At 42.9% G+C, this 106,989-nt stretch overlaps 5 protein-coding genes across 9 annotated transcripts; 1 reads left to right on the top strand and 4 right to left on the bottom strand.

The window, feature by feature from the left end:
• Positions 1–8,762: 8,762 nt before the first annotated feature.
• LOC139532201 (ribosome biogenesis protein SLX9 homolog) lies at positions 8,763–32,741 on the bottom strand. Its single transcript, XM_071329512.1, has 6 exons — positions 32,362–32,741; positions 31,979–32,099; positions 20,032–20,100; positions 12,848–13,016; positions 9,694–9,762; positions 8,763–9,462 (listed from the first exon to the last, which is right to left on the bottom strand). The coding sequence occupies exons 1-6, from the start codon at positions 32,557–32,559 to the stop codon at positions 9,333–9,335; spliced, it is 756 nt and encodes a 251-aa protein (XP_071185613.1). The 5' UTR covers positions 32,560–32,741; the 3' UTR covers positions 8,763–9,332.
• A 160-nt stretch (positions 32,742–32,901) lies between these two features.
• On the bottom strand, positions 32,902–62,353 carry LOC139532198 (1-phosphatidylinositol 4,5-bisphosphate phosphodiesterase delta-4-like). Its single transcript, XM_071329505.1, is given in 16 exon segments — positions 32,902–34,283; positions 36,167–36,316; positions 36,455–36,587; positions 36,732–36,910; positions 37,067–37,183; positions 37,493–37,649; positions 39,555–39,728; positions 42,018–42,170; positions 42,899–43,043; positions 43,240–43,441; positions 45,262–45,484; positions 45,587–45,716; positions 45,958–46,186; positions 47,023–47,181; positions 50,765–50,818; positions 61,121–62,353. Coding segments are annotated over 15 exon segments (2,268 nt in total). The 5' UTR covers positions 50,790–50,818; positions 61,121–62,353; the 3' UTR covers positions 32,902–34,191.
• Positions 62,354–62,509: 156 nt separating this feature from the next.
• Positions 62,510–66,965, bottom strand: LOC139532200 (CCR4-NOT transcription complex subunit 9). 4 transcript variants are annotated; one of them, XM_071329507.1, is made up of 8 exons: positions 66,866–66,965; positions 65,208–65,387; positions 64,975–65,090; positions 64,727–64,836; positions 64,435–64,544; positions 63,600–63,698; positions 63,417–63,507; positions 62,510–63,178 (listed from the first exon to the last, which is right to left on the bottom strand). In XM_071329507.1, the coding sequence occupies exons 1-8, from the start codon at positions 66,887–66,889 to the stop codon at positions 62,997–62,999; spliced, it is 912 nt and encodes a 303-aa protein (XP_071185608.1). In that variant the 5' UTR covers positions 66,890–66,965; the 3' UTR covers positions 62,510–62,996. The 4 variants fall into 4 exon arrangements, with proteins under 4 accessions (XP_071185608.1, XP_071185611.1, XP_071185612.1 ...); XM_071329510.1 differs by having other exon boundaries at positions 62,510–63,165; positions 63,416–63,507; positions 66,866–66,959; XM_071329511.1 differs by lacking the exon at positions 66,866–66,965 and adding an exon at positions 65,960–66,122 and having other exon boundaries at positions 62,510–63,165; positions 63,416–63,507.
• A 1,299-nt stretch (positions 66,966–68,264) lies between these two features.
• LOC139532199 (formimidoyltransferase-cyclodeaminase-like) lies at positions 68,265–73,919 on the top strand. The gene is made up of 13 exons (XM_071329506.1): positions 68,265–68,472; positions 68,847–69,030; positions 69,396–69,524; positions 69,825–69,913; positions 70,248–70,427; positions 70,642–70,779; positions 70,941–71,134; positions 71,224–71,353; positions 71,483–71,644; positions 72,346–72,389; positions 72,933–73,071; positions 73,405–73,500; positions 73,698–73,919. Exons 1-13 carry the CDS (start codon positions 68,419–68,421, stop codon positions 73,779–73,781), a joined length of 1,623 nt encoding a protein of 540 aa, XP_071185607.1. The 5' UTR covers positions 68,265–68,418; the 3' UTR covers positions 73,782–73,919.
• Positions 73,920–78,953: 5,034 nt separating this feature from the next.
• Positions 78,954–102,731, bottom strand: LOC139532197 (signal transducer and activator of transcription 1-alpha/beta-like). 2 transcript variants are annotated; one of them, XM_071329503.1, is made up of 24 exons: positions 102,516–102,731; positions 96,112–96,239; positions 95,770–95,914; positions 95,507–95,602; positions 95,257–95,343; positions 95,059–95,137; positions 94,865–94,956; positions 93,273–93,424; positions 92,994–93,152; positions 91,512–91,604; positions 91,347–91,406; positions 91,120–91,231; positions 90,957–90,998; positions 90,519–90,602; positions 84,988–85,086; positions 84,663–84,798; positions 84,487–84,542; positions 84,292–84,383; positions 81,105–81,244; positions 80,824–81,012; positions 80,304–80,379; positions 80,036–80,156; positions 79,848–79,886; positions 78,954–79,489 (listed from the first exon to the last, which is right to left on the bottom strand). In XM_071329503.1, exons 2-24 carry the CDS (start codon positions 96,237–96,239, stop codon positions 79,454–79,456), a joined length of 2,313 nt encoding a protein of 770 aa, XP_071185604.1. In that variant the 5' UTR covers positions 102,516–102,731; the 3' UTR covers positions 78,954–79,453. The 2 variants fall into 2 exon arrangements, with proteins under 2 accessions (XP_071185604.1, XP_071185605.1); XM_071329504.1 differs by lacking the exon at positions 79,848–79,886.
• Positions 102,732–106,989: the final 4,258 nt, after the last annotated feature.

Below are 106,989 nucleotides of genomic sequence, written 5' to 3'. Positions count from 1 at the left end.
ATGATTGTATACTGAACAAAAATATGAAGGTAACAATTTGAAAGATTTCACAGAGCTACAGTTCATATAAGGAAATCAGTCAATTGAAGAAAAAAAATAATCTAATCTATGGATTTCACTTGACTGGGAATACAGATATGCATCTGTTGGTCACAGATACACTACCATTGGAAAGTTTGGGATCACTTAGAAATGTCCTTGTTTTTGAAAGAAAACACATTTTTCGTCCATTAAAATAACATCAAATTGATCAGAAATACAGTGTAGACATTGTTATTGCTTTAAATGACTATTGTAGCTGGAAACAGCAGATTTTTTAATGGAATATCTACATAGGCGTACAGAGGCCTATTATCAGCAACCATCACTCCTGTGTTCCAATGGCACGTTGTGTTAGCTAATCCAAGTTTATCATTTTTAAAAGGCTAACTGATCATTAGAAAACCCTTTGCAATTATGTTAGCACAGCTGAAAACTGTTGTCCTGATTAAAGAAGCAATAAAACTGGCCTTCTTTAGACTAGTTGAGTATCTGGAGCATCAGCATTTGTGGGTTCGATTACAGGCTTAAAATGGCCAGAAACAAATAAATTTCTTCTGAAACCCATCAGTCTATTCTTGTTCTGAGAAATGAAGGCTATTCAATGTGAGAAATTGCCAAGAAACTGAAGATCTCGTACAACGTTGTGTACTACTCCCTTCACAGAACAGCGCAAACTGGCTCTAACCAGAGTAGAAAGAGGAGTGGGAGTCCCTGGTGCACAACTGAGCAAGAGGACAAGTAGAGTGTCTAGTCTGAGAAACAGACGCCTCACAAGTCCTCAACTGGCAGCTTCATTAAATAGTACCAGCAAAACACCAGTCTCAACGTCAACAGTGAAGAGGCGACTCCGGGATGCTGGCCTTCTAGGCAGAGTTGTAAAGAAAAAGCCATATCTCAGACTGGCCAATAAAAGGAAAAGATTATGATGGGCAAAAGAATACAGACACTGGACAGAGGAAGATTGGAAAAAAGTGTTTTTAGACGAATCTAAGTTTGAGGTGTCCGAATCACAAAGAAGAATATTCATGAGATGCAGAAAAAATGAAAAGATGCTGGAGGAGTGCTTGATGCCATCTGTCAAGCATGGTGGAGGCAATGTGATGTTCTGGGGGTGCTTTGGTGGTGGTAAAGTAGGAGATTTGTACAGGGTAAAAGGGATCTTGAAGAAGGAAGGATATCACCTCATTTTGCAACACCATGCCATACCCTGTGGACGGTGCTTAATTGGAGCTAATTTCCTCCTACAACAGGACAATGACCCAAAGCACAGCTCCAACTATGCAGAACTATTTAAGGAAGAAGCAGTCAGCTTCTGTCTATAAGGGAATGGTCAGTACAGTCACCAGATCTCAACCCTATTGAGCTGTTGTGGGAGCAGCTTGACCGTATGGTACGTGAGTGCACATCAAGCCAATCCAACTTGTGGGTGGTGCTTCAGGAAGCATGGGGTGAAATCTCTTCAGATTACCTCAACAAATTGACAACTAGAATGCCAAAGGTCTGCAAGGCTGCAAATGGAGGATTCTTTGATGAAAGCAAAGTTTGAAGGACACTATTATTTCAATTAAAAATCTTTATATATAACCTTGTCAACTTCTTTACTATATTTCCTATTCATTTTGCAACTCATTTCATGTATGTTTTCATGGAAAACAAGGACATTTCTCAGTGTCCCCAAACTTTTTAACGGTAGGGGCATGGATCAGAAAACCAGTCAGTATCTGGTGTGGCCACCATTTACGTCTGCAAAACATCTCCTTCGCATAGAGTTGATCAGGCTGTTGATTGCCCCAACTTCCGGCGCCGAAAAGAGATGGCCGCCTCGCTTCGCGTTCCTTGGAAAATATGCAGTATTTTGTTTTTTTATGTGTTATTTCTTACATCGGTACCCCAGGTAATCTTAGGTTTCATTACATACAGTCGGGAGGAACTACTGAATATACGATTAACGTCAACTCATCATCGTTCCTACCAGGAATATGACTTTCCCGAAACGGATCCAGTGTTTTGCCTTCCACCCAATACAATGGATCTGATCCCAGCCGGCGACCCTGTGCGACGCCGTAAAAGGGGCAAACGAGGCGGTCTCGTGGTCAGGCTTCGGAGACGGGCACATCGCGCTCCACTCCCTAGCATACTACTCGCCAATGTCCAGTCTCTTGACAATAAGGTTGATGAAATCCGAGCACGGGTAGCATTCCAGAGAGACATCAGGGATTGCAACGTGCTCTGCTTCACGGAAACATGGCTAACTCAAGAGACGCTAACGGTGTCGGTGCAGCCAGCTGGTTTCTTCATGCATCGCGCTGACAGAAACAAACATCTTTCTGGTAAGAAGAGGGGCGGGGGGGTATGCCTTATGATTAACGAGACGTGGTGTGATCATCATAACAACACACAGGAACTCAAGTCATTCTGTTCACCTGATCTAGAACTCCTCACAATCAAATGTCGACCGCATTATCTACCAAGGGAATTCTCTTCAATCATAATCACAGCCGTATATATTCCCCCCCAAGCAGACACATCGATGGCCCTGAACGAACTTTATCTGACTCTTTGTAAACTGGAAACCACACACCCTGAGGCTGCATTCATCGTAGCTGGGGATTTTAACAAGGCTAATCTAAAAACAAAACTCCCTAAATTCTATCAGCATATCGATTGTGCTACCAGGGCTGGAAAAACCCTAGATCATTGTTATACTAATTTCCGCGACGCATATAAGGCCCTCCCCCGCCCCCCTTTCGGAAAAGCTGACCACGACTCCATTTTGTTGATTCCAGCCTACAAACAGAAACTAAAACAACAAGCTCCCGCGCTCAGGTCTGTTCAACGCTGGTCCGACCAATCTGAATCCACGCTTCAAGACTGCTTCGATCACGCGGATTGGAATATGTTCCGCACTGCGTCCAACAACAATATTGACGAATATGCTGATTCGGTGAGCGAGTTCATTAGGAAGTGCATTGACGATGTCGTACCCACAGCAACGATTAAAACATTCCCAAACCAGAAACCGTGGATTGACGGCAGCATTCGCGTGAAACTGAAAGCGCGAACCACTGCTTTTAACCAGGGCAAGGTGACCGGAAGCATGACCGAATACAAACAGTGTAGCTATTCTCTCTGCAAGGCAATCAAACAGGCTAAGTCCCAGTACCGAGACAAAATCGAGTCGCAATTCAACAGCTCAGACACAAGAGGTATGTGGCAGGGTCTACAGTCAATCACGGATTACAAAAAGAAAACCAGCCCCGTCGCGGACCAGGATGTCTTGCTCCCAGACAGGCTAAACAACTTTTTTGCCCGCTTTGAGGACAATACAGTGCCACTGACACGGCCCCCTACCAAAACCTGCGGGCTCTCCTTCACTGCAGCCGAGGTGAGTAAAACATTTAAACGTGTTAACCCTCGCAAGGCTGCAGGCCCAGACGGCATTCCCAGCCGCGTCCTCAGAGCATGCGCAGACCAGCTGGCTGGTGTGTTTACGGACATATTCAATCAATCCTTATCCCAGTCTGCTGTTCCCACATGCTTCAAGAGGGCCACCATTGTTCCTGTTCCCAAGAAAGCTAAGGTAACTGAGCTAAACGACTACCGCCCCGTAGCACTCACTTCCGTCATCATGAAGTGCTTTGAGAGACTAGTCAAGGACCATATCACCTCCACCCTACCGGACACCCTAGACCCACTCCAATTTGCTTACCGACCCAATAGGTCCACAGACGACGCAATCGCAACCACACTGCACACTGCCCTAACCCATCTGGACAAGAGGAATACCCATGTGAGAATACTGTTCATCGATTACAGCTCAGCATTTAACACCATAGTACCCTCCAAACTCGTCATCAAGCTCGAGACCCTGGGTCTCGACCCCGCCCTGTGCAACTGGGTCCTGGACTTCCTGACGGGCCGCCCCCAGGTGGTGAGGGTAGGTAACAACATCTCCACCCCGCTGATCCTCAACACTGGGGCCCCACAAGGGTGCGTTCTGAGCCCTCTCCTGTACTCCCTGTTCACCCACGACTGCGTGGCCATGCACGCCTCCAACTCAATCATCAAGTTTGCGGATGACACTACAGTGGTAGGCTTGATTACCAACAACGACGAGACGGCCTACAGGGAGGAGGTGAGGGCCCTCGGAGTGTGGTGTCAGGAAAATAACCTCACACTCAACGTCAACAAAACAAAGGAGATGATTGTGGACTTCAGGAAACAGCAGAGGGAGCACCCCCCTATCCACATCGACGGGTCAGTAGTGGAGAAGGTGGAAAGTTTTAAGTTCCTCGGTGTACACATCACGTACAAACTGAATTGGTCCACCCACACAGACAGCGTTGTGAAGAAGGCGCAGCAGCGCCTCTTCAACCTCAGGAGGCTGAAGAAATTCGGCTTGTCACCAAAAGCACTCACAAACTTCTACAGATGCACAATCGAGAGCATCCTGTCGGGCTGTATCACCGCCTGGTACGGCAACTGCTCCGCCCACAACCGTAAGGCTCTCCAGAGGGTAGTGAGGTCTGCAGAACGCACCACCGGGGGCAAACTACCTGCCCTCCAGGACACCTACACCACCCGATGTCACAGGAAGGCCATAAAGATCATCAAGGACAACAACCACCCAAGCCACTGCCTGTTCACCCCGCTATCATCCAGAAGGCGAGGTCAGTACAGGTGCATCAAAGCAGGGACCGAGAGACTGAAAAACAGCTTCTATCTCAAGGCCATCAGACTGTTAAACAGCCACCACTAACATTTAGCGGCCGCTGCCAACATACTGACTCAACTCCAGCCACTTTAAAAATGGGAATTGATGGAAATTATGTAAAAATGTACCACTAGCCACTTTAAACAATGCCACTTAATATAATGTTTACATACCCTACATTACCCATCTCATATGTATATACTGTACTCTATATCATCTACTGCATCTTGCCATCTTTATGTAATACATGTACCACTAGCCACTTTAAACTATGCCACTTTATGTTTACATACCCTACAGTACTCATCTCATATGTATATACCGTACTCTATACCATCTACTGCATCTTGCCATGCCGTTCTGTACCACCACTCATTCATATATCTTTATGTACATATTCTTTATCCCTTTACACTTGTGTGTGTGTGTATAAGGTAGTAGTTGTGGAATTGTTAGGTTAGATTACTTGTTGGTTATTACTGCATTGTCGGAACTAGAAGCACAAGCATTTCGCTACACTCGCATTAACATCTGCTAACCATGTGTATGTGACTAATAAAATTTGATGATTTGATTTGATTTGATTGTGGCCTGTGGAATGTTGTTCCACTCTTCTTCAATGGCTGTGCGAAGTTGGCGGGAACTGGAAAACGCTGTTGTACACGTCGATCCAGAGCATCCCAAACGTGCTCAATGGGTGACATGGAAGAACTGAGACATTTTCAGCTTGTATACAGATTGTATTTCAGGAATTGTATACAGATCCTTGCGATATGAGGCTGTGCATTACCATGCTGAAACATGAGGTAATGGCGGCGAATGAATGGCACAACAATGGCCCTCAGGAGCTTGTCACGGTATCTCTGTGCATTCAAATTACCATCAATAAAACGCAATTGTGTTTGTTGTCCATAGGTTATGCCTGCCCATACCATAACCCCACCACCACCATAGGGCACTCTGTTCACAATGTTGACATCAGCAAACCGCTCGCCCACACGCCATACACGTGGTCTGCTGTTTGTGAAGCCGGTTGGACCTACAGTACTGACACATTCTCTGGAGGCGGCTTATGGTAGAGACATGAACAATCAATTATCTGGCAACAGCTCTGGTGGACATTCCTGCAGTCAGCATGCCAATTACACAGTCCCTCAAAACTTGAGCCACTGTGGCATTGTGTTGTGTGACAAAACTCCACATTAGAGTGGCCTTTAATTGTCCCCAGCACAAGGTGCACCTGTGTAATGATCATGCTGTTTAATTACCTCTGATATGCCACACCTGTCAAGAGGATGGATTATCTTGGCAAAGGACAAATGCTCACTAACAGGGATGTAAACACATTTTTTCAAAGAATTTGAGATAAATACGCTTTTTGCACGTATGGAACATTTCTGGGATCTTTTATTTCAGGTTATGAAACATGGGACCAACACTTTACATTTTGCGTATATATTCTGGTTCAGTGTATAATTTAGGCATATTTTAATATTCAATTTGGAGCTGAATAGGATGATACTTAGTCAAACAATAACTACAGTATGCTCATTAATCCTCGCATTGCACATCAATCAATAATTTTGAATATCTGTAAATATGCTGTCATGGCCACATTTGCAAACAACTGGCACGCATAATATACCTTATATGTGCTACTTTTCTAGCTCTGCTGTGTCATTCATTATTGACAGGTCTTCACTGCACTGAACAGTGAATGTACCGGGGTGAATCCTGTTACGAAAAGCAGTAGGCCGATTTGCATGTTTCAATATTTACATTAAATCACAAAATAAAGGGCAGATAAATAAAGACTACAGAATAAGTGTGTGTGTGTGTGTCTAAGATTCACTGACTCACCTCACCTGCCTGGAGGGAGAGCGACTTAGAGACTAGTCACGTCTGCAAACAGCCCTGAAGACGTTCCACAGGAACCAGCCAGCCAAAACACTGATGAGCAAGGAAAATGTGTTCCAACCACACACACACACACACCACTGGCTTCCTGTATGAATCACATAATAGCTACACTCTGGTGTATGGTGAGTCACTCCCCAATGTCCTGAAGACTGCAGCCGACAACAGAGCATTTGTGGCTAACAGTCACCTCTAGTTAGTTAACCATCAGATCCACTAAAGACATGGGGATATGGGAATATTGTAGTTTCTTTAACGCTAATGGAGTAATTCTGCATACTGTATTCAATAAAGCACAATTTCCTCATTAATGAGTAGGTTACTAGCCGATGACTGTGTAGTACATGAGCCTAATAAAACAGTTATGGATTATGTTTTTAATTGTTTTTATATAGCCAAGCCTGCCCAGGATGGTACTGCAGATGCACAATACAACTACAGTATGAGTCATGTATGAGAAATAGGGCAGCTGGGCTTGAGGAACGGATACAGACAAAACAGAGAGAATATACAACAGACAGACATTAAAACGTCCCGGTTCTAGACATCTACAAACCACCCAAGGATATGTGTTCACGAAAATGAATAGACAAGACAACACATCGCTCATGTAGAGTGGAGAGCAACAGATCATTATTTGCAGTACAGTTGAAAAACATATCACACACTATGCTCTCCCACTGACATTGGCCATCACAGTAACAACAGCCTGCTACCCAGAGTACCAGTCGAAGCACCGCTCATTTAAAGCCCCTATACTGGACAGGAGACTAGAGCAATCACTCACAAGGCTGTCAGAGTAACCCTGACCTCACACCCAGAACCTCTGTTACAAGAGACTAGTGTAACCCTACTGACATATACAGAGCAAAAATGCCATGTACCATTTTGAAATAGGCAGTGGGAACTGAACAGCTTTGCTTCTTGTTACAAAGTCATGCCCAGTATTTGAAATTAAAACAGGATGGATAGGTGGTGCTGAATGGTAGTGCATTTGCCTGCACTGTAATGATTAAAACATTAGCCTGTAACCGGGGGGTAATAGCGGACAGATATTTGCACTATAAACTGCCATAAGCCCATGTAATGCATTAATGCTTCATTGAACGCCATAGAGGCTGACAGGATTCATAATGGAGTAACCTAGACCTACTCCCTCCATCAACAAAGTATAATAATAGATGCTATTTATCAGACGCTTTTATCCAGAGATAGAGTCATGCATGCATACGGGTGGTCTCGGGAATCAAACCCACTTTCCTGGCTTTGCAAGTGCCATGCTCTACCAACCGAGCTACAGAATCCATCTACTGTAGATCCACTGGCTATCAGCCTTCATCCTGGGTTGATATGAAGGACAGAATGTCCCTGTTACATGCAGAGTACTAAGCATGTATCGGCTACACAACTCTGGTTAGGACTCACCCAGCACTATTGTCTATAGATATTCATCCAATCATATCATGCATTACTAATGAATGCTAATGGCCTGTTCCAGCAATAAACATACCTTCTATGAATTGGCTATTTCTTCTTCTCTCAAATGTAATCAGATTGGTGCCTGAATGGGCAATGAACCTCTAGGCCCACCCCCCCATCTCTGATCTCTTTCTCCGTTCCCTCTTAATCTTCTCCGTACCCTCTGTCTGCATCCCAAATGGCATCCTATTCCCTATAATGCACAATTCTTCTTGACCTGGGCCCAAAGTAGCGCAATGGTGAATAGAGTGCCATTTGGGACGTAATCTCTGTGGCTCTAACCGTCTGAAGTGTCCATCTACATCCATGCTTATCATCAGTTCTAGGCTGAAGATGTTTCCTTTCTATTTCTGGACCTGCGTAGCACACCGCCGTTGCTACTTATGCTCACTGATATGACGGGTTGGTTTCCATGGATATGCTGCTGTTCTGAGCCTCAGGCCTTGGGATTACAGATCGCAGTTGAACTATAATGAATTCAGAACATGACTTCCAAAATGGAATCTTTCCCGTTCCATATCCATCCCAATCTGATCTAAATTCATATTCATCAACATCACAACGACGTGACACATACATAGTGTCATACAAAATGGAAGGCAAGTTTGAATGTACTGTATTGCATTTTTAATATCGCCTAAAAGAAACGTGGAAGAGACACTGTACAAAAATCGAAAGGAGTCATTTTGATGACAGATCTATTCTCAACATTTACAACATCAGTTTGTTTTTCCTCATCCACAAAAGTAACTTCATTTTCAACTTCTCCAGAACTGGGGGCATGATCTAATTAGGGGTTGTAAACATTGCCGTTACTTGTAAGTCCTCTGATGTTTTACTGGTATAGTGCACAATGACCAAAACCACTTCAATCAAAAGATCTCATTGATTTTGGCAGGTTTGGTAGATTGGGCACAGGGAACATGGATGAAGGCATCAGGGTTTCCCTTAAATAAAAAGGCAGGGGCTTTCTTGTGTCATGGCCGTGTTCGAAAGCATCAATTTATGACTGATCTACAAATTATAATAAGTAGTTATTTAGGATGCAAGGTTATTTCTAGATCAGTCAGCTAGTCTGCAGTTACCGACTGCAACGTAGTCGATCTCAAACACGACCCGTCTCTGGGTGGGGGGGGGGATGCTCAACTGCAGATCCAAATGGCGTCTCCAGTCGAACAGGTTAGCTAGGCCCCTGCTCCTCTTCCTGCTTCAGTCTCTTCCTCAGATGCTCACCAATAGCTGCCAGAGGGTTAGTCTTGCTGTGTGCCAGGTTCTTCACAGCTTCACTAAACCGGCTGGTCTCAATCTCCCTGAGATCAAAACAAAACAGGTAGGTTGTAAGGTAATAATCAAATAAAAAAGAGTAATAATAACGGTAAATAGCAGATGGGCAGTTTATTATCTTGTTTGCTCTGATAATCAGCAGGATAACATTTTCATTTTAGGTCCATGTCATTTTCTCATGGAGAATAATAAGTTGGACATGTGATCATAAGTGGTGGTTTGGCCATGGTCGGGCACAGGTTAATGTGAGGTCTTACAGGAGTTTGCGTTTTTGGGCTGGCTTCATCAGGCTGAAGTCTGTTGGTTCTGGCTTCTTCTTCACTGGCCTGAGAGGGAGAGACAAAATGATAAAGATGGTCAAAAAGTGATTGATTTCATATGGAATGATTATGGTTAAAAACAAGATACAGGTAAAAAAAAAAGAGAAAAAAAAGAATGACAGTTAGGACCACAATGTGGACGTGGAAGAAAACATTCCCATAACATCAAAGATCCACCTCCATATTATACAGTTGGTATGGGGCTCTTTTCTGCTCATGCCTTCTCATTTCAAACCTCGGCTAACCGCCGTTGAGCAAACTCTAGGCATCTACATTTGCTGGATGACATGAAAACATAGTTCTTGGGCCACGCACACCCGTGGTAGGTTTGACTTCGAAATGAGAATGCATGAGCAGAAAAGAAACCCCATACCTACTGTTAAATATGGTGGTGGATCTTTGATATTATGGGGCTATTTCGGTTCCACTGGTCCTGGGGCCCTTGTTAAGGTCAACGGCGTCATGCCCTTTACCCAGTACCAGGACATTTTAGCCAAAAACCTGGTTGCCTCTGCCAGGAGGTTGAACATTGGCTGCAAGTGGTTCTTCCAGCAAGACAATAACCCCAAGCACACATCAAAATCCACAAAGAAATGATTAATTGACCACAAAATCAACATTTTGCAAAGGCCATCTCAGTCTCCAGACTTGACACCCATTGAAATCTTGTGGTTTGAATTGAAGAGGGCAGTCCATAAGCGCAAACAAAAGATATCAAAGATCTGGAAGGATTCTGTATGGAGGAATGGTCTAAGATCCTTCCCAATGTGTTCTCCAACTCATAAAACATTTTATAAAGAGGTTCAGTGCCGTTATCCTCGCAATGTGGGGTATTGAAAGGTATTGAAAAAAGGAGTGTCAATCATTTTGACCCCTACCTTCTCGAGAAAAAAATGATGACTTGTCATTTCTTTTCATTTTACCTCCTTTTTCTCCTAATTTCAATTACGATCTTGTCTCATCGCTGCAACTCCCCTACGGACTCGGGGGAGGCGAAGGTCGAGTCGTGCGTCCTCCGAAACATTTACATGCCAAACCGCACTTCTTAACACAAGCCCTCTTAACCCGGAAAACTAGCTGCACCAACGTGTTGGAGGAAACACTGTTCAACTGACGACCGCCTGCAGGCGCCCAGCACGCCAAAAAGATTCGCTAGAGCACGATGAGTAAAGTAATGTTCAGGTACTTACTTGTTAAACAAAATCTCTTTAATTATTTATTTTATACAGTCAGACTTATTCCATAAAAACATAACAAAGATGTTTTAGGATTTTGATAAAAAGGTGGAATTGAAGGAATATTAATCTGACATTAAGTCAAACAAATCATCGGAATGAATCTGCCTGATACCGTTTTTATCCACTCTGGAGAATTCCAAAATTCTAACTTCAGTCAGGGAGGATTTCCAGTGTCACACAGCCGGTGGTCATACGTCTGTCTTGTTCACACTTCACACACACTTATAGTCATTGCTGACATCTCTGGCCTTGGCTTATGTTAGGATCCCCGTTTCACACTTCAAATACATCCATATGTCAGCCTGAGAGATCAGCATTAGGCCTTACATGATATCCTTGTATGAATATACAGCAGGCATATCAAAAAAACTGGTACAAAAGCAATACTCTACATCCAGCTCATGGTCTTCATCAAAAGACTGCCTTTCATCAACAAATAACTTTTCTCCAAAACTTGTTCTTGACCTTCTCTATAGTGCCTGCTACTCCGGGCTCCTGGAAGAATGAACTTGTGAGAAGTGAGCTAACGTCACCACTGCCTAGCAACCATGTCTCCATGGACTCTGATGGAAGGCTTTGTCAGAACCAAAAGGTTAATTACATGTATTGGAACAGTTTAAAGGGCCCTTTTATACGCCCTATATGGTGCATTGCTTTTTTGAGTCTGATAGGCCTACCTCCTAACTGTAACTATGTGTGCTCAGCTGAGCTCGCCATCTTGGTTTACTTTAAGCTGAAGAGAGAGCGAGGGACACAGATAGAAACAGACAGGAGAGAAAGAGAGAGAGAGAGAGCTGCAGTAGCACATTAATAAACAAGCTCCACTGAGACTTTCCTGAGCTGAATTTGACTGCAATAAATAACCCTGGAAGCATCCAGACACCAAAGAGGAACGTTATAACGCACAATTGAAATGTCCTCAGAACAATACCAGACTTCATTTACTTGCAGGATTGCCGTTGGAGGCGATTTCTTCCCCTCTTATTTAGTGCATTTTATGGCATAATCTCACCCATTGGTGTATTCATTAGTCGAATTCCATTGCAAAATGTTTGGTGTGTTTACCGATAACACTAGGAACCAAATGAAACGGGGAGGGACCTACTTGCATTTGTCTAATAGAAAGGTTTTTGTTGCAAAACGTTTTCCGTTTCGAGTAAACGGTTTCTGTTGCAAAATGTTTTGACCAAATGTTTTGCAATGGAATCCAACTAATGAATACACCCCAATTCTCTTCCTTCCTGTTTTGAACAGAAGTCAATTGCTTCCTTAATATCTGCAACCCTGCCACAGAAGCCAAATCTGTCCTCTACACCTCAAATTGACTTACAAACGTCTGACTAATTCTGCGCTGAAGGCCATACTGTAGAGGTAGGGTAGTATTGTGGCACTCTGATTCTGTCATAATGTACTGTGTGGAAAATATATGGGAATTTACATCCAGGTCTGTCCTGTAACATGGCTCATTAACCCCAGTGACAGGGTCCTGAGGCACTGCTGCTGGGCTGGCCCCTTCTACCAGGGGCCCCTGAGACCAACCACTGGGACATTATGAGCTCATGTATTCCTGTGACAAAAATGCTAAGAAAGACCTAAAACAGAGGATTGAAATTCACTTGGATAAACTCAACTTGACAAAGGCAGCGAAAGGGTTGGACAGTGTGAGGAGACGACAGAGTGCCAAAAACGTAAACGATGACATGGTGGTAAAGAAAACGATGACCCATTTCACAGATGAAACAAGGCCTGCTAGACAAACCAACAGCTGTAAGAAGAGTCAGTGGGTGTGAGGAGAAAGAGGATGGTGTGAAATCATAGCATTGCTGGGGTGTTCCACAGGGATGTGTACTTACACCCTATTCTTTCTGGAGGCCTTTCTGGAGGTCTTGGTGGTGGAGGGGATGAGCTGGCAGAGTTCTGGTAGGGCGTCTGCCAGCGGCCTCATGTCACCCACAACGGGCATGGCCGCCCTCTTAGCCTGGGCCACTTGTTGCTCCTTGGCCAGCTTGATGGAGCTGATCTCTAAATATCATACAAAAAAAGCATATCAATCAGGTTAGTTGAGGTCATTTGTACATGTGAGTGGTGAGTCTCTGATCCACCTCTACGCAGACAACTACATTCTGTATTCTTCTGGCCCTTCTTTGGACACTGTGTTAACAACCCTCCAGGCGAGCTTCAATGCCATACAACTCTCCTTCCGTGGCCTCCAATTGCTCTTAAATACAAGTAAAACTAAATGCATGCTCTTCAACCGATCGCTGCCTGCACCTGCCCGCCCGTCCAACATCACTACTCTGGACGGCTCTGACTTAGAATATGTGCACAACTACAAATACCTAAGTGTCTGGTTAGACTGTAAACTCTCCTTCCAGACTCACATCAAACATCTCCAATCCAAAGTTAAATCTAGAATTGGCTTCCTATTCCGCAACAAAGCATCCTTCACTCATGCTGCCAAACATACCCTTGTAAAACTGACCATCCTACCAATCCTCGACTTCGGTGATGTCATTTACAAAATAGCCTCCAATACCCTACTCAATAAATTGGATGCAGTCTATCACAGTGCCATCCGTTTTGTCCGCTCTCGATGGCTGGCCCTCGCTTCATACTCGTCGCCAAACCCACTGGCTCCAGGTCATCTACAAGACCCTGCTAGGTAAAGTCCCCCCTTATCTCAGCTCACTGGTCACCATAGCAGCACCCACCTGTAGCACGCGCTCCAGCAGGTATATCTCTCTGGTCACCCCCAAAACCAATTCTTCCTTTGGCCACCTCTCCTTCCAGTTCTCTGCTGCCAATGACTGGAACGAACTACAAAAATCTCTGAAACTGGAAACACTTATCTCCCTCACTAGCTTTAAGCACCAGCTGTCAGAGCAGCTCACAGATTACTGCACCTGTACATAGCCCATCTATAATTTAGCCCAAACAACTACCTCTCCCCCTACTGTATTTATTTATTTTGCTCCTTTGCACCCCATTATTTCTATCTCTACTTTGCACATTCTTCCACTGCAAATCAACCATTCCAGTGTTTTACTTGCTATATTGTATTTACTTCGCCACCATGGCCTTTTTTTTGCCTTCACCTCCCTTATCTCACCTCACTTGCTCACATTGTATATAGACTTATTTTTTTACTGTATTATTGACTGTATGTTTGTTTTACTCCATGTGTAACTCTGTGTTGTTGTATGTGTCGAACTGCTTTGCTTTATCTTGGCCAGGTCGCAATTGAAAATGAGAACTTGTTCTCAACTTGCCTACCTGGTTAAATAAAGGTGAAATAAATTAAATGTAGGTAGGGGTGAAGTGACTATGCATAGATAATAAACAGCGAGTAGCAGCAGTGTACAAAACAAATGGAGGGGGGTCAATGTAATAGTCCGGTGGCCATTTGATTAATTGTTCAACAGTTTTATGGCTTGGGGGTAGACGCTGTTACGGAGCCTTTTGGTCCTAGACTTGGCACTCCGGTACCGCTTGCCGTGCGGTAGCAGAGAAAACAGTCTATAACTTGGGTGACTGGAGACTCTGACAATTTTATGGGCTTTCCTCTGACACTGCCAATTATATACAGTTGAACTAGTAAGTTTACATACACCTTAGCCAAATACATTTAAACTCAGTTTTTCACAATTCCTTACATTTAATCCTAGAAATGTTAGAATAATAGAGAGAATGATTCATTTCAGCTTTTATTTCTTTCATCACATTCCCAGTGGGTCAGAAGTTTACATACACTCAATTAGTATTTGGTAGCATTGCCTTTAAAGTGTTTAACTTGGGTCAAACGTTTCAGGTAGCCTTCCACAAGCTTCCCACAATAATTTTGGTGAATTTTGGCCCATTCCTCCTGACAGAGCTGGTGTAACTGAATCAGGTTTGTAGGCCTCCTTGCTCGCACACACTTTTTCAGTTCTGCCCACAAATGTTCTATGGGATTGAGGTCAGGGCTTTGTGGTGGCCACTCCAATACATTGACTTTGTTGTCCTTAAGCCATTTTACCACAACTTTGGAAGTATGCTCGGGGTCCTTGTCCATTTGGAAGACCCATTTGTAATCAAGCTTTAACTTCCTGACTGATGTCTTGAGATGTTGCTTCAATATATCCACATAATTTTTCTCCTCATGATGCCATCTATTTTGTGACATGCACCAGTCCCTCCTGCAGCAAAGCACCACCACAACATGATGGTGCCATCCCCATGCTTCATGGTTGGGATAGTGTTCTTCAGCTTGCAAGCCTCCCCCTTTTCCTCCAAACATAAAGATGGTCATTATGGCCGAACAGTTCTAGTTTTGTTTCATCAGACCAGAGGACATTTCTCCAAAAAGTACAATCTTTGTCTCCATGTGCAGTTGCAAACTGTAGTCTGGCTTTTTTACGGCGGTTTGGAGCAGTGGCTTCTTCCTTGCCGAGCGGCCTTTCGGGTTATGTAGATACAGGACTCGTTTCACTGTGGATATAGATACTTTTGTACCCGTTTCCTCCAACATCTTCACATGGTCCTTTGCTGTTGTTCTGGGATTGATTTGCACTTTTCGCAGCAAAGTACATTCATCTCTAGGAGACAGAATGCCTCTCCTTCCTGAGCGGTATGACGGCTGCGTGGTCCTATGGTGTTTATACTTGCGTACTATTGTTTGTACAGATGAACCTGGTACCTTCAGGCATTTGGAAAATGCTCCCAAGGATGAACCAGACTTGTGGTCTAAAAAAAAATTATGAGGTCTTGACTGATTTCTATAGATTTTCCCATGGTGTCAAGCAAAGAGGCACTGAGTTTGAAAGTAGGCCTTGAAATACATCCACATGTATACCTCCAATTGCCTCAAATGATGTCAATTAGCCTATCAGAAGCCAGGACATCATTTTCTGGAATTTTCGAAGCTGCTTAAAGGCACAGTCACCTTAGTGTATGTAAACTTCTGACCCACGGGAATTGTGAAACAGTGAATTGTAAGTGAAATAATTTGTCTGTTAACAATTGTTGGAAAAATTACTTGTGTCATGCACAAAGTAGATGTCCTAACCGACTTGCCAAAACTATAGTTTGTTAACAAGAAATTTGTGGAGTGGTTGAAAAACTAGTTTTAATGACTCCAACCTTAGTGTATGTAAACTTCCGACTTCAACTGTAGGTCCTGGATGGCAGGAAGCTTGTGATGTACTGGGCCGTACACACAACCCTCTGTAGCGCCTTGTGGTCAGATGCCGAGCACTTGCCATACCAGGAGGTGATGCAACAGTTCAGGAAGCTCTCGATGGTGCAGCTGTAGAACTTTTTGAGGATCTGGGGACCCATGCCAAATCTTTTCAGTCTCCTGAGGAGGAAAAGGTTTTGTTGTGCCCTCTTCACGACTGTCTTGGTGTGTTTGGACCATGACAGTTCGTTGGTGATGTGGACACCAAGGAACTTGAAACTCTCGACCCGCTCCACTACAACCCCGTTGATATTAATGGGGGCCTGTTCGACCCACCTTTTCCTGTAGTCCACGATCAGCTCCTTTGTCTTGCTCACATTGACAGAGAGGTTGTTGTCCTGGCACCACAGTTCTCTGACCTCCCTATAGGCTGTCTCATCGTTGTCGTTGATCAGGCCTACCACTGTTGTGTCGTCTGCAAACTTAATAATGGTGTTGGAGTCGTGTTTGGCCACGCAGTTGTGGGTGAACAGGGAGTACAGGAGTGGACTAAGTGCACACCCCTGAGGGGCCCCAATGTTGAGGATCAGCGTGGTCGACGTGTTGTTGCCTACCCTTACCACCTAGGGGCGGCCTGTCAGAAGTCCAGCCTTACCAAGATTACCTAAAACCCTTTGTAGAGTGGCATTGATACACTACATCAGCAAAAGAATGTGGACACCTACACGAACATCTCATTCCAAAATCATGGGCATTAATATGGAGTTGATCCCCCTTTTTGCTGCTATAAACAGCCTCTACTCTTCTGTGAAGGCTTTCCACTAGGTGTTGGAACATTGCTGCGGGGAATTGCTTCCATTTATCACAAGGGCATTAGTGAGGTCGGGCACTGAGGTTGGACAATTAGGTCTGGCTCGTAGTCGGAGGTAGCGTTCTCCTGGCATCCGCCAAACCTAGATTTGTCCGTCAGACTGGCAGATGGAGAAGCGTGATTCATCACTACAGAGAACGCGTTTCTACTGCTCCAGAGTCCAATGGCGGCGAGCGTTACACCACTCCAGCCGACACTTGGCATGGTGATCTTAGGCTTGTGTGCGGCTGCTCAGATGGAAACCCACTTCATGAAGCTCCCGACGAAAAGTTATTGAGCGGTCGTTGATCCAGAGGCAGTTCGGAACTTGCTACAGCACTCGGCGGTCCCGTTCTGTGAGCTTGTGTGGCCCACCATGTCACGGCTGAGCCATTCTTGCTCCCAGACTTTGCCACTTCACAATAACAGCATTTACAGTTGACCGGGGCAGTTCTAGCAGGGCAGAAATTTGACGAACTGACTTGTTGTAAAGGTGGCATCCTATGACGGTGCCACGTTGAAAGTCTCTGAGCTCTTCAGTAAAGCCATTCTACTGCCAATGTTTATCTATGGAGATTGCATGGCTGTGTGCTCGATTTTATACACCTGTCAGCAACAGGTGTGGCTGAAATAGTCGAATCGACTAATTTGAAGGGGTCTCCACATACTTTTGTATACAGTATATAGTGTATGAGGAGAATCTCTCTTTGAGATTTAAAAAATATGGTTAAAAGCATGGTGGTTTGGGCCTCTTGGCTTTCATCATAGAATGGTGTTGATCCCATCCATTTCAGCCATGAGTTATGATGACTATGAGCCATATGGTTTCTTATGTGCAGACTTGCCCATGTAATTGACTGTGAGTATCAACTGGAGTATCAGCAGCAAAACACTAAACCCTACATCACCACAGACTTTAATAAATACTGTGATCAGAGCCAGGGAGGAATATTCAAACAAGATGTCAACGGTACAGGCGTACAGTTGAAAATTGAGGTGCATTAAACTTTATGGCTTTAAGTATAAATTCCGACTTTAGTGGATACGATCAGATCATAGACAGGATGTGTTGAAGGTATTAAAATGGCTGCTGAAACATTATTCACTGTTCATGTCATTTAGGCTAATCCTTAGGCTATTTCCAGTTTGTGCAGAACTGTAGGATAGATACTCGTGCAACGCGGCTTCGATTGAATTGCGACCTCTGTCTCTTATTTAGGCTAAACGAAGGAACACATTGGGCATTAAATCACCTCTGGAATATACAGTCTGAATAATAACCCTTATTCGTCAACACATATTTTGCACAACTTCATCAGTACAGATCCAGTGGACGCCACGCTGCAGATACAGACAGCCCTGCCTCTTCCTGGAATACAGTTGGTCTACGACAGAAAAGCAATTATCCGATTTTTTTCTTTCTTTCTCCTTGTTAATTTCCGAAAACTGCAGAGGTCTGAGGCTCACAGCCCGTCTCTAATTTCAGATGGAGTCAAAAGGACCATTAGCGCCTAATGATATGCATAGAGGAGACATCTTGTGTTACACAGAGAATTGATTGGATCAGCAGATTGGGTTACTAAGTGATCACAATTCTAGAAGAGTAGGTGGTGGTGTTAAAAGCGCAATAAGGGATCTGGGAATCTGTTCAATGGTCATTTCAGAGGCCTGCTGTTTGGCTGGATAACAAATGCCAGACTGTAGCTTTAAAAAGGGGTTGTAATTACATAGACACAGCTAGCTCTGTCCCGGGCTGGACTGGCACAGCGCAGAAACCTCAGCTTCTCAGTAGAGATCAGTGGGGATGGGGCTCCTCATTTGCACCAACCTAATGCTGTTATGTCCCGAAGGCATCTATATCTTGCCTTTCAAACATTTTTGAACACAAAAGGCATAATCCTACATTTTATAAATTCAAACGCTTTTGGGAGAGCGCACCGATGTCAGGAGTAGGGAGTGTCGAAAGGTAAAAACGTGACGGTTGAAATTGTCAAAGACTCCAGCTAGCCAATTTATAGACTGTGCTCTCTGCTACCGCATGGCAAGCGGAACCGATGCACCAAGTCAGGAACCAACAGGACCCTGAACAGCTTCTACCCGCCAAGCTATAAGACTGCTAAATAGTTAGTTAAATAATTAACCAATAGCTACCCGGAATACCTACATTGACCCTTTTTGCACTAACTCTTTTGACTCATCACATGCACTGCTGTTACTGTTTATCATCTATCCTGTTACCTAGTCACTTTATCCCTACCTATATGTACATATCTACATTGTACACCTGCACATTGACTCGGTACTGGTACCCTGTGTATATAGCCAAGTTATTGTTACTCATTGTCTATTTATTACTTGAGTTATTATTTTGTGTTATTTTATTTCAATTTCTTATGCTATTTCTATTTTATTTGCATTGTTGGGAAGGGCCCATAAGTAGGAATTTCACTGTTAGTCTACACTGGTTGTTTACGAAGCAAAAATTGATTTGTTACGGAGTCCCCTGCCTGTGAGTCCTATCACTTAATGAAGCTCACTCCACCAATCCCCAAACAGTGCCAGAGATCAGGGGGTCATGAACTTGCTCCCCAATCTCCTATTGACCTCGGTGACCAGGCCACTGACCGGTTGCTAGGGTCTGGTGGTTGCTATGGAACCGGACACAGTCCTCTTGCCTGCTCAGAGCCTCCTCTCCAAGTGGACATGTGTGATGGTGTGTGGGCAGAAGTGAGTACCACTATCACTATACAGCCCATATTAGTATTACTCTTGTATCTGCTTAGTCATTCATTACCATGATATGTTTATTACGTACAGTATATCCATTCATCATCTCTCTTTGCACAGAACCAAATTAGTCACATATGTTCCCGCAAATAAAGTTCCCGATTATGTGTAACTCTCTGCGAGGGTGCCTTATTCCTGCTGACAAAGGAAAGGTGTCACTGGGTCACACACACCAGTCAAATAGGAGGGTCTCCCTCATAGAAACAGTACGCGTCAGATCTATGTTAAGTTGTGATAATACTCACTGTTTAGCCACCTGTCTCGTCTCTCTTTCATCTTCTCTTTCTTCGTCTGCTGCTTCTTCTCCTCGGGGACTGGGAACGAACAAACAAACAAACAAACAAAACAGACAGACAGACAGACAGACAGAGAGACAGAGAGACAGAGAGACAGAGAGACAGAGAGACAGAGAGACAGAGAGACAGACAGACAGACAGACAGACAGACAGACAGACAGACAGACAGACAGACAGAGAGACAGACAGACAGAGAGACAGACAGAGAGACAGACAGAGAGACAGACAGACAGAGAGACAGACAGACAGACAGACAGACAGACAGACAGACAGACAGACAGACAGACAGACAGACAGACAGACAGACAGACAAGAGTGCATCCACAATGTTACACTGGTGCTTCACACATTCAGTAGAGAAAACATACATCGCAGCTTCTCCACGTGGGTATGTGAAGCGCTCATCATCAACAATAGAAAATAACATTCAAAGCAATTCAACTCATTAACGATAAAGGAAGAGTGACGACTTTTTATAATGCTTTGGAAATTAAAATGTGCCAGATCTTTTTCCACAAGATAATTGGAACCAGTAAAATGTGCCCATTGCCAAAGAAATAATTCACAGTTGAATAGAATTAAAATAATAGATTTGAGTTCGGGGTGTACATTGCTTTTTACATTTCCCAACGAGAGCTTGATTTGACGGGAAAAAGAAAAGCCTGTGACATGTCATCTTTAAAACAAACCACGGCTAAAAACTTTAAGCTCAAAAGGGAGAAAGTAATCGCAGTAGTGTTGCGAGCGCCTCAGAAGAAGATACGGCTCGATCAGGACACGTGGCTTGTCTTTCCTGGTTCAAAGGCCTGGAGAAAGGGAAGAGATAGAGACAGAGGGCGGGGGTTGAGAACAGAAAACACTACCTACTATCTATTTTTCCCCTCTTTACAAAAACATCCTGTCCTGGGATGGAATGTTTTCAGCAATTGGGAAATCCACGTTGAGGCCCCCTGTGCATAGGGTAGCCCCAGCGGTGTTTGTGATGTGTGTGTGTGTGTGTGTGAGCATTTGTTCCCATCTCTGCCCTTCCTGACAAAGAAAGAGTTATCACTGACACTGGGCGATAAGAGCAGAGGTTATCACACAGAAGGTTGCATCCTGTAGCACAATGACAATAACAGACGCCGGACAGTATGCTTATTGTCACTGTCTACCATATCACTGGAGTGTCTAGTGGAAAATGTATACATTTTAGAGAGAGAAAATGAGATGGAGCTGGTAAAGAAAAGCAAAGCACTAATTTAAAACTACAGCACAACGGTTGAATTGCTTTGAACACAAAACACGACCTTGATATCTGTGGAGCATTTCTATTATTTTATTATTATTATTTTATTTTTTTAATCCCCCCACCGTGATTTTACTCTCTGTCGATGAAATCGAGAGAAACAGGATCGATGCGCTGCTCCGTGACTTTGGGGAAATGAAGTGTCAGTGTTGAAGCCTGGCCCTATATATAGCTAGCAGAGCCTACTGACGGAATAGGCTTGGTAATTAGCAATGCAGCAGTCCTTGACTGGCATGTCTGAGGAGGAGGATAAAGTGGAACTCAATGGGACCCAAACGCTACACGCCACAGCATCTCTAGTAGGGACTTTCCTTACTCTCATGTTCCTTATGTCAACACACAGTGCCACAACTGACTTTCTCTGAACAGGCTACATTGTAACCTGGGGCAACATTTTCTGAGGATCCTACAGCACTTTGAGGTTGCCTATTCAGAGATAATATATTGTTCCTGTCATACTAAACACGGGGATCTGTTTAGTTTGATAGATGTTGTTTCAGTCTGCAAATGACAACTATGATGGTGGAGCAATAACTAGGCCTATTCATCCAGGCTTTTTAAAATAAAACACGTTACATCATCACCATCATCACCATGACATTGTAGATGTAGTATCTACAGTTGAAGTCGGAAGTTTACATACACCTTAGCCAAATACATTTAAACTCGGTTTTTCACAATTCCTGACATTTAATTCTAGTAAAAATTCCCTGTCTTGGGTCAGTTAGGATCACCACTTTCTTTTAAGAATGTGAAATGTCAGAATAATAGTAGAGAATGATTTATTTCAGCTTTTATTTCTTTCATCACATTCCCAGTGGGTCAGAAGTTTACATACACTCAATTAGTAGTTGGTAGCATTGCCTGTAAATTGTTTAACTTGGGTCAAACGTTTCAGGTAGCCTTCCACAAGCTTCCCACAATAATTTGGGTGAGTTTTGGCCCATTCCTCCTGACAGAGCTGGTGTAACTGAGTCAGGTTTGTAGGCCTCCTTGATCGCACACACTTTTTCAGTTCTGCCCACACATTTTCTATGGGATTGAGGTCAGAGCTTTGTGATAGCCACTCCAATACCTTGACTTTGTTGTCCTTAAACCATTTTGCCACAACTTTGGAAGTATGCTTGGGGTCATTGTCCATTTGGAAGACCCATTTGCGACCAAGCTTTAACTTCCTGACTGATGTCTTGAGATGTTGCTTCAATATATCCACATAATTTTTCTCCTCGTGATGCCACCTATTTTGTGACATGCACCAGTCCCTCCTGCAGCAAAGCACCCCCACAACATGATGCTGCTACTCCCGTGCTTCAAGGTTGGGATGGTGTTCTTCGGCTTGCAAGCCTCCCCCTTTTTCCTCCAAACATAACGATAGTCATTATGGCCAAACAGTTCTATATTTGTTTCATCAGACCAGAGGACATATCTTCAAAAAGTACAATTTTTGTCCCCGTGTGCAGTTGCAAACTGTAGTCTGGCTTTTTTATGGCGGTTTTGGAGCAGTGGCTTCTTCCTTGCTGAGCGGCCTTTCAGGTTATGTTGATATAGAACTTGTTTTACTGTGGATATAGATACTTTTGCACCGGTTTCCTCCAGCATTTTCACAAGGTCCTTTGCTGTTGTTCTGGGACTCATTTGCACTTTTCACACTAAAGTACGTTCATCTCTAGGGAGACAGAACCCGTCTCCTTCCTGAGCGGTATGACGGCTGCGTGGTCCCATGGTGTTTATACTTGCGTACTATTGTTTGTACAGATGAACGTGGTACCTTCAGGCGTTTGGAAATTGCTCCCAAGGATGAACCAGACTTGTGGAGGTCTACAATTTTTGTTCTGAGGTCTTGGCTGATTTCTTTTGATTTTCCCATGATGTCAAGCAAAGAGGCACTGAGTTTGAAGGTAGGCCTTGAAATACATCCACATGTACACCGCCAATTGACTCAAATGATGTCAATTAGCCTATCAGAAGCTTCTAAAGCCATGACATCATTTTCTGGAATTTTCCAAGCTGTTTAAAGGCACAGTCAACTTAGTGTATGTAAACTTCTGACCCACTGGAATTGTGATACAGTGAATTATAAGTGAAATAATCTTGTCTGTAAACAAAAATTACATGTGTCATGCACAAAGCAGATGTCCTAACCGACTTGCCAAAACTGTAGTTTGTTAACAAGACATTTGTGGAGTGGTTGAAAAACAAGTTAATGACTCCAACCTAAGTGTATGTAAACTTCCGACTTCAACTGTATCATTAGTGTTCAATTAGAAAATTCCAATCATTGAATGGCAACTTGAGGTTACAGCATTGTGCAGTGCAGAGACAGAGAGCCTAGAGATGTTGTTTAAATGGGGCACCACTCCCTTCACCTCCCCGATCAATAGCATCTCATTTAAAGACGCAGATGAGTTTGCGTTAGATGAGCAGGCAGCAGGATAGAACACGGATGTTGGATATAACCTACATGGAGGCCTGCAGACAGGTGGTACGAGGCAGTGACGTGGGGTAGATCAGCAAAGTATTCTGTTAAAGCTGGAATCGTTCAATCAAAAAATAACAAAGCCTCACCCCGCCTCTGTTTTGGTAAAACACTGAGGGATGGGCCTGGAGAAATGTAACCACTCTCAAACTCATAGACAGAGCTAGGGACGCAAGGGCTGACCATTCATTATCATTTTTCTTGGTTTGTCTTAACCATGTTTTGAGGCAATCCAGTGTTTGTTCATATTTACATTCTTTACAAACATTGGAGTAAACAAGCTTATTTTTTGGGTTCTGATGGGGTATGATAGTTGAACTAAGCTCATGAGGCATGCATAAGTTATATTCTTCAACAGGTATATTATTCATTATATTAAGTCCAAAAATGGATGTAGCAACTAAGGATTCTAGCTTTAAGGTACTTCCAGTTGAAATGTAAGCTTTGAAAACACAGTCCTCGCGTTGCATTTCTGAAAACAGACATTTGGTACAACAGACAGACATTAAAAACACATAGGAATGTGCGTGTGTGCTGGAATTGGCCTTGGGGGTCCTAATCACTGTACTGGGTTGAGTGTAGCTACTACGTTACTGGCCATTACCCCACTCTCAGAGGGTGTCTCAGCGGGAGTTCGGATATACATTATTTAATTTATTTTTTAAATGTCCAATTCACACATATATAAGAACCCACCTAATTATTACTAATCATCTGTACTGTGCCTGTCCATCTCTGAATCTAGCTTTCTTGTAGAATGCATTTGAATAGGTACTGTAATGTGTTAGAAATGGATATGGCTTATCAAGAAAAGTGAGGAGGAAAGGCAGGAAAGAACTAGTTATAATACAATAACAGTGTCCACACTGTAAAGGATTTTTTTTGGGGGGGGGAATGACTCCCCGCTAATAATAGCAGGAAGGAAAAAAATAAAAGGAGAGGAGTGGGCAGCGTGGTTGGCAGGGGGAGCTGGCAGTGATGTCCGGGTTGTGTGGTGGTAGCTAATATCATTCTGCGGCATTGAAACTGTCAGTGTGGGACAGTAGGAGTCAGTCACACTTGAGAGAATTCATAGTGTTTGTTTATCATTCCCCTGCCACCTCCTCGCCTATTCACTGCTATTAAAAACACCCTACAGCTTCTCTCTTTATGCAAACAAACATATTATGGTATGGACTAGGATCGGGGTCAATTTCATTTCAATTCCAATCAATTTAGAAAGTAAAGCAAATTCAGATTACACATTTTTTTAATTGAAACGCACTGGATTTTTTTATTCTTTTTATTGGGGTGTCAGAGTACTTCCTGAATTGAAATGGACCCCAACACTGGTATGGACTGTCCAATAATACCTTTCACAATAGTATTTAAAATGTAAATTACGCCCAGGGGAATGATTCACTTTGACGAATAATCTACATTGAGGTAATGTCCTCCATATCTGACTCATGCTCTAGCTAACATGGTTAATAGTGCTCATGGTGGGTGAGTGCGCTGCTGCACTGGCCTGCTTTCTACTTTGTCCCTTATTGATCTCCTGCTGTCCTCCTGCTGTCCCAGCCACAAGGTTGAAAGGTTCAACAACAGTCAGCCAACAAAATGTTATTCCAGTCATTTCAATGACCACAGCACGGTTGATGAGCAATGTGGATAAAACCATTGGGCCTGGCAAGCAGCAGTTATGTAAGGTATTGATCGGTAAAGTGACAATTGTACTCTGCTCTCATTGCTTCTTTACCCGGGAAGCAAATACTGACGGATCCCGACCAAAGCTCATCCTTAGGATAACAGCAGCAACTGGTTCACAAAGAGATCAGAGTTCTGTACTACGAATCTAGATAGAGAAGACAGTGAACTAACTTTGGCCCACTCTTGAGTTCAACTCGTGATAGCCTAACTGGAGACGTGAAAGTGGGTCACCTTTTAGCCAGGTAAATTTCTATGGCAACGAATCCAAATCAAATCTTATTTGTCACATACACATGGTTAGCAGATGTTAATGCGAGTGTAGCGAAATGCTTGTGCTTCTAGTTCCGACAATGCAGTAATAACCAACGAGTAATCTAACCTAACAATTTCAGAACAACTACCTTATACACACAAGTGTAAAGGGATGAAGAATATGTACATAAAATATATGAATGAGTGATGGTACAGAACGGCATAGGCAAGATGCAGTAGATGGTATCGAGTACAGTATATACATATGAGATGAGTAATGTAGGGTATGTAAACATATAAAAGTGGCATTGTTTAAAGTGGCTAGCGATACATGTATTACATAAAGATGGCAAGATGCAGGAGATGGTATAGAGTACAGTATATACATATGAGATGAGTAATGTAGGGTATGTAAACATTATATTAAGTGGCATTGTTTAAAGTGGCTAGTGATACATTTTTTACATCAATTTTTCCATTATTAAAGTGGATGGAGTTGAGTCAGTATGTTGGCAGCAGCCACTCAATGTTAGTGATGGTTGTTTAACAGTCTGATGGCCTTGAGATAGAAGCTGTTTTTCAGTCTCTCGGTCCCTGCTTTGATGCACCTGACCTGACCTCGCCTTCTGGATGATAGCGGGGTGAACAGGCAGTGGCTCGGGGTGGTTGTTGTCCTGGAGGGCAGGTAGTTTGCCTCCGGTGATGCGTTGTGCAGACCTCACTACCCTCTGGAGAGCCTTACGGTTGTGGGCGGAGCAGTTGCCGTACCAGGCGGTGATACAGCCCGACAGATGCTCTCGATTGTGCATCTGTAAAAGTTTGTGAGTGTTTTTGGTGACAAGTCGAATTTCTTCAGCCTCCTTCAGAATGAACCTGCTGTGGGGCAGGCTAACTCCACTTACAATGAATGAAGTGTTTGAGTCGTGAGTTGAGGACCAATGAAATTAGATTCCCTCTTGCAAAGAATGCATCATCATCATCCCTTCAAGCCGTGGATGTCGATTAACGCAGCCCCCTGCACCTCTCTGATTCAGAGGGGTGGGTTAAATGCGGAAGACACACTTCAGTTGTACACCTGACTAGGTATCCCCTTTTCCCTTTCATTCAGAAGACTGGGGCGGCAGGTAGCCTAGTGGTTAGAGCGATGGACTGGTAACCGAAAGGTTGCAAGATCGAATCCCTGAGCTGACAAGACAAAAATCTGTCATTCTGCCGCTGAACAAGGCAGTCATTGAAAATAAGAATTTGTTCTTAACTGACTTGCCTAGTTAAATAAAATAAAAAAATATATAAAAAAAGACTAGATATAAATATTTTATTAATCTAATGTTCTTGTGTGTTTAATTTTTTTTCAAATACATGACGCATTTAGTAAATTGAGGATGAATTCGAAACTTCACGCATAGTAAAACTTTCGTATGACTTTATAAAAATTGCGAGGTTAAAATCAATAGGAGTGGGGGGAAAGAGGTCTCGTGCATTCCTAAGCACACCAAAGCCCTTCTAAAAGGCCATTTCACACAAAAGCTCTTATTGCTCCTGTAAATCGCTCTGGATTAGGGTTAAGTGCCTTGCTCAAGGGCACACCGGCATATTTTTCCCCTAGTCGGCTCGGGAATTTGAACCAGCAACATTTTGGTTACTGGGCCAACGCTCTTAACCGCTAGGCTACCTGCCGCCCTATATTCCACACTGTAGTATCCCTTGATCATGTGTAGTACTTACTATATCATTTTGTAGTATACTATACACTGTAGTATACGTCGAATCTGTAACGCTTACTATAGAATTGTGTAGGACACTATAGAATACTATAGTAACTATTACAGTATTATCCACACAAAAAAACACTGTAGTAAATACTACAGTAAAACATTACACTTTAACTACAGTAATATTAAAACAGCATTTAATTTGCATATACCCCACCTATTCCCATCCCCCAATTTGTGGCACCCATGATTGAGAAACCTACATGCCAAGTATGTTGTGTTCCCTACAGGTTACGCTCTACCAACTGAGCCACACCGAACCACAACCTAGATCTACTGATGTTACTGACTCGCTTCTCACTGACAGGATGACCTCACCAATTTCCCAGCCACCCACACTGCTGTTGCTGCTGCCATGGCGATAAGACGGGTCAGGACAAGACCTCGCCACCACATCACAAATCAGGGTCATTCGTAACCCCTGGGGTGTATCACAGCAACTAATAAATCCTTGCAGAAAATGTGTCATCTCTAACCCTATATCGGAAACGGCTTCAATTATCACAGAGTTTATCTCAAGCCAAAACATGGTGGCATAAAATGAACTATCAAACCAAGCGAAAGTATTTTCATCGCTCTCTTTTCATTTCCACGTGCATCTTCAGCCCATGCTCAGATACAGCTCTTCCAGAAGCAACACACACACCACCTTTCATCACAGGGCAGTTAGTTCCTTCCTGCCGGGTCCAATCTTTAATCTGCCACCGCAGTGTCAACAACATGGGTTGTCCTGCTGTAGCAGCAGAGGTACAGGGGCCAGATAGGCATCTCTACTCCTGCTGCATCCCCGTCCCTGACAGCCCTGGTCCTGGACTGCTGATGGGTGAAACTCAACCCGACCTGGGGCTGTTTGTGGTGGCGAGAGAGCCTTACTTACCACCTCCCTGGTCCTCCCTGTACCCCCAGAGAGGATCGGGTTCTCAGCACACAGTGAAATAGATAGCACCGATTAGATAGCAAGAAAGGCATTTCACTGTACTAGTGCACGTGACAAAAACTTGAAACTTGATTGGGCTTTATTATGAGTGGTTGGGAAAATTCCATATTTCCTTTCCTGCTTGGGTTTGCCCCCGCTTAGCCTCTCCGCTTTCCCCTTTTCTCTGGCATAATTGACAGGTAGCTCTCTGTTAGGTGGAGGAGAGGGGGTGTAGTGCCTTTCGGGAGCTGACAAAAAGATGGAAGAGGTGGTTTCACAGGGTCCCAGCTCAGATACGGATATCCCCTATTAAAAAAATGCAGAGAGGGCTCTTTGTCAAAACAGAGGTGGTCACTGAATGATCGATTGCCGCAGACGTCACTTTGAGCATCACGCCGTGGGAATGGCAGCAAGGAGTTCTGCTCTTCGAAACAGAGTTTTCTGGTCAAGACTAATGTAGCACGGAACACGTGGAAGTGAACAGGGCTCGACAGCGCGACCGTTTCACTCGCATATGAGCTTAAATATTTTGCCGTGCGACCTGGAATTTTTATTTAAGAGCATCAGTGTGACTAGAAGAAAAAACATCTCAGAAAATTGTTGCAATGATTACTTCACTGTAATGATTACTTCACTGCAATGATTACTTCACTGTAATGATTACTTCACTGCAATGATTACTTCACTGCAATGATTACTTCACTGTAATGATTACTTCACTGCAATGATTACTTCACTGTAATGATTACTTCACTGCAATGATTACTTCACTGCAATGATTACTTCACTGCAATGATTACTTCACTGCAATGATTACTTCACTGTAATGATTACTTCACTGCAATGATTACTTCACTGCAATGATTACTTCACTGTAATGATTACTTCACTGCAATGATTACTTCACTGCAATGATTACTTCACTGCAATGATTACTTCACTGTACCGCAGCCTTGGACAATACACCGAGTGCAGATCCATGCTTGCACCATTACTACAAAGAAAACAGCATGTTGCCTTCAATATTTTTAATTGCGCTCCTAAATTGTTTAACGTAGGTGCACACGGGCTCCTTGTAAAAAAAGTCAGCGTAGAGCCCTGGTGAAGACTATGAACTAAGGCACTTGAATAGGCCTAATAGAAATTCAACTGCAGAGACTGATATTCAGTCAGGAGGATGGGGAATTTTTATTTTTTTATTTAACGAGGCAAAAGGCATGCACAAACATGCACACACAAAGTGTGCATTTGCTGCCAATGAATATGCCAAGCACCAACAGTAAGTGTGCATAATAACACTAATTAAATCAATCGAATTAAAAGTGGAAGATAAGAGTTGATATCTGCTCGGATACAAGCACCCAGGGGGGCCTACAAGAGGCAACGGATGAAAAGACATGACACACTCACAGCATTCGCTTGCTTCTTTCTGCTCTGGCAGAGAGAACAGAGTATTTTATAATTAACAGCATAGTAGAGTGGCTAGCTGTATAGATGCCTGAACAGAAACCAGAAGGCTTTAATCCCCGTGGGCAGAGACAGACACCGCCAAGGACGGGGTGCTCGCGAAGACGAACCAAAAAGAAATGTAATATTAATGTAGTAGAGTCAGTGAAAGTGAATTTGGAATAATTCAGGTGAAATACCCCTATTAACACGACAACGTGACAGCGTTCAGCTGAAATGATAAGCTGTAGGCTAAAATAATTGATCTCTATAATGCCGGCTCCCTTCCGTTCCCTCATTGTTAATGTGTAGAAGGAGGCAGTGCTTTAATCACAGCAGCTTTCACAGCTAGAAGAGCCCACAGTTTGCAATGTCTGTCTGCTTAGACGAGACGGTAAAAATCCAATTCATACCATTTCCGTGGACGGGATTTAAAAACAGAATTGTTATTAAACCCTTACTTATATCGCGTCAATTTTATTTTCCCACGAACGTACTGTCAAATTAGATTTTGCTTTCCAGAACCTACTTACCATTTCACAAAGAGGTCAATATAATTGTCTACAGACACTGTTTTGGGAAAACAAGAGCACACTGACAAGCATTTCACCATGGCAACAGATGGAATACTGCATCTCATTGCCCTGTCCTTTTTTTCATTTCATAAATTTGTCAGCAGCCAGGAAAGCACTTGCTTTAATTAGTTAGCCTAATCAAAAGACACAGCTAAATATACCCGGCGTTAATAGATCACATCACATCCAACGTATTAAACACCCTTTAAGCTTCAATGCAAGAAAAGGGCTGAAGAGTGAGTACTCGTTAGCAGTGTGTGTGCGTCTGCAAGCGAGGACGAGAGAAAGAAGAGGAAAGAAACGGCAGAATGCAGAAACTGAAGCTATTTAAATACTTGCTCACTAGCTACAGGGAACAGCCAGTCACCTTCTGCAGAGGTTGAGTGAGCCAGCCAGGGACCTGGCACCCCTGAACACCTCTCCCACCATGCACTACAGACAAAAGCCGAAACAAGCAAGAGACAACAAGACATTGGAAGAACCTTGATGAGAAATCCAAACCGTAAAAGTGACACTCAATACATCTCCCGAACAGCCTTTCTGACAAAGAGTCAGGGCAGACTACTTACTACACACTGTGTATCGACATCCGTCACTGTTACACCATAATGCACAAGGGACAGGACCACCTGATGCTTTCCCATGGGGCCGCAGCGAGGTACCCTACCAAGAGAACTACACCCTGCAGCACCAGCCTCCTCGGTGCGTCAGCGGTGCCACGACTCATCTAGTCAGGGAGAAACACTGATGCAGGGGAGCTAGGAGGCTGAACTGAACCTTGATTTCATGCATGAACTATTTATGCTGCAGAGAGGCTATAAATAGAACCAGTCCTCTGTTGTCGAATAAGGAAGATGGGCTTCTTGCTGCAGCTCTGCCGCTGCAGCTCTGCCACTGCAGCAGCCACTCTGACTGACTGACGTACATTGGGCTTAAACTTACTTGAAAGAGCCTAGGTTTCAAGAGGGAAGAGGTTGGCAGGTGCATGGAAACATCAATGGAAAAATATATACTGTTAAAAACATGTCAGATTGAATAAGTAAATGAAATAGGGTTCCAATAAGCCTCCATATAACCAATAATTTGGATGGTTAGTTTCTTATCTATATGTTACCATCATTCTTACTTTTCTTCATTACACCTTTTATATCAATGGTAAGTAATATACTGCATAGACTGAGCTGTTGCCATCGTCACATCACAAGTCACTTTCTGTCGAGTGATTCCTTTGTATTTTCTGCCCTCTTGTGGTAGGAGAGAATGACATAACGTGTACAGAAAAATACTATGTGCCTGGTTGATTTTGCTGGAAATAAAGAATGTCTCCAGGACGTTTTGGGGAGCTAAAACGTCACGACAATTAAATGCATGTACTTGAAGGTAGAATATGATTCGTTATTGAGACACACAGACAAGTACTCTCGTGCAGATTTCCTTGGATTAACTAGCTAAATATTTGGTTGACAATCAAAGTGTATTTACCTTTCTGTGCAGGTGTACCAGTGTCATTGGATGGTTCTTCAAACTTCAGAGTTTGCACGAGTGCTTCAGGGCTGATTTGTGTTCCAGCAAAGATTCCACTTGGAAAGGAACTCAGTGGGGTCTGTTGGAAGAGCACATCCACATTGACACTCAACATAAATATAATGGAGAAAAAAAATACACGCTTCATACTAATTTCTCTATAGCCAGCTAAATGTATACATTATGATCCTAACTAGCTGACAACTAGCTAGCTAGTGAAATATCTAACTGTTAGCTAGCTAACGTTAACTGTTCTAATAGCTTTAGCTATAACGTTAGCTAAACCATCTAAAAGAGACGGAGTTGGCAAGCGAACGTTAAATTATGTGTTGATAAAATACCTTCGCGTTTTCATCCTTCTTATTGTGCAGCTGTGCATTGTTTGTCTTGTTTACATCGAAGATGAACGAACCACTTGTAATCACAGGAATCGGTGCCTTTTCTAAATCTGTGGATCTTGCGCCACCGGACGGTGGACTGTCAAGTTTAACCGCAGCCTGATGAAGCTTTTCGCGGACCCGCTTTATCTTTCCAACCATACTGCCTCTTAGTTACTGAGTTAAATAAATATACAATCTGTCTCCGAAGCCACACTCATGCTCGAACTAGCTAACAACGTGGAAAATCTTTTGACAACAACAAAATGTGCGCCCCTGTGATATGTGACCGGGGGAAACAATTTTGTGCAAACTATAGTTCTGCCTCTTCCTCACAAAGTCCCGCAGTGACTGATGGAGTGGGTAAAAAAATAGGCCTACAAGAAAACAAGATGGGTGAAGTAAATCAAGACCGTATATCTAAATTATTAAGATGATAAAATGTCATATGTACTTTATCTTTGTATATATAGATCCATGATCTAATCTCACCAGTCTCTGAACTCCTTTGATAAATGAAAATGATCTTTATTTGCAAATGGATATGGCAAATAACTAACTACAGTAGTACATGCATAGATAGCTAAATACATATACAAATAATACAGGTATATGAAGTCTGAACTGGACAATATTACAGAAAGAGTTAATAGATATGCTATAACACAATACAATAGGCTATACATCAGGGCTCTCCAACCCTGTTCCTGGAGAGCTAACGTCCTGTAGGTTTTCACTCCAACCCTAATCTAGCACACCCGATTCTAATAATTAGCTGGTTGATAAAGCTGGCTGTTAGTTACAACTGGGATTGGAGCGAAAATCTACAGTTAGAGTAGCTCTCCAGGAACAGGGTTGAGAAGACCCCTGCTATACATCACGAACACACACAGTGTGTGTACAAAAATATACAACTATTAACCCAGCAGCAAATATTTAAATCTACTAAATTATGCAAAACAGATGCCACGAGTTGAGGCATTTTGAGTTCCGCTATAATTGCTGTTTATACTAAACGGATTGTTCAGAGTATTGTTCATGGAAATGATAATATGCATTAGAGAGAGAGTGAGAGATGAGGAATGGAGTATAGTTTTCATTGGCATCATAACCCATTTTAAACCAAAACTTGCCAATAGGCAAAAGAGGGAGGAAATGTGTCCTACAGTAAGCCTAGGCAAATCTAACCAAACAGCCTCATCACTGGTACGTTCTTGAGGAGCTTGGTTCATAGAAAATACTGTGGTGTGGATAAGAAGACTGACTGAAATTAGGTTGAAATGTGTCATTACTCTTGACCAGTGGGTGGCACATTTCTCCGCTACATATCATTGTAGCAAAACAAAAAATAATCTCAACTACAGTTGTGTAGTTGACTAGCATTTGATGACATAGAGCTGGAAAAACAGAATCATCCCAGAGCCAGTTCTTCAGTAATACATCTGATTGGGAATACACATTATAAATATAGAATTGTAGATCACAAGTGAAAACCACACCAATCATACTTAAAAAAAACATTAATAGTTACAATGAAACATTTTGGCTTAGTATACGCACAACATTACATACTATTTTGAGGAAGTAGCTACAGAAAGTATTCATGACATAGTTTGTGAAACTAGCTCTTGAATGTCAAAACTTTCTGGTAAAACTATGAACGAAAGTTTGTTCTCTTTTAGTCACGTCTTCAGCATCTTTCACCATCAGTGTCTCCCACCTTCAGTGTGTTCCATCTACAAGTCTTGTAAATGCCAGAGAGGTAAACAGCGACTGGAATCTCTAACGTTCAGCTCATACAAGGTTAGTGATTCTAACATGTACAAATAAGGAGGCGGAAGGAATACTGGTTCCGTCCATAGACAGGAGGTGGATGTCACGGTATCCTGGAAAAGGGAGTAAAACAGCTGTAGTAGGTCATTGATCCCATCGTATTACTATTACGTACACTACCGTTCAAAAGTTTGGGGTCACTAAGAAATGTCCTTGTTTTTGAAAGAAAAGCAATACATTTTGTTAATGTTGTAAATGACTATTGTAGCTGGAAACGGCAGTGTCACATTCCTGACCTTATTTCCTTTGTTTAGTCTTTATTTAGTTGGTCAGGACGTGAGCTGGGTGGGTATATTCTATGTTCTGTGTTTCTATGTTTAGGTTTGTCATTTGGCCTGATATGGTTCTCAATCAGAGGCAGGTGTTTTTCATTGTCTCTGATTGGGAACCATATTTAGGTAGCCTGTTTTCACTATTGGTTTGTGGGTGATTGTTTCCTGTGTCAGTGTTCGTGCCACACGGGACTGTTTTCGGTTAGGTTACTTTGTTATTTTGTATTAGTGTCTTGTTCAGTTTGTTCTATTAAAACATGGACACTTACCACGTTGCGTCTTGGTCCGATCCTTGCTACACTTCCTCTTCAGACGAAGAGGAGGAAATCTGCCGTTACAGGCAGATTTTTAATGGAATATCTAAATAGGCGTACAGTGGCCCATTACAGTGCCTTGCAAAAGTATTCACCCTTTGGCGTTTTTCCTATTTTGTTTAATTACAACCTGTAATTTAAATGGATTTTAATTTGGATTTCATGTAATGGACATACACAAAATAGTCCAAATTAGTGAAGTGAAATGAAAAAAAATACGGAAAAGTGGTGATTGCATATGTATTCACCCCCTTTGCTATGAAGCCCCTAAATAAGATCTGGTGCAACCAATTACCTTCAGAAGTCACATAATTAGTTAAATAAAGTCCACCTGTGTGCAATCTAAGTGTCACATGATCTGTCACATGATCTCAGTATACATACACCTGTTCTGAAAGGCCCCAGAGTCTGCAACACCACTAAGACTAAAGTTCCTCTGTCCAGTGTCTGTGTTGTTTTGCCCATTTTAATATTTTATTTTTAATTGGACAGTCTGAGATATGGCTTTTTCTTTGCAACTCTGCCTAGAAGGCCAGTGTCCCGGAGTCGCCTCTTCCCTGTTGACGTTGAGACTGGTGTTTTGCGGGTCCTATTTAATGAAGCTGCCAGTTGAGGACTTGTGAGGCGTCTGTTTCTCAAACTAGACACTCTAATGTACTTGTCCTCTTGCTCAGTTGTGCACCGGGGCCTCCCACTCTTCGTTCTATTCTGGTTAGAGACAATGTGCACTGCTCTGTGAAGGGAGTAGTACACAGCTTTGTACGAGATCTTCAGTTTCTTGGAAATTTCTCGCATGGAATAGCCTTCATTTCTCAGAATAAGAATAGACTGACGAGTTTCAGAAGAAAGTTATTTGGTTCTGGTCATTTTGAGCCTGTAATCGAACCCACAAATGCTGATGCTCCAGATACTCAACTAGTCTAAAGAAGGCCAGTTTTATTGCTTCTTTAATCAGGACAACAGTTTTCAGCTGTGCTAACATAATTGCAAAAGGGTTTTCTAATGATCAATTAGCCTTTTAAAATTATAAACTTGGATTAGCTAACACAACGTGCCATTGGAACACAGGAGTGATGGTTGCTGATAATGGGCCTCTGTAATCCTATATAGATATTCCATAAAAAAATCTGCCGTTTCCAGCTACAATCGTCATTTACAACATTAACAATGTCTACACTGTATTTCTGATTAATTTGATGCTATTTTAATGGACAAAGAATGTGCTTTTCTTTAAAAAACAAGAACATTTATCAGTGACCCCAAACTTTTGAACGGTAGTGTATGACTCTCATATTAGGAGGTTATATATTGAGTTTGTACAAAATGCTTAAATACATGGATGAGCCTTACCTTGCTGAATACATGAGAAAGGCAAGGTATACTGTCCGACAAAATCATTCCTTGACGCCTTGTCGTAGTCCTCCACCACAAAGCGTACCAGGGCCAGTTCAGGCGCATGGATGGTGAACCGTAAAGTGTCATACCACACTGGATTGAACCCTGAGCAAACACAATTCATTAATATATAAAATAATAGAATATAACACTGTAATATACTGCTTTTATGTATCAGCATTTCTGTAAAAAGCTACATTATAAGCATTTATGTGATTGGGATTTAACGGGTGTGTATATTACCATTGTTGTCTATGTATCTGGTCTCCTGCTTGGCCTGGTCTAGAGGAAGTCCATGGATCTCCACTCTCACAAACGGGTCCACAACGGAGCTCTCCTTGATATTCACTTTGGGAAGCTGCTGTGCACTGATCACCTTGAAAACACACACAAATATATACACACACAAAATGAGAGAGCTTGAGGTCAGATTGGTAGGTTAGCGTTCCACTTGGTTTCTGTAGTTTTTCTGTTGTAGCTCAGGTTGTGTCTTAGGTAGGTCTCAGTTTGTTATTTGTACCTGAATGCAGAGACTGCGGGGTTGGTATCCTTCCCGGTTCTGTGGAACCTCAGGATCGAACCTCCTCTCTGACATCCTCATGAAGTCAGGTTTGAGGACATAGCCACAGCGGCCATTTTGACTGAACAGTCCATCGTTGAGGTCCATCTCAACCCCTGCCGTCTGGAAATTCAACGCAACTGAGGTAGCAAGGAAAACAGAGAAATTAACCAACTGATCCGAATGAACAGAAATATGAGCTTAACTAGCTTCACAAAGTCATGTTTAGAAATTGGACATTTATATTTTGTTTAATCATTGTTTGGTGCCTTAGAACAACCTAAAATGGCCCTCACCTATTTGAGTCCCTGTGTTCCACATCTCCTGTGGGTTGAAGTTGGAGGAGTCTGTTCTGAGGCCACTGGGATAAACCCTGGTCAGCTGCCTGGCATTGTGATGCACAAACTCTTCCCCTGGGAGAGACAGGCAGTTAACCATACATGAGATGAGCTTGAGGAACCATGCAATTGAACAGTACACAGACAAAGCACTGGGTCTTCTAGTCGTTCTGCCTCTGTTTCGGCCCTTGCCACTGAATGAATAACTGACTAAATCTCACTGATCAGACAACATTTCCTTTTAGTAAATCAACAACTTTTGGCTTCTGTTTTGAGGTCCAAACAGAACAACACAAACTGTCCTGAGTGAGTGAGTTAGTGAGTTAGTGACAGGTTGACCCTGACTGATGATGTCATGAGTTACTGTAGGGATTCAAGCCCCACCTGCCTCTCTCAAGTGTTTGCGGGCTTTGGACTCTGTGAAGGAGGATATCTCGTAGAACTTGGAGTGAATGCGGGAGTGCTTGAAGCTGCTGAAGTGGACACTCTTGCAGTAAACGACGCAGTCCGACAGCTCCTTTGACAGACGCTGCTTCGATTTCTGAAGAAAAGAAGGAGAGTTGAATTGAATAAACTCTATTGATCCACAATGGGGAAATTGGAGTGTTGACCTTACTAAGCTACATTCAACTCAACTACATATAAATTGGGCAATGGCTTGGGGAAACTGCTCTAGGAGGATTGGATATATACAGTAAAACCCTAGTTTTGACAATAGACAAGGCTGTGCGATAAGAGCAACGTGGCACTCGAGAGGAGGAGTGGAGTGTAGCTAGCCATGGGTGAAAGCTGCAAGTGGACCGGGACAACCCCAATATGGAGTAAGTGATACTTCACTATGAAGCCAACCACAGTAGGTCTGCCAGTGCCAATCAGGCTTCGATGACCGGAAGGTTGAGGTATGCAGGCGGGCACAAGGCCAGACTAATTAGCGATGCAACCAGGTCTCCCCAGTCCTAGTGCACACCTGGGCTGCCTCTATATGAAAGCAGATCCGGAGCCGAACACAAACAGAGACTCTGAGCTGCAGTCTGTCTTTAGGACAGGACAGCCATCAGAGTAGTTACACCAGGGCCAAGGGCATCCCAGAGGTCACTGCTCCTGTAGACTACTGGCTTTACCCCTGATTACCATATTGATCAAACCATGTCAAAACCCTAATATGGCATTCTAATTTATGCCGTTCATTAAACATAGAGTATCAATGTTAAATGATGTCTTAGACCCATGGACTCCATCTAATCTGTTAATGGGCACGACTTGTTATTGACCGATATCATGAAAGACCCAAGAATAAAGTCAGAGGTGCTTCGGTGTTTAGCTACAGAGGTGATCCCTGACTTCAATTAAGTGTCTATTTTTTAGAGGGCTCTCTACCTCTACCCGCAACCTTCCACCCGACAGTCAGTCAGTCAGTCAGTCTTCTCTAGCCCTATGTCTTTCATGAGCGATGTCAGGAATGCGACCCTTGGATAATAGCAGACCTATAACAGTGTTATAACTTGGTCAACACATCAGCAGATTCAGACTAAGATGATACACTTTGATGGAATTGAGGGACAATGGAGGAGTGAGTGACGTCTTCTGCTCAGTGGATATGAGAGCGGGAGATGGAGTTGAGAAGGAGTGACTGAAATATATACGACTACATCCAGGCAGGCCCAGAGTTTAGTGACAGGACTAGGGTTGTGAAGCTACCGGTAGTTTACCAAAGTTACATCTATGCCAATCTATCGTAACTTTAGTAGTTTATACTTGAATAACTTTTTTAAAAATGTATTCATATATAGTATGAATAGTTTTTTATCTGTTTCCATATTGTCCTTGAGTTTCTAGTAGGTAGACCACATGGTTCAAGAGAAAATAGACTAATTAATGAAAAAAAACATCTACTCAACAATGGCATTATTTTCAATGAACCCTGCAAACTATTTTTCCAGTTTGGTTGGCAAAACATTAACAACAAACATTGACATAGTAAAATAACTAAAAGTGTGTAAAAATATATATAAAGGATACCAATGATATTCAGAAAGTTGATGGTATATGTAGGATAATGTTTTACAGCTTTGTCATTCTATCATCTTATTGAATTATTTCATATATTTTACATGTGATAGGCCACACAGAGGGACAGAGATAATTACAGACACCTGTGATAATCTGAAGTACCCAAAAGGGTGAAAGATACCAAAATTCTGGTAGTTTACTGGTAAACTTCGAAAGTATCCAGTAATATACCCTCCCTTCGAAACCCTAGACAAGACACACAGACAAACGTCTCGCAGGTCGAACCCTAGACGAAGTGGTGAGAGGTCGGACAGCTCAGTAGCCCACCTTGGATGTCACTGCAGAGGTTACCCTTGTCAATGTTGCATGCACAATTCCGCACACAGGCACCCCCCCCCACACACACACATACCCACACCCACACCCAGTAGCCTACCTTGGCCGTGCGTCGGAGACTGTTGCATTGGAGGCTGTCCTCATCGATGTCAGCCGCCTCGTCCTCGTCGCTCACCTCTCCTGTCAGGGAGTCCTCAGGCTCCACCAGCCCGTTCAGACTCTCCTCCAGACCTCCGATCTTCTTCCCCTTGAGAAGAATCTTACCCTTCAGCTCCTGTTAGTCAGAACAATGGATCTAGATCGTTTCATCACCAGGGAATAGATATCATGCTTCTGTACCAGGGCATGTTTCAGAAAGCCTCTCGACTGCACCTCTCTCTCAACCTATCTCTTTATTGCATATTGATTGTAACGACTTTCTTCTTCTGACGAGGAGTAAGAGATATCGGACCAATGTGCAGCGTGGTAAGCGTCCATTTTAATATATAAAACTGAACACTACAAAAATACAAAATAACAAAGTGAATGAACAAACGAAAATCGAAACAGTCCCGTATGGTGCAGGTACAGACACAGGAAACAACCACCCAAAACACAAAGGAAAACAGGCTACCTAAATATGGCTCCCAATCAGAGACAACGACTGACACCTGCCTCTGATTGAGAACCATACTAGGCCAAACACATAGAAATAGAACAACAGAAGAAAACATAGAAAAACAACATAGAATGCCCACCCCAACTCACGCTCTGACCAAACTAAAATAAAGACATAAAAAAGGAATTAAGGTCAGAACGTGACATTGATAATGGAACATAATAGATAGTTAGAGTCACCTGCGTACTTGATGATTGTGGGCACAGTATTCTACAATCACTGAGGCAGAACAAATATACATCATGCACAGACAGACCATAGTCTTTGCATTGAGATACAGGGCATATAAAGTCTTTGCATTCATTGTCCTACATGGACCTGCAGGTCAGGCCCAATACAATGTCGAAAGATGAGGCTGAGAGAACAATCAATCATATTCTATTCAGTGCTGAGGGAACAACACTGTGGCTTTTTAATAGTTCACGGTGCCAGTGTTGCATCTTACAGCACAGATCATATGGCCCGGGCGGTACTGACAGAAAGGTAGGTAGCAAGACAGTCTCTACTCACTCTACAGCGGGGTTTCCCAAACTCGGTCCTGGCCCCCCCACTCGTCCTTTAATCTGGGTTCTATGTTAAAACTGTCAAATATATGTGTAACAGTTTAACTTTAGACCGTCCCCTCGCCCCGACACAGGCGCGAACCAGGGACCTTCTGCACACATCAACAACAGTCACCCACGAAGCGTCGTTACCCATCGCTCCACAAAAGCCGCGGCCCTTGCAGAGCAAGGGGAAACACTACTTCAAGTCTCAGAGCAAGTGACGTAACCGATTGAAACGCTATTAGCGCGTACCCGCTAACTAGCTAGCCATTTCACATCTGTTACACTCACCCCCCTTTCGACCTCCTCCTTTTCCGCAGCAACCAGTGATCCGGGTCAACAGCATCAATGTAGCAGTTTAACTTTACGGCGTCCCCTCGCCCCGGGCGCGAACCAGGGACCCTCTGCTCACATCAACAACGGTCGCCCACGAAGCATCATTACCCATGGCTCCACAAAGGCCGCGGCCCTTGCAGAGCAAGGGGAAATCCTACTTCAAGTCTCAGAGCAAGTGACGTAACTGATTGAAACGCTATTAGCGCGTACCCGCTAACTAGCTAGCCATTTCACATCCGTTACATATGCATAATTTATTTTTGCTTTCTGCCCCATATTCAGTATTTGCATATCTCAAATGAGTATTTATTATTATTTTGATTACATGTAAAGGTATTGGAATACATTCAGATTTTGTACAATTAACTTTTGGGCAGGTCAATCTGTTTTATAGCCTTATATTAATATGATAAAACAGTGATTATAAAAATGTAATCTGAAATTCTGTGTGAATTCTGATGAATGTGCTCTTCAATTATCTTTGAGGCATTCTATCAACACGATAAACTGGCTTAATAATGTACACACTGTACACTGACTCCACCCTAAAGTGTTTTGTTGAGGGCGGCAGGTAGCCTAGAGGGCGGCAGGTAGCTTAGAGCAGGATTTCCCAAACTCGGTCCAAAGTTGTTCACTCACTCACTCCCTCTAGCTAAATTGAGGGCCGAGGGGGCAACGTTAGTGAATTAGACCTCCACTTAAGATGGCAATCAAACTGCATCCAGTTTCAACTGGGATTCCCCCGGGGGAAAGTGGATAGCGCAATAGCTGAGGGGGTCAAAATAACGTGTCTGGACTGCAGCCCATAGCAATTTATATGGGTAAACTCAATATGGCCGCCGGTCCACGCATTGCAGAATGCTGGCTTGAATTGGAATAGTAATGTCCGTTGTAGTAATTGTATTTCGGTGGGACAATTATGTCCCATCACCACCACCATCGCGCTACGTTTGCCCTTGACATGACGTGGTGAGAGTCAGATCAGAGCAGATTACCTGGCTACTGTTCCTGGTGCCTGCCTCACCTCAGGAGAAGGAAAGTTGACGGGTATCTTTCCATCCAGGGTGCTTTTCAGCAGCTTGTCCCCAAGGATGGTGTTGAGGTGTTGGGCCATGACTCGCTGCTGTTCAACACCGCAGTGGTTCTCGGTGGACAGGATGACCGGGTACTCTGATACCTGGGAGGGGAGGAAGGGGGGAGTGAATAATTCAACACTGGACTGCAGCATTCTCCGTGTGAGGAGAAAGGCTATACCTGCTACCAGTCTCTATACACCAGCAGCTTCTTCACTCAGGCAGACATGACAGGGGTCGCATGGAGCAGCCCAGGCCACCATCCAGTTGCAGACAGACAGAGAGTGTGTCCCAAATGGCACCCTCTATGTAGTCCATCCACTACATTCTGGGCTGTCCTGTATGAGTGGCTGCATCCTAAATGGCACCTTATTCCCTATGCAGGACACTACTTTTGACCAGGGCCCTGAAACCCTGACACACAACATGAACCTGGCGGCACGGAGGACAGTTTTGGCACAGGACAGGATAAGTCTTTGACAGGCCGGTCATGTGCTTGTTTACTGTGTGAGGGCTCTGCTTTCTGAAAGGGCCGTGGCTTTGGGATATCATGACGGAATGATCCCCCTCCTGACTCATACACATATAATGAGGTCTGAGTGAGGAGTGTGTTGATACTGCAAGTTCTTGGATTCCTGTGTGCAAAGTACTGCACTGGTAAATGGACCATGAAAATGCTAAACAATGATTGGATCTGAATAGTTAAAAACACCCCTGTATTCTGTACTGATATGTAAACATTATGTCATGATAGTGCAGAGAATACTTGTGAAGCATACCATACAAAGAGGTGTAATCTTGTCATTACAATTTCTTCGGATTAAATAAATACCTTGAAGGCATAGTTTCTCAGTGCATTCACAACATCTTTGAAGAGGATCTTGGAGGTGAAAGTGTGTCCGTGGTAGACGATAGGCTCTCCATTGGGACCGTCCCAACAGTCTACTTCTACACACCGACAGCCTCGCTTCAAAGCCCTAACGAGGAAGAAACAAGTTAAAATTTGGGGACTTTGTCCCAGAGTATATTAATTTGAATGGACAATGATCAATCCCTCAGATTCTGTCTTCCAAAAGTTGTGTCGTAATTCACCTCAAGACAGAGATCACGATCATCTCTCAAGAACGGCCTACTAAGCCTACCCATCAGCCACCACTGGTGTAGAGTGCATACCGTATGTATCCCTCGACACTGCTGTGTCCTCGAAGCTGGTCCTCCATCAGGTATGTGTTGTGTGAAGAGGAGATGAAGTAGTGGTTGAGGGGCTGGGTCATGTGCTGGTACAGGCTCTGTTGTCTGGGGTGGAAGATGGAGCCCTCAGCCGACGCCAGGTACATCAGGAAACCGTCGATAGACATGGCCTTCAGCATCTTGGCTATGGAAAACAAAAACAAAGACAAAAAATGAAAAATTGATATCAGTTCAAACCATATACAGTGGGGCAAAAAAGTATTTAGTCAGCCACCAATTGTGCAAGTTCTCCCACTTAAAAAGATGAGAGAGGCCTGTAATTTTCATAATAGGTACACTTCAACTATGACAGACAAAATGAGAAAAAAAATTCCAGAAAATCACATTGTAGGATTTTTTATGAATTTATTTGCAAATTATGGTGGAAAATAAGTATTTGGTCACCTACAAACAAGCAAGATTTCTGGCTCTCACAGACCTGTAACTTCTTCTTTAAGAGGCTCCTCTGTCCTCCAGTCGTTACCTGTATTAATGGCACCTGTTTGAACTTGTTAGCAGTATAAAAGACACCTGTCCACAACCTCAAACAGTCACACTCCAAACTCCACTATGGCCAAGACCAAAAAACTGTCAAAGGACACCAGAAACAAAATTGTAGACCTGCACCAGGCTGGGAAGACTGAATCTGCAATAGGTAAGCAGCTTGGTTTGAAGAAATCAACTGTGGGAGCAATTATTAGGAAATGGAAGACATACAAGACCACTGATAATCTCCCTCGATCTCACCCCGTGGGGTCAAAATGATCATAAGAACGGTGAGCAAAAATCCCAGAACCACACGGGGGGACCTAGTGAATGACCTGCAGAGAGCTGGGACCAAAGTAACAAAGCCTACCATCAGTAACACACTACGCCGCCAGGGACCTGCAGTGCCAGACGTGTCCCCCTGCTTAAGCCAGTACATGTCCAGGCCCGTCTGAAGTTTGCTAGAGAGCATTTGGATGATCCAGAAGAAGATTGGGAGAATGTCATATGGTCAGATGAAACCAAAATATAACTTTTTGGTAAAAATTCAACTCGTCGTGTTTGGAGGACAAAGAATGCTGAGTTGCATCCAAAGAACACCATACCTACTGTGAAGCATGGGGGTGGAAACATCATGCTTTTGGGCTGTTTTTCTGCAAAGGGACCAGGATGACTGATCCGTGTAAAGGAACGAATGAATGGGGCCATGTATCGTGAGATTTTGAGTGAAAACCTCCTTCCATCAGCAAGGGCATTGAAGATGAAACGTGGCTGGGTCTTTCAGCATGACAATGATCCCAAACACACCGCCCGGGCAACGAAGGAGTGGCTTCGTAAGAAGCATTTCAAGGTCCTGGAGTGGCCTAGCCAGTCTCCAGATCTCAACCCCATAGAAAATCTTTGGAGGGAGTTGAAAGTCCGTGTTGCCCAGCAACAGCCCCAAAACATCACTGCTCTAGAGGAGATCTGCATGGAGGAATGGGCCAAAATACCAGCAACAGTGTGTGAAAATCTTGTGAAGACTTACAGAAAACGTTTGACCTCTGTCATTGCCAACAAAGGGTATATAACAAAGTATTGAGATAAACTTTTGTTATTGACCAAATACTTATTTTCCACCATAATTTGCAAATAAATTCATTAAAGATCCTACAATGTGATTTTCTGGATTTTTTTTCTCATTTTGTCTGTCATAGTTGAAGTGTACCTATGATGAAAATTACAGGCCTCTCTCATCTTTTTAAGTGGGAGAACTTGCACAATTGGTGGCTGACTAAATACTTTTTTGCCCCACTGTATTTATATTTTTCATTACAACCATCATGATATTCATTCAAATATGTTTGTTCTTGGTTGAAATAATAAGAACTGCTTGACCATGATGTTGACCTGATGATATGGTTATTGACCTGATAATTCGTAGGGTGTGATTGTTCAGCTATAGCCACAAATCATGCCAGGGTCAGAGGTCAGTACTACCTGTGTCAGAGGGTTCGTAGCGCTCGATGAGCTGCTGAACCCCGTCCACCTCCTCCAGTTGTTCATCTCTCAGGAACTCCTTCAGGTCCCGCAGAGACAGCTTCTGTCCGTCGCCAGAGTAGTCCTGGAACACCCTGAGAACGTCCTCTCTCTAGGTCAGCATCTTGTAGAACAGGACAAACTCATCATCCTCCAGAGTCCCCGTCTGAGACTTGTCTGCCGTCTGTGTATGAAATGGAGAAAGGTCTTCAGGCCTCAACAGGCACCAGCAATGTACAAGAATCAAAGATATACGGCCTTATTAAGATGACCTCAGGGCTTCTACCATGAAGAGTCGGTGAGCGTGATGTTCGTTCATGTCCACGTTCATCATCTTCAGCAGGACCCTGATCTCCCGGAAGTTCATTCTGCCGTCGTTGTTCTTATCAGCCTTCTTAAACCATTCACAGATCCACCTGGAAATGTCGCTTAAGGGAAACGTCATCATGCTACGGCGAAACCTTAGGAGCTATAACACAGACGATACTCTGCTATACACGTGTATAGTGCACTTCTTAACTTCATTAAGCAAACTAGCGAGGACTATGTGTCGTATTTGCCCAGGTTCCTGTTAAGAACTTTGTGACAACTGTTGATATAGTATACAGGGCTTTGTAAATACATTTGATTGATGGTTTAGCTTGTCAGAAAGGATACTGGTCAAGCTTCTCACTCTCGCCCATGTTCTCCAGGTTCTCGATCAGCTTCCTCATGCCTTTGATCCAGGACTGGGCCTCATCCGCCGAGTCTGCCACCAGGTCCAGGTTGCCACGGCGACCACGGAACACCAAGGTGAAGCAGCGGCCCGGGGGAAACTCGTCTGCGATGCTTAGCAGAACCTCTGACTGGTAGCCCTCACGCACCGTCTCCACGTCACTCACAGAGACTGTTGAAAGGGAGAAGAGAAGCTGAATACTATCTACTTAGGTATCTCTTTAGGTATTCAGCTATCTCCTTAGATTTTCTTTAGGCCCTTTGCTCCACTCGTGGCCAAAGGGAATAAGTCAAGTCTTTAGATACACGGTGAACCCTATAGCCCAATATTATCACTCACTTCAGTGATGATAAAACTAGAGCCCTGCAACGACAAAATTACTCAAAGGAGTGTACAAAACAATAGGAACACCTGCTTTTTCCATGACATAGACTGACCAGGTGAATCCAGGTGTCACTGACCAGGTATCACTTGTTAAATCCACTTCAATCAGTGTAGATGAAGGGGGGAGACAGGTTAAAGAAGGATTTTTAAGCCTTGAGACAATTGAGACATGGATTGTGTGTGTGCCATTCAGAGGGTGAATGAACAGGTTTGAGTGTGTCAAGAACTGCAACATTGCTGGGTTTTTCACGCTCAACAGTTTCCTGTGTGTATCAAGAATGGTCCACGAACCAAAGGACATCCAGCCAACGTGACACAACTGTGGGAAGCACTGGAGTCAACATAGGGCAGCATCCCTGTGGAACGATTTTGACACCTTGTAGAGTCCATACCCCGACGAATTGAGGCTGTTCTGAGGGCGAAAGGGGGTGCAACTCAACATAAGGAAGGTGTTCCTAATGTTTTGTACAGTCAGTGTATAGCCTGCTGCCGAACATAATCTTGATGTGGACAATGATATGATAAGTATCAAATGTGACAAAATGTGTGTCTGTCAGTAGGTGATGTTGTCTAAACATTGCCTAAACATTTTCTAAGCATGTACTGTAAATGTCACTACTCACATGTGGAGTGGGTGTTCCCGGCCTTCTTGGACTTGTACCAGATGGTCATGCAGTCCTCCTGCAGCTTGAAGTAGCGCTGCTTCTTCCAGGTGCGAGACTTAATCTTCCTCATCACCGTGCCAACGATCATGGACTGGAGGTTGTCATCCCCCTGGATACCTGATCAGACACATTAGGGAAAGTTGGAGTCAGGGGCCGAAGTCGAGTAGGAGTCAAGGCCCAGATAACTGTCCTGTCCTGACATACATTATGGCAACCGCTCAATATCAGTCAACAGTAGCCTGGTCCCAGGTCAGTTTGTGCTGTCTTGTCAACTCGTACAGATCTGGGATCAGTCTAAGTGAACAGGACATCCATCTCAGTCTCGCACAGACCCAGAGATTCATACACACTACCCACTGGGCATACACTGGTTCAATCAACGTTGTTATTGTGATGTGGAATCAACGTGGAAAACGTAGAAACATTAAAAAATAATTTTCATCCTATATTCAATATATATTGGGTGGTTGAAATCATATTGAATTTCATATTTGATAGACATATTTTATTTGACCTTGTTTCAATGTTGATGGTAAAATTGTATTTTTGAATCAATGTCATTGTTTCAACATCATGCCATCAACCTAAATAACGAGGTATATCAAAATAAAATGTGAAGGCACAGTCCAACGATTCCTGCCTGAACAGTGACTCCTACTGGTATATGAGGGGGAAATGCACTTCAGTGAGAACAAGTCTACAATCCAGATGGCTACATCTAAACTCAGCAAAAAAAGAAACATCCCTTTTTCAGGACCCTGTCTTTCAAAGATAATTCGTAAAAATCCAAATAACTTCACAGATCTTCATTGTAAAGGGTCTGTAAGTTTCCCACTGTTTCCCATGCTTGTTCAATGAACCATATACAATTAATGAACATGCACCTGTGGAACGGTCGTTAAGACACTAACAGCTTACAGACGGTAGGCAATTAAGGTCACAGTTATGAAAACTTAGGACACTAAAGAGGCCTTTCTACTGACTCTGAAAAACACCAAAAGAAAGATGCCCAGGGTCCCTGCTCATCTGCGTGAACATGCCTTAGGCATGCTGCAAGGAGGCATGCGGACTGCAGATGTGGCCAGGGCAATAAATTGCAATGTCCGTACTGTGAGAACCCTAAGACAGCGCTACAGGGAGACAGCTGATCGTCCTCGCAGTGGCAGACCACATGTACCAACACCTGCACAGGATCAGTACATTCAAACATCACACCTGCGGGACAGGTACAGGATGGGAACAACAACTGCCTGAGTTACACCAGGAACGCACAATCCCTCCGTCAGTACTCAGACTGTCCGCAATAGGCTGAGAGAGGCTGGACTGAGGGCTTGTAGGCCTGTTGTAAGGCAGGTCCTCACCAGACATCACCGGCGACAATGTCGCCTATGGGCACAAACCCCCCGTCGCTGGACCAGACAGGACAGGCAAAAAGTGCTCTTCTCTGACAAGTCGCAATTTTGTCTCACCAGGGGCGATGGCCGGATTCGCGTTTATCGTCAAAGGAATGAGCGTTACACCGAGGCATGTACTCTGGAGCGGGATCGATTTGGAGGTGGAGGGTCCGTCATGGTCTGGGGCAGTGTGTCACAGCATCATCGGACTCAGCTTGTTGTCATTGCAGGCAATCTCAACGCTGTGCGTTACAGGGAAGACATCCTCCTCCCTCATGTGGTACCCTTCCTGCAGGCTCATCCTGACATGACCCTCCAGCATGACAATGCCACCAGCCATACTGCTTGTTCTGTGCGTGATTGCCTGTAAGACAGGAATAACAGTGTTCTGCTATGGCCAGCGAAGAGCCTGGATCTCAATACCATTGAGCACATCTGGGACCTGTTGGATCGGAGGGTGAGGGCTAGGGCCATTCCCCCCAGAAATGTTAGGGAACTTGCAGGTGCCTTGGTGGAAGAGTGGGGTAACATCTCACAGAAAGAACTGGCAAATCTGGTGCAGTCCATGAGGAGGAGATGCACTGCAGTACTTAATGCAGCTGGTGGCCACACCAGATACTGACTGTTGCTTTTGATTTTTACCCTCCCCTTTGTTCAGGGCCACATTATTCAGTTTCTGTTAGTCACATGTCTGTGAAACTTGTTCAGTTTATGTCTCAGTTGTTGAATCTTGTTATGTTCATACAAATATTTAAACATGTTAAGTTTGCTGAAAATAAACGCAGTTGACAGTGAGAGGACGTTTCTTTTTTTCCTGAGTTTATGTACTGTACTTGGAAACAAGCTGTGTTCGTTTCAGCTGAGCTCTTATGTAAACACATTTTGACACTGATCAGCTTCCATACTCATTTGCGTATACTACCTAAATAACCCTGACCCGAACATATCAATCATTCATTTGTAGACAAATTGGATATTGAATTGTGAACGCAATTGATATGTTGGATTCACATCTCCATCTCAACCAAAAATCTAAGTTGAAGAATAGCACTAAATCAAATCAAACTTTAAATGAACTTCACATAAAGTTTGATTTAGTCCTATTCTTCAACTTAGATTTTTGGTTGAGATGGCGACATGAATCCAACATATTAATAATAATAATTAATAATAATATTAATAACCACCATCCTTCATATAAAAGACAATATCCAAAGGTAAAAGTATATTTTTAATGAAATGAATTTGGCATCCTATTTATAGGGCTAATGGCAACTACTTCCAAAGATCCAATCAACCATGGATGAATGATAGTATACCAAGCTACATGTTGAAATTATGGGCTGCATTTACACAGGCAGCCCAATTCTGATATTGTTTCCACTAATTGGTATTTTTACCAATCACATCAGCTCTTTTTCAGAGCTAATCTAATTGGTAAAAAGACCAATTAGTGAAAATAAAATATCAGAATTGGTCTGCCTGTTTAAATGCAGCCAAAGTGTCCTTTGTTGGGCAAATCAGGTGTCAATGTTGCTTACATAAAGTTAGAGGAGTTACTTTAAAAACTATTTAACGTCATTTAGGTAGTCAACACAAATGAGTATGGAAATTGATCAATGTCAAAATGTGTTGAGATGATAGCTCAGCTAAAACGAACACAGCTTGTTTCCAAAGCTGAACTGGGTACAAAGCGGTAGGCATCTAGATGGTGGACTTGTTCTCACTGAAATGCATTACCCCTCATATACCAGTAGGAGTCCCTGTTCAGGCAGAAATTGTTGGACTTTGTCTTCACATGTCATTTCAATATACCTCTTTATTTAGGTTGAAACGATGACGTTGATTCAAACATACCATTTTACTACAACATTGAAACAAGGTCAATTAAAATATGTCTAATCAAATCTAAAATTCGACATAATTTCAATCACCCAATTGAATATACAATCAAAAATATTTTTTGCGTTTCTATGTGGAATTTTAAACTCAATTTCAACAAATACATAGTTCTGATGATTATGTTGAAATTAGATTGATGTAACAACCTGTTAATCAGGTTAAGTCAATGTATTTCAGTTTAAGTTTTACCCTAATTTCAATGTTTATAAAGCTGGTTGAAATTAGATGACATTTTTCAAATCCAATGTATTTTCATGTTGATTCCACATGACAAATTACGTTGAAACAACGTTGATTCAACCAGTGTGTGCCCAGTGGGTATTGTTTTGATCAATTTATTTAGATCAATATGCATATATTTTATATTTTTGGTATCCAACTTTAAGTCTCAAGAATAAACTTACGCAGGTCACTTCCCGTAGAAGCCATTGATGGTTGTTTTACGCTTTTTCCATCTGCTGCCCAGCAAAAAGGTTGACAATAAAATGTATGGTAAGACATCAGAACGTGTGAAGAGAGGATAGGTGCTAGGATGAGATGGGATGAAAGCAAAGTTGTAATATTTTACAACCAAATGATAGTTCACAGTGGTATAATTAATACTTAGAATGTCATATTCAAACTACAGCAGACTTGATATAAATGAATAATACCTATTTTGTATCACTCCCTGACTTTGCCAGAGCAGTTTTTGGATTTGACTCTCAACCTGTTGAGTTCAATTACATTTCTTGAATTGACTGAATTTAAATGGAATTGAACCCAATTTTATGGGTTATTCTCACCAAACTGACATTTGACACACAAATTCTCAAGAGATCACTGAGATTCTTTTGGATCTATGATCACTGATATTTTCTTAAAAAGGCATGGTTGGTTAAGGGCTTGTAAGTAAGCATTTCACGGTAAGGTCTACAACTGTTGTATTTGGCAGATGCGACAAATAAAATTGGATTTCTTTACTTATCTATTTCATCATAATTATTTTATTTTCTCTGATATTATGCATTTTACAACAATTTCCACAACTACCAATGTAACAATTGTCATTACCGCAACAGTTTGGATGGACTCACTTTGTGTGGAATAATAGTGCTTAACACGATTTTTGAATGACTATCTCATGTCTGTACACCACACACACACATCTGTAAGGTCCCTCAGTCGAACAGTGAATTTCAAACAGATTCAACAACAAAGACCAGGGAGGTTTTCCATTGCCTCACAAAGAAGGGCACCTACTGGTAGATGGTTAAATTTTTTAAAAAGCAGACATTGAATATCCCTTTGAGCATGGTGAAGTTATTAATTACACTTTGGATGGTGTAGCAATACACCCAGTCACTACAGGCATCCTTCCAGACTCAGTTGCCGGAGAGGAAGGATTTCCCCATGATTTCACCATGAGGCCAATGTTGACTTTAAAACAGTTAGAGAATTTAATAGCTGTGATAGGAGAAAACTGAGGATGGATCAACAACATTGTAGTTACTCCACACTAATTGACAGAGGGAAAAGGAAGCTTGTACAGAATGCAAATATTCCAAAACATGCATCCTGTTTGCAACAAGACAATAAAGTAATACTGCAAAAACATGTGGCAAAGCAATTCACTTATGACCTGAATACAAAATGTTATGTTTGGGGCAAATCCAATATATCACATTACTGAGAACCATTCTCCATATTTTCAAGCATAGTGGTGGCTGCATCATGTTATGGGTATGCTTGTAATCGTTAAGGACTGGGGAGTTTTTCAGGATAGAAAATAAACAAAATGGAGGGAAGCACAGGCAAAATCCTAGAGGAAAAGATGAATTCACCATTCAGCAGGACAATAACCTAAAACAAACACAAGGCCAAATCTACACTGGAGTTTCTTACCAAGAAGACAGTGAATGTTCCTGGGTGGCCAAGTTACAGTTTTGACTAAAATCTGCTTGAAAATCTATGGCAAGACCTGAATGGTTGTCTAGCAATGATCAACAACCAGAGGTTATTCTAACATGTATTGACTCAGGGGGTTGAATACTTGCACTTTGACATGAGTATTTTCTGTAGATGGTTGACAAAAAATTTCAATTAAATCCATTCAACTTTGTAGCAACATTTTGAAAAAGTCAAGGGATGTGAATACTTGCTGACGGCACTGTAAGTACTATAATTACATGCATGTATTTTCAAAAGTAACAAGTAAAATAATGTATCCAAGGTCTTTACAGGTAATATTGGTGTATTAGGATGTGGATATTTGTGGTTCAAATTATTATAGATATATTTCTGGATTGAATGGGATCCTTAGTACAAACGGTATAACACAATATGCCTATAAAGTATCTAAATATGTGAGATATGAACCAAAAACTGTCTTGGGATAGATTTAAGAAGTGGTCCTAGTAAATAAATAGTTACCAGTACAGCACAACCATTGATTATACTGAAATGAAGGTTCTCTTTACAGAAACAGACCAACATTTTGTTTTGGTAATGAGAGCCCCTTAGCTCAATCTGCAAATAATAGGTGACAGGCAACAATTGACCACATCAATAAAGCCCATTCAAGCATCCATGTTGGTAAGGTAATGGTTCTCAGACTTTTCCCCAATTTGAGCTTTTTAGCCATTTCGAAAAGTGGGGTAAAGGGGGTTGTGTTGTTATGTGTTAATAACATTTAGACTACGTTACCCAGCAGTCTATGCGGGCGCTGGAGAAGGTGGAAGAATTCTTTGTTGATTCTGTGGAAATATGCAATGCAGTAAATGCTGAATGGATTGTGCCAGTGACTGTGAATGAAACTGTAATACCATTCAAGCTTGATACTGGAGCACAGGTAAACCTGTTATCGCTGGATGACTACAAAACACTGAAGGTGAAGAGCAAAATACACCCGGTGAAAATTAAGGTTACTGGTTATACTGGGGAGAACGTACCAGTCAAAGGTAGCTGCATAGTAACTTTACAGCACAAAGGAAAACAGTTCAGAGCACAGCTGCTGATTGTGGAAAAGAGTGTACAGCCTATTCTAGGAATCAATGCATGTGAAAAGCTCAATTTGTTGAAAAGAGTGTATGTAGTGACATCACAGACTGAAAATGACCAAGAACCAATACTGGCTGAGGATGAGGATGTGTTTGAGGGTCTTGGATGTTTACCAGGAGAACACAAAATATGTACTGATGACAAAATTACTCCAGTTGTAGAAAAGTTCCATTTGCACTAAGGAAGAAACTCAAAGAGGAGCTCGGACGCATGGAAAAGATGGACGTCATCACAAAAATGGATGAACCTACAGACTGGGTAAGCTCACTGGTTATTGTGGTGAAAAAGAATGGCGATCTCAGGATATGTCTAGACCCGAGAGATCTCAACAAAGCAATCAAGAGAGAGCATTTCAAGTTGCCAACCAGAGAAGAGATAATGTCGCAGTTTGCTGGAGCAAAGTAGTTCAGTAAGCTTGATGCCTCATCAGGATTCTGGCAAATGAAGCTAGATGATGCAAGCTCAAGGCTATGCACATTCAACACACCTGAGGGCAGGTACAGATTTCTTCGTCTACCATATGGGATTCTCTCAGCGCCAGAGGTCTACCACAAGACAATCCACATGATCTTCGAGCACATTCCAGGAGTGGAGACTATGATGGAATACATCATCATCTGGGGGTCCACAAAAGAAGAACACGATGCGAGAGTGAGACAAGTGCTGGACCTGACACGGAAAGTCAACCTAAAACTAAACAAGGACAAATGCGAGTTTGGTGTGAAAACACTTACATTCGTGGGAGATGTACTTTCAGAGGACGGAGTCAAACCAGACCCGAGGAAAACATCAGCCATCAACAACATGGAGCGCCCGAAGAACAAGGACGATGTGAGACGCTTCATCGGCATGATCGCCTACCTTGCAAAGTTCATACCTCAACTGTCAGCACAGTCCGCTCCACTCAGATGTCTTCTGGAACAGAAAACTGAATGGGAATGGTCCCATGAACAGGAAAACTGCTTCAAAAACCTAAAGAAGACAATCACAGAAGAGCCAGTGCTCAGGTTCTATGATCCAGAGAAAAGCACAAGGATTTCTGCAGACTTGTCACAGTTTGGCCTGGGAGCAGTTCTTCTGCAACAGCATGACGACACATGGCAACCCGTCGTGTATGCGTCCAAAGCCTTGACAGGCGCAGAGACAAGGTATGCACAAATAGAGAAAGACCTACTGGCAAGCACATACGCTTGCGAAAGGTTTCACCAATACGTCTACGGACAAGACTTCGAAGTAGAAACCGACCACAAACCATTGGTGTCAATCATGTCTAAGCCACTGAATGATTGTCCAATGAGAATCCAGAGAATGTTGATCAGACTGCAAAAGTATGATGTGAAGATGATCTATACCCCCGGGAAAGTTCATGTTCGCCGCCGACACTCTTTCTCGAGCAGTCGACAAGAAGGAGAGCTTCGACACACCGAAAAACACTGAGATTCAGGTCTACGTCGACATGATCGTAGCATCACTTCCTGTGTCTTCTGAGAGAATGGAGCAGATCAAAAGAGAGACCGCAGCTGACCAAACAATGACAGAGTTGAAAGAAACAACACTGATAGGATGGCCTGCACAGAAAAACAACTGTCCAAGGAGAATATAGGATTACTGGATGTGCAGAGCAGAGCTCACCGTTGTGGATGACATAGTGTAAAAAAGGCAACAAGATTGTCATTCCCATGACACTACGCAAAGAAATGCTACAGAAAATACACGAGGGCCACTTGGGTGAGGAAAAATGCAAACGACGAGCACGAGAAGTAATGTACTGGCCAAGAATGAACCCGGAAATCAGCCAGACCACTGCTTCATGTGAACTGTGTTTGACCTACAGGCCAAAGCAGCAAGCAGAGCCGCTAATGCCTCATCCAGTACCCAACAGACCCTACTACAAAGTTGGAGTTGACCTTTTTGACTGCAATGGCAAAAGTCACATTGTTGTTACCGACTACTACTCAAACTACCCTGAAGTAGCAACACTGCCAACGACCTCCAGCAAAGCTGTAATCACCTACCTGAAATCAGTCTTTGCAAGACATGGGGTTGCGTCTGAACTGTACTAAAAAAAACTGTACTAAAAAAATAAAAAATAAAAAAGGGGCACCTGGACTGAATGTTTTGTTAATGTGAAAAGAAATAGAGCCACGATAGAGTATTGTTGGACAGACTATATTTAGTTGAAAAAATATAAAAAATTTCAGGATTTTTTTTGGGGGGGGGAAATAAATGTGTTATTGAAAATTGCATGTTATGCACATTGAGTAAACAAATGTGATGTGACATGTGTAGTGACATAGAAAAGTAGTTTTCTTTTAAAGGAAAGAAGATGTGTTGTTATGTGTTAATAACATTTAGACTATGTTACCCAGCAGGATATGTGGGCGCGGGAGATGGTTGAAGAATGCCTTGCATGGCTAAACATGGAGTTTTCTAGCTGAAGTATATGTTCATTAAAAGTAGTTAAACCTACGCCCCGGGTTGTCATTATATAAGGAACAAACATAACAGGGGTGTTTGAGAAATAGAACCTCATTCTGAAGGCATATAAGCAAATAAATTACCTTAACTTTTGCTCATCTAAGGACTACTCCTGTAGATGATGCGTCATAGGTGAATAAAACTTTATTTAAAAATTGTAGTTATACAGGAACTTGAAAAAGTGTTATGGTAATGAGACATGTCCACAGACACTGTTTTTGAGTAATAAATATTATATATACACTACCGTTCAAAAGTTTGGGGTCACTTAGAAATGTTCTTGTTTTTGAAAGGAAAGCAAGTTTTTTGTCCATTAAGATAACATAAAATTGATCAGAAATACAGTGTAGACATTGTTAATGTTGTAAATGACGATTGTAGCTGGAAACGGCAGATTTTTTAATGGAATATCTACATAGGCATACAGAGGCCCATTATCAGCAACCATCAGTCCAGTGTTCCAATGGCACGTTGTGTTAGCTAATCCAAGTTTATAATTTTAAAAGGCTAATTGATCATTAGAAAACCCTTTTGCAATTATGTTAGCACAGCTGAAAACTGTTGTCCTGATTAAAGAAGCAATAAAACTGGCCTTCTTTAGACTAGTTGAGTATCTGGAACATCAGCATTTGTGGGTTCGATTACAGGCTCAAAATAGCCAGAAACAAATCAATTTATTCTGAAACTCGTCAGACTATTCATGTTCTGAGAAATTAAGGCTATTCTATGTGAGAAATTGCCAAGAAACTGAAGATCTTGTACAATGCTGTGTACTACTCCCTTCACAGAACAGCATAAACTGGCTCTAACCAGAATAGAAAGAGGAGTGGGAGGCCCCTGTGCACAACTGAGCAAGAGGACAAGTACATTAGAGTGTCTAGTTTGAGAAACAGACGCCTCACAAGTCCTCAACTGGCAGCTTCATTAAATAGTACCCGCAAAACACCAGTCTCAACGTCAACAGTGAAGAGGCGACTCCGGGAGGCTGGCCTTCTAGGCAGAGTTCCTCTGTCCAGTGTCTGTGTTCTTTTGCACATCATAATCTTTTATTTTTATTGGCCAGTCTGAGATATGGATTTTTCTTTGCAACTCTGCCTAGAAGGCCAGCACCCCAATCTTGATCCCAAACTTTCGAACGTTAGTGTAGTTTCATGTAGTATACAATTGTTAGGATTTATGGACAAACTACACCATCATTTTTTGTGTTTTATTAAAATAAGTAAGGTTTTTGTAAAGTAGAATTTTAGAAAAATTACCCAAGAATTTAATCTGGACGCATATCGGTAACGAGAATTTGTGGTGAAAGTGTACAAAATCCAGGCACATTTTTTAGATTGATTTAAAACAAGAAACTGCCAAAAACTAGGCATCTTAGTCTTCAGAATGATAGATTATTTTTGCAGATGCGTCATGGTTTTGTAACAATTTGCTACAGACATGTTTAAACTGGTTTCATGAGAATCACCCCAATGCTGCACAGCACAGCACTTTTTAAGTCCAGGATCAGCAGCCTCTTTGTCCAACCCTCATCGTCCAAACTTCCTCCATTTAGCCTGTACCAGCCGGGTGGAAAGCACCAGCTCTGTTTTGCTGTGTCATGTTTTCACTGAGTAGTCAGTCTATGACTTTGTCCTCTTCTTGTTTTGAGAGGAGGAATTCTGAGGGCAGCAGACACACATGTTTTTTCATCTCTGCCATTGTTTGGAATGGCATTCCATTCACTCATTTTAGCAATCCTATCTAGGTAGATTGATGAACAATGTATAAAAATAGTTTATAATCCGCTTATCAACCTTTGCAGTGGTACTCAAACCCATCTAAAATAATGTCTGGTGGGACAAGAGTTTAATCCCTGTCCCAGGAAATGATCTCACACCTGGCCACGTTCATGACTGATAACATCATCACACCCCAAAACAAATGGAAACACTTCTGATAGCATTCTCACTGAGAAACGTTCGTTGAACAATGTGCAGTATATGGTTGGTTTGCATATTAACACACCTATCAAACCTTTGAACTTCCAGAGCCAAAAGCAATACAAAGTTAATGTAAAGCTATTCCATTTGCTTAATCTCATTTGAATGATTCATTGTAAAACTGTGTCCCACCTGCCATCACAACACTCAAACATCACTTATGCTATGCTGTTCTATTTGCAGTATGTTTAGCAATTGAGTTTCATTATTCATGTCCCCTGTTGCTAATACCTTTTTTAAGTCTTCCTGTCCTCTTCTCATTCTTTGTCAAATAGCCCTTAGACAGTGTGTGTTGGATCATTGTCCTGTTGAAAAACAAATGATAGTCCCATTGCTGCAGAATGCTCTGGTAGCCATGCTGGTTAAGTGTGGCTTGAATTCTAAATAAATCACAGACCGTGTCACCAGCAAAGCATCCCCACACTACCTCCTCCATGCTTCACGGTGGGAACCACACATGCGGAGATCATCCATTTACCTACTCTGCGTCTCACAAAGACACGCAGTTGTAACCAAAAATCTCAGATTTGGACTCATTAGATCAAAGGAGAGATTTCCACCGGTCTAATGTCCATTGCTTGTGTTTCTTGGCCCAAGCAAGTCTCTTCTTCTTATTCGTGTCCTTTAGTAGTGGTTTCTTTTCAGCAACTCGACCATGAAGGCCTGATTCACGCAGTCTCCTCTGAACGGTTTATGTTGAGAGGGGTTTGTTGCTTGAACTCTATGAAGCATTTATTTGGGCTGCAATTTCTGAGGTTGGTAACTCTAGTGAACTTATTCTCTGCAGCAAAGGTAACTCTGGGACGGCCCTCATAAGAGCCAGTTTCATAATAGCGCTTGATGGTTTTTGCGACTGCACTTGAAGAAACTTTCAAAGTTCTTTAAATTTGTTGTAAAGTAATAATGAGCTGTCGTTTCTCTTTCCTTATTTGAGCTGTTCTTGCCATAATATGGACCATGGTCTTTTACCAAATAGGGCTTTCTTCTGTATAACACCGCTACCTTTTCACAACACAACAGATTGGCTCAAACACATTAAGGAAAAAGATTCCACAATTGAACTTTTAACAAGGCCCACCTGTTAATTGAAATGCATTCCAGGTGACTACCTCATGAAGCTGGTTGAGAGAATGCCAAGAGTGTGCAAAGCTGTCATCAAGGCAATGGGTGGCTACTTTGAAGAGTCTCTAATATAAAATATATTTTGATTTTTTTAACACTTTTTTGGTTACTACATGATTCCATGTTTTTTTTCATAGTTTTGATGTCTTCACTATTCTACAATGTATTTAAAAAATATATATATATACAGTTGAGTTCGGAAGTTTACATGCACTTAGGTTGGAGTCATTACAACTCGTTTTTCAATCACTCCACAAATTTCTTGTTAACAAACTATAGTTTTGGCAAGTCGGTTAGGACATCTACTTTGTGCATGACACAAGTCATTTTTTTCAAGAATTGTTTCCAGACAGATTATTTCACTTATTATTCACTGTATCACAATTCCAGTGGGTCAGAAGTTTACATTCACTAAGTTGACTGTGCCTTTAAACAGCTTGGAAAATTCCAGAAAATTATGTCATGGCTTTAGAAGCTTCTGATAGGCTAATTGACATAATTTGAGTCAATTGGAGGTGTACATGTGGATGTATTTCAAGGCCTACCTTCAAACTCACTGCCTCTTTGCTTGACATCATGGGAAAATCAAAAGAAATCAGCCAAGACCTCAGAAAAAATTGTAGACCTCCACAAGTCTGGTTCATCCTTGGGAGCAATTTCCAAACGCCTGAAGGTACCACGTTCATCTGTACAAACAATAGTACGCAAGTATAAACATCATGGTACCACGCAGCCGTCCTACCGCTCAGGAAGGAGACGTCTTCTGCCTCCTAGAGATGAACGTCCAGGGTGCGAAAAGTGCAAATGAATCCCAGAACAACAGCAAAAGACCTTGTGAAGATGCTGGAGGAAACAGGTACAAAAGTATCTATATCCACAGTAAAACGAGTCCTATGTCGACATAACCTGAAAGGGAGCTCAGCAAGGAAGAAGCCACTGCTCCGAAACTGCAATAAAAAAGCCAGACTACGGTTTAAAACTGCACATGGGGTCAAAGATCGTAATTGTGGTAGAAATGTCCTCTGGTCTGATGAAACAAAAATAAAACTGTAAGGCCATAATGACCATCGTTATGTTTGGAGGAAAAAGGGGAGGCTTGCAAGTAGAAGAACACCACCTCAACCGTGAAGCACAGGGGTGGTACCATCATGTTGTGGGGGTGCTTTGCTGCAGGAGGGACTGGTGTGGATATATTGAAGCAACATCTCAAGACATCAGTCAGGAAGTTAAAGCTTGGTCGCAAATGGGTCTTCCAAATGGACAATGACCCCAAGCATACTTCCAAAGTTGCGGCAAACTGGCTTAAGGACAACAAAGTCAAGGTGTTGGAGTGGACATCACAAAGCCCTGACCTCAATCCTATAGAAAATGTGTGGGCAGAACTGAAAAAGCATGTGCGAGCAAGGTCTACACACCTGACTGAGTTACACCATCTCTGTCAGGAGGAATGGGCCAAAATTCACCCAACTTATTGTGGGAAGCTTGTGGAAGGCTATCCGAAACATTTATAAATCAATAAATCCTTCTCTACTATTATTCTGACATTTCACATTCTTAAAATAGGGAATTTTTACTAGGATTAAATGTCAGGAATTGTGAAAAACTGAGTTTAAATGTATTTGGCTAAGGTGTATGTAAACTTCCGACTTCAACTGTATATTTAACTAAGCAAGTCAGTTAAGACAAAATCTTATTTACAAGGACGGCCTACCCTGTAGAAAATGTAAAATGTAGAAAAATAAAGAAAAACCCTTGAATGAGTAGGTGTGTCCAAACTTTTGACTGGTACTGTGTGTATATATATATATATATATACACACATACATTTTGTTGTCCAAACTATCCTCTCCACTGATTCCATTTCTTCTACGTCTTCTAAATCTCTCTGTCATACCGTCTGACCACATCATTTCACTGGGTTCAGAAAAACTAAAACAAAACCATTTCTCACAAATAATTGAATTCATCCTCACTAAGAACCCTGCAACACATTTAAATGATGTTACTAATTGAGGCTTATATTACAGTCACGTTTTTCTCTACATACAACAGTAAGTAGGCTAGCAAACATGGAGGAATGAATGTATTTACAGACATAAAATGAAGAGACAGCAGGTAGAGAGAGGATAGCTACTGACTCACCCGATGGAGGGGCATCTCAGCCGGGTCCAGGTGGGTGCTGTGCCTGTTGTGGTTCTGGAGCTTGAGACAGGGAGGGGAGCTGGCCCTGTCCCTGTCTGTCTGGGTCAGCTCTGACCGTGCATGTCGCTGTGGAGCGCTGAGAGAGGCAGGCAGGGATAGCTGATCCTTACTGAGTCAACACAGCGGTCAGACACACCCTCTATCCCTCCCTCCATTCATCCAACCTCATCTTTGTTTCGTTTTTTTTCCATTCAAAGGGTCCTCTTTAGTGTTAAATGGCCAGTCAGTTTGAAAGATCAAGTACCTGAGCCAACAGCCCAGATGTTATTACTTTAAGCTTCAGCTACACATTTTAGGTCTTCTTTTGATCCATAAAAAAGGCACTATTCATTCATAAATGAGGTGAAAGGTTATGTAGGCACCCCAAACTGAACAACTGGGGTCATACTTTTCCATAAATGACTATCCCCATGTTACCAACATTACTCTACTGTATATACAGCATATCACACATCATTGTGCTTATTTTGTATACACACTGTTTAAGGACTTTTAAAACAGAACTTAACCATGTTAACATGTTGACAAAGACAACTAAACCTGCTGCAATGAGCCCAAGTGAACCCACACGAAGAAGCTTCAAGCTACCAACAGACAGGGGGCAAGTACATCATCAAAGATGCAGTACCCTCACACTTGGCACATCAGGTCAGTGTTTTTAGAACAATGCATAAGCCAGCCTAAGGGTCAGAGGAGAGTTTAAAGAGCAAAGACGCATTACTCAATGTTTTTTTTAACCTTTATTTAACTAGGCAAGTCAATAAAGAACAAATTCTTATATACAATGACGACGTACCGGGAACAGTGTGTTAACTGTTCAGGGGCAGAACGACAGATTTTTACCTTGTCAGCTCGGGGATTCGATCCAGCAACCTTTCGGTTACTGGCCCAACGCTCTAACTAGGCTACCTGCCACCCCAAGTTCACATGCTTTGCCACTGACAGAGAACAAGGTTGTGTTGAGGCCGGAGTTACCTCTACAGTTGAGCACTGAGAATATTAACTTATCTTTCTGTGGCCGAGTTCCAGGTTCCAGAGCATCAATAATACACTGCAGCAGCTCAGGTTTCACATAGATGGACAGGGCCAAGGCTCAAATGGGGGGGGGTCCCTTAATCTGTCAACACTGAAGCATACCAACACGTTTACTTGCAACCTCTAATGTACACAATACAGGTTGATTTCAGTTCATTTCCACACACTAGCCTATTTGAGATGTGTATATCAATTACACATCCATGTAAACTACAAAGCAGTCACTTTGTAATATGTTATTTCAATTAATTATTACACAAGAGAAAGTATGCCACATAAACAGTAACGCACATGTCAAGGTGTAACATTTTATTGTGCCGTCTACTTCAATTTCAGAACACTCAGTGAAGTGAAGACTCCAAATGTCCTTGAGAAAAAAAATATATATATAACTAATAGTTTGACACCAAGTGAAAACGCATTCATACACTTCTGGAGATAGGGCAGGCGGTTTGATCTGAATGAAAGATACTGTAAGAAAACGGCAGAGTACAGGGCTTTCATTCAATAGTCTTTCTTCACAAAATAAGTGCCCCTTTGTGAGTCCGTCCGTCATTCAAACTGGTGGCTTTTTCCTGTTTCTGGAAGCTGGGTCCTTGCTGGTGGGTGTCACTCAGTGCAGTTGCATGGTAAGTGGGGTTGCAAAATCCCAGTAACTTTTGCAAAATTCCCAGGTTTTAAATAAATCTCATTTGGAAAATTCCCTGGAAAGTCTTGGTAAACGTGGGAATCATGGGAAAGTTACCATAATTGTGCAACCCTGCTGAAAAGGTAAGGGGAGCTACTGTGTGGGCAGAGGGATGCCCCTGGGGTCTGTGACTTGGCCTTCCTGTAGGTTCTTCACCAGCTGTGCCAACCAGCGTTTGGTGGTGGTGTCGTCCTTCAGGACCTGGGCAAACGTGGTGTCTTTAAGCTGGTCTGGTAGACACTGACGGAGGGCCTCTCGGGCTCTGGTGTGGGGGCAGAGGTGAGAAAAACAAAGTCATGTTAGTTATGATAGTGAGTAAGCCACTTTCAGCAGAATCTATTATCTATCAAGATAAGACCATGAACACATCCACTGTTTTCAGAGTTCCCAAAATCTTTTCCTCAATATGTTTTTGTTGTTGTAATTCCTGGAAAATTGCTTCAAAACACTGAAGGATTGAACACAGACTAAATGAGACAAGCAACAGCAGGTCGAAGAGTTGATTTCAATACCTGGAGTTGTCTGACAGGCGTAGGTAACAGCGGACAACATGTTTCAAAAGACGAGCGGAGGGCTCTTTGGAGAGCTGAAGAACCATTTTGCCCTGAAAAAGACAGTTGTATAAAAAATTACTTAGGAGGCAACCAATGTCTAGAAAAGTATAATATTTTGAATATTGGTTAACCTTGAACTTACAAGTATCATGGCCACATGGGAGAAGCGTTCATATGTTTGGCAAATGTATGCCAGCCCTGTGTCATCAAGGAGTATTTTCTGTAGTATAAAAGTTGCTACCTGTGGAACAAAAAATGAGGGTTGAAATACATGTATCTTTAGAGATACAGAGAGCGAGATGCAGAGAGCGAGATGCAGAGAGCGAGATGCAGAGAGCGAGAGGCAGAGAGCGAGAGGCAGAGAGCGAGAGGCAGAGAGCGAGAGGCAGAGAGCGAGATGCAGGGAGCGAGATGCAGGGAGCGAGATGCAGAGAGCGAGATGCAGAGAGCGAGATGCAGAGAGCGAGAGGCAGAGAGCGAGAGGCAGAGAGCGAGAGGCAGAGAGCGAGATGCAGAGATGCAGAGAGCGAGATGCAGAGAGCGAGATGCAGAGCGAGATGCGAGAGAGAGATGCAGAGAGAGAGATGCAGAGAGCGAGAGGCAGAGAGCGAGAGGCAGAGAGCGAGAGGCAGAGAGCGAGAGGCAGAGAGCGAGATGCAGAGAGCGAGATGCAGAGAGAGCGATGCAGAGAGAGCGATGCAGAGAGCGCGAGAGAGATGCAGAGAGCGCGAGAGAGATGCAGAGAGCGCGAGAGAGATGCAGAGAGCGCGAGAGAGATGCAGAGAGCGCGAGAGAGATGCAGAGAGAGAGAGGCAGAGAGCGAGAGGCAGAGAGCGAGAGGCAGAGAGCGAGAGGCAGAGAGCGAGATGCAGAGCGAGATGCGAGAGAGAGAGGCAGAGAGCGAGAGGCAGAGAGCGAGAGGCAGAGAGCGAGATGCAGAGAGTGAGAGAGAGATACAGAGAGCGAGAGATATGTACCGTTTTGGAAAGCTCACTGCCAGACTCCATTATGCGAAGGCACAGGGGAATGATTTCTGTTGTCAACAGGAAGTTGATCACTTCCTGCTCATCTGTTTTGACCAAGGCACCTGCCAATCAAACAGAAACAAGTTATAGAGAAACATACATGACACATACTGTATTGTCAAAGTAATTGGATCATTTCATTACTTAGGCAATGACAACATCAGAGAGTGAGATAAAGAGAGAGGAAAAGACAGAGAAGGCATCATAGCAATAGAACCACAAAAATTATATAAAGGATATTTACCAATGACTCCTAGGCTGGTGAGTCGGAGGTACTCAAATGGTCGTGTTTTGCTGACAGTGTGTAAGAAGGGGTACAGAAATAGAGGAATGTGTGCTGCCAGAAATGCCGATCTGTGAAAGACAACAGTAAATAAGTTAGACATTTCACATCATATAGAAGAAAACACATCATATAGAAGAAAACACAGACTGTTTTTGTTAATTGCACTGTACAATTCAATCATGATGATAGAAAATCAAGTGACCCACCTTGTCTCTGGATGAGAGGCTACACACTGCAGAAGTGCTAATGCGTTGCATACTCTGTTGGACTGGTGAGCGGTGAGGGTCGGGGGGTTTATTGAAGGGTAGATGTTGACAATTTCCTATTTATGAAAGTGTAAGAAGAGGGTCATCATCAAGTTGAGAGCCACACTCACAGAAAGGAAAATCATGCTACATCCAGCAAGAGACTAGCCAGTGAGTGATGTCCACAATCTTACCTGCAGGAGAGCAGCTATAGTTCCACAGGAGTGCCATAGCATTGGAGCCAAATCTGGCACGGACTCCCGTTTTTTACTGAGCTCAAGCAGGGCATTCTCGCGGGTCTCTGGGCTGGACAGCTCGTTGATCCACTGGTAGATCTTTTCCCTATCCACTTGGGCCAGAGCCGTGGTTACAGCCTGTTTTACAGGAGAGGTGGACACCATGAGCTAAACTGACATTGTGTTGGAATTATTCCGTATACAACAGGGTTAACAATGGTGTTTCTTGCCACCTTAATGAATGAATGAGTTAGCTAGTGCTAGGTAGCTAGTGCTAGGTAGCTAGTGCTAGGTAGCTAGTGCTAGGTAGCTAGTGCTAGGTAGCTAGCGCTAGGTAGCTAGCGCTAGGTAGCTAGCGTTAGGTAGCTAGCGTTAGGTAGCTAGTGCTAGCTGTCTAACTAAACGGTAGCTAACAGTCAACAACATGTACATTAACGTTACATTCATGGATACGGTAACTTTCCCACAAATAGAAGTTAGCTACCATAGCTAATAGCTGGCTCATTCAAATGTGAATATTATCCAAACAGTTTGCCACATGAGGGGTTCAAAACAGCTCTGTAACAAGTTTAGCATTACAGCCAGCTAGCAACTGTACTGCTGGCCAAATTCAGGCCAGGGATTGGCCTTGTGCTAGCAAATACTAAAGCCTTGTACTAACTATTGTTAACCTAGCTAGCTAACTTTAGCAACATATTTCGTGTACTTACTGCTCCTGTAGCCAGCATTCTATGCAGCGCTTGGATATTTTCGAAAAACGTATAGTAAAATCTGAAAATGTGTTATGTTGTGAAAACAGAGAACGAAGCTCGCGAGAGCGCCACTGCGTTCAACCTTTCAACTCAGACGTGCCTCATGTGAAACGCCGGGAAAGTGACGTGACTATTTCCGTCTTTTCTGTTTTTGACCACTTCAATATTATGCACATTGCAGCCGACCGACTGACAGATCTATCGTACAAATAATTTAGCACCATAAATAACTACTCATTATTATTTGTAGATAATTCAGTCAGTCACCATTTACCTACAATGCGTCATGGATTTGATGCTCTCCAACACGGCCAACATAATCCAATTCATGAAAAAACGATATATGCTATATGCATAATTATATAGGTATTTGTGGAATAATTTACATCTACTGGTGTATTTCATGAAGGCATTCGTTGTCGTTTTTGCGTTATCGTTTTTGTCAATTTTGAGTTTGAGGTCCATTAAAAAATAGAGGGCGTTGATCCACAAACTCGCAATTGAGCTATAATATCTCATTACTACATGCCTAAATATAAACCTTAGCTACATAGATTTTTTTTTAAATGTAACATTTATTTATCTAGGCATGTCAGTTAAGAACAAATTCTTATTTGCAATGACAGCCTACACCGGCCAAACTCAGACGACGATGGAGCAATTGTGCGCCCTGCCTTATGGACTCCCAATCACAGCCGGTTGTGATACAGTCTGGATTCAAACCAGGTTGTCTGTAGTGACAGTAGCACTGTAGTAGCACTGAGATGCAGTGTCTTAGACCACTGCACCACTTGGGAGCCCCAAAATAATAACAATAATGTCAGAGTGGTAATCTTTGATAATATTCCATTTTATTATACTCACATTTGTGATGTGTGTACATAACATGAACACACTTTTGTGATGATCTGCATCCCACACATTGAGCAACTAAAGATTGGGTTGAGCACAAAGTGAAACAAGGAGTTAGACTTTTTCATTTTATTTAAACGATTATCTGATTTTATTCATAGGCATTGAAGTTAACGTCATGTATAGTACCAATGTATGTCAATAGGACCAGGTAGTAGGAGGAGTATTCCACTGCACCAATAAGCGCTCAAAGATTTGTCTGTTAGTGCCCAGTTCTATAAATGCTTCTCGATCCATCCAGATCCCCTCTGTAGCATTACTCATTAACCAGTCCAGCCGACTGTGTTTGTTTTGTTTTGGGGGGATGATGTGATGCAACCATAGATGGGTGTTCATTAATTGATGTTAGTTAATCCTTCAACAGTTGGCTAGAACAGTCTCTAGCACAGAAAAAGTTTCAGAAACACTGGGCTAGATAGCACAGCCTACAGCCTCAGTGGTTGCATCTTCAGTGTATCAAGACCAAAGTAGTAGGCTACATCTTGTATAAATCTAACTGGTCGATCTGTCAATGTGGATCTGTCAATTGGCAGGCCGTCATTGTAAATAAGAATTTGTTCTTAACTGACTTGCCTAGTTAAATAAAGGTTAAATAAAAAAATAAACATAATAAGAATCGGCCTGCTTGATTGCTACTTAGCTGAGTAATGCTTTGATCACCTAGCTCAATGCTGATTGCTGAGGATGTTTGACCATTCGAGACTGTTTAATCCTTTGGGACAAATGTCACAGAGGCTATAATAGAGCCACTACTGCCATAGCTAATAATAACCAACATGAAGCTCTTTGATTCAGATTTAAGAAATCCTATTGGTGATGGTGCATATTATGTGTACTATTTAGGAAATGGTGTTACTGGTACCAAAATGTTCAGAAACTCTGCATACCATAAATACAAGACATGAATACACAATGAATGCAATATGATAATGCAGCGATGGGTCTAGATCTGTGCACCACTTCACATTTCAATCATAGTTATTGGAATTCTCATCCTCTGATCCTGAGATATCATCCAATAGGGCTTAGCCAAGCGTTTACTATGGCTGTGGTGAGAAAGCAGAGGTAACAGCTAGAGTGGAGAGTTCACCAGCTATCTGTCTGTCAGCCTGGATACCTCCTTTGATCATACTGAATTTATTCCTTCACCATTCGCAACCGGTGCTCCAGTATTTAAGTCTAACCTATGGGGAATCAGGGATTAGTGTCTGCGAATGTTTCATGTGAGGCTGGCACCATCCGCGCCAGGTCCTGGTAAATATTAGACTAGAGCAGCCTGGGAATCAATGCCAGCTGACCTAGATAAGAGGACAGTGGAGTAAGTTAATGATTCAACCAGCGTTACAGACGGACAGACTGCTTAAATGTCCCGTTTGGGGATGAAGAGACATACTGGATGGGTTGGTGTGTGCTCGTGGAGCAGAGAGAAAGGGGGAATACACTTCTGCCTTAAATTCGTCTGAGTCCTTGTCCTGGACGACCCGACTCTGTGATTATTACGCATCATGGCTAAGCTGGTGGAGTGTGTGCCCAACTTCTCCGAGGGCCGGAACAAAAAGGTGAGTGGGCATGGGAGATACAGAAAGTGGGTTACCTGTTTGCACAGCAGAAGGAAGCTGTTAGTAGTAGTCTGTGGTGTGATTAACACAATGCACATGATAGCTTTATATTGGTCATGTAAGAAGACTTTCTGTCCGAAACATCGATCTTGATTACCAATAACATTATTTTTATTTGACATTTTTCTATATTTTATGAGATCAGTGTGTCTGGAATCAAGGGGGGCTCATGGAGACTGTGAATACCTAAGCAAACAAACAATTTTACAGTATAATCCTGAATATGATCTCGAGATACCAACAAAATGTTTTCTGAATAACTGTATGTGGACGAAACAAGTTATACGAGTCAATGTGACTTGGTCCCATTCCAGGTGATTGATGCCATAGCAGAGGCCATCTCCAGCACGGAGGGATGCAGTCTGCTCGACGTGGACCCTGGATCCTCCACCAACCGTACAGTCTACACCTTCGTAGGCTCGCCACAGGCTGTGGTGGAGGGTGCACTGAACGCTGCACGCACTGCCTTCCCACTCATTGATATGACCAAACACTCAGGTAGGAGATAGAGAGAGAGAGAGCTAAAAAGAGAGACTCTCACATGACTTAGTCAAACAGTTATGTTCAAAGATATCACACAACTCCTCTCCACCTTTTATTTTATACCTTTATTTAACTAGGCAAGTCAGTTAAGAACAAATTCTTATTTTCAATGACGGCCTAGGAACAGTGGGTTAACTGCCTTGCTCAGGGGCAGAACGACATATTTTTACCTTGTCAGCTCGGGGATTCGATCTTGCAGCAAGTCCAACGCTCTAACCACTAGGCTACCTGCCGCCCCGCCTCACTTTTAAGTGCAAATAAAGGGTGGCTAAGTACTGTTGGTAAGTTGTTTAGTGGAATAATATGTACGTTTGTTGTAGGGGAGCATCCACGGATGGGCGCCATGGACGTGTGTCCCTTCATCCCTGTCCAGAATGTCACTATGGAGGACTGTGTCAACTGTGCCAACATTTTTGCCCAGCACTTAACAGATGTGCTGCATGTACCTGGTAGGTTTTCCTCTCTGACCTATTGACCTATAGTTAACATATTGTCCATTTGCTTAGCTGTAGACAAAGCCATAGGGTCAGTTTCAGTGCAGTGCACCTTGACTCTGTGTATTCTTTCTCATATGGTAATCATCCCCAGCTTACAATTGGCTCATTCATCCCCCTCCTCTCCCGTAACTATTTCCCAGGTCGCTGCTGTAAATGAGAATGTGTTCTCAGTCAACTTACCTGGTAAAATAATGGTATTGTTCTCAGAAAGCCACACAAAGGTGAATAAGACACATTGTCGTTTCTCCACAGTGTATCTTTATGGAGAAGCAGCGAGGAAGGAGAACAGGAGATCTCTTCCCTCTGTCCGGGCAGGGGAGTATGAGGCCTTGTCTGAGAAAGTGAGTTTGACCTAACTTCATTGTATTCGTACCCTATGGGCAACATTTCCCTCATTGTAAAAGAGCATAGATCTGTGAAAAATAAGCTAAAAATGAAAAGCAGTACTTAACTTTACAGATGTTTTTTTGTGTGAGAAGAACCATTTTCTGGATCCGCCCTTGTCTCAGTAACACTGCTCTAGTTCAACTCCCAGGCTAATGGTTGGCATCGGCTGATGCAGTAGAAATAGACAAATCCAATGTAAAAAAAAAAAAGAAAGTCTGTAGCTCAAACACACAATGTTTAAGAGGGGTTGGAAGCACTAAATTATACCGATGTGTCTATTGTCCTCAGTTGAAGAGGACAGAGTCGGCTCCTGACTATGGCCCTGCCGCCTTCGTGCCCTCCTGGGGAGCTACAGTAGCAGGCGCTCGCAAATTCCTGGTTGCCTACAACATAAACCTCCTCAGCACCAAGGAACAAGCCCATCGGATCGCACTAGATATCCGGGAACAGGGCAGAAGCAAAGACCAGGTAGGGTAGGCTCGCTACTGTACATCTTGATCGCCCAATGTCAGAGATGAAGGACACACAGCTACTTTGGCTTCGGAAGAGATTCCACTCATTTTTCGGAGACATCATTGTCTTCCTCTTCTTTATAACTGATGCTGATCTAATAAAGGCCTATTTTTGAGTCATATGCCTTGTCTGCTTCCAAAGAGAGTAACATGATCGATTTGTATTGTAGCCGGGTCGGCTGAAGAAGGTGCAGGGAATGGGCTGGTACCTGGAAGAGGCGAACATAGCCCAGGTGTCCACCAACATCCTGGACTTTGAGCTGACGCCCGTCCACGCTGTTTACGAAGAGGTCTGCAGTGCTGCCAAGGTACAACAACACAACAACAGCCACAGCTGCAAAGAGTACAGCATTATTGTACAAAACCCTCTCACTGATCTGCTGGTTTGAACCAGTGACATAAGGACAACTAATAATGTCAAAATGTTCAGCCAGTTTGACACCTCTCCTCCCTTCCTTCTCCTCCCCAGGACCTGAACCTGCCAGTGGTGGGCTCTCAGATTGTAGGCATCATGCCTCTGAGAGCTGTGCTGGACTGTGCTGACTTCTACATCCAGAGAGACAGGCTCTTCATTGTGGAGGAGGAGCACAAGGTCCGTCTGGTCATCAGTAAACTTGGGCTTGATTCACTTGGGCCTTTCGTCCCCAAAGAGAAAATCATAGAGTGAGTACCAATGAGTGCACTATTATCATGGTCTAAGGGACTTTTCCCATTCTAGTCATTCAAATCTATTTCTACGGTTGTGACTCTAGGTACATGGTGGAGAGGACTGAGGAGGACAAGCGCCTGGTGTCTCTGTCTCTGCAGCAGTTTGTCCGCAGCGTGGGGGCCAGAACCGCTGCTCCAGGAGGAGGGTCAGTCTCTGCTGCCGTCGCTGCAATGGTACAACCATCTTTAATATCATGTAGATGACTATATTCCCCTTATGACCTTGCCCAGCACATAGGAATAAACCAATATAAAGTATGTACAATACAAGGAGTCAAAGGTGTGTGTGTGTGTGTGTTTCAGGGGGCTGCTCTGGGAGCCATGGTGGGTCAGATGACCTACGGGAAGAGGCAGTTTGACAGCCTGGACAGCATCATGAGGAGACTCATCCCTCCCTTCCATCAGGCCATGAATGAACTGCTGGTCATGGTGGACGCAGACTCCAAGGCATTCAGTCGCTACATGGTGAGAGGAAAACATATCATGGAAACCTTCAGTCTGGGTTAACCGGGCTAGGGAAAGCAGGAACTATACAGTGAAAAGCTAGACTGAAATCCTAACTGAATATTCTTCACTATTGTTTCACTTTATTCCGTTTCAGAGCATATTCAGATTGGATTCCAAACTAAGAAAAAAAATACTTAGCTAAACTTATGCCTTGAGAAAAAAGAAACAAAAAAGAAATGTTTTATTGTCACGTACACCGGATAGGTGCAGTGAAATGTGTTGTTTTACAGGGTCAGCCATAGTAGTACGGAGCCCCTAGAACAAATTAGGTTTAAGTGCCCTTGCTCAAGGGCACATCGACAGATTTTTTTCACCTTTTCGGCTCGGGCATTCAAACCAGCAACCTTTCGGATACTGCCCCAATGAGCTAACCGCTGGGCTACCTGCCGCTCGATGCGACCCCACCCGACGCGACCCTGCCCTGCCTTTTAGCGAAGCAGAGAGTCGTACAAAATATGATGAATATTTCTTCTGATGATAAAAGTTCAGGTGAAGAGCGAGTGATAAAAACTATGTTTTTGTTCCTTGTAAATGCTTACTTTGAAGGTTCGACCCAAGGTAAGATCTTGATGTTTGCTGTATTGTGACTTTGCTATGAAAATGTAGTGGAATGTAATCTTTTACTCCTGTTTTATAAGGTTTAACTTTCTCGTTTTCAGGCTGCATTGAAGATGCCAAGAAACACATCAGATGAAGTCAAAAGGTGATTGTCATGCTACCAACATATGGCAGTTCTGTCGAATCCAAGATGTCAGAGAAGCATGTCATTAAAGTAGATGTGTAATTAAGCACACACACACACACACACATCTAAACAGCACAGCACGTTGGAACTGTTTCAAACCATCTTTACTTCAGATTGACATCTATGGAAACTCATTACTGTACATTCTCCTGTATCCCGCCCTCACCTGTCACCTAATTTTACCTGGCAAGCAACCTGGCCTATCCCTGTAAACATGTAAAGCAGGCTTTCCCAAAGAAGACGGGTTTACTGTAGTTCATTTACTGCCAGCGCACCTGTTCTAACTGTACGTAAGGTGTAGTAGTCTTGTAGTCATGGTGTAGTCTTGTCATGCTCCAAATCGATCTAATTTCTCTACTCTTCCTCTTTCCTATACCTTATACCTATCCCCACCCCTAATCCTGCTTCTACCCCTACCCTGGTCTTGCTTCTGACCTGCCTCTTCCCCTATCCCTACGTAATTCTGCCTTACCATTACCCCTATCCCTGTTCCTGCCCCAGGAGGGAAGATGCCATGCAGGAGGGTCTGAAGCAAGCCGTGGCGGTCCCACTGTCTCTGGCGGAACGAGTCAACCTGCTGTGGCCTTGTCTAAAGGAAATGGTGCTCTACGGAAACGTGGCCTGCAAGTCTGACCTCCAGGTACCGTGACTGAGACCGTAGAGAAATTGCAACTTTGCAAGCACACCTGAGTGGCTTCTATGCAGTCGTTTATTTGCTTGAGGGCAGATACCGACATGCTTTAATGACCTAACTGTGGACCATTTTGTTTCGTGCCAACTGCTTATCTACACATACCATCTTACTGGCATACCGTAAAACAGCATCTCAAAACGCCAGGGCACCCATAAGTGTCTCTATTAAGTCTGGTTGCAAAACATTTTCTGACAGATGCCCCAGAGCTATGACATGCATTGTACTGTAGACAGCCTACAAAGCATCTTCCTTATATGGTTATTATTTGTGGTGTTGCAGGTAGCAGCTAAAGCCCTGGAAACGGCAGTGTTTGGAGCCTACTACAACGTTGCGATCAACCTCAAGGGTATCGCAGATGAGTCCTTCAAAGTGTCTGTAAGTTACAATGTAGCCTATAGGTCTTTCTCGCTCCAAAATGATGTAGCCTAGGTTACAACGTAGGTAATCTATCAGTACTGGAAAATGAATCAAAACAAAAAAAGGCTCGATTTTGGTGAGAGCCAGTGGATTATTACATTGTTATACAGTTATTTCATAGTTACACTTATACACTCGTGTTTTGTGTTTTGCAGACTCAACAGAAAGCATCAGCTCTGCTTACTGAGGCCAGGGAGAGTGCTAATGCAGTCCTGGATGCTGCAGAGAGAAAAGAGTGAAGAAGTTACCACATTACTAAAGCATCACCCACTGCCTGCCTAAGCCTCAAACCAGGCTTTCAAAACCATCAATTCTCATAACACTTTACAAAATAAAATGGGTTCACATAAATAAATGCTCGATCAACTACTCCTCAATGGTACTCCTTTGCTTTATTAGGAATTCAAGAAATACTTGCGTCATGTACTGTATAGCAGCAGCCTACACCAAGCCAAGATATCACAGTCAAAGGTGTTCTAAATCACATTAAATGGAATAGTACCACAATGTTTCTTCTTCTCTCTTCCATGTGAAGCTATGCTGATAGAGTAGTATTATTTGCTTCTGAATGACAAAGTGATGCAAGGTGTGTTTCGGGACATGAACCCCGTCCATACCTCCAACTGTGTTGTACAATAACCAGGATGACATGACGGGAATAAAAGGGTGTAGTCTATCCAGTTCGTTTAAGTAAGAGAACATTCTTCACACAAGACAAGGGACAGAATCGAGAGCTGCTTACATACCAGTTACAGGCGTGTACACTCTTCATTTAATCTGGGTTCTATGTTCAAAATGTAAAATATATGCACTATTTATTTTAGCTTTCTGGCACATATTCAGTATTTGCATATCTCAAATGAGTATTCATTATTCTTTTGATTACATGTAATGTCTTGGAATACCTTCAGATTTTGAACAAGGAACTTTTGGGCAGGTCAATCTGTTTTATAGCCTTATATTAATATGATAAAACAGTGATTAAAAAAAACGTAATCCTTTGTTGCAATTTTCTTATCAAAGTAACATATTTAATCGCTGGAAATGTTTGACAGCAGCTCAGGTAAAATACCCTCATTGTTTTGTCTGCTCGACATATAACATTTTATGAACATATTTTGCCTAGCCGTGTTTTATTGATAATTTTCTTTTTGACTGCTTGTCTCTTCTAAGGGGTCGTCACCCCTCAGGGTATGACTTAGATTAGCAGAAACAGCCTCATGGTGGCCCAGGGGGCTGTCCTCCTGGGGATAAGGACCACCACTCTGGGGGGACGAGACCATGGTCCTCCAGAGGGTTGCTACCCCCCCAGACCGCAGTGGCAGTGGTGACCATGGAGGCAGACACAGCCCTGGTGGCAGACACAGCCCTGGTGGCAGACACAGCCCTGGTGGCAGAGGTGGTGATCACCACGGTTGCCATGGTGGTCACCACGGTTGCCATGGAGATCGTGGCGGTAAACACGGTAACCCTGGTCGTAGAGACCATCACGGTCATGGTAGTGGTAGGGAAAAGTGATAGCGATGGTGGTCATGGTCACGGTTGTTGAGGCCATGGGCGTTGCCACAAGAGGCACCGAAGAGTAATATAGTAAAACACTTTATAAGTGAAATTCAGCCATGATTTTCTGAATTACCTTGACCCAATAACACTATACATCATCCATGTACCCATTGTATGAACTTGCTTTCAATTGTATTTGAATAATCTTCAAAACTAATAATAAACCATTGAAGCAAACTGTTTGGAAAATGTAGTTTTCCTTTGAAGATTTACAAAAATTATGGTAACAACACAAGGAACTTTATCTTATTGTTAGAAATATTGTGTGCTACCCTTATTTACTCAGTAGCCATGGAGCTAACACTGACATAACCCACGGTCCAAAATATGCTTGAAAATATGAAGAGTGGTACTCAGTGATGTGTTGTGTTGGATTTGCCCCAAACATAACACCTTGTATTCAGGTCATAAAGTTAATTAAATTTATTTGCCATATTTTATGCATGTTTTAGAATATTTTTTATTCTGTACGGGCTTCCTTCTTTTGACTGTCGTTTAGATTAGTATAGTGAAGTAACTACAATGTTGTTGATCCATCCTCAGTTTTCCTATGACAGCCATTAAACTCTGTTTTAAAATCACCATTGGCCTCATGATGAAATCCCTAAGCGGTTTCCTTCCTTTGTAAACATTTCTAAAAACACAATTTCACTTTGACATTATGGAGTATTGCATGTAAACCAGTGACACAAAATCTCAATTTAATACATTTTATATTCAGGCTGTAACACAACATGTGGAAAAACTAAACTATAGTTAAGTGCTATATGTTTATACACATTATCGCCAAATTATTGTTTCCACTTAGTGTACTATAGAATGTATATTTCTACTGTAATTATATATCTTTCAAATTGACTCTATACAACAACAAAAAGTCAACAGTGCATTTGGAAGGTATTCAGACCCTTTGACTTTTTCCCACATTTTGTTATGTTAGTTTTATTCTAAAACTGATTTTCTGTTGGATTGAATTCCATTCAAAAGCTGGGTTCATGCTGGCCTGGCTGACACACAATATGACTCCTGCTGAGACTACGCCACCCATTATGGATGTATCCTGTATTCATCCACTGGCATCAAAGCAGGTTTTATTACTTCAGATATTCAGTTATAACCTATTCACAGCATTTTGAATGAGGTTTCTGGACAGGGTCGTGCTTTAGGGGTAGGGGCACTTGGTACCTCAGAGAATGTGTGATTTCTGTTTGATCCATTGATGATCTAGCCATGTTCTTTGAGTTTTACTCTTTCAAGCATCCCTTTTGTTCTGACCCATTCAACATTCAGATAAGCCGGTTCTTACAAATGCTGTCTGAATCAGTGTCTGAGATCAACAGCACAATACAGCACTACTGAATAGGAGCCTTCTACACTAATAACGACATCCATGTTTGTATCCCTGTAACAGAAGTGTCAATGTCCTTTGAGAGTGGCTCCTCGGTGACCCTTACCTTCCAGATGCCTTTTCCAGTCATGCACAACAGAGACAGAGGTAGCCAGTCATCTAGCAGTCAGCCAATCCATAGCCAGTCCTCAGCCATCTATGCCCACAACGGCGAGTCCAGAGAAAACATTGCCTTGAGCTATCTGACGACCCACACCCCTGCCATGTTACTCTGTGTCAGCACCTACCATCAACAGTACTTGGCTATCATCCTCGCTAACAATGGTAGCTATCTTTTTCTATCTTCATCTCTTAACAACATTGTAAGATTAGAAGCTTTTTCTGACTTTCAGACTTTCTTAACTTTTGTAGGGAGTCTGCAGATCTGGTACCGTCTGAACGGTTTGAGGAAAATGAATGAATATGATATTGCTCGTGAATAACTAATCTCAAGTGTTAGTGTTGCTTTCAATGAATTTGACTGAGTTTGTATCCCCAGTCCCTGCTGCACAATAAGCATTGTGTGTTTGTTGTTCATCTGTATAGGTGCAGGTGAACATCAACATTAGCTAATTATTTTGAATGTACCACAGGTGTATACTGATGTCATCAGTTTGTTTGTTTTCATTCTCAAGTATATCCACTTCAGCTGACTGTTGCAGGCAAAGGAGATATACGTTACCAGTCAAGTTAGCCATTGTAGAATAATAGTGAAGATTTCAAAGCTATGAAATAACACATATGGAATCATGTAGTAACCAAAAAAGTGTTAAACAAATCCAAATCTATTTAGTATTTTAAATTCTTCAAAGTAGCCACCCTGTGCCTTGATAACAGCTTTGCACTCTTGACATTCTCTCAACCAGCTTCACCTGGAATGCTTTTCCACCAGTCTTGAAGGAGTTCCCACATATGTGAGCACTTGTTGGCTGCTTTTCCTTTACTCTGAGGTCCAACTTATCCCAAACCATCTCAATTGTGTTGAGGGAGGGTCATTGTGGAGGCCAGGTCATCTGATGCAGCACTTCATCACTCTTCTTCTTGGTCAAATAGCCTTTACACAGGCTGAGGTGTGTTGGGCCATTATCCAGTTGAAAAACAAATGATAGTCCCACTAAGCGCAAACCAGATGGGATGGCGTATCGCTGCAGAATGCTGTGGTAGCCATGCTGGTTAAGTGTGCCTTGAATTCTAAATACATCACTGACAGTGTCACCAGCAAAGCACCCCCACACCATCACACCTCCTCCTCCATGCTTCACGGTGGGAACCACACATGCGAAGACCATCCGTTGACCTACTCTGCATCTCACAAAGACATGGTGGTTGGAACCAAAAATATCACATTTGGACTCAACAGACCAAAGGACAGATTTCCACAGGTCTAATGTCCATTGCTTGTGTTTCTTGGCCCAAGCAAGTCTCTTTTTCTTATTGGTGTCCTTTTGTAGTGGTTTCTTTGCAGCAATTCGACCATGAAGGCCTGAATCACGCAGTCTCCTCTGAACAGTTGATGTTGAGATGTGTCTGCTACTTGAACTCATTGAAGCATTTATTTGGGCTGTAATTTGAGGCTGGTAACTCTAAAAGAACTTGTCCTCTGCAGCAGAGGTAACTCTGGGACTTCCATTCCTGTGGCGGTCCTCATGAGAGCCAGTTACATCATAGAGCTTGATGGTTTTTGCGACTGCACTTGAAGAAACTTTCAAAGTTCTTGAAAATTTCTGAATTGACTGACCTTCATGTCTTAAAGTAATGATGGACGGTCGTTTCTCAAATCAAATCAAATTAGTTGTATTAGTCACATGCACCGAATACTACAGGTGTAGACCTTACATTGAAATGCTTACTTACGAGCCCCGAACCAACAATGCAGTTAAAAAAATACGGATAAGAATAAGAAATAAAAGTAATAAGTAATTAAAGAGCAGCAGTAAAATAACAATAGCGAGACTATATACAGGGGTGTACCGGTACAGAGTTAACGTGCGGGGGGCACCGGTTTAGTTGAGGTAATATGTACATGTAGGTAATATGTACATGTAGGTAGAGTTAGAGTTCTCTTTGCTTATTTGAGCTTTTCTTGACATAATATGGACTTGGTCTTTTACCAGATAGGGCTACCTTCTGTATACCACCCCTACCTTTTCACACAACTGATTGGCTCAAAAGCATTAAGGAAAGTAATTCCACAAATGAACTTTTAACAAGGTACACCTGTTAATTGAAATGCATTCCAGGTGACTACCTCATGAAGCTGGTTGAGAGAATGCCAAGAGTGTGCAAAGCTGTCCTCAAGGCAAAGGGTGTTTACTTTGAAGAATCTCAAATTTAAAATAGATTTTGATTTGTTAAACACTTTTTTGGTTACCTCATAATTCCATGTGTGTTATTTCACTATTTCACTTTACTATTATTCTACAATGTAGAAAATAGTAAAAAATAAAGAAAAACCCTGGAATGAGTAGGTATGTCCAATCTTTTTGACTGGTACTGTATTTATTTCAATGATCAAACAATAAAGATATCATTTTAAAGATGGATGGTACCTCCCTTTATTCATTTTTTGGGGTCATTTAGTAGACGCTCTTATCCAGAGTGACTTACAGTAGTGAGTGCATACATTTCCACACTTTTAACTGGTCCCCCAAGAGAATCGATCCCACAACCCTGGCGTCGCAAGTTAACCCCACGGGACTGTATATGGTTGAATATTGGCATGGAAAGACATAGGAGTCCCTATTCATTCATTATACAAATGTTACAGTAGTTAGCTAAGTCTTTTATGTTCATGCACATTACCACCAAATTATTAATTGTGTAATACATATAATAATATATAAGTGTAAAATGTATTTGTTCTGGAACGTGACTACTGAAGTTCAAGGAGAGTAAAGGACGGAAATGGGCTTCAGTATAAAACTAGACAACTAAAAGATCAGGTTCCACCTGTCTGTTGGCTCAGTTGCAGTCCAAGTCAGGTGTGTTCTGAAACATCTACAGAGGGATGGATAAAATGTCAACATGAGCAAAGTGTCTTTATGGATGCAAAACTACCATTGGTCAGAGGGACAAAATAAATGGCATCATGATGGCATTGAATATGCAACACGCACATTCATTCCAATCAAGAGATTGAAGCATTTTTAGAGGACGTTGCGTACTGGTTAGGAAATGGAGCAGACTACAGACAATCATGCATACGTGAGCCTCATGCTGAAAACACAAAACAAGTGTACTGCAGGTTACTACAGTAGGTACTAGTGATTATTTGGCACTATTGAAACATCGCCCACAGCCTATTATTACTAGCAAAGACATGCTTATTCGGAGAAAACGGTACCGTTCACAATACCTGAAAGTCTTCAGCTAAAAACTCTCCGAGATCAGACGCCTGAGGCGAGTAGTATGATAAAGAACAACAATGGACGAGAAATGCAAGGGACATATACGCAAATTAATGCATTGTTCAATTCTTAGGGTTTGGCATCAGACTGCAATTGAATTGAATTGAATAAACACCAGAGGGGAAGTTTAACTCACCACAGCATCAATCTCCTTTGGACCAGTCCAACACTGGAACACTGGTGCAACGCTCCTCTTCAGCTCACCGAACACGTCTGGCGACATGGGCATCATGTTGTCTTGCAGTCTAGATGGGTGACTAAAACCCATTGTGAAAATAACAGTTAAATCGGATTATAAAATCATACTCAAACCAGACTATTGCAAATACAAATAAAGTATTTTATAGCATCTTCACCTTTCACGAAATGAATATGGAGTATTAAGAAGGATACTCTAGACTTACACTTCTGACACCGATATGAGTTCTGTCTTCATGTATCCTGTGCTGCTGGAACTCTCCACATCCATAGGCTCCGATGCTGAAAGATGAAAAACGGTGGACCAGCGATATAAGACCACTTGTCCCAGATCTGTCTGTGATCTATAGCCAACTCCTATGGTCGTTCAATGCTATACAGAGAAAATTGATTGATCGAGAGGTTGGTTATAAAACACGACCCCGATGTTCTACCAAACAGACATCCGGGTCCTTACAGGGGCTTTGTGAACATCAAAAATAACACTATTGCTACCAAGGTGAATGATTGAGGAGCAAACTGAAGAGAGAAGAATTTTCAGCCACTCTTTGTGGGACAATGGAAGTAGATTTCAGTAATGCTTCTTTATTCTGGGACCACCCATACGTAAAATGTATACACGCATGACTAAGTCGCTTTGGATAAAAAGTGTCTGCTAAATGGCATATATTATTTATTATAATATTCACAGAGGATTGAAAAACAAAGAGGTCACTGGCTGCTTACCCTCGGAGGCCCTAGCGTAGTACTTTCCGAAGGACTTGTCTTTGGGGATGTCTGGGTAGAGGAAGCGGAGTGGGTTCTCTGGGATGTTCTCAGCTGCCATCACCTTGTAGGTGCGGATGATGTCAGGCAGAGAGACAGCAGACAGCTCCTTCTTGGTGTAGGGCTCCACTGCATGGAATACAGGCTTATCTGCGAAACACACACATCGAAATATATCAACCTTTTAATTGTAATTGGCTAAAGGGGCGCTGTGTGTGTGGTGTGTGTTTTCACAGACTCACCGTATTGGTCGTGTTCCACCCAAGTGAATGTGATGGCTCCGTCTCTGCTACTCTCACTGAAGCGTAGCAAGAACGTGCCTGGACACTTCCCAGTCAGCAGGGCCTTCTCCCTCTCCTTACTCACAAAGCCCAGGATGCAACTGTGTGGGTGAGAAAAATAAAATAAACAACATTTCTTAACCTCTATGTTTATTTGACAGGGGAAATTCACATTGTTCAACAATTCTGTAAATGTACAGTGCATTTGGAAAGTGTTCAGACCCCTTGACTTTTCCACACTTTGTTACGTTAAAACTTCATTCTAAAAGGGATTCAATAGTTTTTTCACTCATCAGTCTATCAGCGTTACTTGCCTCGAAGCAAGCATATAAGTTATTTAGCTAGTCTGGTAGGCTCGTGTCACTGGGCAGCTCTCGGCTGTGCTTCCCTTTGTAGTCTGTAATAATTTGCAAGCCCTGCCACATCCGACGAGCATCGGAGCCGGTGTAGTACGATTGGATCTTAGTTCTGTATTGACACTTCGCCTGTTTGATGGTTCGTTGGAGGGCATAGCGGGATATCTTATAAGCTTCCGGGTTAGAGTCCCGCTCCTTGACAGTGGCAGCTCTACCCTTCAGCTTAGTACGGATGTTGCCTGTAATCCATGGCTTCTGGTTGGGGTATGTACATACAGTTAATGTGGGGACTACGTCATCAATGCACGTATTGATGAAGCCAGTGACTGATGTGGTGTACTCCTCAATGCCATCGGAAGAATCCCGGAACATATTCCAGTCTGTGTAAACAAAACAGTCCTGTATTTTAGCATCTGCTTCATCTGACCACTTTTTTAATTGACCGAGTCACTGGTGCTTCCTGCTTTCATTTTTGCTTGTAAGCAGGAATCAGGATATAATTATCGTCACATTTGCCAAATGGAGGGCGAGGGAGAGCTTTGTACGCATCTGTGTGTGAAGTAAAGGTGGTCTAAAGTTCTTTTCCCCTCTGGTTGCACATTTAACATGGTGGAAGAAATGAGGTAAAACTGATTTAAGTTTCCCTACATTAAAGTCCCCGGCTACTAGGAGCACCGCCTCTGGATGAGCATTTTCCTGTTTGCTTATGGCGGTACACAGCTCATTGCGTCGGTCTGTGGTGGTATGTAGACAGCTACAAAAAATACAAATAAACTCTCTAGGTAGATAATGTGGTCTACAGCTTATCATGAGATACTCTACCTCAGGCGAGGAAAACCTTGAGACTTCTTTAGATACCGTGCACCAGCTGTTGTTTACAAATATACATAGACCACCACCCCTTGTCTTACCAGATGCTGCTGTTCTATCCTGCCGATAGAGTGTATAACCCGCGAGCTGTATGTTATTAATGTCGTCATTCAACCACGACCCGGTGAAACATAAGATATTACAGTTTATAATGTCCCATTGGTAGAATATACGTGCTTTTATTTCGTCCCATTTATTTTCCAAAGATTGCCATCCGTACTGTTAGCCAACGTACAAAGGCAGATTAGCCACTCGTTGCCTGATCCTCACAAGGCACCCGATCTCCTTCCGCGAAATCTCTGTCTCTTTCTCCTGCAAATTACGGGGATGAGGGCCTGTTCGGGTGTTTGGAGTAAATCCTTCTCATCCAACTCATGAATGAAAAATGATTAGTCCAATTCAAGGTAAGTAATCGCTGTTCTGATTTTCAGAAGCTCTTTTCGGTCATAAGAGACGGTAGCAGCAACATTAGGTAGCATTGTTTTTTATAAACAATGTGAAAAAAACTAACAAAATGGCACGGATGGTTAAGATCCAATAAAACGGCAGCCATCCTCTCCGGCGCCATCTTGTTTCTCATGGTCTGCGAGTCCTTTAGCTGCCTTTTGGCAAACTCCAAGCAGACTGTCATGTGCCTTCTACTGAAGAGTGGCTTCCACCTGGCCACTCTACCATTAAGGCTTGATTGGTGGAGTGCTGCAGAGATAGTTGTCCTTCTGGAAGGTTCTCCCATCTCCACAGAGGAACTCTGGAGCTCTGTCAATGTGACCATCGGGTTCTTGGTCACCTCCCTGACGAAGGCCCTTCTCCCCCGATTACTCAGTTTGGCCGGGCGGCCAGCTCTTGAAAGAGTCTTGGTGGTTCCAAACTTCTTCCATTTAAGAATGATGGAGGCCAATGTGTTCTTGGGGACCTTCAATCCTGCAGATATTTTTTGGTACTCTTCCCCCAGATCTGTACCTCAACACAATCCTGTCTAGGAGTTTTACGGACAATTCCTTCGACCTCTTGGCTTGGTTTTTGCTCTGACATGCACTGTCAACTGTGGGACCTTTCCAAATCATGTCCAATCAATTGAATTTACCACAGGTGGACTCCAATCAAGTTGTAGCAACATCTGAAGGATGATCAACGGAAACAGGATGCACCTGAGCTCAATTTCGAGTCTCATAGCAAAGGGTCTGAATACTTATATAAAGAAGGTATCTGTTTTTATTTTTAATACATTTCTAAAAACCTGTTGTTTTCGCTTGGTCATTATGGGGAACTGTGATTGATTAGGATTTTTTTTTATTGAATCCATTTTAGAACAAGACTGTAAACGTAACAAAATGTGGAAAAGGGGAAGGGGCCTGAATACTTTCCAAATGCACTGTACCTGATTCAGCCATGTGTGGTCCCTGGTAGTCCATTAGAGCTAGCAAGAGGAACGCTCAACTCAGTTCTCTTATATCGAGGCGGAGTTGAGTTTTTATAACTGATTGCGAGATTTGCTAGCAACAACATTGAGTCACCATCAGTTGATTCTCGTAAAAATGTAAATTCTGAAAACGCTTACCTGTACCTATGTTTGTCCTATACAACTGCGTTCCTTCAGCGGTGTGCTGAAATTCATACTTTTAATACAAACTTTTATCGAATACAAACAGACTTTTAATTTTTTTACAAGAATTGACTGATGGTGACTCAATGTTGTTGCTACCAAATTCCTCAACCAGTTATCAAAACAACTCTGCCTCGATATAAGAGAACCGAATTGAGCGTTTCTCAGCTAATTAGAGCTTAACAGTGTAGTTGTTTGCTTTTGTGCTGAGAAATTGCAGCTCCAACAGTATGACGTCTGTTGTGGCAAGCTATAGACACCATTCTGCTAACTCTGAGATAATGATCATGTTCAACCGACTGATAAAGAACTAACTCACCCATCGTTCCACAGGGACAGCAGATGTCTCTTGATGAGGTCCAGGATAGCTTCGATCCACAGCCAGAAGGGAAAGCTCTTCTCACTGAGACTCTACAGTAGACAATGTGTCTTCAGATGTCTAGATGGATTACTAGGTCCTTCTATATTACAACTGTAAAGATGTTGTATTCTGTATATTGTAGCCATGACCTACCTTACAGAACTTGGTCCAGGGGATAAGGCCCTCAGGATTCCTCTGTGCTTTCTGGCCTGTTAGAAAATGTATCTAAGGTTAACCTCATCATGAAGTATCGGGAGTTTGTAAATCAACCAACAACGTTATAAGAAGTATGGTAACATAACAAAAGCCAATCCCCAAACGTGACTCACCCAGGAGTTTGTCGGCCAGCATGCCTAGCTGCTCTTCATTGAGTCCCCTCTTGGTGACAGAGGAGAACTGCCAGCTCAGCACCTCAGACAGCTGACCCCAGGACGCTGCAGGAGGGCTCAGGAAGAACTTCAGGTTCTAGGACAGACCAGGGAAACGAGCGAAACAGGAAAAGGAGAGCGGTGCGTTTGTGTCCTGTCCATTTCTTATCTGATTTAGACTGGCTGACGCGCGGGCCTTCTGAAAAGGTCTCTCTTGCAATGAGATTTGATCTCAACGCAAAGAACATGTATGAAAAGGTTCAATCGAATGAATGCACTGTACTACCTTGTGCTCGCTGGTCAGCATGTTGTACCACAGGATGGAGGCCCAGCCACTGGGCAACTGGCTGACGTTGGAGATGACCACGATGGGCAGGGAGATGGTCTAAGAAGGACCAGAGGCCAGAGAAAGTCAAAGTCAAATGAAATAAGGTCAGAGTGCTGTTGGATCTTATGAAAATGGGAGTGTAGACCTAATATAAATAGAAGCCAGTTCAGATAGGGAACCTGAGTCCCCGCCTCAGCTGTGATTGCTAGTATGCTTCTGCTTCTTTTGCAGCATTGACGCTGCTGCTGCTGTAACTAGCCGTTTCTCACTATGCTGCAGTTTTCTGACATGTATTTTCTTTGCGAATGCATGCTAGCTGTGGTTGAACCTCATTCAACATGCTCATGTGGCATGTCTGGCTGCTGAGGGGGATGTCATTGACTGCGAGGATCAATCCACATCGCTGCTCTGCTGTTGTCAATAGCGGCTACAACTAGCTAGCTAGTAGATTTGTCTCGGGAGAATTGTATACTTTGGTTGTTTGTCTTCCAATGCCAGTATCGGGCAGAGTCCGTGCGCTCGGGTAACACACCCCATCACAGAGAAATCGACTCGCCTATACAGGAGGAAGTAGCCTACACTAGCCTTTATGCGTCGATATACAGCGAGTACCAATGTTTTCTTGATAACAAGAGCAGGTTGGCGATTTGATAGTATTTGGTCTCATGCGGCCGCTAATTTGTTTAGTGCAGCAATCAATCTAGATAGAAGCCTATTATGTGTCGCACGGGACACCAGACCGCTGCAAAACACTATAGTACCAGCTATACATTTACGGTGTATTCCAGTCACATTAGCTAGTGTGACTTGCACCGGCAGTCACAATTTCGTACATATTCTGACTGAAGGTTTATCATTCTAGAACCTTCCCTTATACATTTAGCTAAAAACACTCAATTTAAAGTGCAGGTCTGAAATAGTGTGCAATTATAGCTATACTTGCCGCTTCTGTTCTGAGCTAACTAATATGCAGGCATATTTCAGTATCTATTTGGTCTATTTCTTCTTGTTATCAGGTCATCATCTATCTTCTCTCAGGGTTTACCGGCACAGCTCAGCTCAGGTAGACTATATTGTCGACCTAGGGTTTTAGATGATCATGTCACTCTCCCTCTGCACACTCGTGCATGCACTTGCATGTTGTTTTATGCTACGTGCGTAGCCTAATCAGGATCAACCTTTCCGCTACGCTCATGGACTACGGAAAAGCCTCTCTCTCCTCTCTCAGTAGCACAAGTTTGAGTCCAAGTTAAGGCAAAAGTGTTGTAGTTGCATTGCACTTTTCCAGAGGCGGGGTCCGTATGATGGCTTTATGGGTTCTTCAGTCTGAGATACACTAAGTGCTCCTTCGCTTTAATCTTGCATGATCTCTTAAGTACTGTTTGCATTATGGACACCCACATTTTAACCGTACTCTCATACAACTCTAGATGAAAGAGGCCACCGCCCTGTTAGTTCTGCTGATGACAACTGATGTTCCATGCTAATTCTTTCATGTTATGCTACCTGGATACTGAGCACGGGCGGGACCTGGCAAACCTCTGTTCAACATTGATGCTGGCAACGAATGACAAGATACTGGAGCTAATCATGGCTCTGGTTCCTTTGTCAGCGCTCCGAGCTATGGGCTGCCCAATTCTGTCTCGTTAGATGAGTTGAATATTTCCCATGTACCAAGATGACAGCTCATCTTGCTTCATCGAGTGTACCCGGCGGCGCTTCATATGAGAAATAGACGTATGGCTACATTAGCTCATGCTACGCATAGTTAGAATTCACACATCGGCCTAGTAGACAGTCATGTAATGGTATAATGACCATCGCTGGCCTATTGAGAGCTCCTAAACTGCGATGAGTTTACCTGCCAGTACCATGCCTCATTAAGTTTGCTATGATGGCGTCAGCCGTGGTCAATAGCCTACACGTTGCCGTATTTACTGGCTACTTGACATAAAGTATATCACATATACTGTGCCTTCGGAAAGTATTCAGACCCCTTTACTTTTTTCACATTGTTACGTTAGTCTTATTCTAAAATTGATTAAATACTTTTTTCCTCTCATCAAACTACAGCCAATACCTCATAATGACAAAAAATACCCCCCCCCCCCTGCAAATGTATTAAACATAAAAACAGAAATCCCTTATTTACAGAAGTATTCAGACGCTTTGCTATGAGATTCAAAATTGAGTTCAGGTGCATCCTGTCTCCATTGATCATCCTTGAGACGTTTCTACAACTTGATTGGAGTCTACCTGTGGTAAATTCAATTGATCGGACATCATTTGGAAAAGGCACACACCTGTCTATATAAGGTCCCACAGTTGACAGTGCATGTCAGAGCAAAAATCAAGACAAGAGGTTGAAGGAATTGTGTCAAGGAACAGATCTGGGGAAGGGTACCAAAACATTTCTGCAGCATTGAAGGTCCCCAAGAACACAGTGGTCTCCATCATTCTTAAATGGAAGAAGTTTGGAACCACCAAGACTCTTCCTAGAGCTGTTCGCCCGGCCAAACTGAGCAATCAGGGGAGAAAGGCTTTGATCAGGGAGGTGACCAAGAATATGATGGTCACTCTGACAGAGCTCTAGAGTTCCTGTGTAGAGCTAGGGGAAACTTCCAGAAGAACAATCATCTCTGCAGCACTCCACCATCTCTGCAGCACTCCACCAATCAGCCTTTTATAGTAGAGTGGCCAGACGGAAGCCACTCCTCGGTAAAAGGCACATGACAGCCCGCTTGGAGTTTTCCAAAAGGCAAACAAGATTCTCTGGTCTGATGAAACTAAGATTGAACTCTTTGGCCTAAATGCCAAGAGTCACGTCTGGAGGAAAACTGGCACCATCCCTACGGTGAAGCATGGTGGTGGCAGCATCATGCTGTGGGGATGTTTTTCAGCGGCAGGGACTGGGAGACAAGTCAGGATCGAGGCAAAGATGAACAGAGCAAAGTACAGAGAGATCCTTGATGAAAACCTGCTCCAGAGCACTCAGGACCTCAGACTGGGGCAAAGGTTAACATTCCAACAGGACAACGACCCTAAGTACACAGCCAAGACAACGAATATACTAAGATAACAGCTCATCTTGCCTCAAGCTAGGGTACCCAGTGTCATATGAGAACTACAGTGGCTTGCGAAATTATTCCCCCCCCCCCAGCATTTTTCCTATTTTGTTGCGTTACAACCTGGAATTAAAATGGATTTTTGGGGGGTTTGTATCATTTGATTTACACAACATGCATACCACTTGGAAGATGCAAAATATTTTTTATTGTGAAACAAACAAGAAATAAGACAAAAAAAACTGAAAACTTGAGCGTGCAAAACAATTCACCCCCCCAAAGTCAATACTTTGTAGAGCCACCTTTTGCAGCAATTACAGCTGCAAGTCTCTTGGAGTATGTCTCTATACGCTTGGCACATCTAGCCACTGGGATTTTTTCCCATTCTTCAAGGCAAAGCTGCTCCAGCTCCTTCGAGTAGGATGGGTTCCGCTGGTGTACAGCAATCTTTAAGTCATACCACAGATTCTCAATTGGATTGAGGTCTGGGCTTTGACCAGGCCATTCCAAGACATGTAAATGTTTCCCCTTAAACCACTCGAGTGTTGCTTTAGCAGTGTCGTGCTGGAAGGTGAACCTCTGTCCCAGTCTCAAATCTCTGGAAGACTGAAACAAGTTTCCCTCAAGAATTTCCCTGTATTTAGCGCCATCCATTATTCCTTCAATTCTGACCAGTTTCCCAGTCCCTGCCGATGAAAAACATCCCCACAGCATGATGCTGCCACCACCATGCTTCACTGTGGGGGTGGTTTTCTCGGGGTAATGAGAGGTGTTGGGTTTGCGCCAGACATAGCGTTTTCCTTGATGGCCAAAAAGCTCAATTTTAGTCTCATCTGACCAGAGTACCTTCTTCCATATGTTTGGGGAGTCTCCCACATGCCTTTTGGCGAACACCAAACGTGTTTGCTTATTTTTTTCTTTAAGCAATGTCTTTTTTTCTGGACACTCTTCGGTAAAGCCCAGCTCTGTGGAGTGTACGGCTTAAAGTGGTCCTATGGACAGATACTCCAATCTCCGCTGTGGAGCTTCGCAGCTCCTTCAGGGTTATCTTTTGTCTCTTTGTTGCCTCTCTGATTAATGCCCTCCTTGCCTGGTCTGTAAGTTTTGGTGTGCGGCCCCCTCTTGGCAGGTTTGTTATTCTTTCCATTTTTTAATAACGGATTTAATGGAGTTCCGTGGGATGTTCAAAAGTTTCTGATATTTTTTTATAACCCAACCCTGATCTGTACTTCTCCACAACTTTGTCCCTGACCTGTTTGGAGAGCTCCTTGGTCTTCATGGTGCCGTTTGCTTGGTGGTGACCCTTGCTTAGTGCTGTTGCAGACTCTTGGGGCCTTTCAGAACAGGTGTATATATACTGAGATCATGACAGATCATGTGACACTTAAATAAAGTCCACCTATGTGCAATCTAACTAATTATGTGACTTCTCAAAGTAATTGGTTGCACCAGATCTTATTTAGGGGCTTCATAGCAAAGGGGGTGAATACATATGCACGCACCACTTTTCAGTTTTTTATTTTGTATAATTTCTTGAAACATGTTATTTTTTTCATTTCACTTCACTTCACCAATTTTGACTATTTTGCTTATGTCCATTACATGAAATCCAAATAAAAATCTATTTAAATTACAGCTTGTAATGCAACAAAATAGGAAAAACGCCAAGGGGGATAAATGCTTTTGCAAGGCACTGTATAAGACATACGTTGCAAAGCGCATTCTACACATGGTTCATATACACACATAGTATAGTCTTGTAATGGTAGGATGACCTAGCTGGTCTATTTGATCATGTCTCAACGGCACTTTCTGCAGTAGCGACACACGGTCGTCTGGTGTATGGTTCTGCTGTTTTGGGGGATTGGTATAGCTTGTAGGTAATTTCATATATTGACGCTTTGCTTGGGCAGTGAGCTCCCCTGATGTAACAGAGCCTATAAATCGCCAAGATTTGAAATATGAATTATTTAATAAATGGTTAAACATATTTCTATGTGGTGTTTGTTTTCTGAAATAAAGTGAAGCCAGTTCAGAAAAGGAACCCGAGTGCCCGCTTCAGCATCAGCTGAGATGGCACCAATTAGATGCTAGTAACGATCCCCTTTACCTTATTTGGCATTCTATTTAAGATGACTGATTCTGCTAACACATCCTGCTGCCGCTTGCTGCTACTGATAGTATCCGTTTGCTTCTTTAATCCCACCACCACACCAGCCTCCACCTGTTAGGTTCTGTTTTCCTGCTTGTAGGTCATTTAATATATTGACGCTTTGCATGGCCAGTGAGCTACCCTGAAGGAGCAGAGCCTATATCGCCACGACTTGCAATATTAATTCTTAAATAAATTGTAAAAAAAAAACAACAACAAAAAACGTTTTCTACTTGGTGTTTCCTTTCTAAACTATATTTCAGACCACTTACCTCTAGCTTGAGCTCCAGACCTGACTGGTTGAGTTCAGATTCAAAGCAGATACAGTGCAGCTCCTCTGTCACAATGAGAGGCCCCTGGAATAACATGGTCAGACAGTAACACATTAGGGCTATGTACCAATTGTCTTGCCTTCCTCCAAAAGTCTGCACTTGTTCACTTCCCCGATTTGAAAGGAAATGACTGGTATAAGAAATATGATGGAAACTCCCTCCGAACCATACCAATTCAATGCTTTTAGATATGTGGGAAGTAGTGAATGAGTGCACTCTCAGGAGAAAAGAGATATTATTGTGACGCACCCTAGGACTCAGTAACACGCTGTACTTAGTACTCATATCTCATATGAGTACATATCTATCGGAATGAATTGACTGTAACTGATTACCTTGTCATTATGGGACAGTCATATAACCCAGATAGTCTCTCACCTCATTTGTTCTGTTTCCGGCTACTTTCTGCTCTTTCAGTTGCTGTGTTGAGACCAGAGAATAAACTGTAAGGAGTGATGACAGTGCAGGTCCAAACGGACAATCGGGACAACTTATTCAGATGTAATGCCCTGTACGCTATTTGTAAATTGTGCCAGCTTACCAAATGGCGAAACTCTGCAGCCAAGCTTCCATTTGACTCCTCCATATTCATAACTTTTGTGTTGGTACCCAATATGTTGAACTTACGAAACCCTTTCTTTTCTGTAACGTCCCTGGAGAGAAAATGCAATGTGCATTCCTTCTTTAGTTATGTATTCACATCACAAATTCAAGAGCAGGGCATAACAATGCACAAACACATATATTCTACCACACTCATCCACTTACTTGTCAAACAAAGCTTTCACTTTGAGTTGATAGTTGAATTCCTGGAGCTTCACAAGAAATCTAAAGAGAAAACACTAATCAAAACTCAACCAGGTCTGGACGGATTCATAGGAACTACTGACGGGAGGAACTACAGACGGGAGGTGCTGTTGTGTTTGTGCTTACCTGAGCTTGACAGTGAACTGCACCTGTGTCTTCAGCACCAGAGGTCTCTGTGGATGTGTGGGCATACAGGGCTGTCTCTCCACCACCAAGGCACTGAGAAACACCACAGACACAAGGAATTTAGAGGGGATATACTGTATAGAGGCATTTAGATATTCTTCAAGAACAAATGGGTAGAATATACAGTATATATACACTACCGTTCAAAAGTTTGGGGTTACTTAGAAATGTCCTTGTTTTTGAAAGAAAAGCTAATTTTTTGTCCATTAAAATAACATCAAATTTATCAGAAATAAAGCACAGACATTGTTAATGTTATAAATGTCTATTGTAGCTGGAAACGGCTGATTTTTTTATGGAATATCTACATAGACGTACAGAGGCCCATTAGAGTTTCAAAAGAAAGTTCTTTGGTACTGGCCATTTTAAGCCAGAACCAAATAACTTTCTTCTGAAACTCGTCAGTCTATTCTTGTTCTGAGAAATGAAGGCTATTCAATGTGAGAAATTGCCAAGAAACTGAAGATCTCGTACAACGTTGTGTACCACTCCCTTCACAGAACAGGGCAAACTGGCTCTAACCAGAGTAGAAAGAGAAGTGGGAGGCCCTCGGTGCACAACTGAGCAAGAGGACAAGTACATTAGAGTGTCTAGCTTGAGAAAAAGACACCTCACAAGTCCTCAACTGGCAACTTCATTAAATAAGTACCCGTAAAACACCAGTCTCAACGTCAACAGTGAAGAGGCGACTCCGGGACACTGGCCTTCTAGGCAGATTTGCAAAGAAAAAGACATATCTCAGACTGGCCAATAAAAATAAAAGTTTAAGATGGTCAAAAGAACACAGACACTGGACAGAGGAACTCTGCCTAGAAGGCCAGCATCCGGAGTTGCCTCTTCACTGTTGACGTTGAGACTGGTGTTTTCCATGAATGTGGAAAAAGTCAAGGGGTCTGAATACTTTCAGCGGTCTAAGGCACTGCATCGCAGTGCTAGAGGCGCCACTATAGACCCGGGTTCGATCCCGGGCTGTGTCACAGCCTGCTGAGACCCATGCGGCGGCGCACAATTGGCCCAGTGTCCTCCGGGTGAGGGGAGGGTTTGGCCTGCCGGGATGTCCTTGTCCCATCACTGTTTAGCGATTCCTTGTTGCGGCCGGAAGCATGCACGCTGACACGGTCGCCAGTTGTACGGCGTTTCCTCCGACACATTGGTGCGGCTGGCTTCTGGGTTAAGCGAGCAGTGTGTCAAGAAGCAGTGCGCCTTGGCAAGGTCGTGTTTCAGAGGACGCATGGCTCTCGACCTTCGCCTCTCCCGAGTCCGTACGGGAGTTGCAACGACGGGACAAGACTGTAAACTACCAATTGAAAACCACAAAATTGGGGAGAAAAACAAAACAAAAAAACTATGAAATAATCAAAACCACAGCGAAAAACACAGAATGGGCCTTTAACATTGGAATACAAATGTGGTGTCACTCACTGTTCTAGGAGGTTCCGGAACAGTGACAGGGCCCGCCCCTCCAGGAAGCTTTTCTGCTGTTTGATTGGGTCGTTGTCGTATGTGTACTTCTGCTCTAGTTCCTGGAGCTTCTTCAGCTGCTGCCTCACTTGCTGCAGGCTTTCCGCCACCGCTGTGAACCTACAGGGGAAGAAGAAGATGAAGCAGAATAAGAAGAATACTTTATTTGTTGGGTTCCTAAATTCATATTTTTGCTTGATCAGACAAGAGATGCCCGAAAGAATGAACTAGCCTCCTCACCAGTTCTGCAGTTGGTCCAGACATGCGTTGGGTGGTCCTCCGATACAGGAGATCTGCTGCCTCTTCTTCCACTCCGCCATCTCCTCTGAGATCAAGTCTAACTGGACCGCCTCGGCCATGTTGAGCACCTCCGCCAACTGGCCAACCACTTCCTGTGGAGGAAATTAAATGAAGTCCATGAACACAAAGAACAGTTATTATCTACTCTTCAATGTGAGCAGGCTGGTTATTGCTGGATAATACACTCTAAGGGCGTTTTCACATATAGTTTTGAGATATAGTTCTAATCTATTTGTTACATTGTCTTTTCCCCCTATTTGATCCGATTGGTTTGACATTTCCAAATGTCAAACGAACAAAGAATTCCTCAACAAAACCATGTGTCCATTAAAAGTCATTTGTTTAAATGCTCACGTTAAATCCATTTATGATTATTATAAAGCATCACTTGTGTGTCCCGATCTTCCTATTACTTTCGCTTTGGTCTTCCAACAACATGCGGGAGGGAGGAAACGAAGCGCAATAGCTGCTCTAACTGCAACGTGAATAGGCTATATTCAGCTATATCCCCCGGTATAGCCCCCCGGCTCCACTAACCTGCATTGGATGCGCTCATGATTGCGCTGCTATTAACAAAATGTTTCAGAGATCTCAAGTGATGATGCTGCGTGTATGAAATAAAATGCTGTCAAACAACCAAAAATAATGGCAACCTCTTTTCCTGTGTTTTGGCTGACTGCATTCTCTTTTTTTTTTTTTTTTTTTTTTTTTTTAAATTTTATCCCCTTTTCTCCCCAATTTTCGTGGTATCCAATCGCTAGTAATTACTATCTTGTCTCATCGCTACAACTCCCGTACGGGCTCGGGAGAGACGAAGGTCGAAAGTCATGCGTCCTCCGAAGCACAACCCAACCTAGCCGCACTGCTTCTTAACACAGCGCGCCTCCAACCCGGAAGCCAGCCGCACCAATGTGTCGGAGGAAACACCGTGCACCCGCCCCCTCGGTTAGCGCGCACTGCGCCCGGCCCGCCACAGGAGTCGCTGGAGCGCGATGAGACAAGGATATCCCTACCGGCCAAACCCTCCCTAACCCGGACGACGCTAAGCCAATTGTGCGTCGCCCCACGGACCTCCCGGTCGCGGCCGGCTGCGACAGAGCCTGGGCGCGAACCCAGACTCTGGTGGCGCAGCATAGCACTGCGATGCAGTGCTCTAGACCACTGCGCCACCCGGGAGGCCCGGCTGACTGCATTCTCACCTGCAGCGAACCGCACCAGTGTACGAATTGAATTGGACCGAGACCACCCTTTTTGAGTGAACCCCTGTGCATTGTTAAGTGCCCTCCCAAGTGCGGATATAATGTTCACACCAGTCCAAAGAACCAAACTAAGGGGTTAAACGCACCAGAGTTTGGAAAAAACGCACCAAACCAATTTGGTGTGAAAGCCCCCTTAGTCGCAACTCACATGCTCTGAATGACTAAAATACATGTAGTTTTAGTGGTGATTGAGGCGTAAACAAATCGGTTAATATTCACAGTACAATGTGATGATAAAACGTCACCGTTTAACCTCATCCTGACCCCTCTTACCACTCTCTGAAACTTCAGCTTGAAACACATCTCTGCAATCAGCAGCTTCTCGTGTTCCAGCTGTTTGGGTGTCAGCCCGTTCATTTCGTGTTCTAAAGTGGGAGAAGGGAAAAACATTATCTTACTGACTATACTTGAAACACAGATTCCTGTAAATCGATGATCTACTACAGATAGAGAATAAAACACCTCACCTCTGTTCTTAAGGTTATTTTCCTTAAAGTCATGCTCGTCTTGAAGGTATTCCAGAGACTTTACATTCTGATCCACTTCCTAGCAAGTGAGATAAACACAATGGATCAGATAGATGGCAAAACCTGACATGCATGATACATGTACTGCAAATCACTGACGGAATCAACATATAGTATATGACGGAAATGATCACTCACCTGAACCCTGTTTTTCATGTCTTTGACTTTGTTGTCCAGTTTTTGTTTCTCCAGAACCATGCTAGTCTGTGTGTTTTCTCTGTCGGTCTGAGAAGAAAATACTGTGCACTTAACTCCACAGTTAAAGCATGTAAAACACTCCAATATACAGTTATGTATCACCTACAATATCTGACAGCATGGATAGAGAAAGTTGTGTGGTGATTTTGTAAAAATACAATGCATGTCAATAAAAATCCATGTAGGGCACCTCTATGCTTTTGGCAGCAGCCAGAATCTTCTGCTCCTCCTTCAGGTTTCTGGAGATGATCATGGCCATGTGAACGGGGTCCTCCTGAAAGTGGTCCTGTGAAAGTGTGTACTTTATTACTATAAATCCCCAAAACCATTCAGACACTGGGGTCATAACCAGAATAAAATAAAATAAATGTTATTATAGATCATTACTGTAACATCCAAACTCTATTGCTTGTAAAGGCCACTGGCACAGACGCGACTGAGCTCATACTACACCTGGAGGTTTCGCTTGATCTTGCGGATGTTGTGTTGTAGCAGGAAGTTGTTTTCCAGGGCGAAGCGGCTGTGTTGATCATCCAGCTGGGCTAGGAGGTCATGGAAACGTACTGTTGCTAAGGAGTCCTGAACAGCCACATTTTCCCTACAGTGTTTCAATCACAGGGGAAGAGATCGGATGAAGGATATGAATAGATAACAGTAGAGAGATTAGAGCTTTATTTATCCATTATACAGCAGCTTCTCAGCATCACTAAAATAGAATGGCCTAGATCCGAATATAGTAGAATAGAATATTTATCTATTAAATACAGCAGACTCTCTCCTCCCATCACTGCTTACCAGTCGATGCTCTCAATCCACTTGCTGAGGTACTGTCTGATGTCCATGGGGAAGGAGTCATCGTAGAGCTGGTCGACCTGCTCCAGGTATTTAGACTCCAGTAGTTGCAGCTGGCACCACTGGGCCATCTGATCAAGGAGGAGTAACAGTGAGTTATGAAATGAGGCAATGAAATAAATGAAGATATTCATATTGTTTAAGATTGAGACAGGAACTACTATAACATGGATCAATGCACCTGGTTGCAATAACCGTTAGATTTGAGACGTGTATTTGGTTACAATATGGCCTGTATCAGCTTGCTGTTCTAGGTAAAGGTCCTTCCGGACCCCTTTAGGTTATGGCCCGTAGCAAGCGACAGGATCTGTTTAAGTATTCGAGATGATCGATCTCTGTCGAGGGAGGAGCTGGTTTTTACATAGTGTGTATTTATTTCTTCTGAACACAAACATTTAAATACATGCTTTTATGTTCGCTAGAGTACAAAACTCAAAACGTGTGTACTATTCATGGTACTCTCTCTGCTGATCACGTCTGCCAGTCACTGTGTCCGTATCTAAGGTAGTAGACAGCTGGTGACATCTCGAGGGCAATCTTCGTCCGACAAACTGCTATCAGGTATCTAGTCTATTTATTTTGAACTATTTAGTTATAGAAACATGATAGCGTCAACGCAAGCTGTAAAACGACTCCCAACCTAGAACACAGCAACCTTAGTAATGTAGCTAGCTTGCTAATAAAAAGATATGTTGCTAGCTAGCAGGAGCAGATAATGTAGGTTTATCACTAGCTAGCATGTCATTCCGGGAGTAATAATTCAAAGTAATAATTTAAGACCACAAAAATCTATTGGACAAGTAGTGTACATCTAATACAGTCATCAATGAAGGATCCACATACGAAATGCCACATTATCCCTGTCAATAGCTGGACTAGGATGATTGCAGAGCACCCTGCCCCAGACTGTCAGAATGTTCATTTTCTAGCTCACAAATTACATTCCTTTGCTGTGATGATTTATTTGATTCATTCTGTTCTCTCACTTGATCAATTCAGCTCTCATGTGTCCTGCTCCCAGAGATCAACAAGTGCTAACCACGGGCTGATTCACGGACCTGTGAGGAGAACCCTGCTACTGCAGTTTGAACTAGCTCTGCTGTCACTATTTAGACATTGGGACCACATATGCATTTGCCTCTTGTCTTGTCTTTGTGGATTTTGTCTTGGACAGTCTAGGGCATTTCAGAGTTGAAGAACACCCACTACAGATACACATGGTTGTTTGAACATTTCGAAGACTAAATTCAATGTGGAATCAGTTTAACACATGACAAAACAGATACTTTTACTATTGTAACATGCAGTGGGGAGAATTATATTGTTGTCGTTCAGCAGCCCAGGCTTTTGCCATAGATGGTAGACCTGTCGTCTCTAGACCACACAAGCTTTTAGATTGCATTCTGCTAAGGTACTTAGGGTGGGATCTTTGATACGCCTATGGGGCCTGGGCACACAAATGCTCCTAGAGAGAAGGGGGAATACCGAATCATGCGTTGACGACAGTTCTAGTCTCTAGCAGAGGCTCGGGCTTCTGGCATAGATGGTAAAGCTCTCATGTATGGACCGCAACATTGTAAGATTGTTCCCTTCACGGTACTTAATATAGACTACATTGATTGGTCGGTTACACTATATTTAGATACTTCAAATACTCCCTAAGCCACCTTCGCTACTTGTCTCCATAGTCAATAAATGGTGAAAAACTATTTGTGATGATGTGCTTTGTTCAAATGTATATGCATGAAACGAACATTCCCGGAAACATGTCTCACACTAGATTTTGGCACCGTCAACTTTTAGAAGGTTAGTGGGAAAGTTAATAATTTAAACAACCTAAATATTATATTCCAATGCATCCAACATTATGCAGCTCAGCATTCAACAGTGCCCTCAAAGCTCATCACTAAGCTAAGGACCCTGGGACTAAACACCTCCCTCTGCAACTGGATCCTGGACATCCTGATAGGCCGCCCCCAGGTGGTAAGGGTAGGTAACAACACATCTACCACACTGATCCTCAACACAGGGGCACCTCAGGGGTGCGTGCATAGTCCCCTCCTGTACTCCTTGTTCACTCATGACTGCATAGCCAAGCACGACTCCAACACCATCATTAAGTTTGCCAACGACACAACGGTGGTAGGCCTGATCACCAACAACAACTGCCCGAGTTACACCAGGAACGCACAATCATTCCATCAGTACTCAGACTGTCCGCATAGGCTGAGAGAGGCTGGACTGAGGGCTCGTAGGCCTGTTGTAAGGCAGGTCCTCACCAGACATCACCGGCAACAACGTCGCCTATGGGCACAAACCCACTGTCGCTGGACCAGACAGGACTGGCAAAAAGTGCTCTTCATTGACGGGTCGCGGTTTTGTCTCACCAGGGGTGATGGTCGGATTCACGTTTATCGTCGAAGGAATGAGCGTTACACCGAGGCCTGTACTCCGGAGCGGGATCGATTTGGAAGTGGAGGGTCCGTCATGGTCTGGGGCGGTGTGTCACAGTATCAGCTTGTTGACTGAGCTTGTTGTCATTGTAGGCAATCTCAACGCTGTGCGTTACAGGGAAGACATCCTCCTCCCTCATGTGGTACCCTTCCTGCAGGCTCATCCAGACATGACCCTCCAGCATGACAATGCCACCAGCCACACTGCTCGTTCTGTGCGTGATTTCCTGCAAGACAGGAATGTCAATGTTCTGCCATGGCCAGCGAATAGCCCGGATCTCAATCCCATTGAGCACGTCTGGGACTGTTGGATCGGAGTGCGAGGGCTAGGGCCATTCCCCCCAGAAATGTCCGGGAACTTGCAAGTGCCTTGGTGGAAGAGTGGGGTAACATCTCACAGCAAGAACTGGCAAATCTGGTGCAGTCCATGCGGAGGAGATGCACTGCAGTACTTAATGCAGCTGGTGGCCACACCAGATACTGACTTACTTTTGATTTTGACCCCGCCTTTGTTCAGGGACACATTATTCAATTTTTGTTAGTCACATGTCTATGGAACTTGTTCAGTTTATGTCTCAGTTGTTGAATCTTGTTATGTTCATACAACTATTTACACATGTTAAGTTTGCTGAAAATAAACGCAGTTGACAGTGAGAGGACGTTTCTTTTTTTGCTGAGTTCATAAATATATATACACACACACTACACACTACAAAAGTTAGGGGTCACTTAGAAATGTCCTTGTTTTTGAAAGAAAAGCAAAATTTTGGTCCATTAAAATAACATCAAATTGATTAGAAATACAGTGTAGACATTGTTAATGTTATAAATGACTATTGTAGCTGGAAATGGCTGATTTTTAATGTAATATCTACATAGGTGTACAGAGGCCCATTATCAGCAACCATCACTCCTGTGTTCCAATGGTACTTTCTGTTAGCTAATCCAAGTCTATCATTTTAAAAGGTTAATTGATCATTAGAAAACCCTTTTGCAATTATGTTAGCACGGCTGAAAACTGTTGTGCTGATTAAAGACGCAATAAAACTGGCCTTCTTTAGACAGGCTCAACATGGTCAAAAACAAAGGACTTTATTCTGAAACTCGTCATTCTATTCTTATTCTGAGAAATAAAGGCTATACAACGTGAGAAATTACCAAAAAACTGAAGATCTCGTACAACGATGTTTATTACTCCCTTCACAGAACAGAGCAAACTGTCTCTAACCAGAATAGAAAGAGGAGTGGGAGGCCCCGGTGCACAACTGAGCAAGAGGACAAGTACATTAGTGTCTAGTTTGAGAAACAGATGCCTCACAAGTCCTCAACTCGCAGCTTAATTAAATAGTGCCCTCAAAACACCAGTCTCAATGTCAACAGTGGAGAGGCGACTCCGGGATGCTGGCCTTCTAGGCAGAGTTACTAAGAAAAAGCCATATCTCAGACTGGCCAATAAAAATAAAAGATTTAAGATGGGCAAAAGAACACAGACACTGGACAGAGGAACTAGCCTAGAAGGCCAGCATCCCAGAGTCGCCTCTTCACTGTTGACGTTGAGACTGGTGTTTTGCGGGTACTATTTTCGTCACTGTAGTTACACTACTTTGCTCCGTTTTCCATTGTTTTGGACAATACTCCAATTCTCCTTGATTCTACCGCCATTGTATTCAGAATCTACTTCATCATCCGCTTCCGCCATCTTTCGTTCCACTCCAGCAACCTTGTGTCAGACAACCACTAACCTGTCACTACACATCATTGCGAACGGTGGGATCCTATGACGGTTCCACGTTTAAAGTCACTGATCTCTTCACTTTAGTTAGGCCATTCTACTGACGATGTTTGTCTATGTGCTCGATTTTATACACCAACGGGTGTGGCTGAAATATCCAAAACCACTCATTTGAAGTGGTATCCACATACTTTTGGTGATGTTGTGTATTTATCCTGTTTCAGTCTTTGGGAGATAGCTATATCTATATAGCAGACTCGATAGCCTTGGTTTCTCAAATGATTGCCTCGCCTGGTTCACCAACTACTTCTCTGATAGAGTTCAGTGTGTCAAATCGGGAGGGCCTGTTTTCCGGGCCTCAGGCAGTTTCTATGGGGGTGCCACAGGGTTCAATTCTTGGACCGACTCTCTTCTCTGTATACATCAATGATGTCGCTCTTGCTGCTGGTGAGTCTCTGATCCACCTCTACGCAGACGACACCATTCTGTATACTTCTGGCCCTTCTTTGGACACTGTGTTAACAACCCTCCAGACGAGCTTCAATGCCATACAACTCTCCTTCCGTGGCCTCCAACTGCTCTTAAATACAAGTAAAACTAAATGCATGCTCTTCAACCGATCGCTGCCTGCACCTGCCCGCCCGTCCAACATCACTACTCTGGACGGTTCTGACTTAGAATATGTCGACAACTACAAATACCTAGGTGTCTGGTTAGACTGTAAACTCTCCTCCCAGACTCACATCAAACATCTCCAATCCAAAGTTAAATCTAGAATTGGCTTCCTATTTCGCAACAAAGCATCCTTCACTCATGCTGCCAAACATACTCTTGTAAAACTGACCATCCTACCGATCTGCGACTTCGGCGATGTCATTTACAAAATAGCCTCCAATACCCTACTCAATAAATTGGATGCAGTCTATCACAGTGCCATCCATTTTGTCACCAAAGCCCCATACACTACCCACCACTGCGACATGTACGCTCTCGTTGGCTGGCCCTCGCTTCATACTCGTCGCCAAACCCACTGGCTCCAGGTCATCTACAAGACCCTGCTAGGTAAAGTCCTCCCTTATCTCAGCTCGCTGGTCACCATAGCAGCACCCACCTGTAGCACGCGCTCCAGCAGGTATATCTCTCTGGTCACCCCCAAAACCAATTCTTCCTTTGGCCGCCTCTCCTTCCAGTTCTCTGCTGCCAATGACTGGAATGAACTACAAAAATCTCTGATACTGGAAACACTTATCTCCCTCACCAGCTTTAAGCATCAGCTGTCAGAGCAGCTCACAGATTACTGCACCTGTACATAGCCCATCTATAATTTAGCCCAAACAACTACCTCTCCCCCTACTGTATTTATTTATTTTGCACCTCATTATTTCTCTCTACTTTGCACATTCTTCCACTGCAAATCTACCATTCCAGTGTTTTACTTGCTATATTGTATTTACTTCGCCACCATGGCCTTTTTTTTGCCTTTACCTCCCTTATCTCACCTCATTTGCTCACATTGTATATAGACTTATTTTTCTACTGTATTATTGACTGTATGTTTGTTTTACTCCATGTGTAACTCTGTGTTGTTGTATGTATCGAACTGCTTTGCTTTATCTTGGCCAGGTCGCAATTGTAAATGAGAACTTGTTCTCAACTTGCCTACCTGGTTAAATAAAGGTCAAATAAATAAAAAAATATATATATATCTGTTCCAGGCAGCAGCTTGCGGTTGGCACAAGAGGCTGTGTTTACATCGAAGATAGAAGCAGGCCATTGGCTGCCTTCATCACGAGGGGTATGTACGGGAGTTGTGATTGGTTCCAAGTTTAGCAGTTCAGCAAATTTGCCTGCGCAGACTGTTGAAATATAATTTTTTTATGCGAAAATGTGCAAGAATGGAAGGTGCCAACACATTGTATTGTCACCATAAGCATGTTTTACCGTCATATACAAAACATCAGCTCCTCCCTCGACGGGGATCGAGCAACTTCACGTTTTTCAGCTTCAGACCACAACCTAATTTCCCCGTTCTCAACACAAAAGGTCCTTCCTCGTTTCCAAACACAGACTGCAAGTGCTTTGAAGTAGTTGATTTCCTTCTCCTTTCTAATGCGCTGATATAGAGGCTGTCATCAACACTTATAAATTATAGATCGCCTTACCTTTTACTTTGAACAACAAATCCCGAACGAAATACTTGAAGAAATGATGGTTTCCTGTTACAGATCCGCTGCAAAAGTACAGTCAGGTCACTTACAACATCAAACAGCGTAACCAAATATATATTTTAAAACGAATCTTATGGTTCTATCTGTAGCATAACAGCCTGATGACGCCCACATACAGAAGAATGTCTTCTCCAATAGGAGTTTCGCATATGATCAGGGTTACTCAGACTCTTTTTCGATAGCCAATCAAGACGCAGAGTTTGCTGCCAGACAAAACCGTACAGGGCTGTTCTGATAGATAAACAACCTCCCTTGATATCCTTCGCCGTCCATTTGAAGTATTTTCGTGGATATTAGAAGACAATGGTAAAATTCAGTTTTCATTAACTGTAATCAAAGATATATTATGTTTTTTTGTATTTGTTGACCACACCAAATTTCCCCAAAACATGAGCAAACCATCTAAAGCAAATGCTTTATTATCTGCTGGTTCAGAAAGCAGAAAGGAGAACACCCATCAGAACAGCCAAGGGTTTACCACGTGTTTTCAGGGAAAGTGAAAGTAGCTATAGCCTCTTTGCTGAAACTGGGGAAAAGGGTAGGACCCGATTTATTAGTCATAGTTTATATATATAGATATATACTGATTGTCTACTTTGACACTGACCAACTGAGATAAATACAAACGATTTGGTCTGAATTCAAAGAATAGCCCAGCCCAATGAAGCGAGAACACATATTGTACAATATTTGGAGGAAATATATATACTGAACAAAAATATAAACGCAACATTTTCAAAGATTTTACTGAGTTTCACTTCATCTGTCAATGTAAAAAATCTGTCAATTTAAATAAATAAATAAATATTATCTATGAATTTCTCATGACTGGGCAGGGGCGCAGCCATGGGTGGGCATAGGCCCACTCACTTGGGAGCCAGGTCCACATACTGGGGAGCCAGGTCCAGCCAATCCGAATGAATTTTTCCACACAAAAGGGCTTTACTAAAGACAGAAATACTCCTCCGTTTTTGAGAGAAATAAGCTTTTTGGAAAATGTATGGACAATTTTTGGAATCTTTTATTGCAGCTCATGAAAAATGTGACCAACACTTTACACGTTGCATTCATATTTTTGTTCAATATATATATTATAGGTTACAGTAGGGTACTAAATAAACTTTCCAGTGGCACACTGACTCACCCAATGATGAAGATACTGTAAGTAGGCCTATACAGTGCTGCTGTTGGGATTTGTGAGAGAAAAATACGTTTTTCCCGCAATTGTATTTAGAAATTTGTAAAAGGCAAACTGACAGCGGCAACAAACCATATAAATATAATCCATAGATGACAGTTCCCATTCAAGTCAGGACTGGCAGCCATTACTAGCGTACCCATGAGTTTAACAGTCAAATTGCCATGGTAAGAGGTTCCAAAACCCTTCTATAGGTTATATGGTAATGCAACACGCTGTTCTATATTAGGCTAGCATGCTTCCCAAATGGCAACTGTTGGAATACCGGTAACTACCAAAATAAAGGAAACACTTGAGTAAATGAGGCATAGAAACTATTTGTTTTGGTGTGGGGTGCATCTTCCTGGCATGGTTTAGGTCCACTTGTAGAATATATGCCAAGGCGCATTGAAGCTGTTCTGGTAGCTTGTGGTGGCCCAACATCCTATTAAGATCCTTTATGTTGGTGTTTCCTTTATTCTGGCAGTTACATGTATGTGCTTTTGATCAAATAATCCACAGTTATTCTTTAGAAACGAGTGATCCTCTGTGGGGAAATTATGCTCTCTGGTGTATTTTGAACATTGAGAGCGGGCTCCTATGTTTTCTTTTGTTCTGTTTTGCCTTTCGGGCCCCCTACGGGCTTGGGTCCAGGGGCTTTAGAGCGTTGGGCCAGTAACCGAAAGGTTGAATCCCCGAGCTGACAAGGTACAAATCTGTCGTTCTAATAATGATAACAAAATCCTCCGAATATTGATATAGCAATAAGCGCATCGACAATGTTATCCCCACAATGACTATACTAACATAGCTTATCCAAACCAAAAACCATGGATTACAGGCAATATCCGCGCTGGGCTAAATGCTAGAGCTACCACCTACAAGGAATGGGACACATACATGGACGCATACAAGAAAGCATGCTACGACCTCCGACAAGACGTCAAACATGTAAAAGGACAAGGAGGGAGGTGGAATCCTATTACACTGGCTACGACGCTCGTCGCATGTGGTAGACCTTGCAGACAATAATGGATTACAAAGGGAAACCCAGCTGAGTTGCCCAGCAATGCAGAACTCCCAAATGAGCTAAATGCCTGTTTTCGAGGAATATAAGACTGTGCCTTGTGTGAAAGCCCCTGTTTTTCCAGATGACTGTGAGATCTTTCTTTCCATGGCCGCCATGCTGATCCTCAACACAGGGGCCCCTCACGGGTGTGTGCTCAGTCCCCTCCTGTACTCCCTGTTCACTCATGACTGCATGGCCAGGCACAACTCCAACACCATCATTAAGTTTGCAGATGACACAACAGTGGTAGGCCTGATCATCAACAACGACGAGACAGCATAAGGGGATGAGACAGCATATGGGGAGGAGGTCAGAGACCTGGCCGTGTGGTGCCAGGACAACAACCCCTCCCTCAACGTGATCAAGACTAAGGAGATGATTGTGGACTACAGGAAAAGGAGGACCGAGCACGCCCCCATTCTCATCGACGGGGCTGTAGTGGAGCAGGTTGAGAGCTTCAAGTTCCTTGGTGTCCACATCACCAACAAACTAACATGGTCCTAGCACACCAAGACAGCCGTGAAGAGGCCACAACAAAACCTATGCCCCCTCAGGAGACTGAAAAGATTTGGCATGGGTCTTCAGATCCTCAAAAGGTTCTACAGCATCCTGACGGGTTGCATCACTGCCTGGTATGGCAACTGCTCAGCCTCCAACCACAAGGCACTACAGAGGGTAGTGCGTACTGCCCAGTACATCACTGGGGCCAAGCTTCCTGCCATCCACGACCTTGATACCAGATGGTGTCAGAGGAAGGCCCTACAAAATGTCGAAGACCCCAGCCACCCTAGTCATAGACTGTTCTCTCTGCTACCACACGGCAAGTGGTACCGGAGTGCCAAGTCTACTTCCAAGAGGTTTCTAAACAGCTTCTAACCCCCGAGCCATAAGACTACTGAACATCTAATCAAATGGCTACCCAGACTATTTGCATTGACCACCCCCCCTCTTTTACGCTGATGCTACTTTCTGTTATTATCTATGCATAAGTCACTTTAATAACTCTATCTACATGTAAATATTAACTCAATTACCTCAACTAACCGGTGCTCCCGCACATTGACTCTGTACCGGTACCCCTATATAAAGCCTAGCTACTGTTATTTTACTGCTGCTGTTTAATTATTTGTTACTTTTATTTATTATTTTTTGGTTAAGGGCTTGTAGGTAAGCATTTCATTGTAAGGTCTACACCAGTTGTATTCAGCGCATGTGACAAATACAATTTGATTTTATTTAAATAGTCAATTAATGGTACCCAAACTATCTGCACTGACCCTAGCTTGCATTGACCCTATGCACACTCACTTGACTGTATATACACACACCATATACTCACTCACACACAATACATTGACACTCCCACACAAAACCCATACACATAAACATTCACTACATATGCACACACACACACACCAAAACAACACAAACACACAAACATTATTATCTATCCTGATGCCTAGTCACTTTACCCTGCCTTCATGTACATATCTACCTGAAATACTTTGTACCTCTGCACATTAATCTGGTACTGGTACTCCCTGTATAAACAGTTGAAGTCGGAAGTTTACATCCACTTAGGTTGGAGTCATTAAAACTTGTTTTTCAACCACTCCACACATTTCTTGTTAACAAATTACAGTTTTGGCAAGTCGGTTAGGACATCTACTTTGTGCATAACAGGAGTAATTTTTCCAACAATTGTTTAGACAGATTATTTCACTTATAATTCACTGAATCACAATTCCAGTGAGTCAGAAGTTTACATACACTAAGTTGACTGTGCCTTTAAACAGCTTGGAAAATTCCAGAAAATTATGTCATGGCTTGAGAGGCTTCTGATAGGGTAATTGACATCATTTGAGTGAATTGGAGCTGTACCTGTGGATGTATTTCAAGGCCTACCTTCAAACTCAGTGCCTCTTTGCTTAACATCATGGGAAAATAAAAATAAATCAGCCAAGACCTCAGAATTCTTTTTTTTAGACCTCCACAAGTCTGGTTCGTCCTTGGGAGCGATTTCCAAACGCCTGAAGGTACCACGTTCATCTGTACAAACAATAGTACGCAAGTATAAACACCATGGGACCACGCAGCTGTCATACCGCTCAGGAAGGAGACGCGTTCTGTCTCCTAGAGACGAACATACTTTGGTGCGAAAA

Source organism: Salvelinus alpinus, chromosome 10 (assembly GCF_045679555.1).
Source record: "Salvelinus alpinus chromosome 10, SLU_Salpinus.1, whole genome shotgun sequence".
In the NCBI taxonomy this organism is placed as follows: domain Eukaryota; kingdom Metazoa; phylum Chordata; class Actinopteri; order Salmoniformes; family Salmonidae; genus Salvelinus; species Salvelinus alpinus.
This window is presented reverse-complemented; position numbering and strand designations above follow the sequence as displayed.

Excerpts from the sequence above, each read along its gene's own strand:
- LOC139532197 (XM_071329503.1), bottom strand. The coding sequence starts at position 96,239 with ATGGCCCAGTGGTGCCAGCTGCAACTACTGGAGTCTAAATACCTGGAG. Across the intron at positions 91,232-91,346 it reads GTGAAAGCTTTGTTTGACAA|GGACGTTACAGAAAAGAAAG; the intron begins GTAAGTGGATGA and ends TTTTCTCTCCAG. Across the intron at positions 84,543-84,662 it reads GCTGGCCGACAAACTCCTGG|GCCAGAAAGCACAGAGGAAT; the intron begins GTGAGTCACGTT and ends ATTTTCTAACAG.
- LOC139532201 (XM_071329512.1), bottom strand. The coding sequence starts at position 32,559 with ATGGTTGGAAAGATAAAGCGGGTCCGCGAAAAGCTTCATCAGGCTGCG. Across the intron at positions 13,017-20,031 it reads ACGAGACAGGTGGCTAAACA|AGATCAGCTCCATCAAGCTG; the intron begins GTGAGTATTATC and ends TATGATATTTAG. Across the intron at positions 9,463-9,693 it reads GCCCAAAAACGCAAACTCCT|GGAGATTGAGACCAGCCGGT; the intron begins GTAAGACCTCAC and ends TTTTGATCTCAG.
- LOC139532199 (XM_071329506.1), top strand. The coding sequence starts at position 68,419 with ATGGCTAAGCTGGTGGAGTGTGTGCCCAACTTCTCCGAGGGCCGGAAC. Across the intron at positions 69,031-69,395 it reads TGATATGACCAAACACTCAG|GGGAGCATCCACGGATGGGC; the intron begins GTAGGAGATAGA and ends CGTTTGTTGTAG. Across the intron at positions 69,525-69,824 it reads AGATGTGCTGCATGTACCTG|TGTATCTTTATGGAGAAGCA; the intron begins GTAGGTTTTCCT and ends GTTTCTCCACAG.
- LOC139532200 (XM_071329507.1), bottom strand. The coding sequence starts at position 66,889 with ATGTTATGTACACACATCACAAAT. Across the intron at positions 64,837-64,974 it reads GCCTCTCATCCAGAGACAAG|ATCGGCATTTCTGGCAGCAC; the intron begins GTGGGTCACTTG and ends TGTCTTTCACAG. Across the intron at positions 63,699-64,434 it reads GCAGTGAGCTTTCCAAAACG|GTAGCAACTTTTATACTACA; the intron begins GTACATATCTCT and ends TTTGTTCCACAG.